This window comes from Nycticebus coucang, chromosome 8 (assembly GCF_027406575.1).
Source record: "Nycticebus coucang isolate mNycCou1 chromosome 8, mNycCou1.pri, whole genome shotgun sequence".
Lineage (NCBI taxonomy): Eukaryota > Metazoa > Chordata > Mammalia > Primates > Lorisidae > Nycticebus > Nycticebus coucang.
In genome coordinates this window covers 90,075,100-90,196,362 of record NC_069787.1, presented here as the reverse complement: position 1 = coordinate 90,196,362, position 121,263 = coordinate 90,075,100, and the positions used below count along the sequence as shown (strand labels likewise).

The following is a 121,263-nucleotide window of genomic DNA, read 5'->3' as shown; positions in this document are numbered from 1 at the left end:
TGCTATTATTTTATAAAAAATAAAATAGAGAGACAGGCACATAACCAAAGATATAAAATAGAATGCAGAGCTCAGGACTCAGAAGGACAGAGAAGTCACATAGTCACATAGTCACCACTGGCAAGGACAGAGAGTATACTTACTGTGCCCCAGAAAATGACTTAGTTCACACGTGGGTAAGAGTTTCACTCACTGCAGAGTTTAGATGGCAAATGACACAGGCTTGCTTTAGATGGCAAATGACACAGGTGACGCTAGTATCCCTAAATGTTTCCTCAATCCCTAAGCTGATCTATGAGGAACACGTCCCCTCTAACCCATGCCCAGTGCTACTGGCAAGTTGGAAGATACCGTGAGAAACAAGACTGCAAAGAGGAAGATGGAGAGAGAGGGAATGGAGTGAGAAAAAGAAACTCTGGCTGTCCTTGAACAACCAGAAAGATCCCGGGGAGTTTTGACAAGGCTTCACTTGGGATGAGCTTTTACTGGTTATATCTCCAAGGGCATCCTTAGTGGCTCAGAGAGACGAGGGTTACAGCAGCCGTGGCTGGGAGTCATCCTGGCCTCCGCTCCTGACACTGTCTTTCTTTTTTTTTCTTTTTTTTTTTTTGTAGAGACAGAGTCTCACTGCACTGCCCTCGGGTAGAGTGCCGTGGCGTCACACGGCTCACAGCAACCTCTAACTCTTGGGCTTACGCGATTCTCTTGCCTCAGCCTCCCGAGTAGCTGGGACTACAGGCGCCCGCCACAACGCCCGGCTATTTTTTGTTGTTGTTGTTGCAGTTTGGCCGGGGCTGGGTTTGAACCCGCCACCCTCGGCATATGGGGCCGGCGCCCTACTCACTGAGCCACAGGCGCCGCCTGATACTGTCTTTCTAGTGTAGTAATGAGTGCACCTTCACCCATGGCCATCACTGGACAGTGGCTGGACCATGGCTGGTTAGTCCACAGGGAGGACCTCAACAGATGAGCCCCATTTATCTCACCCACGAAAGTGGGCCTCTCCGATTCCCCACGAGCTGTTGAAACACAGCCACTGCAAATCTGAGGCCCCAGGACACAAGATAAGAGGTAGCAGTGTGGATGCTTTCCAGATATCTGTTCACTGTCTGTCGGGATCAATCTTTAATGACAGACCCATTAAACTGGACAGAACAGGTGGAGAAAATGAATATAAAGCAGACGTCCTGCACAACAGGGAGAGGAGGTAAGAACTTTGAGGAGAACATGCAGTGGACAGAAAGCCCTGCCCAAGGACAGCACGCTCGGCAGGAGGAAGCAGGGACCCTACAGGCCCCAGTCTCCTGAGGCCCCCACTCCACTGCTTTGGCATCTTCTGCCGCTCTCTGGACACGGGCTCTGCTCAGAGGAGGGGTGGCTGCAGCGGACTCCCTTTCTTGCTCCCTCTTTCCCATCTTGTGGCTGGGATCAGCAAAACCATGTAGCAAGCCAACGCCAGCACAACAAAGGCCCTGATTTGCTACGGAGAATTTCTCTTCTGCCTCTTGCCACAATTAGGGACTGAGCTAGTCAGTGTCTGCAGGTCTGTTTTATTCCTAAGAAATGAGGAATAAAATCAGGACATAGGAAAAATCAGGACACAGACAGCAATGAAAGGGTCATCTTTATAATATTAGTGGCTGTTTTCACTCTATACTGTGATCCTCATAGCTACTGTGAGGTAGATGCAATTGTTTATCCCCAGTTTATAAGTGAGAAACTGAGGTACAGAGAGGGTAAAGAGCACTCAATAGGCTAGATCTGAAGCCAGAAAAGTCTTGGCATGCGTACCCTTGCTCAGGACAGTAACTCTCATTACTAATAAAGCTGCTTAAGGACTCAGCTTAGTTCTGCGGCCAATGGGGTTTGTTAACACATTGCTCTTGAATGAAACTGGCTTAGTCAGTGGGGAATGGTGTCCTGGAGCACATGTCACAGAGGAGCAGAGGACACCTGCCTCGCAAAGAAAGAAAGGAAAGGCCTCTTCGAGCATGCTGTAGCACCTGCAGTGAATAGGGGTCCCAGATGTGACTGGGGGGGGGTCCTCACCCTTGCCTGCATGTTAAAATCACCAAAGGAAGTTTTTAAATACTTTCAATGCCAAACTTCCCCAACACTCCTCCCCTTGAAATCCTATTCTCTGGAGACATGGCCCAAGTATCCAGGTTTTTTAAACTCTCCAGGTGATTCCTGGGGGTGGCAAAGATTAAGAACCACCTCACCCGCAGGAATTTTCTTGTGGGACAGTAAGTCCAAAGGAACAGCTGTTCCTCTTTTATGTTAATTTTTGGATGTGGGAGTGAAGCGAATAACAGCTATATGGCCCTGTCAGTCTCTTACACTTCAGTGTGTGAATTAGTTTTGGACTCAGCTCCCCCCGTGATGGCGGAGACCCAGGCATCCCTATGGAATGGTTGTGTTTACAGCAGAGAAGGGAGAAGGGTGTCTTGACTGCAAGGGATAGCCCTGCAGACAAGGGTGAGCTCTGGTGGCTGATCAAGTGGGCCCAGGGACCCAGAGAGAGCTCAGAGACCATCATGCACTTTCCAGCTTCCTCCAAACCCGGCCCCAACTGAATGTCCTGTTACTGAGTTTCTGCAGCTCAGAATGAGAAGTATCTCAGGATGTGTCTGCTGTAGCCTCAGGTGATAGTTGCCCAGTATCTGTGGCAGACTTTTCATAGCCTCAGGGGATGAGCCATTCCTCATTACCTCTATGACAGACAACTAGTTTTAAGCTAAAAGTCCTCTTCTTCTAATATCCAAACCATGCCCCGAGCTCCACTCTTTAGAAATGCAAACCAGAATTCCAGTCCTGCCTCCTGAGGACAGCACTTTAGACACTGAAACTAATCCCCACTTTCTCTAGAACCTGCTCTTACCTGGGCTGAGGCCCTTGGCTTCCCTAGTCCTGCCTAAAAGGAGCAGCCTTACAAAACTTAACAGAAAAATACCGAACCCTGCAATTTCCTAGTAGCAGCTAAAGATCAATCCTATGAGTCCTCCTACCAGCAGGCGCCCGTGGGAATTCTGTTCACACAACTTCTAAAAATGCCAAAGGCATGTAAATTTTTGTCTTTAGAAGTCTGCTTTTGCGATGTTCCTAAGTAAACAGCCAGAGAAGGAGCCACAGGCTTCAACCGTATCTCAGGGCAGAGTTACATCTCTTTTGATAATCCTGATAATCCCATCGCCAAAGACAGGCAGGGGACCCCACTCTTGGACTTTGACATCCGCCTCAGCTTCACTTTTTATTGTCTACCTGCTGCCAAAAAAGAAAGAAGGCGCAGCAGTTTCAGAGCACCCTGTTAACTTGGCCACAATCACTACTTTGTCCTTTTTCTTTGACCCCCATAAATCCAGGTAGTCTCTTGGTCTCAGTGCTGGCTTCTCCCACCTCTTTCTTTGGGATGCTGCACGGCATTCTAATTTTTGTCCAGAGAAATCTTTCCCACCTGTGCGGTGAGCACAGCCCAAAACACCTGTTCCAGCTTTACATCTCCCTCATTAGACTCCTCCAGGTACCAGTGACGCTGAGTGTCCACAGGCCCTGAGCTCTGTCTGTACCCTACACTTATTCTCTTGATTCCTGACTTCGATGCTAGAAAACAGACACAGTGATGAGCATTTTATAGATAAGGAAGCTGGAGCTCAGAGATGTAAAGCAAGTTGTGCAGTCACATAGCAGGTCATCGGCAGAACTGAGATCCAGATCCAGGCCTGCCCAATGCCAGGTCTCACGCGAATCTCACTAACCTTCCCTTGTGGGTCCTTCCTGGGGACTTCCAAGAACAGCATGCCAGAGCAAAGCATCCCAGGAGTAGTGGCACCTCCCTGGTCTGGAGACCCTCCTCTTCTTTTCTTCTAGGCAAAAGTTGAGATTGATTGGATCATTTCCATAATAGCCTACCCCATCAAACTCCAGGAGGCCCAGTCAGACACTCCCAGAAGAAACTAACCCTACCACTAATTAGTTCCCCATCTCCTTATTCCCCCCTGGGGTTGGGAAGGATGCTGTGAGTTTTCCTCCCAAAAGCTTTCTTGTTTATGCCACTTTTATTTCTCTGCATTTTTCTTAGAACCAGCCTCATATACTCAAATATATTTTATTACATGACAAATTCAAGTAATAGCCCTAGAAAGAAAACCAAAGCAGCCCACAAAGTGATGAAAGTGTTTCAGAATTAGATAGTGGTAATCCATACACAATTTTGTGAAAATACTAAAAACCATGCAGTCGCCCTGGGGTTGAGTGCCATGGCTTACAGCAATCTCAAACTCTTGAGTTCAAGTGATTCTCTTGCCTCAGTCTCTCGAGTAGCTCGGACTAGAGGCACCCGCCACAATGCCCAGCTATTTTTTAGAGACAGGGTTTCGCTCTTGCTCAGGCTGGTCTCCACCTCCTGAGCTCAAGCAATCCGCCCGCCTCAGCCTCCCAGAGTGCTGGGATTACAAGCGAAAGCCACTGTGCCCAGCTGGAGTCATACACTTTAAAAGAGTAAACTTTATGGTATGTGAATACTATCTCAAAGAGCTGTTAATTTTGTTTTTAAAACAGCCCATACAACACATATTTTTAACGGATTGGAGTGAATCTGGAAACTTGTGGAAAGTGTGTGCCAATCCTTTAAATACCATTATTCCACAGACATGTTCAGCTTGTGTAAAGCAACTGCCAACATGGCCATCTTCAACTTTCACCCATTACCTGAAGGTATGTCAGGGTCATTGTCTAAAGCAGACAAGGCTGGGACAGGGAGTTCTGTGGTTTCTTAGTTGAAGAATCCCTGAAACTGCAGAACAAAGCCATCAGCTAGGGAGAGCAGAGGTTTGAGGAGCTGACAGCCGAGTTTCTTAGTGGTGTACTCTTGCCCCTGGCTCTGAAGAATATCCACAGACATCCCATGAATACTGAATCTCCTCAATCTCAAATACCATCGATGGCTTACCCCAGTGTTGCAAAGACCTCTAAGAAAAAAAGAACAAACCATGTTCTTATCTAATCAACTGTAAAACACATCTCAATTTCAGAAACAGTTTCTCTGAATCAATAAAATATGGGGAAAGGCTTCAGGCGAGATAGGTTTGGAAAAGCTTTGAGTTAGTCAAACTTCCTTACCATGGATGGGACTTATTGAACCACCGAGAAGGGGTGATGAAAGGGCTGTTTGCCACATGCCTTTGTCCAGAGACCCCTTTCTGTCCCAGTGTCCCAAGAAAGGGATGTTCTGTCGGGTCAGCTGGGAAGAAGCTGCTTTAAGGCAGAGGCACATACAGGTCACTGAGTCAGAAACCCAGAAATGTAAAAACACCAAGCACGTGCTGGGCAAAGACCTCAGAAGGCTAATTTGGGAGGCACTGAAAGGGCAGGAAGAAGAGACACGGAGAAACACAGAGCTGATCCTCAAGAAGCCCAATCTTGATAGTCGGGCATATTTATTACTCAGGTAGAAAAGAAACAAAAAGCTCACTGACCTGGTAGCAAGAGATTTCAACTTGGCTCAGAACAGCTATAGAAATGTAATAGGAAGGAAGAATGAGGTTGATCAAATTAATATTTCAAGAAAAGGGGATTGGTTTGAGTTTTCAAATATTTATTCCAACTAGACTTTAGTTCTGGTAAATGCTCAATAACTATACCTTGATTGACTTTTGGCCTCATTCTGACAACCAGTATTTTTGAAACATGAAAGCTAAGTTCTGTAGGGATATTACCCAGTTAAATAGAATGAGATTCTTGCCAGCAACATAAGCAGAAACTCTGTATTTATTGATTGTAAGGTGCACATTTTAAAAACTCTTAACATCTCTAAAGCTGGGCAGCATCTCACAGCGGACAGCTCTGACCCGGCTGTCCTGCCTGTGCACGTTCACACTTATCCATAGCTAGTCACATTGGCATCACCTTCAACTGAGTATAGGGAGCTCAATGACCATTTAAAATAGCATCAGAAAAATAAAACAGCATCAAGAAGATTACAATATGATTCCATACGGAAAGGAAAAGTTGGTGTGGGCACAGAGAGGCCTATAAATAGGGCAGCGGAGCATACATTTAGTAGTAGCGTAGCAAATATTTGCCATTAGAGGAATGACGACAATTCTATATTTTCTTGCAAAGCTATAACCAAGTGCTTATGGGGTGCAGGGGAGAATGTTGAAGACATAGGATTAGAATGAGCTGTTTTGTCACTGAGAAGCATGCAAAAGAAAAGACCCCACACTGGGCAGTGCCCAAGAGCAGAGAAACTGCTGGCTCCACTGGGGTAGTAGAAGGAAGAGTCAAAGCCCTGTCCCAAAGAGGATGAGACCCTTGCCCAGGCTGTACAGGCTACCACCAACACAGCCAGCACCCATCCTCAGAGGTCTCCCACTGACTTTCACTTAACTTCTAGCAAATGAGGTTCAACTAAGGAAAAACTAAAGCTGTGAATTAGTCAAAATGGAAAATGCTAACTCAATTAATATTTTTATTACCAGTATTTAGCTTGCTTCAAAATTATACTGACAGAGTAAGAAAGCATTATGTCTTCAGTTAATTGGCACTATTTTTCTTTTCTTGTGCATAAAATAATGGTGTTTCTTACCATGGTGGAATCTTTGATTTGCTGAAATATACTATGTGCAATGAGGGGAAATGAACTGTCTTCCCCTAAAAAAGTACTTTGATAAGGTAAACTCTGAGGGAACCTAAGGGTTTTGTTGGAATTAAAGCAGCACATTGAGCATGGACAGAAGAGATACCAGCCGCCTCCTGACAGAAGTTCATGCCCCCACCCACAAAATGGTCCTGCTGAAGCTATCAAACATGAATCACATCAGGCCTCTAGATACAGATGCCAGTGTATAGGAGATTCAGAGGGCAGGGGAACGTGTAAAATGGCATCAGACCACAGGAAATAGTGTGAAAAGTGTTTTTCCTTGACAAATAAATGTCAAGGGAAAAAAGAAGACAGGATTCCCCTCTATATAGATTCCATTCTATAGATTAAACAGACCTATAGACATATCATGGACTTAGCAATTCACTTTCTAAGAACAGAGTATGGAAAGGGCAAAAATAAAAATTGTATGATGGAGAAACCTGGAAGACACCACCTTAACCAGTGATGCCATGGGGGTGTCACGTACCCGGAGAGGCTGTGATGAAAAGGCCCATGTCACCTCTGTGAAATTCTTCCCAGATACTCAACTCCACGTGAGCATGAGAAAAATACCTGACAAATTCAAATTGAGATAAAATTCTACAAACCCTGACCACCGTCCCTCAAAATTTCCAAGATCAGAAAAGACTGAGATAAAGATAAAAAAGATAATAAAAGACCGAGATCGTGTCACCGATGGGAGGAGCCTAAGGAGGACACAGCAACCAAGTGCAACATAGTATCCTGGGTGGGATGTTAGAACAGAAAAAGGACATTCGTAGAAAAGGTGGTGAAATCGGAATTAAGTCTGGAGTTAATTAACAACAAAGGGCTGATGTTATTTTCTTAATTTTAAGAAATTAATGCTGAAATTAATTATGGTACAAGTGTACCATAGTCACATTGGCTGTTAGCATAAGCTGCTAACAGAACCAGCTGGTTGAAGATACATGCAAATTCTGTGCACCACCTTTGCAGCTTTTCTGCAAATATAAAATTACTCCAAAATTAACTTTATTTTTCAGAAAAGACATGCCAACCGATTGCAATATATGATTCCTTTGGATCCTGATTCAAACAACTAAACAATTTTAAAAGGGACATTGATGAGATAGTTAGAAAATTAACACTGCTGATATTTATGCTATTGAGGAGTCATTCATTTATTTGTAGGTATAAAGATGGCATTGTAGATACGCTTTTTTAAAAAGTACATACGGGGTTTTTCAAAAAAATTAAACTTGGAATTTGATATGATTTAGCCGTTCTACTGTGGGCATATACACGCAGAATTGAAAGCAGGACCTCGCTGAGATGTCTGTGCACCCATGCTCATAGCAGCAGCGTCCACAACAGCCAAAAGGCAGAAACGATTCAAACGTCCACTGACAGATGAATGGGTGAGCGAATCGTGGTTTTACATATATCTGTATACAGATACAGATACACACACAGTGGAATATTATTCAGCTTTAGGAATGAAGGAGATTCTGATGCATGTTACAACATGGGTGAAACTGTAGCTAAGCAAAACAAGCCAGTCCCCAAGGGACAAACCTTGTATGACTCCACTTCTCTGAAGCACTAGAGCAGGCAAATTCACAGAGACAGAGTAGAATGGTGGTTGCCAGGGGCGAGGGGCAGCGGGAATGGGGAGTTGTTATTTAATAGGTGCAGAGTCCAAGCTTTGGAAGAGGAGAAAGTTCTGGAGATGGATGGTAGTGACGGCTCTACAACCATGCGAGGGTACTCAGCGCCACTGAGCTGCGCACTTAGAATGGTTAAAGTGCTAGACTTTATGTTGTATCTACCATAGTTTAAAACAATCTACCACAATAAGAAAAAGAGGGCTAATCTCTCAGCAATACATGCTGAATGAAGTATGGATGAAACCCGAATGACCCAGGAAGTGGCAAAAGTGGATGAGGTCAAGATAGGCCAGGATGGGCCATGAGGAGGTAACTGTTGCCGCTGGATAATGGGCATCTGGGCTCTGTAATCCTATTTTCTCTAATTTTTTTTAAATATATGTTAAGGTTTTACTTTAGGAAAAAACCACAGCAACAAAGCAGACGAGGCCAGTCTCTGTTTCCCCACTGCCCTTGACTCAGGTAGCTCACGTGTCGGTTGGGTTGGCAAAGCAAATATATGCTCAGCTCCGAGCCAAGAGCCCCACGAAAGGTCAGGGAGGGACAGAACCCTTGAGTGCAGGGGACAGAAGACAGAGCAAAGCCATCTTCCCAGAGGAGCTCATTTGGGCCTTCTGTGGATATGGGTGGGATTCTTTCCTGTTAAGTGAGTGTAAGTGGCAGGGTGCTATAGTGGCCGGTGGCTTCAGCGTGGCTGGTCAATCCCGTGGCTGCCAACTCCAGCTACCCCCATGCTGTCTGAGAGGCAGCAGGAAGTCTCGTAGCTCAGCCCCAGTCCTTTCCTACCTCTTCCTCATTCTGAAGCCATACTCCTGTCACCAGCCCCCACACCCGGTGTGGCCAGGCAGAGACTCTTTGGCCATTCTGGGAGAAAAGTTTCCACTGAGTATGAAGGTGGAGGCCAAGTTGCCAACACTGAGCGTCAGAGGCTGTGGCAGCAAGGGCTTGAGGATGCCAGCCAGCCCCATGTGCCAGCAGGGCTGGGATGGGATCTTTTAGGAAGGAGAGCTCAGGACTACCGAATGGGCACCTAGCTCCTGCTCTGAAGGTCACCAGCTATGCGACTGTGTCACAAATCCTTTCCAGGCTGGTGTCCACTGGAAGGTAACAACTAGATAAGCACTGAAGCCTCCAACTCAATGGTTATAGAACTCAATTCCCTCTCTAGGGGAAGAAAATTCCTGAAAACACTACAAACACTATCTTCCTCCCCGAATCCAAGGAAAAACGGAAGAGAAAGAAGTAAGGCTGGCAGGCAGGGGCCGGATGTGGGTATGGATCATATCCGAGGGTGGTGCTGTCTCCAGGGATGGGCAGGGCATGGCTTTCTCTCTCCTCCGTGGGCGAGTGACTTACAGAGAGCCAGTAGCACAAGCTTAGGAAAGGAGCAGCAGCAACTCCGTCTCCAGCTCTGCTTTCTTCCCTTTAGCCCCGGCATTGCACCTTGATCTCTTCTGTGGTGCAATTCAGGGAGATGACAGAGCGTGGGTCCTGGGCTTCGGGTCACTTTGGGGTGACCTCAGAAAGTGCTAAGTTGCCTGCTCCTGAGTTCCTGAGTCACAGAACCGAGTTCACTCAGCCCCGGATCCCTGGCAGCATGACTAGCTGCTCCGGGAGGGTTTTTCTTATTTGTCTTACTCACCTTAAGACTGAAATTATACCACGTGGTTACCCACAGGCAAATTACTCAGCAGGCCTAGTTAGCAGGGTACTCCACGCTAGTCCTGGGCAAAGTCAGTAACTCCCAGGGAACATATAGCTCATCCTGAGACAGAGGCAGACTCCTCTGTTTTACGGCTCCCTATGGGCCCTCTGCCCAGCTGTGATTGGCCAGTTTCCCCCCTTAAACAGTAGCTGACATTTGCAGTGACACTGAGAACTATTTATACACTGAAAGAATCTCAACGTCATTAACTTCCTTAATTACCTAGAAAGCAAAGTTGCAGAGAGCTGCCTGATTCAGACAGATGTTCCTTCCAGCTTTTGTTCAAAATGGATAAGGTTCTGGCTCACCAGACTCCGGCCAATCCCACAAGCCTGAAGTCACTGCTAGACATCCAAAATGGGCCACAGTGGCCTCACTCAGCAAGCCAGGGGCCCTACCCCTTTAAAAAATGAACAATGTGTTTATACTTTCAGAGTGACTAGTTTCAAAATGCTCCTCAGGCTCAGGAGGGCCAGTTAGCAGAGCCAGCCGTACTAGGCCTTAGTTAACGAGTTCATTCATTCCCCAACTATTTCTCGAGCAGTGACTATGTCCCAAGTCCTACTCCCAGCTCCAGGAATATCAAGGTGAGTAAAACAGAGGCAACTTCCTGCTTTGGGAGCTGACACTTACAGGTTTGAACAAGTCTACAAAAGTTTTGCCTCCAGTTTTCTCTTTCCAGAACTCTCCTCTCCTCCTCCATGGCTTTCATCCCCACTGAGCTGGTACCCACCCCTGTCCCCTTTCGTCCATAGCAAAAGCAATCCCAGGTAATTTACTGTGCATTTACTCAGTGCCAAGCACTACGCTACATGTGTTACACGTACGATTTCGTTAATCTTTACAACATCCCATGAACAACACCGTCTTACAGCCCTGGTTCATGGTGGAGGAAACTGAGGATATATAGGTGAAAGGGATTGCACAGGCTAGTAAGTGGCAGAGCCTGTATTTGAATGCAGGACACCTAACTGCAGAACCCACACTCACGGTCCCTGAGCCATTCCATCTCCCCCATTTAGGTCACAGGCCTTTTTTGCAGGGAATCCCTTGAGTCTGTTCTCCCTTATATTTTCCATAGCAACAGAAAAATCTCCTATGTTTGCCTTAGAGTGAAGTTCAGTTACAAGGGACTGAAGACTTTAAATATAAGTTTATTCCTTTCTCATGTAGAAATCCAGGTGGGTGTCCAAGGCTGTGCAGGCTCTTTCTCTGCAGTTGCTCAGCTATATGTGGCTCAGTGGCAACTGGACAGCACGGGTATGCTGTGATGTGGGGGGTGCACTTCTCCACCAAGCACCATTATTATTTGAGGGTCTCATCACTAAAAGTGATGGCTCCATTTGATTTTATTCCACCCATCTGTTCATTCAGGAGGGAAGGGTGGCAATAGAATTCAGGGCCCCCAGTGCAGTTGGTCATGTTTTACTACTTGACTCAGTCTGGATGCTGGGCTAAGGTGCGTACACATCACCCTGGGAGTTCCTTGCCTTGCCTTTGGGCTCTGTCTGTGCTTCCTACATCCAGAGGCAGGTGTATCATGAAGCTAAGAAAGCTCAAACATATTCCCTTGGCCATAGGTCTTTGTGAAATTTTCCAAGTCATGCGCCGCGAAAGTCTCCTCCCTCCACCTCTTCTTCATCACACTCCCCCTTATATAATGTAGCACTGAGTAGCTGTGGGCATTTGGGGATCTGGCTAAGAGGATGTTGAATCAGGAGGACATTTAACCAGAACTTGGTGGGATATATTTATTTAATTCCCAGGCATGTTCATATATAGTTAAGTCACTTTGTGGCCATTTGATTTCTGTTCTTTTGTGTGAGATCCAGTTCTTGCTCTGGAAGCTATAGAATCTTCTCTTTGTTACACGTTTCTGAAATTTTACCATGATGTGCTTTGATGTGAGGTGACCAAGGAGCAAGGCCAGAGGTGGCATAACATTACGAACCTGTCCACAGTGTCCAACACCAGAAGTACGTGCTTAGTGAAGCAGAAGGAAGAGGAGGGACAAAGTTCAAAACGTGCAGATCCAGAGAAACTAGTCTGGGGAAAAGTCTTCCAATTATCAAAACCACAACATTTTAAGCACAGTATTCATTTCTCATCATGTCTTATCAAAAAATGGAGGGTTTAGGCATTTATTGGAGGAAGAGCTTTGGTGCGTGCTGCCGGCCGTAGGTCACCGGCGTAAAGGAGTGTAGGCCGAGCAACCGCTGTGAGGAACCCTGGCCATGACGGGAGAGAAAGAGCACAGGCCTAAGGAGGAGCCAGTAACCCTGTTAATGCCCCGGGGCCTCATGCAGCGGCAGTGGGACCTCAGGAGACAGCGCCAAAGGAGAAGATAAGCAGGATGGGAACAAGGAGGAGAAGGAGGCTCTGAGCAAGGTGGTAATTCAAAGATTACCTCCCACTTTGACCAAGGAGCAGCTTCAGGAACATCTCCAACCTGTGCCTGAATGTGATTACTTTGAGTTTTTTCCTAAGGCTACTAGTCTGTATCTCATATGCCAGAGCATACATCAACTTTAGAAACCAAGAAGACATTATTTTGTTCAGGGATCACTTTGATGGTTATGTATTCCTTGACGGTAAAGATCCAGAATATAGAAAATGTTTGGGAAGTTTTGCCACAGATAATGAGAAGATGACATCTACTCCAGAGACACTGCTAGAGGAAACAGAAGCAAAAGATAGAGAACTAACAGCTAAAACGACAACCCCACTTTTGAGCTTCCTGAAAAACAAGCAGAGAATGAGAGAAGAAAGAAGGAGGTGAGAAATAGAAAGAAAAAGACAAAGAAAAGAAGAGAGGAGAAAATGGGAAGAAGAAGAGAAACGGAAAAGGAAAGATATAGAAAAGCTAAAGAGGATTGAGGGAGTTCCAGAAAGGGAAAAAAATAAAGGATGAAGCAAAGATTAAGCTGCTCAAGAAGCCAGAAAAAGAGTTGGACAAAAGAGAAAAAACCAAGAAATTGGACAAAGAGAATCTGAATGATGGAAGAGCCAGTGGGCAAAGTTATACATTGCCCAAGAGCTCTGATAGCGAACTTAACGATGAAACGCCCAAGAGAATTGAAGAGGAGAGTGGCAGAGACTGCAGGGAGAGAGAAGGGGTTACGAACGAGAGCAGGAGCGCACACTTCGAGAAAGAGAGAGGCTGAAGCGGGAAGAAGAAGCATGCCGTAGGCAGAAGGAGCGTTATGAGAAAGAGAAGATTTTTAAAAGAAAAGAAGAAGAAATGGAAAAAGAGAAAGGAGCATTTTGGGATAAAGGAAAGAATACAGAATCAATAGGCAGCTCAGACAAACAGAAAAGAAAGAGGAAGTGGTTAAGAGAGATCGCGTAAGAAATAAGGATCACCCAGCAATGCAGCTTTACCAACCAGGAGCTCGAAGCTGAAATCCACTCTGTCCCCCATGACAGCACCAAGTCTGGAGATTCAGCAATAGAAAAGAAGCAAGAAAGTGTTATTAGCCAGAAAAGAAGGAGAAGAGTGGTAAGTCTGAATGGCCTTAGGTGTCCTGACTGTCTAGGAAGCCAAAGAGCAAGTGTTAAACCTTCCAGAAGCACCTTCAGAGCAAAGGAATAGAGAGAAAGAAAGGGAGTCGCTGTGCTGGTGGGATACGCTGCAGAGGAGTATGTTTTGCGTTAAAGCAGGAATCTGATTGCAGGGTTAGAATCGGAAGTACAATTACATTGTTTTTGCAACTTCTATAAATTAATTTTAACATGTTAGAAAATAACGGCAAGAACAGACATTATAATTTACAGGAGGGAAATGTCAAGTGAGAGCTTAAATGTGACATGAGAAAAAAAAAAGAGCTGGTTCTAAAATCAAAAGATGTTAATCCTGGATTGAATTTTCTTAATTTGGGTGGAGCAGAGTTGCTTTGAAGTCTTGTTCAGATCTAGTTACATTGCATCGTTGGTTGTAAGTGCTGACTCTGTGTAGTGTAGAAGTTAACAAGCATGTCATTGTAGTATAAGTACAGTGAAGGATAGAACACATTTTGTTGATGCAGAAATTTAAATGGTCATGTGATGTCTATATCCAGTGTCCTAAAGTTTTAGGATTAGTTTTAGTTTTCTGTTTGCTTACATGAGCTTACTGTAAAGAATATTTTTAAACATCTCATTTTTGCCTTTGGCATTTTTTCTATTAGATAAAATACAGTCGTCGTTTGGTTGTTGACAATCCAGTCTTCGTTTTATCTTAGGTCTCATGAACTGAGTGCATATCCTCTCTAGGAAGGAAACCACCAAAATCTGTTCCTATTAGCAACTTTCAGTCTTCATTTGTCTTGTATTAATGTTAATAAATATCAACAGCACTGAAAAAAAATGAAGGGTTTATTCTGTCAGATATACATTTGGAAAGGCACAGTATATAATTAAGAATGCACCATACTATTTTGATCTTCATATTTAATAAGAATCATCCATATAGAATTTGTAAGCATTTCTGTATTTGTAGGGCACAGAACTGTAATGATTCTATGGATAGCAAGTATTTCTGTGTGTGAATCCATGTTTTGTGCATCTCAACAACTGGATGATGTCTTAACATATCAGACGCATCTTGCAAAATAACCTGAAAGATTTAGCCATCTAGCAGGCAGTTAACAGTAAAAATATTATGTTATTTTTCGGGATTTTGTGACATTTGTGATATTTTTTCCACTTTTTTCAAGTTGGTAGCTAGTGATTTCTTTTCTCACTCTAAATACAGTAATCACTTTTCACACCCGATTTCCTTTCTGTACCTTTATTCTCTTTTTCTTAAGGTGATTAGGTTTAGCCCCCCCAAAACCTGTTTCTACTCTTCCCTGTGCTGCATGCGTTTTTTGCTTTAATGGAACGTATCTTCCAGGATTTTTTTTAAAGAAAAGTTCTATAGGAGTTTTGGAGGTTTTTTGAGATCTCAATTGTTAAAAATTATCCTTTTTCTATTTTATCTCTTAAGTGGTACTTTTTCTGGGAATAGAATTCTAAGTTGGAAGTTATTTTCCTTCATAATTTTGAAGGTATTGCTTCATAGTTTTCCAGCGTTGCTCTTGAAAAATTCAAAACCATTTGATTTTTGTTCTTTTGTGTGAGATCCATTTCTTGCTCTGGAAACAATAGAATCTTCTCTTTGTTACATGTTTCTGAAATTTTACCACATAAAATTTTGATTTTGATGTGAACACGTACACCCAAGGGATTGTAACAAACTGGTCAACATACAGAGGTGATCAACATAAGGAACTAGGCCTTCTGTACTGATATGTAAATGTGGTGCAAGTCCAGTCTATGAAAATTAGGTCAACTTGAGGTGGTCAGTGTAGGGAAGTGACTAACTATGGAGGTTTCACTGTATTATCCACTGTATGGAACACTCCATGAGTCTTAAATCTGGAGACTCACGTCATTCAGGCCTGGGGAATTTCTTGAATTACATCATCTGTTTCATCTGCTCCCTCAAGGAAACCCATTATCAGATGTTGATGTCCTGAACTGGACCTCCAATTTCCTTAACTTTTGTCTTCTACTTTTTATCTCTTTTTTCCTTTACTTTTTTTTTTTTTTGTGATTTTTTTTTTGGCCGGGGCTGGGTTTGAACCCGCCACCTCCGGCATATGGGACCGGCACCCTACTCCTTGAGCCACAGGTGCCGCCCTCCTTTACTTTTTGAAAGTTCTTCCAACTCATCTATTTATTTTTTATGTATTTTTTTATTTCTAAGAATTATTTTGTGGTTCCCTGAATATTCATTTATTTTTTATAACATCATGTTCCTGTTGTATAGATAGAATGCTGTCTGCTAGCTCATTTAGAAAGTATTTGCTTCGGATTTTTGTTTGTTTTCTTCTCCTTGTACAATCACTTTCTCTCAGGTTGCCTTTTTCAGCGTGGTTAGTTGTTCGGCTTTGACTATCACATTAAAATGCTTTCCTCAGATGTTTTGAAATTCTGATTGGTCATACCTCAAAGGATAGATTAAAAAGCCAAGTAGTTGGTGGGGTTTACCAACAGGGAGCTGGTTAGCCTGACAATGGGATTAGTGCCTGTATCTTTGTTACACCCGAAGTGAATGCAATAGAGAAACGCCAGCACACTGAGTCCAAATTAAGCAAGGGTCCTTTATTGATCCACCGGGCCAAGAGCAGGCTCATGCCTCAAAGTCTCTCGACCCCTGGAAGCAGGGGTGGAAACCTTTCATAAGGGGCTTTCGGTAGAGGAGCGGGAGTCCTGAATGCAAGCTGAATTTGACAAGAGCCAACACCTGGTAAGGGGAGTCCTTACCAGGGGAAGCTGGGGTTTTGCAGTTATTACTAAATAATAATAAGCTCTCTTTCAGCTGAGCTTCCTGTCTTAAAGGGAGAGTGTTGAAAGCCCTTAGCAAGATGGAGTCAGGGCATAACATTCCCCATTGGCCTTATGTCTGAGTCAAACCCTTGACTCTTTGTCTGAGTCTTGCTTGCCTACCCGTACATAATACGAGGGTCAGATTGTAGACATAACAATTGAAAGCTAAATCTAGTTGAGTTACATTTAAAGATGATAGAAAGCAAAGGTGTTACAGTGCGTCGTTCAATTGTGCGAGTGGCCCCCCTGGTTTAGAGGGCTCCTGGGTGGCACAATTAACTGTATTGGGCCAGCATGTACAGGAAAGAAGTCAAGATTTTAACAGTCTTAGCTTGAGAGGGTTTTGTCCTGGGACTGTCATCCAGTGGGCTCTGCTGTCTTCTTTGGTCTTCACCTGGGTGTGGTGTAGCCGTGCTGACAAACCATCGACTCTCACGGCTGTGGGGGTGGTGAGGATACAGTGAAGGGACTCTTCCACTCCAGGGGGAGGCCTTCTTTCTGGAATGACTTAACATACACTCGATCTTTAGGCTGTAAGGCACATTCAGAGTCCTTTTCAGTCCCTCTGGGGTGCCAGTAAGTATCTCAAATCTGCGAGTGGATGTCCCTCTGGATCTGGGAGAGTAACTGGAAATACTTTAAAAGAGTATGGTTAGTTATGTCTGCTGAGGGTACACGGGGGAGCAGAAGGGGCGGTCTCCAATATGTGATTTCATTAGGACTAAAACCTGCCCTATACAGAGTACACCTTGCTCTGAGAGTTACTAAGGGCAGGAGCTCTGTTAAACTCCCTTTGCCCCTTCTCCCCAGTATCCCCAAAACTGGCCAAGAAGACTTTTCTAGCTTCGCTTTGAATCCAGTTCCACTCCTCAGTGGTGAGGAATGTCAAAAGAAGTTGTTGGCAATCATTCCAAGTGGGTCCATGAGTCCGGAAGATGGATTCAATCGAGAAAATAAGAAGCTGGGGCTCCTTTGACTAGGGTGGGTTCTGGGTTTTCCAACTGTACAAGTCAGAGGTTGAAAAGGGACATAGACAAGAAAGGGGCGGATGCCTCTTCCTGCTCCCTCCCTAAGAGGTGCCTCCTGAAGGGAAGGGGAGGATCCAGGCTTCTCCTTTAGACTCTGAGGTCCTACAAGATGAGACTGGAGGTGAGATGCCAGGGGTGAGAGCTGGGGAGGGGAAGGCTCCAGCAGGGGAAGGCTGAGGGAGTTTTTCCCCTCCAGGAGACTGTGGGAGAGGATAGCCCTTCTACATTGTAAGGAGGTGGCAAATCCTCTTCCCCTAATGGGGCAAGTACCAATGGGGTCTTCTGATCCTTTGGGGATCAGGGACAGGCAAGAAGGACCGCAGAATGAGATCTCACAATTTGACACACAAACAAAAACAGACACATCACCAGGACAAACAAAATAACTCAAAATACACACAATTCCCAAGAAGCAAAGGTTACTATAAACAAACATATATACCAATCTGAAGTGCGCGTGTGAGGCTCCCCACCAGAGTCCTGGTGTTTCTAGGAATGGGTTACATTGCTGACACATGTGTCTCTGAGTCCCAGACAGGCCAGGCTCCCTGAGGCTCCTGTCTTACAGGTCTACAGACTACTCCTTTTCACCTGCGCCTCTTCCCCAAGGCCAAAAGACCAAAGCTGACAGGCCAGGTTCCGCTGACCTCCTGTCCAGTGGCCTTCCCCAGGAGGTCCCTCAAACACACAATACACACAATCTCAAACAAAAGAAACTAAAGTGCGCATCTGAGCTGAGGCACCCCTCTAGTCCAGAATACCCTGCGCTACCATTTCCCAAAGGGTTGCTTTTGATTTAGGATTTCATAGTGTAAATCATGCTGTTTCCCAGTTCTCCCATTATTGGCTTAGGGTTCTGCCAGCTCCAGGCTTCCAAGGCACTCACTAGCTTGTCCATCCACTGTCTGGCTCCCACACTTCTAGCTTGCATGGCTGTCCTCGCTCTGTTCTCCCTGCCTTTATGGCCTATGTATTTTTTAAAATTCCCTGTATTGTAGTACCCTGTTTAAGGTTTCAGAAGAGGTCAAAATTAGATGAGACAGTCTTTATTTTTAAACTCACCTTTCAATCTGCTATTTTTCTCCCATGACAGATTATAGTCACCTTCACTTCTTTCCAGTTCAGAAATAACCATTCAGCCGTGCTTGTAAAGAAAACACATGTCCATACCTTGGCTATGATCTGTTCCCTGTCCACTCTGAAAATCAATGTAGTAACTCATGATGTTTTTAACTGTGTAGCTGAGTTGTCATGCAAAGGATGCTGAGATGCCTTTGTACTTTTTTCACTTTCTCTTTGCTGCCATTTTCTGAGACCATCCCTAATCCTTCACATCTAGGAATTAGTGACTCTCCTTCCATTTTCAGAAAGTTACTGTGTCAACCATCCCAAGGAAGCAGGTTAAGTAAACTTTAGGGTGTGGGTCATGCTCCCGGGATCTGCCTCCCCTGATGGAGTCTGGGCTCCCAGAGGGGAGAGTTTGCCTTGTTCTATCATTGCCGATACAGAGAAGGGACAAAGAGATGATTTCTCATCCCGGTTCACGGTAAGAGTCGGGGAGGCCTGGAGAGGCCCAGTTCTCACAAGGACTAAACAGAAGCAGAGGATGGACTGTGCACTGGCCCTGTGGCATATGCCTTGGCTCCTGTCCCAAGCCGCCCAGGTTGTCCTGGGTGACCCTGGCCCATCGGCACAGGTAGCTCCGGGGAGACGTTTTGGCAGAATCCTGTTCTGCCAGCTAAGACCTCCTAAACATTCATTCCACCACCTCTCCCTGTGGCCCTGTGATCCTGGACTTAGTGTGTGGCCTGCCAGGAGGAAGGCGAACCCACAAGACCTCTGAAGCTGGAGACTGGTGACACGCCTGCAGTTGGGAGGAGGTAACTGAGCCCAGTATGGCTGATTCTACAGCTTAGCATTTGACTTAAAGGCTGCACACCCACCCTGCGCATAGGCCTGCGCACTCACCAAGGAGCACATGCTACACCATTGAAAACTCAACACAGGGCCTCACCACTTCATTCACAGCTCCGTGAGAGGGAACATACTACTCCATTCACAGCTCAACAACTAACTGGCCTGGGGACCTTGGGCAGGTTGCCCAACTGTAAGTAACTTGGCAAGTGTGTTGTCTGTAACTGGTAAGGGTCGCTGTGAGCTTGTAAATACTGCAGGTGGTGAGCTCGGAGTAGGCTACAGGCTCAGGGTCCTGCAAAGATTAGCCATAGCGGGCGGCCCCTGTGGCTCAAGGAGTAGGACGCCGGCCCCATATACTGAAGGTGACGGGTTCAAACACGACCCCGGCCAAAAACTGCAAGAAAAAAAAGATTAGCCATAGCGCCAGTTTTAAAGTCCAGCGAGCCTCAGGCCCAAATTAGGTAAGAAAAGGATTCAACGACCCATAAATACGATTCCAATCAAAAACCAGGCGCCCTTCGTCTTCTGGGCAGCAGCCTAAGTCTTCGGACAAAGAGACTTATTCTTCCCAGCCTTAGGAAGGAGAACTCGGCCCGGGTACGTGTGGACAAGTCCTCCCTAAAGCCACAGAGGGCTGAGGAAGGGAGCCCAGAAACCTGGTCCCGGGAGCCCCACACCCTGGGCTGCAGAGAGGGTGGCTGAGGCAGGAAGAGCGGGAGGAGCGAGAAGAGGGACTGGCCTGGTCCTCCCCTGTCCCGGCTGCGTAGGGCGGAGCCCAGGCCCGCCCGCCCGCGCACAGGTAAGTGACCCGGGGCGGAGCGCAGCGCAGCCGGCGCCAGGCTTGGGCGCCCGGGGCCGCCGCTCGGAGCTACCGGCTGCAGTCGCTTCCCCCACCGAGGCCATGGCCGGCCTGAAGCGCTGGGTCACAGTCGCACTGATGTGGGTCCTGCTGCTGGGAGTGGAGCGCCTGCCGCGCGGGACAGGTGAGCGCGGTTCTCTGCGCGCGGGTGGTCGCCCAGCGGGCGCGGGGCGGGGAGAGGACAGCGCGAGGCAGGTGCAGAGGGTGCACAGTAGCGACCTGGTGTGGCTCAGCCGTCAGGCGCCGTGGCTTGGGGTCTCCAGGACTGTCCGGCCCCCGCGCGCGCGGCGTCAGGTGCGGTGGCCTTACCTTCCTGTATTCGAGCGACCTCGCCCAGGATGCAGGGCGCGGCCCGTGGGAGTGTCCCCGAGCCTCACGGTCTGGGGAGTCGGGGAAGATGAGCCTGACTCTGGCCAAAAAGGAAAAAGTGCGCCAAAGCCGAGATGTGGCAAGTGGGGTTTGCTGGAATTCTTGGGGACACCCAGGCAGAGCGTGGGAAAGAGCTTCCCTGTCCAGGCTCCCCTCTACCACCTCGCCCGATTCGGCGAGAAAGTCCAAGAAAATAGCGATCTGATGTCCCGCTTTCCCACTAGACCACTTATTTTCCCGTCTGCGGTCTCCACTTCCCCTTTCCTGAAGTTCAGGAACTTTAATTAAAAAATGAAAGAGCCGGGTGGGACACAGCCGCCAGGCATCCGGCGGAGGCCGGGCCTTCCCGGGCTTTCGCGCCTCTTTGTGGTGGACTCTGGCGGCAGGAGGGGGTCGTGACGGGCCGAGTGTGAGTTTGGGCTTGTTCCGGGTGCGGGGACGGACCGCCCTGTCCCAGCGACCTGCGCTGGGGGCGGAGGGACCCCGTGGGCCCGAGAAGTATTGGAACCTAACAAACAGCCTGGTTTCTTCACGTAGGAACGTGATTGGAGGCATTTCCCGAGCACAGGTTTTTGGTTTTTTTAAATAGAGCTACACGGGAAGCAATTTAGGTCTTTGATTCCCTTTGCACCTAAAGGGCGTTTGTGTTTGGCAGGGAGGTAAATTAGGGTAAATTAAATTCAGGACTAGAACTAAGCGAGTGAGGTTGAACTTGGGCGTCTCGGTGACTGTTGTCATTACAACTACAAGCCGAGAAAGCTTCCGGGTTCCTTTCTCCAATGTCAGGTGACATATTGCTGCTGCATAGTGGATAGAAAATGTAAGACCTCGTTTAAAACATTGTATACATATTTGCCGCAATTTGTTAGAATTGAAGTTTTGAGATTCTCTTTGAAGAAAAAATTAGTTTAAGAATAAAAAATGATTTAGGGGTGAGAATGTGTGCCCACCCATCTTGGAGCCCTATTGAAAGTCGGAATTGTTTGAGTTGTATTCCACCTTATGTGATAACAGTGGAGAAACTCCTCTAGTAGGGATATGGTGGGTTACTAATGAGAAGACAAATCAAGACATTGCTAATGGTAAGAATGACAGCCTGCCCTGAACTGGCTTCTGTTACTTGTCCTCTTTCCCCCTATGACCTGAGGAGGTAGCCATTTTGGTCTGGAGTAGCTTCCTGGAGCCCCTTCCTTCCTCAAGTTCTTGACTGGCTGAGCCCTGTCTCATAGTTCAGTGTATAAACACTAGCCACTGAGTGTGGCTGCTTTGCCTGGAGTTCTGAGCTCTAACTGGGGAAGGCCTTTGAGAAGTTACTGGAGTCTGTCCTGGAAGGATGGAGAAAGCCAGACCTCTGGCACAGTGGACTTGCTTTATAAATCCCTGAAGTCTCTTACCAAAGACTCAGCCAAGTGAAAATGAACTTGGGTCTCTCTGTAGCGTTGACGAGGAAAAGAAGGTTTGTGCCTCCGTGTGGTGTCTGTATGACTTTGAGTATTCCCACCCCTCACCCATTTCCACGAGTGAGGCACTGATAAAGTTGGAATCACATCCCTCATAAACCTTCAACTTGGTTGCTTTCCAATAATTCACTCAGATACGTGAGTCTAGGTCAGTGACCCCATTCTTGCCACCATTGTTTCTTGCCAGAAATGTGAGCAGACAAATCAAATGATATGCTTGCTCACCCTTAGTGAGTGTGTGTTCATCAACCTTTAGATGCAAATGAACTGCTGGCTGGTGTCTAGAATATGTAACTGGCAGAACAGTTGAGTTCCTATCACCCCTCCTCACACTCCCACAAATCTTCATGGCTTCGAGTTGGAAGAGACTGCTGCTCTGCCAGCCACCACACGGTCTGCTCAATGCCTGCCTTTCAGCCTCAGGGCTTACCCCAGATGCTGCTATTTTGTCTGATGACTATTCCCTGCCCACACACCACACATGAGCTCTTTTGGAGGGTTGTCCCTGGCTATTAATATGATGGAAGGAAATTAAAAGTAATAATCAAGATATTTTAACTAGCATACAATTATTATGGAAAAATTGGCAATAAATATAAATAAAATGAAAGAAATCATCTATGAACAAACCACCTTGTTCATTTTGGTGTGTGTGTGTGTGTGTGTGTAAAATGGCATCATCCATTTGTATGGCTTTAACCGATCCCCTGTTGTTGGACACTTAGGTTGTTTTGAATTTTTCATATTAAAAGTAGAACAGACTAGGCATGGTGGCTCACACCTGGAGTCCCAGAACTTTGGGAGGCTGAAGCAGGGGAGGATCAGTTGAGGCCAAGATTTCAAGACTAGTCTGGATAACATAGTGAGACCCCCATCTCTAGAAAAAATTAAAAAATCAGCTGATCCTAGTGGCAGGTGTCTGCCATCCCAGCTACTTGGGAGGCTGAAGGGGGAGGATTATTTGAACTCAGAAGTTCATGGCTGCATTGAGCTATGATCATACCACTGCACTCTAGCCAGGGCCACAGATTGAGACTTCGTCTTTTAAAAAAAAGGCTCAGTGCCCATGCTCAGTGGTTAGGGCACTGGGGGGTTCAAACTCAGTCCGGGCCTGCTAAACTACAATGACAACAACAACAAAAAATAGCCAGGTGTTGTCGCAGGTGCCTGTAGTCCCAGCTACTTGGGAGGCTGAGACAAGAGAATCACTTAAGCCCAAGAGTTTGAGGTTGCTGTGAGCTGTGACGTCACAGCACTCTACCGAGGGCAACATAGTGAGATTCTGTCTCAAAAAAAAAGAACATATCCCATAATAGTGGGCTGCTTGTATAAATTTTGATAGGTCTATTTAGTGAAAAGGCACTAAAAATTATGTAGTACAGCTTATCCAATGGCATAAAAGGATGCTAGCTTCATGTTGCTGAGATTATAGTATAGTATAAACTGGGATCATCCCATTTGGGTGTATCTGAGGATGTGTTCTTCTGCACATTCTTTTTCTTTTTGAGACAATTTCACTCAGTTGCCCTCGGTAGAGTGCTGTGGCATCACAGCTCAACAGCAACCTCAAACTCAAGGGCTTAAGCGATTCTCTTGCCTCAGCTTCCTTAGTAGCTGGGACTACAGGCGCCTGCCACAAAACGCACCTACTTTTAGAGGCGGGGTCTCACTCTTGCTCAGGCTGGTCTCAAACCTGTGAGCTCAGGCAATCCACCCGCCTCAGCCTCCCAGATTGGTGGGATTAGAGCGTGAGGCAGCACACCTGGCATCTGTACATTCTTGTCTATTTTGTCCGCCTACAACTCTGGGATGAAGAGCAGAGAGAAAAAGCTTTGGATGCATGTTTCACGTTGCCTGGTGCCTCTTTCTCAGACTCTCCTCATTGCTATCTCACCAGAATCTATGGAAGAAGCATTTTCCTCCTTCTAGGTCAACAAATGGAATCTGGACAGTGTTGGTAGATACACAAGAGTCTCAGAAGCATGACACTAACTGGATGGTACTAATAGCACAATGTGGCTTATAACACAAGCCTCATCTGCATTTGTGCCCAGGAGCACTTACTTGAGTTTGGACCGTGTGGGTGGAAAGGAGTTTGCTGGCCATAAGGACACCGCCCTGATTGAGGTCAGGGTGGGTAGGCCATTGGTGGAAGACAAGACCGCTGATATGGAGACCCATGGCTAAGGCTGTCTGCCTCAATGATTAAGAAAAGTTGAGGACCTTTAATTGGCATTCTAAATTATAAACATTATCCCACAATCAAATTATTTCACACCATTTCCCACAGTCTTGTTATAGGCCCATCACCATCTCCTGGGCAGCTGGGAACATTCTAGACAACCAAGCAAAGAGAGCCAAGTTCCCTCTCTCACCTCTCTGCAGCCTTGGGTTTGTACCCAGTCTATCAGGCTGTAAAATCAGTAACTACTATCACTGCTAACACATACTGAGCCTCTGCTGTGTCAACCACTCTCCTGAGTATTTTACACAGAAGCATCTCCCACTAAACATCAGTAATCCATTCCCGAAAACTCAGACATTCTGTGTAAAAACACAACGCCCCGTGTCTCGTCACTTTGCATGGGAAAAATTACTACAACCCATTGCACAGCAATGCAAAACCTCCAACGGTTTTGCAGGGGTCCTCAAACTGTGGCCCACAGGCCACATGAGGTGGTGTGATTGTATTTGTTCCCGTTTTGTTTTTTTACTTCAAAATAAGATACGTGCAGTGTGCATAGGAATTTGTTCATAGTGTTTTTTTTTTTAAACTATAGTCCGGCCCTCCAACTGTCTGAGGGACAGTGAACTGGCCCCCTGTTTAAAAAGTTTGAGGACGCCTGAGTTATAGAAAGCAGGATGAAACGCAGGAAGTTATTAACTACCCTCCCCTCACTTGCGGACTGCCAAACCATGTTGTTCACAAACACTTGTACAGTAACTTACTGCACCTCCCTTGGCTGACACCTCAGATGTCTCCACTTGATCTTGCCATTCTTGAGCCTATTATATTTGGAATTTCAGTCAAGATGTTCTGTACATTATTTTGTTTAGAATGTTGCATTGAGTTTAGAGACATAACTAGACTTGTTTCTGAAATAGACTGGCCAAAAATAACTCTGATAGATGGAACATAAGTTCTACAGTGTTCTATGATGAAAATGAGGCTGTTTTCTCCTGGGGGAATGTAGGTGGAGGAGGTGCTCTTGAGGAGGCTGCATGTCATTTAGTTCTCCATCCCCAAGCAGGTGCTCCTGCTAGCCTCCCTTTAATAGGCACGGAGAGGTGACGTGACTTGCCCAGGTTTACCCAGCTGGCATGCAGTGATGCTGAGACTGTGGAAGCCAGCTTCTGGCACCAGCATACTGTGCCTGTGTGCACAGTGGGACTCCAAAAGACAACATTTGCTGGTCATCCTAGAGACGGTGTCTACACTCCAGAAATTGTTTTCTTTCATTTAAAAAGAATCAACCATACTTACTGAATGCTGTCATATTAGTATTTGTTCTTGAAATGTACCTGTTTTTAATAGCAGGTTTAAAACTGTGTTTAGAAAAAGAATTAGATGCATATGATAACAGAAGTTCACAGCACAAAATGGCATGTGGGAAAAAGTATGTCTGCTTCTGCCTCTGACCCCAGCCCTCCACCCAGAGGCAGCCATGGTTTCTTGTGCATCGCCTCAGAGCTGTTTTTATGTATGTACAAGTTCATAACGGTATGTGCCTCTCTTTTGTCCACAAAATAGAGCATACTATATTAAGTATAGGATGTGTCCCATATGCATCTTGGTTTTTTACTTAGCAATCCGTCTTGGTGTTCTTTCCATACCAGAACATACAGAACTGTCTTTTTTGACATCTTGTTCCTTGTTGTGGGAACACCGTGTTGTATTAAACCAGCCCCTTATTAATAGGTTATGTCCAGTCTTTTGTTACCACAAACAGAACCTCAGTGACTATCTTTGCAGTTAACTTTGTTGAGTATATGGACAAGTTCCCCTGCAGGTGAAGTTCCTTGAGGAGGAATTCCTGGGTTCGTGCAGAAAGTCTCAAGGAACAATGGAGGAAAATGAGTAACACGGAAGTGAAGCAACTTGGTGAAGGTCACAGCTAATAAGTGGTGGTGCCGTCTGTGGGTCTGAGTAGTCGCAGTTTCAGAGTGCAGGCTCTTCACCTCCCACTCTACAGTTTCTTACTTTCCTTATTCATTCCAGTGGAGACCAATCACAAGCTCGAAGTGAGGGAAATGTTTTGAATCTCCTTTCAAATGCAGACATCTGGTTAAGTGACTGAGGATGCCATGAACACAGGCCTGGGCTCTGATGGCTCTTCCCATTTACATTAATGATTGATCAGTTCCTGCCAAGTTTTTACAGTGAGTCTAGTAGATAAGGGAAGTGAAAGTGTAACGCATCTTAAGCTGCTGCAGTGCATAAACTCAGATGTGTACGTTGGCTCACACACAAAATAGATGTTTATTTCTTGCTCATATAAGAGTCAAAATGTGATCTCCTCCAAGCAGTGATCTGGTGACCCAGGCTCTTTCCACTTTTTGTCTCTCCTATCTTCAACATGAGACTTCTGTGTTCCTCTGTAAAATAACTAGAAAAAATAACACAAGAGCATGAGGAATTTTAACATGGGAGGTTTTTCTGGGCCAGGAATGGAAGTTGCTTACATCACCTCTGCTGCCATTTCTTCTGCTAATGCTCAGAGGTACGGCCCTGCCCAGCTGGAAAGGAAGCTGGAGAGTGTAGTCTAGTCAGGTGCCCAGGAAGAAGCTGGCAACGTCCAGTTCTCAAAAGCAGGCAGAGTAATAACAGCACTGGACCTAAGAATCAGGAAATGTGGTTCTAACTTCACTTCTTGTGAACAGTTTTATGACTTGGGAAAAGTTCCTTCTTTAGGCCTCACTTTTCCAATTTTTAATTTAGGGGCATGGGCCACACTAAGGAAAGCTCTAGCCCTAATGTCTTATGAGCTGGTTTAAACTCATGGCAGATCTATGGCGGTGGCTCATGCCTGTAATCCCAGCACTTTGGGAGGATTGCTTGAGGCTGAGTTCTAGACTAGCTTGGACAACATAGCAAGACTCTGTCTCTACAAGAAATAAAATTAGTCAGGTGTTGTGGTGGGCACCTGTAGTCCCAGCTACTCAGGAGGCTGAGGCAAGAGAATCGCTTAAGCCCAGGAGTTGGAGGTTGCTGTGAGCTGGGTGAGGCCACGGCACTCTACGGAGGGCCATTAAGTGAGACTCCGTCTCTACAAAAAAAAAAAAAAAAAGATGCTGAATCTGTGGTTGGATACTAGAAAATCAGAGTTTGCTCTTAGACATTCACTTCACAAACTTTGATGAAGTTAAAAGTTCTTTCTTCAATTATTGTACTTAAAAAATAGTCTGTACTTCTCGATTCTCTCCTCAGTGGAGCCCACACCAAGGGAACCACTGAAAGCCTGGTTTGTCCTACTGTGCAAGGGATGAGCTGTCCTCTTGTTAACAGCCGTCCATTCTGCCGGCTAGAACTTAGCTCGGTAACAGGACTGCAAGGCCAGTAAATGCCTCCTCTCAGGGCGTTGTTAACCTCAAGTAATAAATTGGGGAATGTCTCAGAAAAGAAAATTAAGACTTCCATGAGCCCAGATGGTGTATCTTTCTCTAAGTTTTAAATGAAGTGCCAGCACTCTACCCTCAGTGACAGAAGATCAAAGCATTCTGGGTGAAATGTGCCATTTCTGTAAGAATGTATGAGGTGACAATCTGCTGCCTTTGCCTGTGAGGACAGATACAGTCTCTAGAAATAAGGGTTCCAGCAACTTTTTGAGTTTAAAGGTTACATGGAGTTGAAATTGGGCTTTTGTTTTTATTTTGGGATCTGCCTACTCGCTTGGCCATCTGCCATGCATCAAAATCCTTGCAGCCCTGAGAAGGCTTCTGCAGTTCTTGACAGTGTGTGGTTCAGCTGAGAGCTCAGTGAGGATGATCTGTGTCCAGGCACAGGGCATTTTCATCGAAGCAGATACTTTATCTTCTGTTACTGACCTGGAGGCAGGAACATCAGTGTATTTCAAATAAGGATGTTTGGCCAAAACAACATTAAATACAATTATACTAATTACAACTAATTATAAACACTTAGTGAGCAGGGACCAGGGCATCACAGAGTATGCAACCGTGGTGAGATAAAGCCCTGAGTGTGACAGGCTCGGGACACCTCCTGGGCCTGGACAGATGCTCCACTCCTGTGCAGAGTGGCCACCGGCCACAGCGGAGAGGTGCACACCAAGGGCGAAGCATCACAGAGGGGGAAGTTGTCAAGCTGCCGCATGGCGGAGACCCCTGCTGTGCCAGAGCCCTGGGGTGCTGGGACACTGTGTGTGGTGGTCAGCCTGTGGTGGAGGGCTGTCCTCACGACTGCCCCGCTGACAGGTCTGCTGGATCTGGGCCTTGGCACACCTCCCAGGCTGCACACCCCAGCCTCAGTCGCTGTTTGTGTCTGGGTTCTTGCTCACTGCCGTATTTCCCATTCCCTCAGACTGTGCATCCCAAAGAGCACAGATTCCCAGGTGAAAATGGACAGAGGGAGAAGGCGGAGAAATGGAAGACCTCGCTGGGTCCACAGTTGCCTTCTCACTTTTTGAAAACAACCTCATAAGCTTTGCAGTGGGGCAAAGCCTGGTTCAAATCCTGACTCTACTACTTATTAACTAGGTGATTTGGACAAATTGCCTAAGCTCCCTAAGACTCAGTGTCCTTAGGGAGGGACAACATAGGGACAGCAGGACCCCGGGGCTGGCCATAGGTCTGAATGAAGTGGTGTGTGCACTCATCTGCCCTAAAGTGGATTCCTCAGTTCATGAGAATTGTTATGACTTGTGCTATAGTCTGGATATTTGTCCCTGCCAAATCTCATGTTGAAATTGAATCCCCAGTGTTAGAGGTGGGGCCTAGTGGGAGGTATTTGGGTCATGTGGGTAGAGCCCTCTGAGATGAGTGAGTGTGGGTAGAGCCCTCTGAGATGAGTGAGTTCTCACTCTCTTAGCGCCGCAACAGCTAGCTGTTAAAGAGCCCAGCACACCTCTCTCTCTCTCTGTCTGTCTCTTCCTCTCTTGCCTCGTGATCTGCACACTCCGGCTTCCCTTTGTCTTCCGCAGTGAGTGAAGGCTGCCTGAGCCCCTCACCAGATGCCCAATCTTGAATCTTCCAGCCAGCAGAACTGTGAGCTAATAAACTTCTTTTCTTTATAAATTACCCAGTCTTTACAGCAATACAAAATGAACTAAAACACTTTGGTCGTTTGAATGGGCCCAAGAAGAACATTTAGATTTTCAATAAGCAGACAACTTGAATCAAAATTGTAGGCGGTTACAGTTTGTGTAACCAGGCCCCTTTTGGGAGATGTTGAAGTTGCTTTCAGGCTTTTGCTACCTTCAGGCTTACTTCAGTTATTATCCCAGTACCGTCACCTTGGGGCATGTGTGAGGATATCTGTGGGGAGAATTCCTAGAAGTGGATCTGCTGGGTAAATAGCTGTCCAAAATTGTTCTCGAAGGCAGTAGAGCAAGGTTTTGACATCATTTATGAGTGAGTACCTATGAGCTCATGAATTTCCTGTTAGCCAAGAGCTGACCAGACCAGTTTTCTACAATTTAGATGTCATGCCCAGTTACACTTGAGACGTGGCTGAGAATGCTGCAGTGGGCTTCTGCGGATTACAGCTGTCCTTGTGACTAGGTGTCATAATCTGAGACTGGGCTGAATGTGCCAGTCTGTGAAACCAGAGCTAGAGCTCTGTGAAGTGGAGCCTGGCCACCGGCCTTTAATCCCTGCTGAGAGATAGGGAATTACTCCAGAACTGGCCTGGAAGTTGCTGACAGTCTTATCTGACTCTTCAGCCTTGGGCTAAATCTGTCTGGGGCAAGTTCTGACCTCCTCAAAACAGTGGGGGTAAGCATCTTCTCCTCCTTGTCCTGGTAGCTGGAGACAAGAAACAGCTCAAATGTCCTCATTAGAAGCTGCCTAGATAATTATGCTTCATCCAAACAAGGGAATACGAGGCAGCCATTTAAAAGCATGAGGTTAGCTGTTTTGTAAACTGATGTGGAGTAACCCCCAAGATATATTATGGCTTGAATAACACAGTTTCAGAACAGTAGGTATAGCATGCAACCTTTTGGCAAAATAAAATAATAAAATAAAATGGGGTGGTATATAGATAGATACTTACATATTCATAGACTAGCTCTGGAAGAACACACAAAAACTGGTGATAATGTTTGCCTGGTGTGCCTGAGGAATTGCTTTACTGACCTGGCCCAAGGTCATTTACAAAGGCTTCATTCAAAAGCTTAATCCCCATGTAAGGCTGTGTGCCTGCCCGTTAAAGATTGCTGGACACAACAACAGAAAAGACGCCAATCCCTAATCCCTAAAGCAGGGCAACATATTCCCAATTGGCTGCCCTGGGCCCTGGGATAGTGATACAGCCACATTCTCCAGTCAGGTCCCCTTAACGTTATTAAGAGCTTGGCCTCTGCAGGTAAGAAGCAGGTAGATGTAAAGCCTCCAAAAGGCCAGTTTCACCCCTCCCTCATTTGACACCCCAAATGGCCACTGCTATCACGACCTCGCAGCCTAGGTAGGTGCTGCAGTCTGTCCTCCAGTGCAGCAAGGAAGGAGCAGGGGTGGTTCAGCTAGTGGTCATCCATCATACAGAGGAAAAGCAGAATAGAGGTTGCTGCTAAGTACCCGGAGCAAAGGCAGAGCCGGAGGTGGTGAGTCTGTCAGAGATAGGAAGGGCAGGTGCCATTCCTGCCTGCCCAGGACTTGTTATTAGTGACGAAGAGTTTAGGGGACTGAAAGGCAAGGTCACAGGCCAAAGGAGGGGCCCATGTGTGTGTGTGTGTGGGGGGTCTCGCCTGCATGGATAGCCTCCTTCCTACCTACAGAACATCTGTGCCCACGGGAGCCTCCTCATGGGGGTCAAGGGCAGGGTGGATCATCAGCTTCACGGTGTTGAAGGTCAGATCTTCTCTCCATGTTGCTGGTGCTGAAAGGTACAGGCTGAAATGAAACTCCGATCACCACCCCTCTCTACCTGGGATTCAGGTTAAACACTTGAGCCCAGGCCACCCAGCAGTCTGTGACCAGGAGAGGGGCCATATGGAGTAGCAGAAGATGCCTGGGCTTTGGAGTCAGGTAGTGCTGGGTTTGAAGCTCAGCTGTGTATCCTCCCTGCTGTGAATTTTAGCAATTTACCTAAAAGAAGTGCGTACAAGTGCCCAAGATGTGGCAGATGCCAAACCAATGGGGGCTGCTGAGTTATTGCCATCAGATGCCCTTTCCCACAGCCCTCAGTCTCAGCCAGCCCACACACAGCTCACCTCTTCTGGACTCTGGACCTTAAAGCCAGGCACCCTAGTGGATTACTCCCTGATTCCTCATTTTCATCAAGGGCTCTTGCTTAGCCTGTAGACAACCAGCCATGAGTGCTCCTGGCCACAGCATCGCCTCCCCTTTGACCCACTTGCTTCCCTCCCTATCACCTTCCAGCACCTGGACACTGAAGTTTTACAGTAAATACAATGATTTAGACATCCTCACGATGCCACATTTCCATAAAGCCTGGCCTCATTTACGTGACACCTTCCGTAATGGTAACTCAGCTCAGATGGGGAGCTGGAGCATCCCAAACAACACCTCGTTACTTGTCCAGACGTCTTTTAGTGAACAGCTCAGCAGGTGCTACAAAACAGTCCGTGTTTCCATGAGCTCTGTATTGGTTTCCATTGCTGCATAACAGATGGCCACAAACTTGGTGGCTGAAAACAGCACCCATTTACTAGCTCACAGTTCTTCAGGTCAGAAGTCCAGATACAGATGGCAAAGATAAGTTCTCTGCTCAGGGTCTCAAAAGGCTAAAATCAAGATGTTCACCAGGCTGCTTTCTCTTCAGAGCTGTGGTCTTCTTCTACGTGCAATGGTTGTGGCAGAACTCAGTTCCTGTGGGTGCAGGTCTGAGGTTCCCCTTTCCTTGCTGGCTGTCAACCAAGACTGCCCCCTGCTCTTAGAGAACACTTGCATCCTTGCCATGTGGACCCCTCCATCTTTCAAACCAGCCACAGAGAATCCTTCATATTGAATTCCTTTCACATGTTGGCTTTCTTATCCCAGGAGAAGCCCAGTCTCTTTTAAGAGTTCACTAATTAGGCCAGACTCACGCAGGTCAGTCTCGCTTCATGTCAGCTTAAGCCAGTTGAGCTGGTGATACTCCATCATATTCAGTCCCTCCTGCACTCCAAGGCAAGAGATTATACCAGGGTACAGGTCATGGAGGTCTTCCTAGAATTCTGTCCACCCCAAAGCTCAGTGGTTCAGGGCTCTGTCCCTTCTGTGGGAGTGGTAATGATCGTGGCTCTCACTGGTTGAGGGCCTACCATGTGCCCAGCTGTGCACAAATCTTCTCATCCCAATACTTATAAAAGCCCTGCACAGTTGGCCTTTTTAGCCGTATGTTGCAGATGAGAAACATGGGGTTCAGAAAGGTAAGGCAGAATATCCACCGTGGCCCAGGCAGGTGACTGAAGTGATGGGGCACTTGAGGCCAGGAGTGTACTCATATCAGTTGGAGTGATGGAGTCCAGAATAGGTCTCCATCTTAACAGAACCTCCTCTCCTGCCACCTCCTGTTCTCTCTCAGAAGCAAGTTTTCAAAGCTATAGACTGAGTAAACCAGAGCCCAGCTTTGGTGACAGAGAGCTTCCTTGCCGCCAACCACCCCATCTTTAGCGCTAGTCTTTGAGGAGCAAAGAATGATAAGGTAAAAATAAGCTGATAGACCTTCTGTAAAGCCCTTTTTAAACCAAACTTAGTTTAACCAGCCCATGGCTTATGTTTAGGTAAGTAGGAAATTTTATGTTGCTCCTAACTACAAAAGAATACAGCACTGTCAGAATGTCTTTTGCAGGCCTGTCCCCAGCAGTGTCGCTTGCTCAGTGATGTAACGAGCAGCCCAGAGAGGTCTCTGACCAGCTTTAACTTATCGGGGAAATGCTCCTTCTTATTTCTCATAACCTTTTGCCATCAAAAAGTTTTGTAGGCTGGGCGCAGTGGATCAAGGCTGTAATCCTAGCAATCTGGGAAGCCCTAGCAGGTGGATTGCTTGAGCTCAGGAGTTCTAGGCCAGCCCGAGCAAAAATGAGACCCCCATTCTACTAAAAATAGAAAAAACTATCCAGTCGCGGTGCTATATCCCTGTAGTCCCAGCTACTCAGGAGGCTGAGGCACGAGGGTCACTTGAACCCAGGAGTTGAGGTTGCTGTGAGCTATAACAGCACAGCACTCTACCGAGGACAACAGAGTAAGACTTGGTCTCAAAAATAAATAAGAGTTTTCTAGTTATCGATATCATTTTGTTTAAAGAACAGTTTCCCCTCACCTCCCCCAGCCCCATCCAAGGGATTACTGTGTATATGTATGAATTTGAGTCTATGTAGTTTTGGTCAATTTTGAGTTGTTATTCAAATTAATAATTAATTCTTGTCTACCATTATGCTAAATGAAATAAACCAGACACGAAAGGTCAAATACAATTTGATCCATTTGTATGAGCAGTCAAATCCATAGAGACAAAGTAGAATGGTGGCTGCCGGGGCTGTGGGGACAGTTTCATGAACACCTTCTGGAGATGGATAATGGTCATGGTTACACAATAGTGCGAATGTGCTTAATGCTACTGAACTCTACAGTTAAAAATGGCTAAAACGATAAAGTTTACTCATGCATATTTTATCATAGTCAAGAAGTGTTTGCAGTGCTTATTTGTGGGTGTTCTTCCCCTCCCCCCCTTTTTTTAACTGATTTGGGATTTTTTAAACCACAATAAAAAATTATTTTTTTCCAAAAAAAGGTGAAACATACCTTATAATTGTGGGGTTTGCTTTGTAAAAGTATTATTGCATTGGAACCTACACTTGATCTTAGCCAAAAGGCCAAGAAGTGATTATTGCTTTGGATTCTATGCTAGAATTTGTCCCTGCTAAGGAGGCCTTGACACACTGGAGGCGCCTTCTCTCATCAGGCCCAGGGACAACAAACGTGAGCCACCTTCCCCCCAGCCTGGCCACTGCACCTAGGGTTCAGATCACAAGGTAGGGCCATTTCATCAGAAGCCAGCACATTTTTCTACTCCATCTTCAGAGTTGTGCAAAGAGCAATTCATGGTAGCAAGAACCCTGAAGTTCCGCAAGAACCAAGTACCTTGAGGACAGAGGACTTTATGGATGAGACTTCATGCCCAGCACTGTGTAGGCACAAGAGGGACTTAGAAGTGGGAGGCATGTGTTCATAGAGCCAGAGGGACAGTCAAGCTTCTCAATCATCAGGGAAAGTTTCGAATAATGGTCTAAGTTTTAAAAATTTCTTTATTGAGATATACAATCAAATGCACAAGTCTTAAGTGTATTACTTGATAAATTTCATATATGTACATACATATGTTAGTGTGTGGGGGTGAGTCTTGCCACTATCAAGATTTGGAACATTCCAGCCCTGTGGCAGTTTCTCTCTTGCCCCGTCTCCGTCAATACCTGCTCCCTCTCCAGGTTCACTTTTCTGACTTCTACAAGCATACATTGGTTGACTTTGTCATCTTGAACTTGATATAACTGGAATTATACAACACGTACCCTTTTGTGTGTGGAGTCTTGTTTAACCATCACCCTGCTGACTTTTTATCAGAAGAAGATAAATAAGTATTTAATCTCTGATGGCAAAATTAGGCCGTTGGAATCAAGTCCAGGGGTAGGAAACAAAAGAAACCATGACTTCGGTAACTTGGAAGCATTTAGCAGGTGGGAAAGGGGAACTAAGGGCCTTTGTCTGTGTATGTGCCTGAGCATACATACAAATGGGCTTTTGAATCCACTTCTCATCTCCCCATCCATCCTCACAACCCTCAGTGACTTTCATGGTTGTTGTGCCTCACACTTCAAGGTCTAACAAAACGAATCTTTTTAACATTTCATAAAATGTTAATGTGATTTAAAGTAGCCCTGTGACATTTTAGCATATCGCCATGAATTATTTACAGTGGTCATAAACTGAGTTATAGTTGTTGTTTAATTCTGCAATTCCCATGTTCGTGGTCTGTTATTATGCACCTTTCTTACCTCTGTGGCCCGGTTTGAAATCATTTCTCCATCTATCGCACTTTGATTCAATCTGGAGTTAAAGTCCAAGTTTGAGGCTAGCAAGAAGCCTTAAAACGGCTTGAGTCCCAGAGGGGTTTATACACAGATGTGTCTGTTTGCTGCAGACTGTGGCCCAAACAAGGCCACAGCCTAGTCATGGTGTCTGACATAGAGATCTAACATGGTGTGTGTCTTTGACCACAAAAGGGAAAAATACAACAGGAGGATTTGGATGGTTGCATGCAAACCCATCACCACTTTAGGAAAAAGATTCAAAGCAAAAGCTCTGCAGACAGTTGATGGCTAGCATCACTTTTGGGGTCAGTGTTTCTAAAGTCAGTTACTTTAGAAATAAGTTGTGTCATTGCATATAATTTTCTTTCCTAAAAAGTTTGGAAATTAAGAAAAGAGTAGGGGCCAGGCATGCTGACTCACTCTGGGAGGCCAAGGCGGGAGAATTGCTTGAGCTCAGAAGTTTAATACCAGCCTGAGCAAAACTGAAACCTTATTTCTACTAAAAATAGAGAAAGTTAGTAGGGCATGGTGACAGGCTCCTATGGTCTCAGCTGCTTGGAAGGCTGAGGCAGGAGGATCACTTGGGCCCAGGAGTTTGAGATTGCTACGTGCTAGATTGATGCCACAGCACTGTAGACTGGTGACAGAGCAAGACTGTCCCAAAAAGAGTAGGGAGTGAATATATGTACAGGTAGACCCCGAGTTACAAATGAAATAGGTTCTTAGGTTGAATTTGTATGTAAGTTGGAAAAGGCACATTTACCTGTTCCCTGAAGTAGCCTCTGTTCGTGAGTCTAAGCTGTATGTAAGTCAGATGTCTGTAGCTCTGGGACTGCCTGTACACAACAGCCCCGTTTTCTAAACTGTTCCAACAAGTCAGATTGACTAGGCATGCACATCGGTTCTTTTTAACCTTGCTATTTGAACTTTATTTTACTGTCTCTATAATCATTCTAAGTGCTAGGTAAACTATTTGACAGGGAACTGTGCGTCCCTTGCACTAAGGGGGTAGGAACCTGAGGCAAAATCACCTTGAGTGATGTGGCCCAAGTCAGCCATCATCAGCGTGTTCACACCAGCTTGTCTTTGCACTTCCCACTCCTCCCTGCACACTCCTGGCCCACTCCCTGGGGCCTTCTTCCCTGCCCTGACCGCCCAGGAGGTCCCATGTGGGAGTCTGCTCTTGGTCATTCCCTGGGCCTTCTATGTATAGCTATGCCTCTGTCCAGTCCTTCCTGGGTGTCTGCTGATCGTTGCAGTGTTTAGAGTGTAGGTTTAGAATGGGGAGCTGTGAGGCTGCAATGATGGAATGGCCTCTTGCAGCTCCAGCAGGGAGGTGGCCCTGCCGTTGGGGCTCGGGAATGGGATGGTCGTCTACCTTGCCACCCACCTTCCTCCAGACCTCCGAGGGAAGCCCGAGGCATTATTCCAGCTTGCCCTGTGCCATACATCGCACCGACTTCTTTCTAGGGATGCCTGATAGACAGCATCACTCTTCATCCCTTTTTCTTCAAAGGAAAACCATGACATTGGCCCTGCTGCCGGACAGGCTGCTGTTTCCCAGGCCAGCCCTGGAATACTATGGGACCCATGGTAGGGGGGCGACCTCTTTGACTTCTAAACCAATGGATAAGCAGCTTCCCTGCTTAGATACCTAGAAAGACCTGTGGGCGGGGTGGGGGGGGGTGTCTCTTCTCCAAGAAGAAGCATTTTCCGCCAAGCCAGACCAGAAGCCTGGTTGATAGACTCAAACTTGGGTCCTATTTCTCCCAGTGGTCTAGAGAAGCGAGCCCTGCAGGCCATGGCTTCTGTAGGATGCTTTTCTGCCAAGACTGAGCCCCATTTTTTCATTCCCAGAAAATGCTTTGTTCTAGAATCATAACTGCTTTTCTTTTGCCACCAACTTGACCACATTAACCTCCCATGCCCACAAGCCCCCTGGTGGACCTTATGAAGCTGTGGAGCCCTCAGTAGCTGAACCCTGCCAATTTCCTTTGTCTTAGAACTTGACACCTGGCCACTGCCAAAAAGAAAATACACCAAAGAATAGCCACACCCTAAACACTTAGAATTCCAGTGAAATAAATCTTAAAGTTTGAAGGCTGGACGAGGTGGCTCATGCCTATAATCCTAGCACTCTGGGAGGCCAAGGCCGGTAGACTGCCTGAGCTCAGGAGTTCAAGATCAGCCTGAGCCAGAGCAAGACCCGGTCTCTAAAAATAGCTGGGCATTGTGGCAGGCACCTATAGCCCCAGCTACTTGGAGGCTGAGGCAAGAGAATTGCTTGAGCCCAAGAGTTTGACATTGCTGTGAACTATGATGCCACAGCACTCTACCAAGAGTGACAAAGTGAGACTCTGCCTCAAAAAAAAAAAAAAAAAAAAATCTTAAAGTTTAAATTCAAATTACTTTGAAAAGAAGGATTTGCGGTAATGCAGGGTGCCCACTGGACCATTTAAAAAAAACATCTTTTCCTTTTGATATACTGGGGCTTTCCTGGAGAGGCAGCAGCTTGGAAATGTTTTTTTTCCATCTTGATTAACTCTGGTGGTGAGAAAAAAACCATCATCATCAAAAAGTTCTTGGTAGTGGAATTCTTTGGGCAGGGCTAACTGCTGAATGCTCATTTGTTATGCCCGTGGCCCCAGTGTCAGACTGCTAGAGCATAAAACCTGTCCCTACCTCTTACTAATCATATGTGCCTGAGCAAGTTACTTAACTGTCTGAGCCTCAGTTTTGTTGTCTGTAAAATGGGGGTTAATGTTAGCCCTGACTCTATGGAGTGGTTGTGAGGATTTACAAATATTTATCAAATGTAAACATGAAGTCTGGCTGATATTAACCAGTCACTAAATATTTGTTGTTATTTAAGCAGATCTGGAGTCTGGATTCCAAAAGCTCAAGATTGAATGATTCTATCATTCAAGAGAGACCGATCAGCCCTTGAAATGGCAACTTGCCTTTTAGTTCTTTCTTGTGGAAATTATTTCCAAGCAGGCAGATGACTCGTCTTTCTGTTGTTGGTGACACTTCAGTTTACCAATCTGTAGATGGGCCTGACCTGGCCTGGCCAAGCCAATGACAGATGAATTTAGGACAACTAAACCAGTTGTCCCTCCACTGCTTTGGGTCCTCAGGATTAATAAGACTCCAAGTTTGGTGTTGTGACAGTCTGGCATCCCTTCCCCACAGCAGGCCCTGTTAAAATGAGCTATGGTGGTGGTGACGCCAATCCCTTGGTGTCAGCTGACACTTCCATTCACTTAATAAGAATAGAAGCCATTCCTCTGCTTCTGCTGGGTGGCTTGACCAGCCTTGGCAGCCATGAGGCTGGTGCAGTGTGGTACCTGGGGGGTGGGGTGGAGAGTGTAGGGATACTCAGGTTGAGCCAGAATGTCTCTGCTGCCTCCTGAGCTCAGCAGACTTAGAGAAGTGAGGTCACTTCTCTGAGTCTTAGTGGGATGGTGGAATCACATGAGTCTACACATACAGAAGAGCCTTAATAGCCAGTGAGCAGGTGAGGTGTGCAAAACTTAAGGAGGCACTCAAACTTGCACAGCCCTGAGAATGAAGTTTCTTACAGTTTGCCCCTAGTCACCTTGCCTGCCTAACCCGATCCCCACCTAGCCAGCCATGGCCCAAGACTTTAGACTCAGGGCCAAGCTGATGTTATTGTCATCTGCCTAGCACCCTTCAGCGGTGCACATATGACTACTAGTGGTTGTCATATGCTATCATTAATAACATCAACGATAATGACAGGTAATTTTGATTGGCTGCCTGGTACTGTTCTAGGCACTTTATACATAGTAGGTATTAACTCATTTAGGCCTTACATGAATTCCATTATTATCCCCACTTTCAGACGAGGGAAGTGAGACACAGAGAAGCTAAGGAGAGGCCCAAGGAGACAGAGCTGGTAAGTGGTAGAGCCAGGAATCAACCCTAGGCAGTCTGACTCTCGCTTCCACACTCTTAACCACTATGCAGAGCTGCGAGGGGTGCTGTTCCAACACATGAAACCCAGAGGCCGTGTCCAGCAACCAAGCCCTCACCCCTTCTCCAGCCTCCTCTACTCACCCAAACCAAGCTCCTTAAAGTCTATGATTTTCACACCTTGGTGCCTTCGCACCTTCTATTCCTTCCACTCATCTCACTTTCCCTGCTTGGCAAACTCCTGTCCATTTGTCAAGACCCACGTAAAGCTGTGCCTCCTCTGTAAAGTCTTCCTTGACCTTCACCCGCAGTTGGTTGACAGCCGACAACCAACCTGACTGCCAACAGCAGTTGGTGTCTTCAGAGTACCTTGAACTTTGCTGATGCCTTCAGTGGCTATCTGGCAGGGTCTGGGGAGCTGACAGCCAGGGAAATGTACATCCAATTTATGTGAATTCAACAATGGCTCCCAGTAGGGAGTTAAGGTGGGGAGAAATGATTCAAATGGTGCCAGTGTCTGCTCGGGTGGATGTGAAGTAGGGAGCAAATCATCATCTATTCTGCTGGTGTCACTTCCTGGGGCTCTCATGGTATGAGCATCCACAGTTTAATGAAACGTATTTGGCGTATCTGCCGCTAAAAGCAAATCAGTGCTTCACCTGGTGTTCCACTGAGAAGCAGGCATCTGAGCTCCACGGCTGGAAGAAGCACCAGCGGGTGGACTTGCTGACAGTGGGATGTTGGTCAGCAATGTGGCCTCTTCCCAAGCGAGGACAGGACCATTTTGGCCTTGGCGATTTTCCTTTTGTGAGCTGCTTTGGAACCTGACTCCCACACAAACCGCGAGTGATGAGCCCCATGGATTCACAATTATACTTCTTGGTTTCTGCGTCTGTCTCCCTCAGTGTCTTGGGTGTCCCTTCAGGGCACCACGCATCTTAATGTGTGTCTCCTGGTACCTGGGCTGAGCCCCGGCCTGGCTGGGAGCTGCTGGGTCCATCTTCCTTGGGCAGAGAGAGTGAATGGAAGCTGAGCCCCCGGGAAGCCACACCCAGAACTGAGGCAACTGGTTCCAACTCGTCTAAAAAATGTTTAAATTGCATTTGTCAGTCTTTTTTGGACTGTATTTGAGGAATCTGGAAGAAAATGACTTCCGTGGTGTTTTCCTGGTGGAATCCCCTTCCTTGCATTTGTTTCCCTTGCTATAATGGAGAATTGCAAAGAAATCGGATGGCAAAGAGAAGAAATAACAGAGCCATCTGTGATGTGGTGATTAATGAATGGTGAATAATGAATGGTGATTAAAACAATTGGAAATTCCCACTTGAGAAGGCGCTAGTGAGGCGGAAACTTACAATGTGTCCTAATAAGGAGAGGTCGGAGAGCCTGCGAGCTGGAGGAGAGAGTCATGACTCAGGAGCCCACGCCCGGTGCCTCACAAACTCTCCCAAAGGCTCTAAGCCTGGAGCCCACGCGCTGCTTCGGCAAAGGTCAGCTCCAATTTCTTTCAGCCTTTAAGACCTCAAAATCTGGAGCATTTCTGGGTTTCTCGGAACCTGGATAATAGAGCATCTGAAATATTAGACCAGTAAAATATCAAATTCCTAGGGAGACAAAAGAGATGTTGAAGAAGAAAACACCCATCCATTTTCTTTAAACCACTGGTGTGTTTATCCAGTGCCCAGATGCGCCAGGCCTGCTTGGGAGTGCGGCCGGGGTGGGCTGAGATTTCACTCGCAGTGTTAGTGTTTCCAGTTTCAAGGTTTGATTAATGGTGGTCAGTGAGGGGAGGGGAGGAAAGTGCAAACAACATGTCATTCTCTAACTTAAAGCTTTTGTGATCTAATGAGCTTATAAGTTATTCTACTCAAGCATGGAGGGCATTCTGCTGCTTTAATTATAGTGAAGTAAGTGCCTGTAGAATGGCAGAATTGTGGAGGGAAAGAGTCCACATTTCAAGGTCAAATCACTATCTTCTCACTCCTGCTCTCCCCTCCAGCTGATTTATTTATCACTTAGAATGAGGGCACAGTTAAAAATGACAGTCATGTTGGTGAAGTCTCCTTGGTTGTGAAAACAGCCTGTAATATAAATCGTCTCCTTCTGCAAAGATAGGTAAGATTCAGCTCTGCTGAGCACAGTGTCTTTAGCTTGGTGTTTCCTCTGACCTATGAGCTGAAATCCAGCTGGGGATTACTCAAGCTCAAGTTCTCTGGTCTGGGATACTGAAGAATAGATATAAATGATGCTCCACGATAGAACGTGCTAGATTGGTCTGAAAGTCAGAGCAGAGAATGTGGTAAGATGTTACAAGTATACCATCTTATAAGGCTTCATCTTCCTTGTTTGCAAAATTTGTTTCATAAAAGTCTGAGTTATTTAGACCCCAAATAAAAATATAAACAGAGGTAGCATTAGTAATTCATGAAGGAAGGACTGGTATATTCACTGTTTATAGTTGGGACAGTGGGCTCTCCATAAAGAAAAAAAAAAAAAGTGGGCTTGGCGCCTGTGGCTCAAGCGGCTAAGGTGCCAGCCACATACACCTGAGCTGGCGCATTCAAATCCAGCCCGGGCCCGCCAAATAACACTGACGGCTGCAACCAAAAAATAGCCTGGCGTTGTAGCGGGCGTCTGTAGTCCCAGCTATTTGGGAGGCTGAGGCAGGAGAATCGCTTAAGCCCAGGAGTTGGAGGTTGCTGTGAGCTGTTATGCCACGGCACTCTACCAAGGGTGACAGCTTGAGGCTCTGTCTCAAGAAAAAAAAAAGGGAATCCCTTCCTCTTACCATACACCAAAAAAAAGTGTTTCCAAAACAGATCCCCAGGTCTCATATTAGCCGTACTAGGGCTTGGAAATTTTTATCATTCTTTAAAGTTCTCCGTAGGCCTTTTGAAAGACCCCAGTCAAGGCTATTAAAGGCCCTGTCCTTGAGGGCAGGGACACTGACTGTTTCTATCATTAAATTATACCAAGTGTGATTCCTGAAATAGCCTTTTTTTTTTTTTGGCCAGGGCTGGATTTGGACCCGCCACCTCCAGCATATGGGGCTGGTGCCCTACTCCTTTGAGCCACAGGCGCCACCCCAGACTTTTTTTTACTTTTGAATTTATGTTCTGTTTTTATTAATGTGTGTATATATGTTTGTTTGTTTGTTTGTTTGTTTGTTTGTTTTTTAATTTGGCCGGGGCTGGGTTTGAACCCGCCACCTCCGGCATATGGGACCGGCGCCCTACCCGCTGAGCCACAGGCGCCACCCTGTTTGTTTGTTTTTTGAGACAGTGTCTCACTTTGTCACCTAGGCTGGAGTGCAGTGGTGCAATCATAGCTCACTATAAACAAGAACATGAACATCTGTGCTCAAGTGATCTTCCCACTTCAGTCCCCCAAATAGCTGGGACTACAGATGCAAACTATCATGCTCATCTAATTTTTTTATTTTTTGTGAGATGGAGTTTCCCTGTGTTGCCCAGCGTGGTCTCAAACTTCCGGGCTCAAGCAATCCTCCTGCCTTAGCTTCCCAAAGTGCTGGGATTACGGGTGTGAGCCACCATGCCCAGCCAGAAGAGATTATAAACCCAGAATTTGTTGAATGAATACATGATTGCAAAGATTCTAAAATAACAAAAATTCAAATTTTTCTTTGGATGTCATTAATAATGGAATAGATTGTCACATACCCAGAATTATTTGAAGCAAGAGAGATGGCTGAAAGTAGGAGAGACAAATCAAGTGGATGGAGAGGTTTGGTGAGATCAGCCTTGGTCTTATCTAAATCTAATTTAAATAGCCAGGTGTTGTGGCGGGCACCTGTAGTCCCAGCTACTTGGGAGGCTGAGGCAAGAGAATCCCTTAAGCCCAAGAGTTTGAGGTTGCCGTGAGATGTGACGCCATGGCACTCTACCAAGGGTGACATAGTGAGACTCTGTCTCAAAAAAATAATAAATCTAAAGAAATTTTAAAATATTACACATACACAGACAGAAACTAAGCCCACTCTAAAATATTATTAAGCCATGTTTTAACTGTGGTTTAATTATTATTTTATCTGTTTTTTAAGTGCCTACTTTGTGTGGAAACATAACCTTTTAAACACTTAAGTTTTTTCTTTTTATCTTTAAAGTATAACTTATGTTTTAAAACATCATCAATTTGAAGCTTACAATTTGATGAATTTTGTCATTTGTATACAACATGTAATCACCACAGCAGTCAAGATACAGAACTGGCCAGATGCAGTTGCTTACACATGTAACCCCAGCACTTTGGGAAGCTGAGGTGGGAGGATCACTTGAAGCCAGGAGTTTGAGGCAAGCCCGGCAACATAGCAAGATCTTGCCTCTACAAAAATAATTAAAAATTTATCCAGGCATAGTCCGAAGTCCCAGCTACTTGGGAGAATGAGGACCACTTGAGTCCAGGAGTTGGAGGCTGCAGTGATCATATGCTACTGTACTCCAGCCTGGGTGACAGAGGGAGACCCTATCTCACACACACAGAAAAGATACAGAACAGGTCCCTCATCCTGCAAAGTCTGCTGGGCCCCTTGGTACTCCCTCCTTTCTCCACCCACTGATCTGCTTCGTGTCTTAACTTAATTAAAATAACAATCGTCATCATAGAGTCAGAAATGTTTAAATAACACTTTGACTAAAGGGTTAAAAAGTAGACAGAAGGAGAAATGAGAATGAAAAGGAAATTGGTAACATAGCTAACCACCCAAAACTGACAGCAGCTTCGCTTAACAGGTGAATTAGCCTGTCTTAGAGACCAGGGTGAGAGGCCCTGGAGAGCTTGCCAAGGAGACTGGGTACTCCAAGAATTATTTACAAATAACCTGATAAGACATGTTTCAGATTTCAGACAAACAACACAAGAGTTGTAATATACAGCTCAAATATACTTCTGACAACTGGGTTTCTGACCATGGACCTAGATTCATTTTTATTTATTTATTTTTTTTTTTTTTTGAGACAGAGTCACACTATGTCAAAAATTTAAATTTTTGCTGTTTTAGAATCTTTGCACCAAAATGCAAACATTTGATCTCATACAGCTGGCATCACAGCTCACAGCAACCTCAAACTCTTGGGCTTAAGAAATTCTCTTGCGTCAGCCTCCCAAGTAGCTGGGACTACAGGCGCCCATCACAACTCCTGGCTATTTTTTGGTTGTAGTTGTTGTAGTCTAGCTGGCCCGAGGTGGGTTTGAACCTGCCACCATCCTGCAGGGGACCTCAAACTATGGCCCGCGGGCCACATGCGGCGGTGTGATTGTATTTGTTCCTGTTTTGTTTTTTTACTTCAAAATAAGATATGTGCAGTGTGCATAGGAATTTGTTCATAGTTTTTTTAAAAAAAAAAACTATAGTCCGGCCCTCCAACGGTGTGAGGGACAGTGAACTGGCCCCCTGTTTAAAAAGTTTGAAGACCCCTGCTCCAGTGTATGTGGCCAGTGCCGTAACCACTGTGCTACGGGGCGCTGAGCCCTAGATTCATTTTTAATCTAATGTCTTCGAGAACCACTTAGCCTCAGAAGATTCAAAATGGCCATGCTGCTTAAAGACAAAGCATTTGAGTAAATAAAACATCTGCCTCAGAGAATGTATTCTCTCTCAAGCTGTTATCTAAAAGACTCATAGTCTCTGGGTCCTACCAAGATTGATTATCCCAAACCGAGATATAGGAGTGGTGTTGTGTCTGTGAGAATCCAAATGCCGCAAAGACAAGCACAAAGGACCTGTCTTACGTGGAGCTGTTTCGGGGCTCAGAACTTCTTGCCTCCACGTGCGCACCAGGTTCTGTCCAGGACCTGGGGCTAGCGCTGAAAAAGATAGGCTCACATTCCCATCACAGGAGACGGGGCTGTCAGCCAGAGACTAGGGCAGAGGTGGCTGTAAGCAGGGGACAGGATGACAGGGGTGCATGTAAGGAGCACAAGGCCACTCTGAGGATATGACCTGTGAGCTGAGACTGGAATGACCGACAAGAACCAGCTTCTCTAGAGAAGGAGCACTTTAGGAATTGGAAGCAGCTTGTACAAAGAGCCTGATGTGGAAATGAAGTTGGTGTGTTCACGCAACGAGGCCCTGTAGCCCGAGCACAGTGACCCAGGTGGAGAGGAGGACTAGCAGAGGTCAGAGAGATAAGAATTTTTAAGATAAGAAGCTCCAGAAATGAAAGCCTAAGCCATCTAGAAAGAAAAGTCACAAAACTGGCCATAATGATACCCCTGTACCCTGGGCACTACTGTGAAGTAGTTGGGAATGGGCACAGTTACAAAGTTGCTTCATAGCTGACCACACTGACGGATCGTGGACTCAGGGTTGGCAGGGAATAAGCCCTTTGTTTCACAAGTGAAAGAACAGAGGCTCAAAGAGGGTAAAGTTCATACCTGAAAAAACATCTAAGTGAGGTCAAAGGGCAAGTGACAAACTGGGGAAAATATGTGCAGTTCCTGTCACAGGTTGGGGGATCCATTTCCACACTGTCCAAAGAGTGGCTGGCAGGGGGTCGGGTGGGGATGGAGCAGAGTGTCTGGGGGGGAGAGAAGCCCAAGATGAAGGTGACCAAAATGCAAACATTTGCTTGCGTACAGCTGCTGAGCTGTGAGAACACTGTGCTCATTCTCTGGCCTTGGCAGGAGAAATGCATCCGGGCTGATGGTCATGGTAAAACTAAAGCACCTGGCTGATCAAAAACAGACAAGGACTCAGTTGTCATTCAGCAGGTGTCTTGATAAATCACGATCTATTCAGATGATGACATGGAATACAACTCAGCAATAAAAAGGCAGACTCCATGAAGCAGTGTGGATGCATCTCACAAACATGCTGAGCCAAAGAAGCCGTGCATGAAAGAGCACGTGCGGTAGGATTCCATGTATGTGAAGGTTTAGAGCAGGCAAAGCTAAGTGACCGAGGTGGAGGCTGACTGCAAAGGCGCACCAAGGGAACTTTGGAAGGTGATGAAAATGTTTTTATAAAAAAAAGAAAATGTTTTTATGTTTTGATTGTGGTGTTATATAGGTGTATACATTTGTCAAAACTTTAAAAGGAATGGGTCCTTTTTAATGCATGTAAATTATACCTTGATAAAGTTCATTTTTATAAATAGTTTTTTTTTTTTTGAGACAGAGCCTCAAGCTGTTGCCCTGGGTAGAGTGCGGTAGCATCACAGCTCACAGCAACCTCCAACTCCTGGGCTTAAGTGATTCTCCTGCCTCAGCCTCCCAAGTAGCTGGAACTACAGGTGCCTGCCACAACGCCCGGCTATATTTTGGTTACAGCTGTCATTATTGTTTGGTGGGCCCAGGCTGGATTTGAACCCACCAGCTCAGGTGTATGTGCCTGGCACCTTAGCCACTTGAGCCACAGACACCGAGCCTTAAAAATAGTTTTTTGTCTTTTTTTTTTTTTTGAGACAGTCTCACTTTCTCACCCTGGGTAGAATGCTGTGGTGTCGTAGCTCACAGCAACCTCAAACTCTCAAGGTTGAGCGATCCTCTTGCCTCGGCCTCCCAAGTAGCTGAGACTACAGGTGCCCACCACAACAACTGGCTATTTTTTAGAGACGGGGTCTCGCTCTTACTCAGCCTGGTCTCCAACGACTAAGCTCAAGCAGTCAACCCACCTTAGCCTTCCAGAGTGCTAGGATTGCAGGCCTGAGCCACCATGCCTAGCTTGAAAAATAAATTTTTAAAAAGAGTAGGAAAAGCATAGGTAGGAAACAAAGAAAAGCTCCGGTTCCGTTGCTCTTCCTTCAGTTACCCCCTTCCACGTACAAACATCGTACCAGGTGCTGACCAGCTTTTTGTGCCGGAACACAGGCAGCAGAAGCACCTCCTCTGGCCCCATGAGGCTATGTGAGCCCCTGGGTTTCCTCCACAGCACTCGCCTGCCAACAAACATCCCATCATCCCTGCTCCCAGACCATCAGCTGCCTGAGCCCCATAGTCAGGACCCAAGTTGGGGCAGGGGCAGGGGCTCCTGTAGAGAAAAGCGCTGTCCCTTCTTGTTCTGAGAGCACCAAAAAAACGGATCAAGCAAAGCAAATGGGAGGGAGGTGGGACTTGTCTGTGAACCAGGGCCCCACCCTGACATATGTACACATACTGTTTAATCACCAAGCCCTCTCACTTGCTGGGCTGTGTTTGCTCAGCTGTTTTTGCTGAACTCCAGTCTGAGGTAGTAGCATTGTTTTGCTCTGACTTTACAAATTTGACACAGTATGTTTATCTAATTTCCGCAATTGTCTTCCCAGCCCCCACTGCTGGATATTTGTTCTGGGCATACATGTATAAAACATCCAGGGCAGGAGACAGTGGCTCTTTGCAGATAAATGTGGCTCTCTACAAATGGGTGCTTTCTGTGTGTAGGCTTTCTTCTACAGTCACATCGAGAAAAGGTGTGGTAGTTGCTCTAATACTGCTCAGATGGGATACCCAAAAGCACACCGCTCAAGACATCTGGCATGCAGCGTAGTGTTTTCAATTTTTAGAAAAATTAATCCCTCAAACGAGAGACACACATTAATGCCCAGCCAGCAGCGTCCTGGTTCTTTCCTGTTGTTAAAGTCACCTCCATCAATTTGCACCGTCCCCCTTCTCAGACCAAGGGGGAAGAACAGAGGTGTCACAGAGGGGACCCTCTCTGAACCAGTTGAAGAAATGAGGGGACCACAGCAGTCTACAGACCTCAATCATCCTGCTAACTTCATTTTTCTTCCTTCTTTCAGAAGCTTTTGAGATTGCTGTGCCACAAGGAAGCAGCATTACAGTTCTCATAAAGTTGGGGACCTTGACTCTGCCAGCAAAACCCTGTTACATCATTATTTCTAGAAGACAGCTAACTATATTGTCCATCAAATCTGGAGAAAGACCAGTTTTTACCTTTAGCTGCCAGGATCCACAGAATCACTTTGTCATAGAGATCCAGAAGAATATTGGTAAGTCTGCATCATGAGCTATTTAACAAATGTCTTTTAAATGTCTCTTCACCGCCTTCACACTCTTTTCCTTGCTAAGCCTGTCTCACATGCTAGAGAGGTAAGATCTCTTCTGAGAGAGAAGAGTTCATTTGTTTAATCTTCAAAACAGCCCTATGAGAAATTTGCACAGAGTTGCTTGCCAGAGATGGCACAGCTAGGAAGCAGCAGACCAGGGAGAACCCAGCTAAGCACTCTGGCTCTAGAGCAGCGGTTCTCAACCTGTGGGTCGCACCCTCAGGAACTGTATTAAAGGGCCGCGGCATTAGGAAGATTGAGAACCACTGCTCGAGAGCCTTTGCCCTTAACCACTCTGCCACACCATCTCTTCACAGAGGCCCATGAGCTGCAGATCTTAGGGTTTGCGATGCTCTGTCTCATGAGCTAAAATCATCTGGCTGCTGTGGAGCAAAAGTCCAGGGAGTTGGAAGACAAAAGAATCAGAAAGTTGAAGCAATAAGGGCAGGGCCTTGGATCCACAGGGCACAAAGGAAGAAGCAGCAGTTTTTGAGAGTAATTGAGCTGGCTTTGCCTTCAAGTGTCAGGGCTACTGGTCATGTGGTCTGATCACGTGACTTCATGAGAGTTACTCAACTGCTTTGAGCCTCAGTTTTCTACTCTGTAAAACAGTGGTCATCTTGCCAAAAATAGAGTTGCCATGAGGATGAAATAAAATAATGAATTGAAAATGTATGACACATAAGAATTGAACAAACTATAGATATGTGGTATTATTATTCATAAATTGAGCTTTGGAGAGGAAATTGACATAGGAAATATTAATAATCAGGCAGAAAAAAATACATTTTAAGGTGGGCATGCCAAAAAGGATGAATAGATGCATTGACCTGGAGGGAATTCATAAGTAAAAGGAGAAATCGAAGTATTAAAAGCAGTTTTAAAAACTATATTTGATAACTAAAGCCAAACCTAGTTTTCTGAAAAGATTAGACAAATCTCTTGACTAGTCTCATGAAAAAAAGAAAGAGAAAATTGAAATATACATGTATAGCTTAAAAGTATAAAAGTTGATTTAACAGTTTATACAGAGATTATTCCTAAAATTTTAATAGATTCTAATATGGTAATAAATGTGAACATTTGAAGGAAATGGATTATTTTCAAGGCATATTTAGTGGGCCAGACTGACTCAGGTAGAAAATCTGAGTAAAGAACCATGGAAAAGATTGGAGAAAAAGCCAAAGACAGGAGAGAACAGGGTTTGAGTTAGTTAGAGATGGTTTTATAGATGAGTTCTATACAACTTGAAGGAGCAGATAATTTCTATGATATTCTATTATATTGGCAAACTTTTCATGTACCAGGTCAGATAGTAAATACTTTAGGCCCAGGGGTCATGTGGTCTCTCACAGCTACTGAATCTGTGCATCTAATCTGCTGTTAGAGTGAAATCAGCCATAGACGATATGTAAATGAATGGGCAAATAGGTTAATGCGATGCTTTGCATTATTAGGCTAGCGAGAAAGTACTACATATGATTATCTTAATAGACGATTTTAAATACATCTAATAAAAAACTCATAGTAAACCAGGAATAGAAGGATGTTTTCTTAATCCAGTAGAATGTGTTCATTATAGCAAATACAATATTTAACAGTCAACCATGGAAGCATTACTAATGAAACAGGCAATAACACTAGGGGGTCCCATTACTCAGAATTTCTAATTAAATATTTAGGGATAATCCTTTCTTTTTTGCGCCTCATTAGTCAATTTGAGGATAATCTTAATAAATACATAACGTATATACAAAACAAAATATAACATTTTATTAAAAGACAAAAAAGAACACTTACATAAATGGAAGGATATGTTCCCTGATGGAAAAACTTAGTATTTTTAAGGTGTCAATTCTCCCCCATATTCATTTATCAGTTTAAGTCAATTATAAGTTAATTATAAATTATAAGTCAATTAAGCTTCTCAGTGAAGCTTTTACAGAGCTGAAGAGAATATGCGTAAGAATCAGATGGAATGGTTCAGTGCCCATAGCTCAGTGCGTAGGGCGCCGGCCACATACCCTGAAGCTGGAGGGTTCAAGCCGGGCCTGAGCCTTCTAAGCAATGACAACTGCAACCAAAAAATAGCCGGGCGTTGTGGTGGGCACCTGTAGTCCCAGGTACTTGGGAGGTTGAGGCAAGAGAATCGCCTAAGCTCAAGAGTTGGAGGTTGCTGTGAGCTGTGACGCCAGAGCACTCTACCGAGGGTGACATAATGACACCCTGTCTCAAACAAATAAATAAAAGAGTCCGATGGAATGTTGTGTTCCTATTTAAAAAATGAGATACGTTTCTATATTTGTCATGAAAAGGTGTCCAGTATTATTTTGTTCCATTTAAAACAATGCAGCTTATAGTAGGACAGTAGGTGGTATAGTCTGATCCCATTTTATTTAATATACATGCATATATATATATATACATATGTGCATGCACACACACTCACACTTAATCATAAAGAGCCCAAAGTCTGCAGAGATAAACACCAAAACCTTAACTGTGTACTATTTCTATAGGGAATGGTGGAAGGGAACAGATGGCGTTCGTTTTCTTCTTTCTATTCTTTTTTTCTTTTTTATAAGTGTGTATTATTTTTACAATCAGTTGAACAAAAAAGAAAAATGATTTCATTTTGTAAAAGGAAAAAAGTAATAAATGACTTCTCCCAAGTCAAGTATTAAATGCATTCAGTCTCTTAATCCTAGGATGCCCACCTGGTGTTTTTTTGTTTTTTTTGAGACAAAGTATCTCTATGTCACCCTCAGTAGAGTGCTGTGGGGTCACAGCTCACAGCAACCTCAAACTCTTGGCTAAGTGATTCTCTTGCCTCAGCCTCCCAAGTAGCTGGGACCACAGCGCCCACCACAATGCCCAGCTATTTTTTTTTTTTTTTGGTTGCAGTTGTCATTGTTTTAGCAGGCCCAGGCCAGGCTCAAACCCTCCTGCCTTGGTGTATGTGGCTGGTGCCCTACTCACTGAGCTACAGGTGCCAAGCCGCCCACATGGTTTTATTATCCAGTAGTAAAAACCTGCTCACAACTTTTGTAAACAATATGAAAATATCCTTTTTTTTTTTTTTTTTTTGAGACAGAGTCTCATTCTCTTGCCCTGCTGTGGCATCATCATAGCTTCATAGCTCACAGCAACCTCAAACTCTTGGATTCAAGTGATCTCCTGCCTCAGCCTCCCCAGTAGCTGGGACTACCGGCACCTGCCACAACGCCTAGCTAGTTTTTCTATTTTTAGTAGAGATGGGGTCTCGTTCTTGCTCAGGCTGTCTTGAACTGAGCTCAAGCAGTCCACTCTCCTTGGTCTCCCAGAGTGCCAGGATTATAGATGTGAGCCACTGAGCCTGGCCAAAGTATCATTTTTTTAAAGAATAAATCTAGACACTGGAATCAAGCCCAGTGGTCTGCCTGCCCCTCATTTCCTTTCCTGCACTTTGAAAGCTTGAGATAAAGTTTGACATCTCTGTTCTCATGCCTTCTTGAATAGTTTCATGAAAGTTAATGGAAGTAAAAGTCTGCTGAGAATAATTGAGGTATGAATCACTTCAGAAGTGACACTTCTCCATCTTCTGCCTAGGAATCATTTAAATTATTTAAAATTTTTGCACTAGACAGGGTGCAGGAGAAGATTTGGAGACAGACCGATCTGTTTGACTACACTTACCTGTGTGTTCATCATAAAAACTAAAGCTCTTAGCAGCGAATGAAAAACGGCCTGACTTTTGCAGTGTGAAAGCAAGGTTGTTGTCTTGAGAACAGGGAATCTGAACAGTAATGGACTCTAGCCTCTGTAATGGTAATCTTCGAATCTTTGCTACTGCTCCATTAGGGCATTTGAAAGTATTATCCACTTGAAATAGACTTATGGGGGAATTTCAGAGCAGTCTCAGGCCTCTGAGATCATTCACACTCAACCTCTCATTTTTGCAAAGCAGGTGGGGCTTTTTGACTCCATGTTCTTTGTAGGAAATTAAATCAGAATCCCTTGGGTGGCCCAGGCGTGTGTATTTTTTTTTTTTTAATCAGGCCCAGGCCAGGCTAGAACTCCCGGCCCTGGTTTGCAAGGCCAGTGTTCTAACCACTGAGCTATGGTGCTCAGCGAGACATATGTATTTTTAAAATGGCCTCCAGGCAAGTCTCGTAGGGAAGCAGATCTGAGAACCATTGCCTTAATAGGGCTAGGTGGTTGCACAACAGTACAGAACCCAGTGGGATTCAATTGATGTTGCCCTGGGCGCACTGGAGGTGTGGGTGGAAAGTCACTTGAGGACAAAGGAAAGAGGTGGCTTGATATAAAAAAATCAAGTTTCAGGGGCTGGGTGCAGTGGCTCATGCCTATAACCCTAGCACTCTGGGAGGCCAAAGCAAGTGGATTGCTTGAGCTCAGGAGCTTGAGACCAGCCTGAGCAAGAGTAAGACCCCATCTCTAAAAAAACAGACACCCTGTAGTCCCCGCTACCCAGGAGGCTGATCCCAAAACAAAAACAAAAGCCCAATTTCAACTCCATGTAACCTTTAAACTCAGAAAGTTGCTGGAACTCTTATTTCTAGAGACTGTATCTGTCCTCACAGGCAAAGGCAGCAGATTGTCACCTCATACATTCTTACAGAAATGGCATGTTTCACCCAGAATGCTTTGATCTTCTGTCACTGAGGGTAGAATGCTGGCACTTCATTTAAAACTTAGAGAAAGATACACCATCTGGGCTCATGGAAGTCTTAATTTTCTTTTCTGAGACATTCCCCAATTTATTACTTGAGGTTAACAACGCCCTGAGAGGAGGCATTTACTGGCCTTGCAGTCCTGTTACCGAGCTAAGTTCTAGCTGGCAGAATGGACGGCTGTTAACAAGAGGACAGCTCATCCCTTGCACAGTAGGACAAACCAGGCTTTCAGTGGTTCCCTTGGTGTGGGCTCCACTGAGGAGAGAATCGAGAAGTACAGACTATTTTTTAAGTACAATAATTGAAGAAAGAACTTTTAACTTCATCAAAGTTTGTGAAGTGAATGTCTAAGAGCAAACTCTGATTTTCTAGTATCCAACCACAGATTCAGCATCTTTTTTTTTTTTTTTTTTTTGTAGAGACAGAGTCTCACTTAATGGCCCTCCGTAGAGTGCCGTGGCCTCACCCAGCTCACAGCAACCTCCAACTCCTGGGCTTAAGCGATTCTCTTGCCTCAGCCTCCTGAGTAGCTGGGACCACAGGTGCCCACCACAACGCCCGGCTATTTTTTTGTTGCAGTTTGGCTGGGGCCGGGTTTGAACCCGCCACCCTCGGTATATGGGGCTGGCGCCGCCCTGGCACAGATTCAGCATCATTATAAGAAGAAAACAAACCAAGCAAGTTGGGACATTGTGGAGTGACGTAGCCAACATGGGGAGAGCAGGCAGGGCAATGAAAGTTACTGTCGTTACTGTTACTGCTGCCCATAAACCATCCCTCACACACAAGGCAACTCTGAGCCACCTCCACAGGCCAGAAACTTGTGCCTTAGTTACTTCCTTCCAGTCTTTTTTCCTAAGCTCAAGTGAGATATAGGCAAAATGACAGTAAAATAACATAGCTAGAGGCTCATGGTACACAAACACTGCGCTATACCCTGGCTCCCTTGCTGTGTCAGAAGCAGTTCTCCATTCTTTTGGTTACTCCCCTTGTTTCCAGCAGTGAGATCTTATTCCTGCAAATCCACCTCATACCCATCCACTTCTGCCTGGATACACATTTTTAAAGAGATGCACTTATAGTCCCAGCTACCCAGGAAGCTGAGGCAGGTGGATCACTTCAGCCCAAGAACATGGGTTTGCTGTGAGCTATGATGCCACAGCACTCTTCCCAGGGGCAACAGAGTAAGTCTCAAAAACATAAAAAATAAAAATAATAGGTATAGGAGACAAATACATCTATCAAAGGATGTCATCAGTCGGTTAGCCTTAAAAAAGAAAATTCAACTACAGAGGGAATAAAATACCAGCATTGAAGCCACAGGGCAGGAGAACAGTGCTGCTGGCTTCCAGCCGTCCAGGAAGGTGCTGCACAATCAGTGCGTGCTCACTCTGCTGATGAGCATGTTGATGGGAAAACCAGTTTTAAAAGGTGGATCTTGGCATTGTGAAACCATGACTCTCAGAATAGGGGAAGTAGGATGTCCAAGACTGTCACCAACAGCTTCCATCTGGCTTCCAGGAAGGCCCAGTCAGAGACCCTTCAACTGGACTCCAGGAACTTAATCTGGAAAACACAATAGTTGTTTCTTTCGGGTTGCCCTAGAAGCAGTGTCTGAGGCAGGGATATTTAATGCATTTATCAAGAGAGTGCCCTCCAAAGAAGTGAGGAAAGTAGCATGGAGCAGGGAAAGAGACTGAGCACAGATGTGGTTTTAACTGAGGTTTGGCTCAGCCTGATCGATCCTGCAGGGAGCTCTGGAGTGTGAATGGCAGCCTCAGGTCATGTCACCTGAAGCAAGGAGGCCAGGAATCTTTCCTCCTACATTGAGGAGGTCAGTCTTTTTATCTCATGGCACACTTGAACCTATGGTTAAACTTAGGCAGCACACTTAACTTATGTGGTTCAAAAAAAATTTTTAAAAGAATATACTTATTATGCTTTGAACTTATTTTGAAAATAATTTAATTCATGATCTTTAAAAATTTTTGCAGCATACCTAAGATCCTCTCATGGCACACTGGTTGAAAATCACTGGGCTAGACCAGGCACCACAGCTCATGCCTGTAATTCTAGCACTCTGGGAGGCTAAGGTGGGTGGATCATTTGAGCTCAGGAGTTACAAGACCAGTCTGAGCAAGAGTGAGACCCTGTCTCTAAAAAAATAGCTGGGTGTTGTGGCGGGCGCTTGTAATCCCAGCTATTGGGGAAGCTGAGGCAAGAGGATCACTTGAGCTCAAGAGTTTTAGGTTACTGTGAGCTGTGGCGCCACAACACTCTACTGAGGCTGACAAAGTGAGACTATGTATTAACAAAAAAAGAAAATCACTGGGCTATAGACTGCAATTGTTCCTCGGCCTAGAAATGAGGGCCTGCAAAACCTCTTAGGTTTGCTGGTCTGAGGCATCCTCACCCAGGGCATGGCTGCACCCACCTGGTAAAAGCTACCTGGGCAGAGCCCCCAAGTAGTCAACTACAGGGGGCTGAGGAAGAGCAGTGTGTGGTCAAAATTGCTTTTGTGACTGTGTTTCAGATTGCATGTCAGGCCCATGTCCTTTTGGGGAGGTCCAGCTGCAGCCCCCAACGTCAGTGTTGCCTGCCCTCAACAGAACTTTCATCTGGGATGTCAGAGCTCACAAGCGCATTGGCCTAGAGCTTCAGTTCTCTGTTCCTCGCCTGAGGCAGATTGGGCCGGGCGAGCGCTGCTCAGACGGAGTCACCCACTCCATCAGCGGCCGCATCGATGCCACCATGGTCAGGATCGGAACGTTCTGCAGCAATGGCACCGTGTCCCGCATCAAGATGCAAGAGGGGGTGAAAATGGCCTTACACCTGCCGTGGTTCCATCCTAGAAATATCTCCGGCTTCAGCATTGCAAACCGCTCGTCTATAAAACGTGAGCACACCCCTCTCCTCATGTGATTAGGTTGAAACTTACAAAACTGTCATCATTCTAGATCAAACCTACCCAAATAACAGGAAGTCTGCATAATTCAACCTAAATATTTTGAAGGAGGATTCCACTCTTCCGTAAGTGACATGGTCACTCAGTCCTAGTGTGAACCCCTCCTGTCTAGTAAGTAACAAGGTGCTGACTGTGTCCCTTTTAGCTGGCGGTATTTGTTTTCAAAAAGCAACAAGGGATTGTTTCCACAGACCCACCTTGACGGCTCCATTTCTGAGTCTCTCACGTTTTCTGTATCAGTCATGCACAGAGCTCAGTCCATGGCTCTTAAGAGCTGGCTATTCAGTCCTCAGGAATTTTATGAGCTGGCATTAAAAAGAGCTGCTATAAAAAATAGAAGTATGTAAACTTACAGTTAAATAAATTATAAACAAAGCTAATAAATGCACAAAACTTACCACTTCCTAAATACTTTACTACTGTTTACTCTTACTTGTGTTCTCGGGTTATTTGTGCCTGTGTCTGTGTGGTGGGAAAATAATGTCCTACTGCCCAACTCCATGTTCAGCAGTGTTGGACGTGGAAATAAGCCACAGTGGGAGTGTTGGTGCCCACCATGGAAGGAGACACACACTGCAAATTCAGGCCTCTTTTGCCCACTGGGTCAGTTATTACATTTACTTGAATAGCACTAATGTGTCTTCCTGCCCAATCTCTACCCTGACTGTAAACTTAGCACAGCCAGAATCCCACGGCGCAGGATCTGAAAACCAAGCTCATATTGCCCTAAAAGCCCCTCCACTCGACCACAGCCAGCCAGGCCAGGGTCTCATTGCCTCTGTTCTTTCTGCTTTGGGTCCCACTCCAAACAGGACTGTGCATCATCGAATCTGTGTTTGAAGGCGAAGGCTCAGCCACCCTGATGTCTGCCAACTACCCGGAGGGCTTCCCCGAGGACGAGCTCATGACCTGGCAGTTTGTTGTGCCTCCGCACCTGCGGGCCAGCGTCTCCTTCCTCAACTTCAACGTCTCCAACTGCGAGAGGAAGGAGGAGCGGGTGGAGTACTACATCCCCGGCTCCACCACCAACCCCGAGGTGTTCAAGCTGGAGGACAAGCAGCCTGGGAACATGGCTGGGAACTTCAACCTCTCCCTGCAGGGCTGCGACCAAGATGCCCAAAGTCCAGGGATCCTCCGGCTGCAGTTTCAGGTTTTGGTTCAACATCCACAAAATGAAAGCAGTAAGTGAGGCCCACTTCCCTTTCCCTCCTCCTCTCGCACCTTCTTTGTTTCCTTGGTCCTATGCCTAGGGTAAGGTTCCTGTCCTGCTTCTCATCTGAGGTTTCCGGAGCACTTGGACTCTGGACCCTATAAGAATTTCGGGAAGCGGGTTGCTAGTCAGTAAGACCAGTTCATTGGTGAACACTGGGCATGTAGTTCTACCTCGGCATAATAGAAGTACACATAATCATGCATTCAGGGGGCAAAGGTATTTTTAACAAAGCCATTGAAAAGTCAAGAGCTTATGTCTTGACCCTGCAATGTGAATCAGGATGTCCCCCACACCATCAGCAATGAGGGTGGTAGCTAACACTGTTGTTTGGCTCAGCACCCCCTGGGCACACACTCTGCACACCAGGTCCTGTGCTAAGCAGCTAACACTTTATGCAATCCTGCAGAGGAGGTGGGAATTACCTTCCTCTACTAATGAGAAACCACAAGGTTCAGAGAGGTTATAGAATTAGCGTAACATCACACAGCTTGTCAGGAGCATAGCAAGCTCAGAACCCAGAGCCTGAGCTCCAGATCATATTGAACCCCGGGTATGAGAATGTGGTTGGATATCACTCCATAAACCTTCCTGAGATGCCATGAACCTAGCTAAAGGAGGAGGAGAGTCAGGCCCCGACTGGTGTGAGGTGAAATGCCCACAGTGCAAAATTTAAGGAGGCATCACTCTCAGGGTTTTGTGAGTATAATGGCAGCCCCTGAGAATGGGCACCTCCTTAAATTTTGCTCCCTGAGTTCCTGGTTTGCCTTGTCCTAGTCCTGGCCCTGATGGGACTAATGTGGATTTTGAGATAAAAAAATACAGAATGAATTCACAGTGGCTACTCCTGCCGCTCATCTGTGAATGGGAGCCTGAGAAGGAGTGAGTTGTGACAAGTGGTCTTGGACCAGGACGTTGCTGACACATGTTGAGGATCAGCTCTATCTGGAGAGCTGCTTCTTATTCTGTTTTTACTATTGTTTACTTGTGGGAAGTGGGCAGAGCCAGGCAGAAAAATGAAGTGGGAGTGTGGAACGGCATGCTGTTTATTTCTGTAGGGCTGATAAACATCTGCAAGGTGGCAATGTTGGAACCTTTGGGAGACTGCCCAAGTGCTGCTGCCCTGGGCGTGCCCACATGTTTACATACATGGATGTGTGTGTATGTATGAATTTACGTACACATGTGTGTTTGTGTATGTGTCCACTGAGACAGTTTTATCATTCTACTGTCACAACTGCATAATCGGAATGTCAGAAATAGCCACGAGAGGATATAGAAGTGGAATGGGCTTAGGTTTTAGAAGACAGATTTATCATCTGTCATGGTGACGTGCTGCTGAGAACCTCTGATCAGTTCTGTTTCCCGTAACATGGGCTGGGTTGATTTTTAAAACTAATCAAATTGTTATACCCAGCATCAAAAAGGGCATGGATTGAGTTTGGAGGTGAGTAATAGGTGGTTAATTGCAGCGGGGAAGTGTTTAGCAGTGTCAGGCCTTTAAGGTGTAGTTTACACTTTTTCTAGAAGTGTGAGTGGGCGTGGCTGGCAGAAATACCTTTGGGGATAAAAGTCCCAGTTTGGGTTGGTCGGCCTGAGAGTTGTGATTCCCAGGCAGTTGCACCTTAATCCCTTGAACCCCTCTGTGGACTAAATTTCAAGGACTGGCCAAGAGAGCCAGCCCTGTGTATCCAACACATCTGTCTGGACCATTCTCAATGAATGCTCTTTCACTGGCTAAATGTTTGTGGGCAGCTTGCTCTGAAGGCAGCATAGCCCAGTGGTTAAGGGTGGCTGACCCACACAGATTTGGGTCCTAGTTCCCCTGTGACTTAACCTCTGTGTGACTCAGTTCCTCATCTATAAAAGAGAGGTGACAGGACTGCCCTCGTAGGGATGTGGTGAGGACACCCAAGGTAGCACAGTGCCTGGCAGGTGGGGAGTACTCTGTGATATCATCATGCAGGGTTCATGGTCCAGGGACTAGACTGTGACCCAGAAGAGAAATGCCTCCTGGGATGCAGTGAGTCACTCTGGAAAGAGTTTCAGTGGTGTGCAGTGGAGTTAGTGGCAGGTGAGTGGACCTAGCAGAGGGATACCAAGGGAAGACTTGTGGCAGAGTCTAGACCTCCTCAGCTGCCAGGGGCCCCATCCATGATGATGGCATGTGCCCCTCATTGCCATAGGAAGGGGCTCTGCATGCCGGTTCTACTGTCCTAGCCCTGAAGGTGAGAAGGGAGCTGGGGGAGAGGGGCTTCATTCAGAGTGACTGAGTCCCTTGTTTTAGAGCCTCTGCCTTTCATTCTCCTGTGAGAGCAGGAGGGAAATCTCTGGGAGCTGGTCCCCCACTATGCCCAACACAGACTTTACCCTAACCTGGTCTTCCTTTGTCCCAGCATCAGGGGACAACTGCCCAGACCAAAGCCACTACCCCCAGAGCACACCCGACAATGGTTTGCATCCCTTACCCACTATGTTATGTTTATCTATCTGCACATCCAGATTTCACTATACTCCTCCCAGTAAGGAATCTTGTCTTATTCCTCTTCCTATATCTACCTCGGCTTCTGGCACATTCCTGGCCCTCCATAAATCCTTGTTGCCAATCTCAGCATCTTATCCAAATTGGTTCGAGAGCCAGGTACACCATACCAACTCACAGCCCACATGAAGAAGGGCCAAGGAGGGGAGGATGAAGGAAGGCACCGTGAGAGTGACAAGGGAAGAACACAAGAGCAGATACGGACCCAGCAGAGCCTCAAGCCAAAGAAGGTGGCTGTCCCAGCTACCAGAGAAAGCAGGGCCTTGACAGAGGAGCTGTCAGAGGCATCAACCAACACAGACCTCTCATCTCCACAGCAGGACCTGAGCACCATGGGCCCAAGAATCAATTTCTGGGCTGGGTGCTGTGGTTCATGCCTATAATCGAAGCACTCTGGGAGGCCAAGGCAGGAGGGTCTCTTGAGCTCAAGAGTTTGAGACCTTGTTTTTATGAAAAATAGAAAAATCAGGCAGGCATGGTAGTGGGTACCTGTAGTCCCAGCTACTCGGGACACTGAGGTAGGAGGATTGCTTGAGCCCAGGAGTTCGAGGTTGCTGTGAGCTGTGATGATGCCACAGCACTCCACCCAGAGTGACAAAGTGAGACTTCATCTCAGAAAAAAACAAACAAAACAAAACAATTTCTGATTACAGGTAGTAGTGGAACCTAACTGTGTGCCAAAAAGTCTTCAACACCCACAGGTCTCTGGGTGATCATGATTCAAATAACGTAGATGGATGTAATTTTCCGGTGTTTTACACTGAGTGCTTCTGTTAACCACTCAGGGTAAAGGCTGGTTGCGGAAGCAGCAACATTGCTTCTTTTTCAACTTTTATAACCCCAGAAACCATCTGGAACCTTTAACAAATCGTCAGGTTTGTTTTTGTTTTGTGTTGAGTAACTTGTGTTCTGTGAATTTTTAATTTTTCCTGCCAGAGTTGATGCATAGTGTGGTCTTTGACTTATTCTTGTGGAGCCCATTTTCATTTTAAAGTAAGAAATCTTATACAGAAGCCACAAAAATGATTAGGGGCCTTTATGGAATGTCAGTCAGTAACCTAATCTCTTCAAAGGTCCCCAGTGTGGCTTTTAAAATAATGTCAGTAACTATCAAATAGTGAGGAGTTTTCTTTTGGGAGAGGGAAGAGAGCTCTTCTTTTTTTTTTTTTTTTTTGAGGCAGATCTTGCCTTGTCACCCTAGGATAGAGTACCATGGCATCATCATAGCTCACTGCAACCTCAAACTCCTGGGCTCAAGCATTCCTCCTGCCTCAGCCTCTTGAATAGCTGGGACAACAGATGTGTGCCACCACAGCAGGCTAATATTTTATTTTTTGTAGAAATGGGGTCTCGCTCTTGTTCAGACTGGTCTTAAACTCCTGAGCTCAAGCAATCCTCCCACCTCAGCCTCCCAGAGTGCTGGGATTACAGGCATGAGCCACTATATCCAGCGAGGAGGAGGGCTCTTTTTAAACTTTAGGTGCCAATGTTTTCTGCATGAAGCCATCTGCTGTTTTAGAAAAAGAATATGTGATTCTTTCAAGGCAGGAAACTGTGTCCAAATCACACGTCTGTCCCTTTATTAGTAGACTATCCTAGCAGTCAATTCACACCTCCCTGTGGCCTCCCCTTTTCAGCTGTAAATGGTGATCGCCACCCCTACTCTCCTCCCCATCGTGAGGATGGGGTACAGCAACTTGTCAAAGCTCATGGAAGACACTGAGTAAAAATCTGTCCTGTCTTTCCATAGATTTGCAAATATGAATAGGTGATCTTTCCATTTATAACACCCCATCTGTGAGAGGTGAGGACCACACATTTATACTCTGCTTTGCCTACAGAAGCCACATGTGAAAATATCCCTCAGGCAGCAGGTCAGTTTACTGTGGCTCTCCCTCAAGGTATGTTGAGATCCAACCAAAAGAAGTGTGAAAAGAAAGGATGTAAAATAATGAATGGGATGCAAGGGCAAAATAGAAAGTGGAGAAGTATGTTACATGGAGAGCCAAGGGCCTCCTGACACTCCCTATAATGGATGGTCTTTCTTAATTCCAAAATCATTTTCCTAATAAACTACCCCCCTTGTTTTGGCTTCACCACTGGGTGTATCCTCACAGTCCCCTTGATTATTGTACAATAACTTTCGAAAGAAATACAAACTGTAAAGCTACAATATCATTTCACATCCACTAGAATGGAGAAAATAAGAATGTCTGGCAACATCAAAAGATGGTGACAGTGTAGAGCAATGGAGCTCTTAGACACTGCTAGTGGGGGTGTGAAGTGGTGCAGCCACTTAGGAGAACTGTCTGGCAGTTTCTTATAAACTTACACCTAGTGTCTTAACTCATTTAGTGTTGCCGTAATAGAATACTTGAGACTGGGTAATTTATCAAGAGAAGTTTAAACTGGCCACGATTCTGGTGGCTGTAAAGTCCGAGAAGCATGGCGCCAGCATGTGCCAGCTTCTGGTGAAAGCCTGTTGCAGGATTGCACAGCAGAGAAGCAGAAGGGAAGGGGCATGTGCAAAAAACACCAAACAGGAGAGGCAACCTCACTGTGTAACAGCCCACTGTTGTGGAAACTGTTCCATTTGAACAAAAACTAACACCGTCTTGTAAGAAAGTGATTAATCCATCCTAACAACCTAATCACCTCTACAAGGCACCACCTCCCAACACTGCCCCCTTGAGGTACAAGTCTCAACGTGAGTTTGGGTGGGGATAAACCATGGAACCGTAGCACTTACCTGTGACCCACCTAGGTATTTTTTTTTTCTTTTTTCTTTTTTTTTTTTTTGTAGAGACAGAGTCTCACTGTACCGCCCTCGGTAGAGTGCCGTGGCGTCACACAGCTCACAGCAACCTCCAACTCCTGGGCTTACGCGATTCTCTTGCCTCAGCCTCCACAGCAGCTGGGACTACAGGCGCCCGCCACAACGCCCGGCTATTTTTTTGTTGCGGTTTGGCCGGGGCTGGGTTTGAACCCGCCACCTTCGGCATATGGGGCCGGCGCCCTACTCACTGAGCCATAGGCGCTGCCCCCCACCTAGGTATTTACCCAAGAGAAAGGAAACTATATATCCACTCAAAGACTTATAAAAGGATGTTAAAGGTGAACTTATAAAAAATAAAACAACCTAAATCACCAAGAGAAGAATGAATAAACGTGGTATGTTCACTTCAGGAATACTACTCTGCAACAACCAGGGAAAAACCAACTGATATCCACAATGTGGATGCGTCCTAAAAACATTTTGCTGAGCAAAAATAGCCAGAGACGGAAGACTAGCTACTGTATGGTTCCATTATATATGAAGTTCCAGAAAGCCAAAGTCTGTAGTGATAGAAAATCAGAAAGTGGTTGCGTTTTAGGGGGATGGGATGTCCGGGGCATTAAGTGGAAAAAGGCACAAAGAAACTTCTGGTACAACAGGAATGTTCTATATCTTGCTATATATACAATAGATATATAAAGTTGCCCAAAACTCAACATGCTGAAGATCTGTAGTTGTTTTTTTTTTTTGTTTTGTTTTGTTTTTTTTGTTCTTTATTTTTTGCAGTTTTTGGCCGGGGCCAAGTTTGAACCCACACACCTCCAGTATATGGAGCCAACGCCCTACTCCTTTGAGCCACAGGCACTACCCCAAGATCTGTAGATTTTATCATGTATAAATTATTCATCAAAAACAAGGCAAAATGTATCCAAAGGTTAAGCGTAGATGTTGCGGTGTTAGAGACTGCTTTAGGTCCCACTTACTAGCTAGCTGTGACTTTGGGCAAGTTACTTAACCTGAGCTTCAAATTTGTATTTTATGAAAAACATTATTACCTTAAATGACTTTAAATTGTGAACTTCTCAAAGTTAAGGTCATTTATTGTTCTATATTAACATGGGAGTATAGTGTCAGATGTAAAAGCAGGCCCTCTGTAAATATCTGATGAATTTTTGAACTAAACCAAGCATGACCAAATTTGGCATGCTTCTAAAGCAAGTCAAGGAACAACTTCGCGTGCATCTGGAAACCAGATGGCAGTTGGCGGGTTTCTTCCATGGGTGTATCATCCATAAGCAAGCTGTGTGAAGCCAGTCTCGGGTCTCACACAATTTTTTGTCTCCTCCGTGCAGTCAGCAGGCTAGAGAATTGGAACCCGGGTGGAAGGAGGCAGTAAGTGTCACAGAAAGAGCACAGGTTTTGTAATCAGGAAAATGTGGGCTTCGCTTCTCAGTCTCACTACCTCCTAGCCTTAGTTTCTGTGTCCGTAAAATAGGAGTGATAATACCTTTGCTAGATTGCATTTTTGTTCTAAAATACTCACCACTCCTCCTGAGCAAGGATTAGACTTGCTACCCCACTGGCTGCAGCATTGACCGTGTGAATTTGCTTTGGCCAATGCAGTGTGAGCAGAAGTGAGTGGGCTGCTTCAGGGCATGCGTGCTGTGCGGGGTGGGTGGGTGTGGTGTGAAGGAGATGAAGGTCCACGTCTTCCTTAGTGAGAAGCCAACGATAGTGCCTGGTATGAAAGAGTAAGGAACAGAGAGCAAAAGGAGTATGTTACTGAGTGACACGGAGGTAACTTCAAAAACCTGCTAAGAGTTGAAAATTGTTCTGGGGAGTGGTGGAAAGGAGAGGAGGGAGTTTCGTTTTCATAATAAACCTTCTTTTTTTTTTTTTGTAGAGACAGTCTCACTTTATGGCCCTCGGTAGAGTGCCATGGCCTCACACAGCTCACAGCAACCTCCAACTCCTGGGCTTAGGCAATTCTCCTGCCTCAGCCTCCGGAGTAGCTGGGTCTACAGGCGCCCGCCACAACGCCCGGCTATTTTTTTGTTGCAGTTTGGCCGGGGCCGGGTTTGAACCCGCCACCCTCGGTATATGGGGCCGGCGCCCTGCTCACTGAGCCACAGGCACCGCCCCATAATAAACCTTCTAAAACTGCTGGATTCTTTAAACCAGTGGTTCTCAACTAGGAGCAATTTTGCCTCCTACCCACAGGGGACATTTAACAATGTCCAGGAGACATTTTTGGTTGTCACAATCAAATCCAGTGGGGGAGGCGGTTGCTACTGGCAACTAATGGGCAAAGGCCAGGGTTACTGCTGAACATCCCTCAGTGCACAGGATAGCGGGGAATTATCCTCCTACACATCCGCAGTGCAGAGGCCGGTAACCGCTACTTTGAAGTACAAGAAGTCCCTGAGTTATGAACAAGATAGCTTCTATAGGTTTCTAAGTATGTAAGTTAAGTACATTTACCTATTACCTATAATAGCCTCTGTTCCTAAATGTTTAAGTTGCACATAGGTCAGATGTTTATAACTCAGGGACTTAACAATAATAGCTTCAATCCACAAGTGTGAGTTGTTTGTAAGTCAGGTGTTTGTAACCGAGGCACAGCCTGGGTGTGCATGCATAGCTTTGCACACTCACAGGTGAGGGAAGAGTGAGGGGAGACTGCTGCAGCATGTGGCGGACCTTGATGAAAGGGACCCAGGCCCGCAGAAGCAGAGGGCTCCTGGCACAGCCAGGGTGCTTGGGGCAGGGACCTGGAGGAAACAGAGGTGAGCTTTGTAGGACAGTAGGAAAGAAGTTGGTGTGGGGCTATCAATCAGTTTTTCCAAATGACACAAGAAATAGGTAAATACAGTCAGACCTCCATAGCTGACCACGGCCTTAAGTTGACCTAATTGTCACAGACCAGACATGCACCACATGTATGTGTCTGTGCAGCAGGCCTCGTTCCTTAGGTTGACCAGCTTGTTATAGTCCCTTGGGTGGTCAGCTTAACAGAGGTTCTACTATACTTTCTTATTAAAAATTCAACTATTACAGACAAAGCTCCTCCTTGACCACCTGCACTATCTCCACTTTCAGGCCTCTCTCCTGGGGTAACTACAATCATGGATTTCTTGTGTTTCTCTCTAAATCTCTTTTCTCTTCATCTGCATAAATAAATATGTGTAAAGAACTCTTTTGTCTGGCAGAGATTTTACCACCTGTGTGGGACGGTGCTGTACATACCGTCTATAGTTGGCCGTTCTGCTCGTCACTATGTCTAGGTAGTTTTCGGCTCAGTATGCCTTTCAGATCTCCCTTATCCTTTTTATCTGCTGCACGATATTCCCTTCCCTAATATCCCAGAATTTGTTGATCTGTTCCAGTGTCGGATGGTTTTGAGCTTTTCCACAATCACAATACTGCAGTAAAATGTGGGCACCCTTGGCTACCTGGCATGGCTGGGCTCGCTGGGGGGCAGAGTTTCATTTGATACTAATGCCCATGTTCAGGTGCCAGGCTCCCTCCCACCAGCCTCACAGGGAGCACCTGTCTCCTGCAACAGCCCTAGCCCTCAGCATTACCAGACACTTACTGTTCTCCTGGTCTTAGCAGAGGGAAACAATTTGTTTTTCTCTGATTACAAGTGATGTTAGGAATGTTTCTTATTTTGCAGATTTGGGCTTTGATATCTTTTCTGTGAACTGCTTGGTCCTTCTCTATTGAGAAGTGTTCTCCTGGTGTGCCCTTTAATGTTATTTGCAGTGTCTGTTGCTTTTATAATTTGTATTTATTCCATGTTTATAACTGCGTTCTTTTTGTTTTTACTATGGTGAAGTCCATTGTTTTCCTTTTTACCTTTCTTTCAAAGTTATTGTAATATTGCCTCAATAATAAAAAAATATGTTTCCAACATTCCCCAGCTGTGATAATGATATGATCTTTCTATCAGGAGAGATTTTTTACTAATTTTTGCCATTTCACCTGGTTGCTGCTGATCCTCTCTTCACGCCTGTTTTCTGTTTGTGGTTTCAGATAAACTTTATGTGGTTGACTTGAGTAATGAGCGAGCCATGTCACTCACCATCGAGCCACGGCCCGTCAAACTGAGCCGCAAGTTTGTCCCCGGCTGCTTCGTGTGTCTTGAGTCTCGAACCTGCAGCGTCAACCTCACCTTGACATCTGGCTCCAAACACACGATTTCCTTCCTTTGTGATGATCTGACACGTCTGTGGATGAATGTGGAAAAAAACATAAGTACGCCCCTTAATTAGTGCTTCTGTCCTGGCCGTGGACAGGTCTTCCTCCTTGCCTTGTCTTGTCCCTGGGTGGGACATAAATCCTGTGATCCAAAGTGCCCTCCCCAGGGCCTATGAGCCAGGCAGACAGGTGGCAAACACAGCGAGGATCGATGTTTCCCCTTTAGGGCCAGCCTTCGGTGGAACGCACGGCCCTCAGAAGGGAAGCATATGCCTGACTGCCCAGCCTTCTTGTCTCCCTCTTGGGAAATCTCTCCCCCTTTGCTCAGCGTTCCCCAAATCCTCCCATCCTCACAGCCCCCTCTTCCACATCCACTGCCCTCTTCTTTCAGAGGAGGCTGAGAGGTCAAGAACTTTGGCTTGTTCGGGGGGCGGGGAGGGTTATCCATTTAACCCCTAGCAGTGCTAGACACTTTAAAAATGTTTGGTGATGGCCGGGCCCAGGAGCTCACACCTATAAATCTAGCACTCGGGGAGGCTGAGGCGGGTGGACTGCTTGAGCTTGGGAGTGCGAGACCAGCCTGAGCAAGAGCGAGACCTTGTCTCTAAAATAGCCGGGTGTTGTGGCAAGCACCTCTAGTCCCAGCTACTTGGGAAGCTGAGGCAAGAGGATCACTGGAGCCCAAGAGTTTGAGGTTGCTGTGAGCAATGATGCCATGGCACTCTACCCATGGCGACAGAGTGAGACTCTGTCTCAAAAAAAAAAAAAAAAAAAAAGCTTGGTGAGAGCAGCAAAGCCAATAGTCACCTCCCTGCTGGGCCACTGTGAGCACTGGCATGGTGCTCTTAGAGTCTCAGCAAACGCAGGAGCTGAGGCCCCAACAGGCAAAGTAGCCTGCCTGAGGTCCCCCTGTAGGAAGCAGCAGAGCCAGAGGAGAGCTGGGATCGCCCCAACATCACACACAACGTCCGCTCCAACCATGGCACAGAACTGCCTCCCTGCATGAAGGGGACACTGGACAGCACGTCTGGGTGGAGTGAAACCTGTGCCCTGTCCCCATGCCACTTAGCATCTGAGATGCAGACTCACAGAAGAAAAAACTCGGACAGAACAGGAGAGAACACTTCAACCCTAAGTGCTCCCCACAAGTTTGTGTGCCAACTTTGTAGAGAGAGCAGAAGGGAAAGCCGGGAAAGGCTCGCGAAGGAGCACAAGTGAGAGGAGCATGGGGCAGAGGGAGACAGGGGGCAGCTCGCTGGTGCCCAGCCTCAGGTGAGCAGGGCAGGCACATTTCTGCACATGTGACTACCACTAGCCTCCCTCTTCCAGGCTGCACAGACCACCGGTATTGCCACAGAAAATCCTACCAGCTCCTGGTGCCCAGAGACATCCTCCAGCTGCCCGTGGAGCTGCACGACTTCTCCTGGAAGGTGCTGGTGCCCCAAGACAGGCTCAGCCTGATGCTGGTGCCAGCCCAGAAGCTGCAGCAGCACACCCATGAGAGGCCCTGCAACACCAGCTTCAGCTACCTGGTGGCCAGCGCCAGCCTCAGCCAGGACCTGTACTTCGGCTTCTTCTGCCCTGGAGGCTCTATCGAGCAGATCCAGGTGAAGCAGAACGTCTCGGTGACCCTTCGCACCTTTGCCCCCACCTTCCGACAAGAGGCCTTCAGGCAGGGCCTGACCGTGTCCTTTATACCACATTTCAAAGGTAAAGGAGAGTGGTCTGTTACTCTCTCACCATGTCCCTGATCTCCTAGCCTTTTTTGTTTGGGTTTTGTGATCACCTTACTTAAGTTGTCAATTTGGAGAAAAGGGATAGCTTTAATGTTCTGGTCCTCTCACAAGAAATTCGAAAGATGAGCCAGGCATGGTGGCTCATGGCTGTAATCCTACCACTCTGGCAAGCCAAGGTGGGTGAATGGCTTGTGCTCGGGTGTTCAAGATCACCCTGAGCAAGGTGAGACCCCGTCTCTACTAAAAGAATAGAAAACCTAGCTAAGCATAGTGGTGGGCATCTGTAGTCCCAGCTACTCGGGATGCTGAAGCAAAGATTGCTCAGGCCCAAGAGAGTTTGAGGTTGCTGTGAGCTATGATGTCATAGCACTCTACCCAGGGCAACAGAGTCAGACTGTGTGGGAGGGAGGAGAGAAAAAGAGAAGGAAGAGTTAATTTGAAAGGTGGTGAGTCCTAATCCTGACTTTACCATCAACCTAGTGTGGAAAATTCCAGAGGTTAGAAAAAAGAAAAATGTATTTCTAACAGCAGGAGGAGATGGTTGGTAGGCAGGCAGCAGAACCAATAAGCAGTTTTGAGTCTTTTGGGAAGCAGACAGGGCATAAATGAGAAATGACCAAATATTCCCCAGTCCTGGATTTTTAAGGTAGTAACGTAAAAATCCTCAGGCAGACATTTTTATGTTTCTGCATTTACAATTCAGGAAGCAGCAGTGCAGACAGCACAAGGGAGGAGCATGGAGAAGGCTCTCTGGAGCCCGCAGCCTGGTGGAGACTGTGTGTCTCCATGTTCTGAGGCACCGATGAGGTCTGCGTGGCTCAACAGTGAACTCTACATGGTTGATTTTAAGTCACAGCTACCATTACAAGTTGCTCAAAGAACAATTACATTCAAGTAGATTTCATTTAAAATTGACCAAGGCTTGTCTGATGTCTACTTCATACCTTTGTTCTCAGAGGTATGAGTGGGAGGGAGAAGAACCTTGGGCTATAAGACTAAGGTCAGTCCAGGCTGCCTGCTATCTCCAAATTTACCAGAGCAGAGTCTTGGTAAATGAGACATTTTCTCATCAGGGTGGAGTATTAGGGTTGTCTCTCTCCTGAAGTTGAGGAATGGATTAGTTGACGTGTCAGGAGCTCTCTCAGCTTTGTAATTCTAGCATTTTTTCTGAGAATCTGCAGTTTTTTTAAATCTCCACAACAGAAATTGCTATACAGGTATACCATTCCCAGGGTGGAGCAGGGCAGTGGATGAATGTTAGCTACGGCGAGAGCTTTTCTTTTGGGGGTGAAGGGGAAGACAGAGTCTCACTCTTACCCAGGCTGGAGTGCTGTGGTGTCAGCCTAACTCACGGCAGTCTTAAATTCCTGGGTTCAAGTGATCCTCCTGCCTCAGCCTCCCACGTCGCTGGGACTACAGGCACCTCCCACAATGCTCAGTTAATTTTTCTGTTTTTAGTAGAGGGGGGGTCTCCCTCTTGCTCATGCTCAGGCTGGTCTCAAACCCCTAAGCTCAAGGGATCTTCCCTCATCGGCCTCCCAAGTGCTAGGATTACAGGCGTGAGCCACTATGCCCAGCATAAGAGCATTTCTGAAAGGGGGTTGGTTTGGCAAACTGGCTTGAGTTTTGTTTGCTTGCTTGTTCTGTTTTTTTACAAGGACCTGAGCACCTAATCTACCTGAGACTATCCTGCACTGACAATAAAGTAGCACTAGTCATGTGTGGCTCTTTAAATTTCAATTAATATGAGATGAATTTGAAATGCAGGTTCTCAGTTATACTGGACACATTTCAAGTGCTCAGCAGACTCGTGGCCAGGGGCTACCCTATTGGACAGTGCAGATGTAGAAAGTCTGTTGGACAGCGCTGGCCCAGACAGTGGTGACTGTGGTCCAGTCCATATGACTGAGTAAAACAGTGTCTCTCTGGATCCCTTTCCTATTTTCTACAGAGGAAGGAATTTTCACAGTGACCCCAGACACAAAAAGCAAGGTGTACCTAAAGAGCCCTAACTGGGACCGGGGCCTGCCATCCCTCACCTCAGTGTCCTGGAACGTCAGCGTGCCCAGAGACCAAGTGGCCTGCCTGACCTTCTCTAAGGAGCGGACTGGCGTGGTCTGCCAGACGGGGCGGGCGTTCATGATTATTCAGGAGCAGCACACCCGGGCAGAGGAGATCTTCAGCCTGGAGGAGGAGGTGCTCCCCAAGCCAAGCTTCCACCATCACAGCTTCTGGGTTAACGTCTCTAACTGTAGCCCCGCAAGTGGCAAGCAGCTTGACCTGCTCTTCTGGGTGACACTTACCCCAAGGACTGTGGGTAAGAACTTTGAGGGTAAATAGAAAGTTGTCAACAGAGGGATAGGAGCAAGTCTGGGAGGCAAGTCAGGAGACAGAGATTGAGTCCTGGCTATTTGTGTATCAGTCAGCTATTGCACAGATAATGCTACATAACAAAGCACCCCTAGATCAAAGTGATTTAAAAACAGCCATCTGTTACTGCTTACCTGTTGGCTGGAAAATTCTGGTCTGAGATGGGCTTGTCAGGGCTCCCTCACTCATGTACTTGCAGGTTAGCTAGAGGACTTTGCTGATCTTAGCTGGGTGCCTCTCACATGTCTAGGGAGACAACTGGGCTTACTTGGCTGTCCTCCACATGGTCTCTATTCCTCCAGCCTGGGCCTGTATTCATGGAAGAGGCAGAGAGATCCACAAGAGACTGGAGAAAGCCCGCATAGGTTAGGAACTCACACACTGTCCCTTCCACTGCATCCTTTGGGACAGCCTAGACTTTTTAATCAATCTACCGTCATCCTTTACCATTAATCTCCTTCTTCCCTAAAGGAAGCCTCTCCACTCTTAGGCTCTTCTTCATCTGTAGAGAGTAGATAATAATGATTACTTCATGGTGTTCAATGGTGGGGATTAAAATATGGGGACCTGGAAATTATAACAGAGGTACATGGGGCTAGTATTTTTTATTTAGTCATAATGAAATGTTGTCATTATGAAATGCCCTCAGTGGCAGGCCTCAGAGCCCGGGAAAGGAGTTTGTCTTTCTTAAAGTTGCAGGGTCCATGGAAGATACTCCAGGAAGGACATGCATGTGTGTAGGGCACTCTGCGGCAGGGCCATGTCTGCCCACGTGTAGTATTCAGCAATGGCATCACAGAGTATCAGAGCCAGATGGGGCATGCTGCTGTCTCCTTCCCTTCCCTTTTCTTGCAGTTAGTCATTGAATATTCCCTACAGGCCATACAGTGGCTTAGCAGCAAGATAGTCGGTAGGAGCCCAAAGCCCCAAGTGAAAAGCTGTCCACACTCTCAGTTTACCTCCTGGGTTTTCTTCCTCTCTGACATTCATTTTCTGATGTTTATTTCTGTTCCTGTTTTCTTTGGATCTCATTCTTTGTTTTGTTTTGTTTTGTTTTGTAGAGACAGAGTCTCACTTTATGGCCCTTGGTAGAGTGCTGTGGCCTCACACAGCTCACAGCAACCTCCAACTCCTGGACTTAGGCGATTCTCTTGCCTCAGCCTCCTGAGTGCTGGGACTACAGGCGCCCGCCACAACGCCCGGCTATTTTTTTTTTGTTGCAGTTTGGCCGGGGCTGGGTTTGAACCCGCCACCCTTGGCATATGGGGCCAGCGCCCTACCGACTGAGCCATAGGCGCCGTCACAAGCAAAAAATTCTAAATCCCTGTTTGGTGCAAGTTCCCTCTCCAATTTCTTTTCTTTCTCCTTTGTACAACTGTAGGAAAAGGACAGCACAAGTGGAACAGCCCTCTCCTTCACTTCTGACTTTCGATTCCCTGCTTTCCCCTACACGCTTCCGCTCTTTCCTTCTCCAAGGTAGGCTGTGGTGCTCGGTGGAGTATAAGCCAGGAGCAGCTTTTAGAGTAGATCTGGTGGGTCCCCTCAGTTGGTTTCTGTACATAAAACAAACTTGATTCTCACTTTGGGCTGCGCTGGGTTTTTTCCCCAGGGAGTCTCCACCTGACTGACTTGGGCTTCCTCACAGCATGGTGGTCTCACATCATTAGGCTTCTTACACAGTGGCTGGCTTTCCTGCAGAGACAAAGAGCAAGCTGACATCCTCTTAAAGGCTAGGCCCAGAACTGGCACAGCCACCTACTATTGGCCAGCACAGATTCAAGAGGAAGGGAAATAGAGACGTCATGATGTTAGGAGCTGCAATGGGGGCAGGCATTGATGGTGCCCATCCTTGGAGATTACTTAACTTCATTGCTGGACTAACTCCTGTCTCTTTGTGTCTCTGCTCACAGACCTGACTGTTGTTGTCATCGCAGTGGTGGGAGGTGGAACCTTACTGCTGTTTGTCCTCGGACTTATCATTTGCTGTGTGAAAAAGAAGTAGGTGGAATCTCTTACACTGTCTTTGGCTGATTTGATTCCTCTTCGGATGACACAGCCCAGATATATTGTTAATTATTGACTTTGTATTCTTGCTCTCCATTTCCCCCACAAAGATCAATGTTAAATAATACTTCCAGATACTAGTTTACTTGGGCTGGGGAGAGGGATAGGGTAAAAAACATTTGGGACACTTTCCCCTGCAGCCTGTCATGCAGCTGCCTCTGCACAAGTCCCCTGTGAATTGCTACTGTCTGCAATTGATTGATCGTGGCAGGAGTGATTTTGGCAAGAAAATGTTCCCATAGGCTCTGCCAGAGCCTGCCTCTGAAGCCACACCCTCTGTCTCCTTAAGGAGAATAAATGCATGTTGCCCTGGCTGTTCTGCAGTTTCCTAAACAAAATGCTTTGTGCTTATTTATTAGATTCCAAATAAGCACCAAAGGCCAGCCTTGTGGATGAGATGAAGACCCAGTTAACGGTCTTGTTCTCACCTTCCACTCCTTCAAGATGACAGCTTCTGTTTTATAAAAGGAAAATGCTGGCCTTTTAAGAAAGAATCCATGCTGCCACCAAATCTTATAAATTCTGCTCATATTTCTCATTAATGCCATAGTGGGGGAATCTATTTTCCTTAGATGAGTTTGACCTTCCAAAAGGTTAGCTCTGAGCAAACAACTGAAATTCTTTTTTTTTTTTTGAGGCAGAGTCTCACTCAGTACCCTGGGTAGAGTGCTGTGGTGTCACAGCTCACAGCAACCTCAAACTCCTGGGTTCAAGTGATCCTCTTGTCTCAGCTTCCCAAGTAGCTGGGACCACAGGTACCTGCCACAGTTAGTTTTGTGACAGCTAAAGAAAACTAGTGCCAGCTGGTTTTTCTATTTTTAGTAGAAATGAGTGGTCTCAAACTTCTGAGCTCTAAGAAATCTACCCACCTTTGCCTCCCAGAATGTTAGGATTATAGGCATGAGCCACCGTGCCCTGCCCAAACAACTGAAATTCTTGATCTGCAGTGACACTGTCTAAAAATGTCTCCACTGCTGACAAAGGACTTGCTTGTAGCAGGTCCAGGGATAGGCCTTTTCTCTATGAGATATGGCTATCCATCCATCACCTGGGGGAAACTTCTTTCAATAAAACATCATGTTGCTGTTGGTCTTATGGAACCTTCTTGTCCAGGGTGCACAGAATACCACCCTCCCAGTTGGGAAGACGTTGGGCCCTAGCTTCCTCATCAGGAAGGAAGAGATCTGACACCTGCCTCATTTTTAAACTGCTCCAGTTCTGGCCTGAGAACTGCCAGCCCTGGCCTTGATGAGGGCCTTGCAAGGCCACCGGCCGTCCCCAAGCTGGTGCAGGAGGATGGCCAGGCTCTGCAGTGAGAATGAGAAGAGGCCATGGGACTTAAACGCTAAGCAGGTGTTTCCTGGGGGTCTACTGGGCACTGGGACCCATGCGAGGTGCTGGGGACAACAGTGAGCAAGGCACAGTCTCTCCTACCCCCTTTGGGGGAGCAGGGACAAAAGAGACGGTTCAAATAAATAGGCAGTTTCAGCACAACTTGAGAAGGGGACAAGCACTGCAAGGTTCAGGAAGGGGCCTTAGGAACCCATCCTCCTGGCCAGCGACTCAGTGTTACAAGCTAAGGGACTCGATTTATTTTTATCTCAGAAAAGTACAGAGAGCCTGTCCACAATTAGTGGACTGCCTGCCTGTACATTATGTGGTCCATTATGCTAATTGAGCTAATGTCCTCCATTTGCCTCGCTGGTCAGCTAAAAAGTCAGCATTCCCTGCTGTCTGGCTCATGGAGATGGAAGCCAAGCTTTGTTTGCTGTGGCAGAGAATGCTAATATCCCTCCATGTCCAAGTACTAGAGAACATTACAAACCAAACACTAATGGTCTTGTTGGGAACTCTGGCACTATAGCCTGAACTTGGTCTTTTTAGCACTTTCCTCTGTTCAAGGTTTCTGCTGAGGCACTGGGTCTCTCTGCTAATGCTGAGCTCATCTCTCCCCAACTCAAGCTGAAAACGAAAATACAAGCTTCCCTCCTGAGTCTCATATGTTATCATTTGGAATCTAGATGGTCAGAGCTTTTATACATGCAAAAGAGAGGGGTGAAGCATTAGTTGCAGGAAAGTACTAAGAGTCCTGGAAGGTTGGCCTGGCCATGCCCTGAGCCTGCTGTGGTTTAGAAAGGCTGGGACACCATGCAGCTTCTAGCAGAAGACAGGGCACAGGGATTGTCAGATGTCTTCACCATCAGATTCCACCTATATATCAAAGACAAATTGAGCTCAGATAGTGTTAAAAGTGCCCTCTGTAAACCACTCTCTAGCACCTGTGGTCTCTCAGTTTCTACCTTGAGACCAAAGCTCATCCTTTCTATATATGCAGCGAGAACAGTAGTTTCGGTTTTTGCTAAGCAATTGGAGAGACTTGGTGGGGACTTGTCAGAACCTGAAGAATTCAAGCTTTAGCAGGGCTATAAAAATGGTGTGCATCTAAGATCGCTTCTTTCCTCACTTCTGTATTGCTCCCTTTCTCCAAACAGGAAAAAGAAGACCGACAAGGGCCCCGCTGTGGGTATCTACAATGGCAACGTCAATACCCAGATGCCCAGGCAACCAAAAAAGTTTCAGAGAGGACGAAAGGACAATGATTCCCATGTGTACGCAGTCATCGATGACACCATGGTGTATGGGCATCTGCTACAGGACTCCGGAGGGTCCTTCCTCCAGCCAGAGGTGGACACCTATCGGCCCTTCCAGGGCACCATGGGGGACTGCCCGCCCTCCGCACCCCCCACCTGCTCCAGGGCCCCAACTGTAAAGCTGACCATAGATGAACCACCCGCTTGCCTCACTCCTGAGTCTGAGAGTGAACCGTACACCTTTTCTCACCCAAGAAATGGGGATGTAAGCAATAGGAACACAGACGTGCCCTTACTGGACACCCAGGAGCCAGAGGAGCCAGCAGAGTAACTCGGACCTATTGCAAAGACGTGACTGACACGCATGGAGCAGGGCACTGAGACGCACTTCCGTGTTCCAGTCAGAAGCCCTCGAAGAGGAGTCGTAGGGAAGGAGCAGCGGGTCTTCTAGGACATCACCATCGTCACATTTCTCAGTGGGCTCATTCCAGTGATGAGACATTGAAAATAGAGAATTCTGATCTGGATACACTCACCACAGTTCACATCCTTCTAAACTCAGGTTTAATGAGAGGAGACCTGTGTCATCCAGCACAGAGTGACAGCAAGCCCTGGATTCAGAGTGATAAACAGAGGTTTGCCCTCTTCAGGGGCAACAGTTCCAATTCCTGGGAACCTGCCCGAGGTCCCTGTTCTCCCTGGGTCTCTGGGTGAAAATGACACTGTGCCTTTTTATTATTATTATTTTTTTGTTAGGTGGTCCTGTGTATGTATTTAAGAGGTATGTATTGTGTAAGCGTGTAGCTCTTTTCACCTGACGTAAGTCACAGCTCCTGCTAACTGGTGCAGATGCCTAGATTTAACTTCGACCCACGCTAGATAAACATATGCTTGTCTCCCAAGAGATGGGAATAATTTGCCATCTCTCCAGCCAGCAAAGGGTGTGTGCTCGGACAGCATTGATGCACACTTGCTTTGATGGGAGACTTCCCATTCTCTAGTTCTGCATGTGGTTAGCCCACTGCAGAAATTCATCTCAAGTCCTATTGTCCTTTAGTCCTGGAAATGAGAGAAATTTCTGCTGTGTGTTCTTCTCCCAGGGGCAGCAGTACTTTGACATTTAAACAAAAATTTAGAGGAGATTTATATCCTTTAAACATTTTAAATGTAGATCAGAGAATGGCCTCCAGTATTAGTTTTCTGTTGCCAAATTTATTACCTTATAGTTCTGGAGATCAGAATTTCAAAATGGTTTTCACTGAGCTAAAATCAGGGTGTCAGCAGAGCTGTGTTCCTGTTGAGTTCTCCAGAGGAATCTCTTCCCTTGCCTTTTCCAGCCCTTAGAGGCTGCCCACACTCCTTGGCTCCAGCTATTGGTCAGGTCTTTCTCACATGGCATCACTGTCACACTGACTCTCCTGCTCTCCTCTTGAGGTTGGGAGTTCAAATCCAGCCTGGGCAACATAGCAAGACCCAAGATCTACCAGATTTAATAAACCGACACAACTCACCAGGAAAATTGAGGATAATCTCCCCATCTCAAGATCCTTAACTATCACACTGAAAAAGTCCCTTTTACCATGTGAAACATGTCCACAGGTTGGGGACTTGGACATCTTTAGGATGCCATTGTTTGGCCTACCACATCTTCCTGCCAATGGTCCCTCCAGGAGAAGCTACAAAACAAGCCAGCCCACAGCGGTGTTTTGTTTAGCCTGCAGGGTCTTTTTTAAGAATTAGTTGCTAACATTTAAAATTATAAAAAATTTACATAAAAATCCAAATGAGAGGATCTGGCTATGCTGGCTCACAATGTCAGCCAAACGTAACTGTCCTGAGCTGAGCAGCAGCTTGGCCTTTAGATGGGGTGGCCACTTCCTCAGTCCACTGTCCCCATGGCTCCGTCTCCCAACTCGCTATCACCTCCGCAGGAGGCTCAGTGTTCACTGCTACCTGTTCCTGCAGGGTTGCTTTTTTTGTACTAAAAAGGAAAGGTTAGGGCTCAAGTCTCTTATCCAGTGAGAAGACAGACCCTGAGCCTGGAGTATGTTTGAGAAAGTGTTTCCATATAACCCACTTCCCTTATTTGTATTGATGACCAACTAGCGTTATGGGTCTTTACCTTTGTAACCCCTCCCACACTCACGCCCTAATCTGGGAGGAGACAGACTGTGCTATAGCTTATCTGTCCATACAGTCCAAAGTTCAGTATTTCTGTGGCAAAATCTTCCTTTAAAAATCAATGCAGGCTGGGCACAGTGGCTCATGCCTGTAATCCTAGCACTCTGAGAGGCTTAGACGGATGGATTGCCTGATCCCAGGAATTCAAGACCAACCTGAGCAAGAACAAGACCCTGTCTCTACTAAAAACAGGAAAAAAAATAAATAAATGCATTTCCTTGTTTACAGCAGCTCCACCTTGGAAACGTACCATCTCAACTTGTTCACATGGCCTCAGTGAAAAGGACTTTTACAGTCTCCTAATGTGTACTCCAAAGTCCCTGGAATGATTAGCAGAAGGGAGAGGATTTTTTTTTTTGGCCTTTCTCTTCTGAAAGGTTGACTGCTGCCTTCAGCCTCTTGACCCAAGGCACTGACAAAGCCCCTCCCTCAGAGGCCAGAGGAGGCCCATGCCTCCCTTCCCTCCACTGAGGAACCTTATTTGCAATTGCCATGTTGGGCCCTGGGCCTCCATTCTCTCGCTCCTGGCCCCGTTCAAGTACTTCTCAGGTGCCCATGGGCCACCCACGGCGTGCCTGGTCACCTTTGGGCAGCTACCCATCACGCACACTACTTCCAAGGGCTCCACAGGGCCATTCTCTTTTGACTGAGGGTTCGAGACTCTTAGCCAAGTGGTTGGCTCCCGAGACCACAAGTGAATTCAATGCTTTCTGAACCTGTGCCTCAGTGAAGGGGCCACGAGTTATCCTGGCTCTTTAAAACCCACCCCGCTTGTGTAGGATATTTCAGGGTCACCGGAAACCAATCCAGCGCCCTTGTCAATGCCTACTGTGTGCTGGCACAGTGCCCATTCACACGAGGCCTGCTGATGTAGGCCCCCCACGCCCATCCACGGTGCCCCTGAGGATGGCCGGTGATGCCGGGCTGGTCTCCAGGGCTACAGCCCTGGCACAGAGGGAAAGGTCTTGAGGAGTCAAGAGGGCAAGTGCAAGTCCGCCAGACGTAACCCAGGTGAAAGCTAAGGACTGGTTTGTGTGGGTCTGCAATGTTTATCTCGAAATAATTTATTCATTGTAGATACTTTTAGGTACCACTTTACTCATTTCCTATGCGTTTTTAAATAAATATATAAAAACATTAGTATCAGGTTGTCTAAATGCTTCGGCTACTTGTCTGCTAGTTTGGGAGAGACCCCGGCTTCCCAGGTGTTACTATGACAGTTTCAGCAAGGGCTCAGCCCAGCTGTCGGCCCTCTGTGTTTCTGGCACAGGGAGCTGCACTTGAGGCTGTACCTCTTCCTAAGTCATTTGATGCCACATAGTGTGAAGCAGTCAATTTTGTCCCAAAATACAAATGATATTCTCGGAGCCTCACCACCACTTGTTTTCAAGTTCTCACAAGAAGGAGCAGAAGCAACCACCAGTGGGTGACGCAGAGGCCAGGACTTGTCCTGTTCCTGTTAAGGCAATACGACTCCATCCCCCACCCATGTGACCACTCCTAATACCTGACCCCACAGAGGCCTGGAGCCACCCTAGCCCCTGGCTGCAGTTGAGCTCCAGCCCAGTGCAGATGACCAGCCACCCCAGCTGAGTGCTGCCCACCTCTGGCCATGCACTTGGGGAAGAGACTGGGCATGTTAGTGTGAAGGCACCAAGGGGACCAGATATGGCTGAATAATGAGGCACCCCAAATTTTAGTTAACATTTATTTTGCTCACAAATCTGTAGTTTGAATAGTGCTCAGCAGGGACTGCTTGTCTCTGCTTCATGCACCCCTTCCCCCCACGACAGTACAACTAAAATGCTTTCTCCAGATGTTTCTAGCACGTGCTGGCAAGTGGCTGGGAGCTTTATTCCTCAGCACTTGGACCACTCTTAGGGCTTTTAGGGCTTCTTCAAGACACAGTGTCTGGGACACTGTCCAGAGTCAGGACCTGGGAACAACCAGCCTCTCGAGGCCGGGGCCCGCATGTCGGCACATCACTTCCCTTCCGTGCTGCGGTCTCATCAGTCACGGCCGGCTCAGAGTAAGGAGAAGAAATGAGGATCCCACATCTCAGTGGGGGAGGGAGACAAAGAATTTTCAGCCATCTATAATATGCTTCAGAGGGGCTGGACTGATTAGGGTAAAGTGTCCGTAACCATGAAAAGCAATGACACCTGATCACCATGTCCTTGATCACTGTGGCCACATGCAGGCCACATCCCTCCTCTCTGATGGTCCCTTCTCCTAGATCCTGTGCTCAGGCCTCAACGTTCAGTCTTTGGCCTTCTAGCCTTTTCTATTGCACTCTGTCCCCTGGGTTTCCAACTGTGTCCTCTGTCTTATGATGACAACGCCCAGCTGACACCCATCTGGACCCCAGGCCCACATTTTCAGCAACTCCTAGATTTATCAGCTCATACACCTTAGTGGTGACACAAATCTGATCACTCCAGGGGCAAAATTCATTGTCTCCTGAACTTGCCCTAAATCTTCTCCCCCTTTACTGTGAGTTCATCTCCTGACTCTGCCCCGAACTGGCCATGTGGCCTTGAGTGGGGTTCAAACGGCTGCCCAAGATTAAATTATCTAAGTCACTTCCAGCTCTAGAATGTTCTGATTGCTCCAGGAACCCAGGCTCAGATATTGGACCCAATTTTGGTTCATCCCCATCACACGCTCTTCTCCCATCCAGCCTCCCCCTCCTTTACACCACTCCTTTTTCATCATGTGACTCTCTCACTCTGGAATCCATCCTCAGACTCTAGTGGCTTAGTCTCCTGCAGGAAGGATGGCACCTCCAGTCTACCAGCTGGCCCTCCTTCCCTCCAGGCAGCTGGTGACCCTGGGCTCTATTCCAATAAGGCTCAGAATCCCGGGGCTGCATCACAGGCACTCCTGCTCATACCACTTTTCTCATGCCATTGTTCCTGGGGACACACAGCAAAGGCTGCCTTCCCGGCATTTCAGAGTCTATCACAAAGCCCACTTCCTCCAGGAAGCCCTCCAGCCACAGCAAGTTCTCCCTCTAAATCCTTCTGATGGGTACTTCATCTGCATTTAGGTATATTAGTTTCATTATTTAAAGAATCTGTGTTTACACGTCTTTCATCTAATAAAATGTACTTTTCTCAGAGGTAGGGGGTCATATCTTACACTTAGTGTATCTGCCTCACATTGCCCAAAATAGTGGGTGCCCTAGAAATAACGCCCATTGCTTTTAACTGTCAGAGATACATTGTACTTCAGCAATGACTTCAGTGTTAGTTACACTGGAAGTTTCCAGATGAAGAGAAGGAATTAGATGTCAGGAAAGGACTCTGTGTGAGGAATTTTACAAACCTTACCTCATGTCACCCTCTCATGATCCTAGCAGCAATGTTTATGTCCAGTTTACTAGTAAGGAAAGGAGCAAGATAGAGTCACCTGCCCACATTTACAGACCTGCAGGGCAGTGACTGCACAGCATTTCCACAGGCACTGATGATGCTCAGCGAGAGCATCCTGGTTCTCCCAGGAGCCAGGATCAGGCGAGGAGAGGGGCTTCCAGGAAGGCTGATGAATTCCAGGGCTCCCTAGAGGGTCCTTGTCTCTTCTGTCATTTTTCTTTCCTGCAAGAGGCCAAAAATTGGATAAAGAGAGAGACATCTTTTTTTTTTTTTTTTTTTTTTTTTTTTTTTTTATTGTTGGGGATTCATTGAGGGTACAATAAGCCAGTTACACTGATTGCAATTGTTAGGTAAAGTCCCTCTTGCAATCATGGAGAGAGACATCTTAAGAACCCTGAAACAGGATGTCTAGTCCTGAACCAGGGCACAGGGGATCCTGCTCCCCATGTTCTCCCTCTGGACTCTGTGTTGGCAGCTCCTTCTCCTCCTCCTTTCTACTAGATCAGGGATACTGGGGCATCTGGTGTTAGAGCCATGGAGCAGAGCACCTATAGCCCTCCAGGCCTCTGCCAAACCGTCTCCTCCACCTCACCTTGCCCTTCAGCCCAGACCTCTCAGGGACTCCTGTTCCCCAGGGAAGAGGGGAGTCCTGTTGACACCTGTGTTGTTTAGAATCATGTCAAACAGCGCCATACCAAGGCATCGTCAGCCAGGGTCCTGTGAGCATGCAAACCACACCCAGCCCCAGGCTCACTGTCCTCTGTTTAGGGGCTTCGCAAGGCTACTCCTTGGCTTTAAAAGTATTTATGTGTGGCTTGGGGCCCATAGCACAGTGGTTATGGCACCAGAGGCTGGCAGGTTCAAATCCAGCCCTGGCCAGCTAAACAACAATGACAACTGCAACGAAAAATAGCCGGGCTTTGTGGCAGGTGCCTGTAGTCCCAGCTACTTGGGAGGCTAAGGCAAGAGAATCGCTTAAGCCCAAGAGTTTGAGGTTGCTGTGAGCTGTGACACCATAGCACTCTACTGAGGGCAACATACTGAGACTCTGTCTCAAATAAAATAAAATAAAATAAAAGTGTTTATGTGGGGATAAGAAAGTATGGAACTCAGTCTTCGCTTGGTGAGTTCTCCTCTTGCCTCTGGCCTCTTACAAACTTCTAAAAGACCCCAGGAGTTAACGGGCAGACCAGTTCAGTCTCTTCTCCATGCCTGGAGGAAGGTGATTGCAGGTAGCTGGACTAGTCATCTGACAATCAGACAACAAGCCTAGAGAAAGATTTGCTGTATCAGGAGTTCAAGATCAGCCTGAGCAGGAACGAAACCCCATCTCTACTAAAATAGAAAAAAAAAAAAAAAATCTAGGCTGGGCACCTGTAGCTAAGTGTTTTTTGTTTGTTTGTTTGTTTTTTTAAGAGACAGAGTCTCACTTTATCGCCCTCAGTAGAGTACCGTGGCATCACACAGCTCACAGCAACATCCAACTCCTAGGCTTAGGCGATTCTCTTGCCCCAGCCTCCTGAGTAGCTACACCCGGCTATTTTTCATTGCAGTTTGGCCAGGGCCAGGTTTGAACTTGCCACCCTCAGTATATTGGGCTGGTGCCCTACTCACTGAGCCACAGGCACCACCCCGTAGCTCAGTGTTTAAGGAGTCAACCACATGCGCCAGGGCGGGTGGGTTCGAACCCGGCCTGGGCCTGCTAAAAAAAAAAAATAGCCGGGCATTGTGGCAGGTGCCTGTAGTTCCAACTACTGGGGAGGCTGAGGCAAGAGAATCACTTGAACCCAAGAGTTGGAGGTTACTATGAGATATGACACCACAGGACTCTACCGAGGGTGACAAAGTGAGACTGTGTCAATAAAAATAAATAAATAAAATCTAGTGAGGTGTTGCAACAGGCACCTGTAATCCCAGCTACTTGGGAAGTTGAGGCAAGAGGATCATTTGAGCGCAAGAGTTTGAGGTTGCTATGAGCTTTGATGACTCCATGGCACTCAACCCCAGGGCAACAGAGTAAGACTCTGTCTCAAAGAAAAAATTAGAAAAAGATCCTCTGTAGTAGTGCACTGGACTCAGAAAGAGGTAAGACCTAAAACTGATATAAAGAAAGAGCTCCACTACCCACCTTCTACCCCACGCCAGCAGCAGGGCGGCAGCAGCTCTGACTAGCCAGCTGCCTCCTCAGCACCCAGGCAGCAGCGTCATGGCCACCCACCCCACACAGTCATACGCAGCCTGCACCTCAGAAGGGCCCGCACTTGGTCACTGCTGTTTCCAGTTCAAATGTTTAATAATTTTCATACAAGGGGCCCAGCATTTTTTTTCCCACAAATTATGGAGCTGGACCTGTCTAGAGGTCAGGGGTATTACGATCCCACTTTTCAGAGCAAGAAGAATAACTTGCCTGGGCTCCACAGCTTAGTGACAAAACAGAGTGGAGTCCTAATGAGCTTTAAACGCCATCAACCTCTTTCTTTCTTCAGGGTTCTGGCCTCTACTTATTCACCCAGTCTTTCCTTTCCTGTGCACCTGATTTTTAAAACTCCATCAAAGGGCCCCCTGTGCCACACCATCTATTAACTGGTTAAAACCACATAATTATTAGGCCAATCATCTAAAAAGAGAAAATTTATAAATATACACAGGATAGGCTTAAGTATAGACAGGATAGACAGTAGAACTGTTAACATACAATGCAGTAGCTACATGTTGCTATTTAAACTTTAATATTTATTTAACTATAATTGCATTAAATTTGGTGCTAATTAATGCATCAAAATACAGTGAGGCTCCCCTTTTCAAATTAAGTTTGCATGATTGTATATGGAAGAAATACTAAGGCCCCAAGGTAGGAAAACCAGGAAAAGGGCCATGAACTTCTCATTTTACTTGAATGTGCACTTGAGGGTGCTTTGTGTGAACACACTGCACGCTATGGCACCTTATGAAGCTGAGTTTCCGTAAACTACAATATTTTACTCCTACAAAAAAAATGTACTTCCTCACTTTTCGCTAGCCACACGTCCAAGGGCTCCATAGCGACCTATGGCTAAGGGGCTCCTATATTGGCTCACAGACACAGAACATCTCCATCATCACAGATAGTTCTATTGAACAGTGTTATAGTATATCTATAAATAGGTGCAAATATACAATGCCACTTTCCATGCATAGAATGATTATTAGGTGCCAACTTCTAAAATATGCATATGGACAGTTTTACTGAATCCTCCTAATTTTCAGTCCTTATCTTAGTTGACACAGCATTGGACATCATCTCTCAATCTCCTCCACAAAATGGTTCCTTCTCTCGGTCACCCTGGCCTTAGACTTGCTGGTTTTCCTCTTTCCCCTCTGGTTCCTCCAGCCTTCTTTGCCAGCTGCCCCCTTGTTGCCCAGTCTCTGAATGTCAGACAGCCTCATGATTCCGCTTTCAGGTCCTTTTCTTTTCTCTCTACACTCAGTGACTTCCTCCAGTCTCTTGGTTTTAAATACCATCCATGTCCTGATGGATCCCCAGCTGGACCTGTCCCCTGAATTCTGACTTATGCTCAACATCTCCAGTTGGAGTCTAATGGCTATCTCCAATCCAAAACGTCCACATGTGGCCTCTGGTGTTTCTCCTCAATGCCTACTCCTCCCTTCAGGGGTGAGGCTCCAACTTAATCAATGGCAGCTCCAACCTTCCAGTTGCTCAGGCCAAGCATTTAGATTTCTCCTTAACTCCTCTCTTTCCATCACACAGCCTATCCAGTCCACCAGAAGATCTAATGACCCTGCCTTATATCCAGAACCCCCTTCTTCCTGTCTCCACTTTCATTTGGTTCATGCTGACATCTTCTCTCACTCAGGTGACGCATTCCCCTCCTAATCAGGCTCTGTGCTTCTGCCTTCCCCTTCTTTGGCCTCATCTCAAGACAGTAGCACAGTGGTTCTGTTAATATATAATGCAGATCTCAGAACTTCCCTGCTCGGAACCCTCCCGTGGCCCCATCTCACTCACAGTAGAAGCTAACGTCCTCCTTATAGTCCACAAGGCTCTGCTAGACCATCACCTCTTTAACAATCACTCCTGCGACAGCCTCTTCCACCCACACCAACCCTTTGGGTAATCCTTGAATATTCTGGCCTCACAGCCCTTTATTTTAACTGTTTTCTTACCTGGAATGCTCTTCCAACGGGTTTTTACACAAATGTCACCTTAGCACCTTAGTGAAACCCAGGTGGCTTCCCTGGTTACACTCTCAAAAACATTACACCTCCCCCCAACCTCCAAACTTCATAGAACACCTTTCTTTCTCTATTTTTATTCCTTAGTAGTTATCAGTATCTAACAAACTATATATTTAATTTCTTTATCTAGCTTATTGTTAGTCTTCCAATTATAAGCTTCATGAAGCAGGGATTATAGGTATATTTTAACCACCTCCATCCCCAGAAACTGGAATTATATCTGGCACATGGGTAGGTTCAGGTTCATACAACAAAAACCAATAGTAACTATTAGAGGCTATTTTCTCACATAGATGACATTCAGGGGTAGGACCTAGATCCCTATCTTCCTCCTTCACCATCAATGTGACTTTTGGTACAAAAACTGCCTCATGGTCTCATTGTAGCTGCCAGAACTCCAGCTATCACACACACATTCCACGAAGAAAACAGAGGTGAGGCAAAAGAACATCTACCTCTCAGCTGAAGCCATCCCCATTAAAAAAAAGAAAAAGCTTTCTTATAAGTCCTACTCAACAGCTTTGAATTACACCTCATCTCTATCTTCAAGGACACCTGAAAAACTAGTTGGACACACTGGTGATTCTGACAACATAAAGGTCTATTGCAAGGGAAGAATGAGAGAAGGGATCCTAAGTAGAAAACTTGGCATCTTAGTTTTCATCTTTGTTTCTTAAGTGTTTGCTTGCTTGCTTATATTTAAAAATGATTATAAATCCTTCCAAAATGCACAGCATTTGTTTCCAGCATAATGAAATAATCATATTTTATTAGATGGCTAGATTCTCTTCACTCCAACATGTTTTCCTCTAGCTAATTACTTTTCTCAGTTGCCTGTCTTACCAATTTAAAAGCCTCTTAAAAGGGTTGGTTCTCATCCTATCACTTTCCTAAGCTGTTTGGAGACCACTCCAAAAGCCACTGTGTGTTTTTGATAGTTTTATTCTGTTTTCATGTACTTGTGAAAAGCTACCATTTCCTAATGTCATTTGGCATTTAAAATTTTTTTCAAAAATGAAAATGAGCATGTTTTTGGAAGCCTCAAATAATGGCTATAGTTTAATACAAATATAATCCATCATAGCACCATAAAAAAACCTTAAGTCTATCTGTAACATGATGTTTCGTTTTGTTACACTGTGGATATTAACCCCAATTACAATATGTCACTTAATGTCTAAGATGTCGCAAAGAGCCATGGTCCCCACTGAGACTCTAATGAGCTCACTTGGACAATGAATAAGTTAAGTAGAACAGCTCATCCGTGTGGGAGCTTTCATCATATTACTGAATTCATCTTTATTTTACCCAATTTTGAGCAGGCTCTGAGCCTATTGAGACTCGAAGCTTTCCTAAGCCTTACTCGAGTGCAACATCTGTCCTGGCCTTGGTGGAAAAGAGCAGCTCCTAGATGCTTTTTGCTCTGCACCTACTGGTGTCCCATTCCGTGGCCTTGAATCTCTCAATGTGGTTTCTCAGACCTGTGTCCAAATTACTGGGCTCCATACAGAACCACAGAGTCAGGATCTCTTGCTGGTTGAATCCAAAAATGCAGACTCTGCAGGTACAGAGGGCCAACTGCACTATACCATTTTATACAAGGGAATTGAGCCCCTATGGATTTTTGGCATCCATGGGGGAGGGAGGATCTAGAGCCAGTCCCCTGCAGATATGGAGGGCTGACTGCCTCTTCAAAGTAAGACACCCTTTCTTCCCAGTGCAGGTCCACACAGCATCTTCCCATAACTTGTCACCACCATCCCCAGAGCCCAGGGGAACTTTGTCCCAGAGTATTATCTGTTCATGGGCCCATGTATCTCCTCTAAAAATTATTTACTCTTTCTCTAAAGTTGCTTACATCCCCACCTCCCTCTCCCATGTGAAAGGGGTATTTCAGCTTCAACTGTCTGGCCCTTCTTTAAGTTTCACACTGTGTGGTTCTCAGGCACTCCCACGTTAATAAACTTGTTTGCCTTTTCTCCTGTTAATCTCTCTTTGTCAGTTTGTCTTAGAGACGTATCGTTCAATCTTCCAGGGCTGGAAAGTAATTTCCTTTTACCCTAACCATTTGCCAAGCCTGTCCTCATTTTTAGGAAACATCTGTCTCCAGACTGAAGATGGCATGACCTCAGAAACACTGACAAGTAACTGTGAAATACTAGCTGTGTGATCGGACAAGCAAAATAACTTTTCTGGGCTGACATTTCCTCAACTGTCAAACATAAATGCTGGCACCTACCTGAAGGTGTGGTTGTACAGGCAGGAGAGGTAACTGTCTACATGAAAATGTCTGAATTTAGCAGCCATTCTCAGTGATGTCTGCATTGAGGAGAAAAAACCTTCCCAACAGTCTGCATTTGGGAGCTTGATCTCTTCCTTTTCAGGAAGCTGATTGCCTTTTCCTGTGAGTTGACAGTTCTGTAGCTAATTGTGTTAAATTCAAAGGTGCTTCCCTCATCCTCTCCCAACTCCTTTAGTTGTCAGCACCAGCAAGCTGGCATATGGTCCCACAACATTTGTGTAACCCTAGATGTTCCTAGGAGAAACAGCACCCCCAATGTGACTGTTCACTGTGACTGATTCCTGACTGTTCAACAGCCAGGAAATAGGAAAGTGCAGGTTTCACTTTGTGATGAAAAGAAAGTAGGCTGCCCTTGTCTGAGGTAGAACTGGGCTTTGCCAGGGCAGCCAGATCAGAGCTGATTCCAGTTGGGACTGGACCATTGGAGAAAGATGAGGCATTTAAGGACAGTGGAAATGTGCGGCATTCCCACTGTCTTTTTGTTCTGACAAGCGAAAAGCAGCCCCTATTATTCAGAAGGACTCTCCGAAAAGCAGAGAGCAGCCCTAGGTGTACAGTTAGAAATTAACAAAGCATAGGGCCAGAGAAGATGAACATAGGAATGAACTTATCTAGAGGCAGACAGGTCCCCAGAGCAGAGGGCACCACCAGTGCAGGCTGAGAAAGGGGACTGTGAGAAGGTGGGGGAATGATGCTGGGTCTGAGACTCATTTTAGAATCACCACCTTCCACAACAGGTGTTAATCTTGCACTGGGGTCTTACCTCAAGTGCCAGCCAGGACCAGGGTAGGAGATTCTCATGCTCCCAGGAACACTGGCTTTGAAGCATTTACAGGAGGGTAGAAAGGGAATTGCTGTGACTATGCAAATTAAGAATGAATATCCCATTTTAAAAAGGTAGCTTCTAGGTACATAAGAAATAAAGATTTGAGTAGAGGTGGGGAGGTCAGTTCCGCCACCCCTCTACTGTTGAGCCTAGTCTTAACTATAGAGCGTTTTTGTGTTTTTCAATAAACTAAATACTCTAATGCAGTGCGTACTCTTTATTTCATCCTGGTTGTCCCATCTGCTGGGAAGCAGTGTGTCATCTGAGAGCCTCTGGCCAGGGTACTCCCTGGTGTGGCTTGAAGGACCTCCCTGGAAGGGATGTGGACAGATGGCCTTGCAGGTAGCAAACAGTCTTTTCTCTGGCTCTCTCCCCACCCTCGTCTGTTTCTGCGGCTCTGTGTTAGTGGTGTGTCTTGCGATTCTTTGACACCTGCTGTTTAAAGTTCCAGCACACTTTCACTTTGAAGAAATCAGAGCAACCGTCTAGTCTTTTCTCTCTGCTCTGTCCTCTCCTCCCCCAAAGACACCTTCCTCAATGACAAGGAGCTAGACAAACAGTCCCACTCCTTAAAAGAAACTCATCCTGTCTCCTCCACCGTAGAGTTAAGTGAGAGCCAAGTCAGTACCTCTAAATAGCCTCTAAGCATTTGGAAAGTTGAAAAAAGAAAGTCAAAAAGAAACCTTGTTAAATAGAAACTGTGAACCGTGTTTGCCTTCAAGGAAGGAAAGCGTGTGGCTGGGAAACTGCACTATATACCCTTCTGTAACGTTTGAATTTGGACCTTGAGAATGTATCCCCAATTTTAAAATAAAATTAAATTGGCATACAGTTCTAGGCTAAAAGAAAGAAATGAAAATGAAAACTTCATTTAAAACCTGTTAAGGCTCAGCGCCTGTAGCTCAATGGTTATGGCACCAACCACAAGCACCGAGGCTGGTGGGTTGGAACCCGGCCCAGGCCTGCTAAACAACTATGACAACAATAACAAAAAAATAGCCAGGTGTTATGGCAGGTGCCTGTAGTCCCAGCTACCTGGGAGACTGAGGCAAGAAAATTGCTTAAGCCCAAGAGTTTGAGGTCGCTGTGAGCTGTGACGCCACAGTACTCTACCAAGGGTAACATAGTGAGATTCTGTCTCAAAAAAAATAAATAAAATAAAAAACTCTTAAGGCCAGGCATATTGGCTCATGCCTGTAATTCCAGCACTCTGGGAGACCAAGATGAGTGGATTGCTTGAGCTCAGGAGGTAGAGTTTGAGACCAGCCTGAACAAGAGTGAGACCCTGTCTCTAAAAATAGCCGAGCATTGTAGTGCACATCTGTAGTCCCAGATACTCAGGAGGCTGAGGCAAGGGGATCGCTTGAGCCCAAGAGTTTGAGGTTGCTGTGAGCTATGATGCCGCAGCACTCTACTGAGGGTGACAAAAGTGAGACTCTGTCTCAAAAAAAAAAAAAAAGAAAAAACCTATCAAGACTCAAGATTCTGTGGCTGTTAAATGTCCTCCAAAGTATTTCAATCTTGCCTCTGCTGAGTCCACTGTTTTGCTAAGCCTCCCCACCCAGCCCACAGTGGTGTGACCAGTTTGTCTGGATTCTCCTTCCCCCTGGTTGCAAAGCTGTGGCTACTCCCTGAGTATATGGACCAGACTGGAAGGTGTAGGACAGAAACACTGCTCAGAACTTGCTGGGAGCCTCTTCCATACCATCCCCAGGTCACCTTGGAGTTCCTATCCTTTACCCAACACTCAAACCTTGGTACCCCCAGACAAAGTATCCAGGGAGAGGAGATGCAGGACTCCCTCTCTACGGAAAGAGGTGTCCCAGCACCGGCTGGTGAAATGATTTCAAGTCCCTTTCACAGCTTCTTCATATTGCCCAGGACATCTTTTTCTGTTTTGAGACAGAATCTCATTTTGTCACCCTCCGTAGAATGCCATGACATCGTCATAGCTTGCAGCAACCTCAAACTTGGGCTCTTGTCTCAGCTTCCCAAGTAGCTGGGACTACAGGTGTGTGCCACTATACCCAGCTAGTTTTTTCTATTTTTAGTAGAGACAGGGTCTCGTTCTTGCTTAGATTGGTCTCCAACTCCTGAGCTCAAGTAATCCACTCCCCTCAGCCTCCCAGGGTGCTGGGATTACAGTTATGAGCCACCGCACCCAGCCTGCCCAGGACATTTTTATCTGACCTTTCAAGGACCACGATGGAGGCGCTAAAAACGACCCTGACTTTGCACCTAGGAACTGGGATTGTTGGGGGTCGGCCAGCTCCTTGAAGTTTAGGGAGAAAAGCCCAGCATGTGAGAAGGGCTTTTCAGAGCATTGTCTTATGGTTGCTATGTAATTTGAGGGGAAAAAATATTTTTAGCCAAAATTCAAAATTCAAGTCCATGGCTCCTCTGGAGCAATTAAAAGAACCACTTTGCCACTGGCTTGGATTCAGTCCTCATTTTGGACCCTGGGCTGACTCACAGGGTCGCAGCCTACAAGCAGTGACCAATTCCATTCCTGATTCCTTTCCTTTCACAAGACACTAATTACTTGCCTGTCTGCTGCCTGAACTTGTTCACAGTCTGAGCAGATGCAGGATCACTTGATATTCCTAGTTTAAGTTTTTTTCCCCACCTCTGAGACTATCCCCCATCCTCCTATTAAAAAACTGCCACCCCACTCCCCACCCCATGCCCACCCCCTGCTTGCTGCAGCCACTTGGAGGATGAGGCTAGCCTGAAGGCTTAGTTGTAATAACTTCATGGGTCTGGGATCTCAATGGGACCAATAGTATGATTGCTAATTACACCTTCCCTTTTGATTTCCAAAGCACTTTCACAAATTTTATCTGCTCTCAACGCTAAGCCCTGCATACAACAAGTCAATAAATTCGTATTTTTGTTTTTGTTTTTAGAGACAGAGTCTCACTTTGTCACCCTCGGTAGAGTGCCGTGGCATCTCAGCTCTCAGCAACCTCCAGTTCTTGGGCTTAGATGATTCTCTTGACTCAGCCTCCCGAGTAGCTGGGACTACAGGCGCCTGCCGCAAGGCCTGGATATTTTTTGTTGTTGTTGTTGTAGTTTGGCCGGGGCCGGGTTCGAACCCACCACCCTCAGTGTATGGGGCTGGCGCCCTACCCACTGAGCCACAGGCACCACCCAAGTCAATAAATTCTGAATTGAATTAGCCCTTACACCGCCAGGCAGATGAGTGGAGGAGTCCTGTTTATCTTCCTCCTCTACTTTATTCCTTTCTTTCTCTCTTCTTTCTTCTTTTTTTTTTTTCTTATTCCATTATGAAGAAATCAAAGAAAAAGGTTTTGCCTAAAGTCACACAGCAAGGAAGTGGTGGGCTGATGGGACAAGTCCAGCCTCCAGCTGCCCAGGAGTGATGGGGCCCTTTCCCTAATCCCAGACCACTGGTCGCTCTGAGGTGTGTTTATAAAACTTCTGTTTCTCCATATTTCAGTGCTCCTGATGGCATGGGCCCTCCAAAGCATTAGGGCAGATGCTCTCCCAGGGCTTTGATGAGGGGATTACTCTGATTTAGGATCCAGCCTGTTTCTGAGAGCACATATAGTGAGAATAAGATGGTGTCAGTCAGCCTGGGACTGAAACCACACGGTTCATCTGATCAGGTTAGGTCCCATGTGACCTTCACCTCATGTCTTCCATCCTTGTTTTTTATAAATTTAGCTTTAACCTAAAAGTGTATATCTTGAGTAGTTTAGAGCAATTGGGCGGCACCTATGGCTCAGTGTGTAGGGTGCTGGCCCCATATACTGAGGGTGGCAGGTTCAAACCCAGCCCCGGCCAAATTGCAACAACAACAAAAAAAAAAGATGTGTGAGGCCACGGCACTCTACCGAGGGGCATAAAGTGAGACTCTGTCTCTACAAAAAAAAAAAAAAAAAAAGAAAGAAAGAAAAAGAAAAGGTTAGAGTATTTGATTTAGCAGATTAACTTTTGAATTAGAAATGTTGACTTGGATCATGGATCATGCCAATTATTGTTTATAATGGGCCATAGGTTATGCTGATTATTGTTCAAGATAAGAGTTAATTATTACTGTTTAAGATAAAGGTTAACATGGTTTTTGCTTTGAACTTTTTTTTTTAGAAACAGAGTCTCACTTTGTCACCCTCGGTAGAGTGCCATGGTGTCACAGCTCACAGCAACCTCCAGCTCTTGGGCTTAGGTGATTCTCTTGCCTCAGCCTCCCAAGTAGCTGGGACTACAGTTGCCCACCACAACACCCAGCTTGCTTTTGAACTTTTATATATAAAACTGTCCTTTTGGAAATGGAAGGGCAGAACAGTCTTGGAGAGGCTACTCACTGTTCTCCAGAATCACTGGCCTTCTGATAATAAAGCTGATTGGGCCAGTCCCCTATCTAGGTATATTGGCTGGACCCCCTTCATCCAGTAACACATATTTTGCTTAAATTGTGGGGAAGAAATCCTCACAAACCTAATAGGCGTACAATTATTTTGAGAGAACTACTAGTGAGAGAAATAGGCCAGAAACCAAACAGCATGACCATAGCAACCCCCTGTTAAGTCCTCACAACCCTGACAAAAGTCCAGCCATCTTGGGACGACAACTCATGATAGAAAGCAGGTCAGAGACCAAATGGCATGGTCACAGCAACCCCCTTCCCACACTCTTGGGATGTTTCAAGGCCGGTGTTCCTGGGAAACATCAGAAGTCTCCTACCATAGTCCTGGCTGACATTAGAAACATTAGGCTGACATTAGGTCCTGGTGCAAGATTAACAACACTTGTAGAAGGGAGTAATTCTAAGATCAGCCCCTGACACGGCATCATTCATTCAGCAGAAAAAAGATGACACCTCTAATCCCCATTCCAACTACACTCATAAGAGCCCCTTGGCACTATGTGAGAGTGAGCTGACTCCCAGTCAGACTCCACTCTGTTCTTTTCTAATAAAGCCTTTCCTTATCCTTGGACAGGCCTCCTCTCCTTCTTGTGGACCCTCTCCTGGACTCTACCCCTAGAACTCTCACAGATGTTTCTTTAAGTAAAATCACTAATGGGTCAAAAAGCATAATTTTGCCAAAGTAAAATCAATCAATCTTTTTGCTCTGAGAGTCCCAATTTCAAGAAAGCCAAATATTCCTGAGCAATGGTCCTTTCCATTCCAGAAAGACATCAAAAAGGGTAGTACAAATATAACTCATTCATTGGAATACTGTCATACTTTGGCAGATTATACTGAGACTGCCAATTCTTTTCTTTCCTGGTTACTGAGAAATATGGGGACAGAGAGAACTTGAATGGCAATGGTGCCATTAGTACAATAGCCAACAGGCTGCATAAGAGCCACTGTTACACATATAGTGAAAATAAGATGATGTCTGTCAGGCTAGGCAGACAAGACACAGCTGGTCTACTTGGTTTAAGTCCTGCCTGACCCTCACTCCCTGTCTCCCATTCTTACTGTTTTGTAAATTTAGCTCCCACCCTAAAGATACCCATCTTGAATAGTTTAGGTGGATTGATTCAGGAGATTAACTTTTGAATTGAAATGTTATTTTGGAGGAATTCTGGGAAGATGTCCGACTGGTAGCAACCCTTGGCAAAGGCTCCTGACCAGAGCCAGAAAAACTGGACAGAATCAGAATCTATGAAGCCAAAGGTGGGGAGCTGAGCCAAGAAAGAAGTTCAGCAAGGTACAACTCCAAGGAAGAGCATTCACGAAAACAAATTACAGGTACAAAGCCTATCACTAGAGGACGGGAGACCCCTCCTCCAAGCGGGAGATCTGCTGTGGGCTCTCTGCAAGCGAGCAGGGAACAAAAGACCTTTCATTTTATCTCACTGGAGAGAGCCACTAAACACCAGGTCTCTTTCTGGGACCAGGAAGGTCCCATTTATGAATCTAGACATCACCCCACCAGGCATAAAATTGAACATATATTTTCCACCACAATTCCAAACCCCCACTCCACCCTTCCCCCCTTGCATGGTGGTCTGAAGTTCTGCCACCTGCAGAATGCAGAGTGTTTGATCTTTTCCTGAGAGATCTGGGCATAGTGTGGACTACCAACCATCAGGATGGAATCTGTGACTAGTGGAGAAAAAAGAGGGTGTGGGAAGAAAGGGACACTCAGCAGGAGGAGAAGCAGTCCCCTGGTTATGACTTTGCCCAGCCAGTGGTTGTGTTGACCCTTGGTTTGGGCTGTGTCTGGTGGGAGGGGGTGCAGAACTGGGTCTGACTGGGCCCACAGTGGGAGAATGATTGTCCCATGTGGACTGAGGACAGGGCTGGTCCCCAGCCCCAGCTGGGCCTGCAAGCAGAGGCTTGCCAGGGTTGACTGAGACCTGAGGGCAATGGCGTGTTCCCTTGGCTCCAACAGAACCCTCGAGCAGAGGCTTGCTGGGTCTGGACCGAGACCTGAGGGCAAGGGCATGGTCCCCTGACTCCAACAGAGCTGAGCCTCCATGAGTGGACTGAGACCTGTGGGTGGGGGCGTGGTCCCCTGACTCCAGCTGGGCCTGTGAGCAGAGGCTTGCCAGGTTTGGACTGAGACCTGTGGATGGGCAGGGTGCTCTGACTCCAACAGAGTCAGTGAACAGAGGCTTGCTGGGTATGGACTGAGACCTGAGGGCAAGGGCATGGTCCCCTGACTCCAGCTGGGCCTGCGAGCAGAGGCTTGCCAGGTGTGGACTGAGACCTGTGGGGGGGCGTGGTACCCTAACTCCAATAGAGCTAGTGAACAGAGGCTTGCCAGGTGTAGACTGACACTGGTGGGCAGGGGTGTGGTCCCCAGCTCAAATTGGGCCTGTGAACAGAGAAGCAGACAACAGTGTGGACTAAGTCTGGCAGGTGGGGGCGTGGATCCCTGGCTCCAAGTGTTCTTGGATCCCTCTCTGTTGAGCAGGGTTTGCACTGCCTAAGACAATTTAATTGGAACTTGTGTCTGGGACTATCCACCTGGGGACACTCTAAGGTTGACCTTCCAAGTTCTGGAGCAGAAAAGAACTGAAGGGTGGGGCTGGGTGCCACAGATATCTGTATCTCTTCATAGCCTAATACCGTGGCTTCTTAGAATAGAGGTTGGCTAATATCAAAACAGCTAGCTTGCACTATCTCACCAAGTAGGTCCTTAGAGCCTCCGGCCAAAACTCTGAAAGGGGCCTAGATTACAAATCCTAGAACTTTGGTAAGGGGCTGATTATCTCTACTACCTGATAACCTCAATTCAACCTCATCCTACCAGTTCTAATAACCAAATGGAGGAAAGATAAACTTGTCGCAGAACCAACAGAAGAACTCTGGCAACATTAATAGCCAGAGTAAATCAACCCAAGGAATGACAAAGGAGATACAATTGAAGATGCCATGCATAGACAAATGACTGAAATGTCAGAAATAGAATCAGAATATGGATTGCAAATAAGATGAATAGAATGGAAGAAAAGTTAGAAATTGAAACAAGAATAGTTCTAAAGTTGTCTCAAAGAATTAATGAATTCAAAAACAAAGTCACCAAAGATATGGACATAATGAGAAAAGAGATAGCAGAGCTCAAGGAAATGAAAAAGTTAGTCGAGGAGCTCCAAAATACAGTAGAATCCCTCAGTAATAGAGTTGACCAAGCAGAAGAAAGGATCTCTGAAACTGAAGACAAAGCTTTTGAATGTTCCCAAATGCTCAAAGAGGCAGACAAATGGAGAGCAAAAACTGGATCATTCCCTGAGACAGTTGTGGGATCACTCCAAAAGTTTGAACATTCGTCTTATAGGAATTCCCTAAGGAGAAGAGGATTGTCCTAAAGGTATAGATCCTCTACTCCACGAGATTATGGAGGAGAATTTCCCAAGCATTGCAAGAAGATACAGAACTTCAGATAGTAGACAGTTTCAGAACCCCAGAAAGACTCAATCCAAATAAAGCATCTCCTAGACACACTGTGATTAACTTTGCCAAAGTTAAGACAAAAGAGAACATTCTGCAAGTAGCCAGACATAATAAAAGCATCACCTACAAAGGGAGAAATATCAGAATGACTTTAGATCTCTCAGCCGAAATGTTTGAAGCCAGAAGAGGATGGTCATCAACCTTCAATTTCCTAAAACAAAAAAACTTTCAGCCCAGGATCCTGTATCCAGCTAAAGTGAGTTTCATTTGTGATGGAGAAATCAAATACTTTAATGACATACACATGTTGAAGAAATTTGCCGTAACTAAACCAGCTCTCCAGGATATTCTCAGACCTATCCTCCACAATGACCAGTGTAATGCTCTACCACCAAAGTAAAACTCACTCAGAAATTTTTAAACAAAACCAAACTTCCACAGTGGTGAAAAGATTAAAAATGTCCACTGGACATCCAAAAAACATGACACCCAAAACACAACCAGGATTATCAATTCTCTCAATCAATGTGAATGGTTTAAATTGTCCTCTAAAGAGTCACAGGCTGGATGACTGGATACATAAACTCAGACCAGATATCTGCTTCATACAAGAATCTCATCTTACCTTAAAGGATAAAAATAGACTCAGGGTGAAGGGATGGACATTAATAATATAGGCAAATGGAAACCAGAAAAAAGCAAGGGTTGCAATTTTAGTAGCTGACACAATTGGCTTTAAACCAAAAAAGATAAAGAAAGATAAGGATGGTCACTACACATTTGTCAAGGGAAGCATCAAACATGAAGAGATTTCAATAATAAACATTTATGCACCCTACCAGAATGCTCCTCAATTTATAAAGCAAACCCTAATGGATATGGACAACTGGATATCTTCCTGAACTATAGTAGTTGGAGATTTTAACAGCCCCTTGACTATTTTGGATAGATCCTCCAAGAAGAAACTAAACAAAGAAATATTAGACTTAAACCTAACCCTAGAACAAATGGACTTAACAGACCTCTATGGAACATTTCATCCTAATAAAACTGAATATACATTCTTCTCATCGGCCCACAGATCATCCTCCAAAATTGATCATATCCTAGAACACAAGTCTAACCTCAGCAAATTTAAAAGAATACAAATTATTCCTTGTATCCTCTTGCACCACTATGGAATAAAAGTTAAAATCAACAGCAACAGGAATCTTTATACTCAAACAAAGTTATGGAAACTAAATAATCATAAGCTGAATGATAGCTGTGTCAAAGATGAGATTCAGAAGGAAATCACCAAATTTTCAGAACAAAATGATAATGAAGACACAAATTATCAAAACCAGTGGGATACCGCAAAAGCAGTTCTAAGAGGGAAATTTATAGCATTGGAAGCCTTCATCAAGAAAACAGGAAGACAGGAAGCCAACAACTTAATGGATCATCTCAAGCAACTGGAAAAGGAAGAACATTCCAACCCCAAACCCAGCAGCAGAAAAAAAATAACCAAAATTAGGGCAGAATTAAATGAAATTGAAAACAAAAGAAGCATTCAGAAGATCAATGAAACAAAAAGGTGTTTTTTTTAAGATTAATAAAATTGACAAACTTTTGGCCAACGTGACCAGAAACAGAAAAGTAAAATCTCTAATGTTGTCTATCAGAAACAATAAAGGAGAAATAACAACAGACACCTCAGAAATTTAAAAAATCCTCAATGATTACTATAAAAAACGCTATTCCCAGAAATATGAAAATCTGAAGGAAATGGACCAATACCTGGAAGCACGCCACCTTCCTAGACTCAATCAGAAAGAATTAGAAATCTCGAATAGACCTATATCAATCACTGCAATAGCTTCAACAATATAAAATATCCCAAAAAAGAAAAGTTCAGGATCAGATGGCTTCACATCTGAATTCTAGCAAACCTTTCAAGAGGAATTAGTACCTATATTATACAACCTTTTCCAAAGCATAGAAAAAGAAGGAATAATTGCCAACACATTCTATGAAGCAAATGTCACCCTGATCCCCAAACCAGGAAAGGATCCAACAAAGAAAGAAAATTATAGACCAATATCATTAATGAATGTCGATGCAAAGATATTCAATAAGATCTTAGCAAACAGAATTCAACAACACATCAAAAAAATTATACAGCATGATCAATTTGGTTTTATTCCAGGGTTACAGGGTTGGTTCAATATACGCAAATCTATAAATATAATACAACACATCATAAATGTGTTGTAATACAACACATCAAAAATAAAAAACAAAGACCATGTGATTCTCTCAATTGATGCAGAAAAAGCTTTTGATAATATCCAACATCTTTTCATGATCAGAACACTTAAGAAAATAGGCATAGAAGGGACATTTCTTAAACTGATAGAGGCCATTTACAGCAAACCCACAGCCAATATCATATTGAATGAGGTCAAATTGAAAACATTTCCACTCAGATCAGAAACCAGGCAAGGATGCCCACTGTTTTCACTGCTATTCAACATAGTAATGGAAGTCTTAGCCATTGCAATCAAGCAAGAGCAGGTGATCAAGTGTATCCAAATAGAGTCAAAGGAAATCAAACTCTCACTCTTCACTGATCATATGATCCTATACCTGGAATATAGTCAAGGGTTCTATTCCTTTTACAGTAGTGCCAAAGAAGATGAAATATCTGGGAATTTACCTAACAAAGGAGATCTCTATAAAGAGAATTATGAAACTCTGAGAAAAGAAATAGCTGAAGATGTCAACAAATGGAAAAACATACCATGATCATGGCTGGGAAGAATCAACATTGTTAAAATGTCCATCCTACCCAAAGAATCTACAGATTTAATGCAATGCCTATTAAAGCACCATTGTCATACTTGAAAGAGCTTGAAAAAATAGTTTTTCATTTTATATGGAATCAGAAAAAACCTTGAATAGCAAATATATTACTCAGAAGTAAAAACAAATCAGGAGGAATCACATTACCAGACTTCAGGCTATACTATAAATCTATAATGATCAAAACAGCATGGTACTGGCACAAAAACAGAGAGGTAGATTTATGAAACAGAATAGAGAACCAAGAGATGAACCCAGCTACTTATCGCCATTTGATCTTCAACAAGCCTATCAAAACTATTCAGTGGGGTTTAGACTCCCTATTTAATAAATGGTGCTAGGTGAACTGGCTGGCGACCTGTAGAAGACTGAAACTGGACCCCCACCTTTCACCATTAACAAAAATTGATTCTCACTAGATAAAAGATTTAAACTTAAAAGATGAAACTATAAAAATACTAGAAGAGAGTGTAGGGAAAACAGTTAAGAAATTGGCCTGGGAGAATATTTTATGAGGACGACCCCCCCCAGGCAATTGAAGCAACACCAAAAATACATTACTAGGATCAAACTAAAAAGCTTTTGCACAGCCAAGAGCACAGTAAGTAAAGCAAACAGACAACCTTCAGAATGGGAGAAGATTTTTGCAGGTTATGCTTCCGACAAAGGTCTGATAACTAGAATTCACAGAGAACTCAAACTAATCAATAAGAAAAGAACAAATAACCCCATTTCTATGTGGGCAAGAGACTTGAACATAAAATTCTCTGATGAAGACAGGCTCATGGTCTACAAACAAATAAAAAAATACTCATCATCCTTAATCATCAGAGAAGTGCAAATCAAAACCACTTTGAGATATCATCTAACTCCAATAAGATTAGCCCACATCACAAAATCCCAAACTACAGATGTTGGCATGAATGTGGAGAGAAGGGAACACTTCTACACTGCTGGTGGGAATGCAAGCTAATACGACCTTTTTGGAAAGAAGTTTGGAGAATACTCAAGGAACTAAAAGTAGACCTGCCATTCAATCCTGCAATCCCTCTACTAGGTATATACCCAGATGATCAAAAATATTCTACAACAAAGACATTTGCACCAGAATGTTTATTGCAGCCCAATTCATAATTGCCAAGACACGGAAACAGCCCAAGTGCCCACTGACCCATGAATAGATTAAAAAATTGTGGTATATGTACATCATGGAATACTATGCAGCCATAAAAGGATGGAGACTTCACATCTTTTATGTTTACCTGGATGGAGCTGGAACATATTCTTCTTAGTAAAGTATCTCAAGAATGGGGGAAAAAAGTATTCAATGTACTTAATACTACTATAAAATCAATATATAATCATCTACTCATTCATATGAATGGTAAAACATAACTATATCCAGAAAGTAGAAGGAAAAAGGAGAGAGAGGGGAGGGGAGAGGGAGGGAGGAAGGGTATTTGGAGGGACCTCACCTAATGTGTATGATGCAATGTACATTTCAAAACTATTAAGAAAAGAGTATAATTGTGATGGATGTGTTAGTTCAATGTAAGCATTTCACAATGTATATCAAATCAATACACCGAACTCCATAAATGCAGTGTACAAAGTTATGATTTAATAAAAACAAAAAAATAAATAATAAAGAAATGTTATTTTGGACCAAGAGTTATATTGATTTTTGTTTATTGTGGATCATGGGTTCTGCCAATTATTGTTGAAGATAAGGGTTAACATGGTTTCTCTTTGAACTCAAATGTATGAAATTGTAATTTTGGAAATGGAAGAACAGAACAGTCTTGGAGAGGCTACTGTCACTGTTCTCCAGAATCCCAGCCTTCTGACAAATAAAGTTTGGTAGACCTATCCCTGTCTCTATATATTAGCTGAAAGTGACAGGCAACCAGACCCTCTTTGTCCAATAACATTAATGAACCAAACCAGGGTCTGCTCACCCAATACAGCAAAGCCAGACACTGCAGCCAAGACCTGCAGTGGGAGAAAGAGGCACTTTAATGACATGGTAATGCTATAGCAAGGAAAATGAGCAGCTAACAATTAAGACCTGAACTACCCAATGGCTCACAAGCCAGGGTTGTTAAAGACGGGTTCATTTCAACTAGGCAAAATACATAGAGATTGGCTTGGTGCCCATAGCTCAGTGAGTATGGTGCCAGCCACATACACCGAAGCTGGTGAGTTCAATCTCAGCCCAGGCCTGCTAAACAACAATGACAACTGCAACCAAAAAATAGCCAGGCATTGTGGTGGGTGCCGGTAGTCCCAGCTACTTGGGAGGCTGAGGCAAGAGAATCGCTTAAGCCCAAGAGTTTGAGGTTGCTGTGAGCTACGATGCCATGGCACTCTACCAAGGGCAACATAGTGAGACTCTGTCTCAAAAAAAAAAAAATACATGGAGGTTATACTTTGGATTGGCCCCAAAAGGTGAAATACCTTGAGTGGGGGCAGAGGTGAATTTAGAGATTCTTGGATTAGCAGAAAGGAATATTAGAACAAAGAATGGCAATCAGAGCTCAATTCTTCAGTCTCCTTTATCTGCATTTTCCATCAGTGGGGGTTTATGTTAAGAATGTTAACTAAAAAAAAAATAAAGTTTATACTTAGGAAAAAAAGTAGAGCATTATTTCTCTTTATTTGTGCAGCCATTACAATAGGTTGGGAAGCAGAGCAGCGGACAGAAGCCAGGCACAAGTGCTTCAAGGAAGAGACAAAAGGAATAGGATTTTATACTGAGCAAGGGGATCAAATATACATATTCAACAAGCTATAGGAGGAATCATGAATATTTATGAACGAAATCATTAGCATGGAATTGTGCTTTATCTCTTCCCTCTCTTCATCACTAGAAACTCAGTTTTAAGGTGTTTCTGGGATCCCAAGAGGCCTTAGGACAGTGATTCTCAACCTATGAGTCACAACCCCTTTGGGGGCCAAAAGACCCTTTCACAGGGGCTGCCTAAATACATCCTGCATATAAGACATTTACATTACGATTCATAACAGTAGCAAAATTACAGTTATGAAGTAGCAACAAAAATAATTTTATGGTTGGGGGTCACCACAACTTGAGGAACTGTATTAAAGGGTTGTGGTATTAGGAAGATTGAGAACCACTGCCTTGGGTGGCGCCTGTGGCTCAAGGAGTAGGGCGCCAGTCCCATATGCCGGAGGTGGCGGGTTCAAACCCAGCCCCGGCCAAAAACCACAAAAAAAAAAAAAAAAAAAAGAGAACCACTGCCTTAGGATTTTATTTTTTAGCTCACAAACATATGTCAAGATGCTCTCTATTATTTCCACAGGGTACCAACACACCTGATGGTGTCGGCACATCTCCTGAGGAGAGTCAAGATTTTCCTTTATTTCCATACTTGAGGGAGCCAGCAGCCCTAAGAGGAGTCCCTGATCTATCTCAGCACCTGTCCCTTTGATTTAAGCAGTTTTGGTTATTGTTTTGCAAAATTATGATCAACGATGTTTAGAAAAATTACCCAAAACGGGCGGTGCCTGTGGCTCAGTGAGTAGGGCACTGGCCCTATATGCCAAGGGTGGCAGGTTCAAACCCAGCCCCCGCCAAACTGCAACAAAAAAATAGCCGGGCCTTGTGGCGGGCGCCTATAGTCCCAGTTACTTGGGAGGCTGAGGCAAGAGAATCACGTAAGCCCAGGAGTTAGAGGTTGCTGTGAGCCATGTGAAGTCATGGCACTCTACCCATACAGTGAGACTCTGTCTCTACAAAAAAAGAAAAATTATCCAAAACTTGGAATTCAGGCAAAATGATGACCAAATTAGTCAGTCTCCTCAAGAACTAAAGAGTTCAACTAGGGGCCAGTTAATGCCCTAGGGAAAAGAAACTTTTGGTTGATTTACTGTTGATTGGGACCTAGACTCTAAGAGTAAATGTTCATTTGCAAACAATTGATAAGTTGCTGTGATGGTTAATTTTATGTGTTAACTTGGTTGGGCCATGGGGTGCCCAGATATTTGATTAAACATTATTTCTAGCTGTGTCTGTGATGATGTTTCTGGATGAAATGAAAATTTGAATCCACAGACTGAGTAAAGCAGACTACCCTCCCCAATGTGAGTGAACTTCATCCAGTCACTGAAGGCCTGATTGGAGTAGAAAAAGAAAAAATTCTTTCTCTGCCTTCCTTAGAGCTGAGACATTGGTCTTCTTCCTACAAACTCAATTCAGATTGGACTTATACCATTGGCTATCCTGGGTCACAACTTCTCAGCCTTCATAATCATAAGCCTATTCCTTATAATAAATCAATCTCTCTCTCTCTCTATATATATATAGATATATATACACACACATACACATGCACTATGTACAGTGTGAGTGTGTATCTATACACGTCCCGTTGGCCTGTTTCTCTGTAGAACTCTAATATAATTAGAAATAGTTATCCTCAGAGATGCACATGAATTCTGTCTAATAGAAAAAGTAACCTTAAAAGTTATGGTTTTATTGCCCTGTAGGATATTAATCTATAATTTTATAGGTAACTTTATAACCAGCTCTATGAACAAATTTCAATAGCTGTCCCATATGTGCTCTTTTATAATCTTCTCCCCAGTTAACTAACTGCTTGACCTCTTGAGTTCTTTCCCAGAAGTGGTGAATTTTCTGCAAGACACAGGAACTGAGACACTGAAGGCCCCTGGACAGACTTTCTGACACCAAGATTCACCTGCCCCCAGGCATGTGGCTTCTCTTTTAAAAGCCCTTGATCTCCGCAGTTGGAGAGACAGATTTGAGGCAGCTTTCCCTGTTCTCCTGATGAGGCGTCTGTCATATTAAAGATTCCTTTCTTCCTTGGCAATCCTATTGTCTCAATAATTAGCTCTTTGTGTTATGAGCAACTGAACCTAGACCAAAACCCCCTGCAGCTTTGACAACAACTTTGCCATCTTAGCGTACCATTATTTTTCCCACTGAGTATATATTTATTACAGTTCTTTAGAAGAACAAGTAAAAAAATTTTGTGTGCTGAGTGTTTTTCCTAAAACAGACTACCACTGTCTAGAGGAGAACAAAGGCATCCAAGATACCAGTAGTTCTGTCCTCGCTATTTCCCACGCAGAGCTGCAGGGCTGGCTCCCTCTACTGCAGCAGAAAAAAACCCAAACAGAAGAAGACTCCTCTGATGTCAGCTGCCTCAAGGTCAAGCAGGAACTGTCTCATCCTGTTGGAAATGCTCTATTCCAAGGGAAGGATTAGAGTCACAGGCAGTGGAGGCCTTAAAAAGACTTATGGGAAGGGGTGGGGAGTCTGAGGGAAGCAAGAAGCCCCCATATGGGACATCCTCCAAGGAATTAACGAGTCTTATCTCCTCCAGTAATAGACCAAGTTGCCTAAATGGGGGCCTGAACCAACTAAAGAATTGCTCATGCCTCCAGGCCTAGTGTAAAAGCCCACAACTGCAGGGATTTTGCTGTATCTTTAGGAAAATCAGCAAAAAGGATGCTAAAGGAAGCTGTATCTATACTATAGAGTCAGTCTGATGAGGTTTGACTACAAAAAATATGAAGGAACACTCTGGAGAGAAACATTCTGTATCTTGATGAGAATAAACATTTGTCAAAATGGATCAACTATACTTACAATGGATATATTTTGTTATATGTAAATTATAACTCAATAAAATTTCTTTAAGAAGAAAATAATTAATCAGAACTTCTCATATTTGTAAGATAGTCTGTGACTCATTCTAAGCACTGCCTGGTTTACAGAGGTCTGACTTTGAGCTCCTGCCATGTTCAGAGTTTCCATTTCAGATGCAAAGACTTCTGTATAAACGCAAACAACCTGACAGACTCAGTGGAGGCAAAAGCCTTTCCTTATGTGAGAGACAAGAATTTGCCACCCCTTTGGCATAAGAATTGTTGAGCTGAAGACAATTAAGAAGCCATTGTAGGAAAATGCTTTGCCTTCCTTCCGTTTGCATAAAAGCAGGGCACAAATTCACCAAGACAAAGGGGATCCATGTCCACCCCTTTCTACCAGGGAAAACAAGGGTTAACCACTGTGGACAACTTTAGACCTAGCTGACCTGAAGATGGTGCCAAGAAAATCTATACTAACAGGCTTTATGAATTAGCCTTTAACTCCATTTTTTCACCTTCTCACACGTTGCCACACCTAGAAATTTAAAATCCTTTCCTTTGTCTTGTCATTTCTCTATAAATGTACGATTCTTTATTGAAGATGCTATATAAGCTGGAATTCAAAGCTAACTCTTTGATGACATATTCCCTGGGTATCTCCTGTGCACACAAGAAAGGCACATGTTAATAAACTTCTGTTTATTTTTCTCTTATTGATCTGTCTTTTGTTACAAGAGTCTCTTCCAACTAAGAATTCATGAAGTTTGAGGAAAATATTATTTTTAACCTCCAACACTTTAAGAATAAAAAAGCTAAGACAGATTCCTAATTTTATATTAGCTGACCAATTGCTCTTCATTTCAGCTGGCAAAAGTAAAGAACTATGCAAATCAGAGTTAGAAGAAATGTTAAAGGTTATCTAGCGACCAACTCATTCATTTTACAGATAAAGTAAATGAGGCCCAGTCCAAAGAAGGATAACTGGGAAACATGTTCCTTTTCCTTCCAGAATCAGATGTTTCAGAAGTCTTTCTCACTGTCTTAAAAAGACAATGCAGTTGGGCGGCGCCTGTGGCTCAGTCGGTAAGGCGCCAGCCCCATGTACGGAGGGTGGGGGGTTCAAACCCGGCCCCGGCCAAACTGCAACCAAAAAATAGCCAGGCATTGTGGCGAGTGCCTGTAGTCCCAGCTGCTCGGGAGGCTGAGGCAGGAGAATTGCTTAAGCCCAGGAGTTGGAGGTTGCTGTGAGCCATGTGAGGCCACGACACTCTACCGAGGGCCATAAAGTGAGACTCTGTCTCTACAAAAAAAAAAAAGACAATGCAGTTGACATTTCTACAAATAATAACTGAGGAACACCTGCAACACATGTACTTCTAATAATGAAGATCAAAATGCCTTATACTTAAAACGAAAAAAGTCTAGTGTCAAATCATGTCAATATATCCTTGATGAACTTACATTTTCAATTACATTTTACTTAAGCAACATGGAAAACAAGGACCTTTTGAAACAAACAAAAAAGGCCTTTGTCTTTGGTGCTAAAATGTCAATCTAATTTATTTTCTCCAGGACAAGGACATCAACTTTTAAGATGAAAATTTACACTTGCTACAATAGCTGCCAGCATAGATTTTGCTCACAAATATACTAAGGTGTTTCTAGTTCTCTTCAAATTCTTGCCAAGAGTTGAGTAATAATTGAAAATGGCATCACATCTGATTTTTTTCTGCATGAAGAATTTTAGCACTGGTGACACTAAGCTATGTGGTATTTATTCTGCTGGACACCCAGTTCAATTCATTTAACTCAATTCATTCTTACTGAGTATCCACTATATGTAAGACACTGCTGTGTGCTAATGGAGAAGAAGTTGCCCTGTAAACGACTGGAGTGAGAGTTCAGACACATGGTGGGCAGGGAGGGCCAGGAGGTCACAATTCTGAAAAAGCTGGGGGAAAGTGTGGGGAAAACTCGGACATTGGCCTAAAGAATTTAAGAAGACACCATTGACTATTGTAGCAAAACCAAAAATAAATAAATCAGACCTGATCAAGTTAAAAAGCCCCTGGACAGCTCTTTCTAGCCAGCGCAGAGCGGTGGGCATCTCTTGGGACAACTGGCACACGCACCGCAAGCCCGGGGCAAGAGAAAGCCCTACCACAAGAAGTGGACGTGTGAGTCGGGACGCCCCGCAGCTAACACTAAGATTGGCCCCGCCGAATATATACCCTCTGCGTTTGGGGAGGTAACAAGAAATACCGTGCCCTGAGGCTGGACGTGGGAACTTCTCTTGGAGCTCAGAGTATTGTACTAGGAAAACAAGGATCATTGATGTTGTCTACAATGCATCCAATAATGAGCTGGTTCGTGCCGAGACCTTGGTGAAGAACTGCACTGTGCTTATTGACAGCACACCGTACCAACGGTGGTATGCACTGCCCCTGGGCCGCAAGAAAGGAGCCAAGCTGACTCCAGAAGAAGAAGAGATTTTAAACAAAAAACGTTCAAAAAAAATTCAGAAGAAATATGATGAAAGGAAAAAGAATACCAAAGTAAGCAGTCTTCTGGAGGAGCAGTTCCAGCAGGGCCAGCTTCTTGAGACAGAGTCTCACTTTATCGTCCTCAGTAGAGTGCTGTGGCATCACAGCTCACAGCAACCTCCAACTCTTAATCACTTAAGCGATTCTCTTGCTTCAGCCTCTGGAGTAGCTGGAACTACAGGCGCCCGCCACAACACTCCTCTATTTTTTGTTGCTGTTGCCACTGCTGTTTCAGCTGGCAGGGGCCAGTTCAAACCCGCCACCCTCGGTATATGGGGCCAGCACCCTACCCACCTACCCACTGCTCCACAGCCACCGCCCAGCATTGACCAATTTCTTTTTTTTTTTTTAAAGACAGAGTCTCTCCATAGAGTGCTGTAGCATCACAGCTCACAGCAACCTCCAGCTCTTGGGCTTAGGTGATTCTCTTGCCTCAGCCTTCCAAGTAGCTGGGACTACAAGCGCCTGCCACAACGTCCAACTATTTTTTTTGGTTGCAGTTTGGCCGGGGTGGGTTTGAACCTGCCACCCTCGGTATATGGAGCCGTTGCCCTTCTCACTGAACCACAGACGCTCCCGACCTATTTCTTTAAGTAGAGGCTGAAACTTACAAGGCAGAAGACAAGACTCTTAAAGATCATTTTACAACTCCAATCTAGTGCTCTGTGGGCCTTTCTCAACTGAGTGCTCCATAGCGCTGCAAGTCCACTTTATCCAAGTCCGATAAAGTAACTGTGGAGAAGGACTGTGCTTCCACCTATAAACTGTCCTTTTTTCTGCTGTTTGGTTGGTGGGAACAGAGAAGGCACCTGTAAGCCCAGACATTGAAGATTTAGGGTGGGTAGTGTATGACTCCCATCGCATGCGAGTTTAATCAGGGCAGATTCCCAAAACTTCATTTTATTCTACTGTGTGCCTGCCAATTCAATTTCTAAATAATTATAATTCACAAGTAATAAATGAATACGTATATTCTCATTGTAAAAAAAAAAAAAAAAAGCCCCTGGACAACTAAGGACACAATCAACAAAGCAAATAGACAACCTTCTTCCTTGCAAAGTGCTCTGCAAAGAAAAAAAAGAAGACAACCTTTGGAATGGGGGAAGATATTCTCATGTTACAAATCTGACAAAGGACTAATAACTAGAATCTACAAAGAAGTCAAGCAAATCAACAAGAAAAGAGCAAACAACTCCATTAATCACTGGGCAAGAGGCCTGAACAGAATGTTTTCCCAAGAAGACAGATGAATAGCCAACAAACATAGGAAAAAATGTTTGCCATCCCTAATCATCAGAGAAATGCAAATCAAAACCACTTTGAGTTATCACCTAACCGCAGTGAGAGTAGCCCCCATCACAAGATCCCAAAGTGGCAGATGCTGGCCTGGGTGCAGAGAGAGGGGAACACTTATGCACTATTGGTGGAACTGCAAACCAATACAGCCCTTTTGGAAAGAAGTATGGGGAATCCTCAAAGAGCTAAAAGACCTTCCATTTGATCCTGCAATTCCATTACTAGGTATCTGCCCAGAAGGCAAAAAAAAAAAATTATTTTATCATAGGATATTTGCACTTGAATGTTTATAGCAGCTCAATTCATAATCACAAAGATGTGGAAACCACCCAGTATCCATCAACACATGAATGAATTAATAAACTGTGGTATATGTATGCTATGGAACACAATTCAGCCATAAAAAAAAAAAAGATGGAGACTTTGCATCTTTCGTATTTACCTGGATAGATTTGGAGAACATTCTCCTAAGTAAAGTCTCTCAGGAATATCAAAGCAAGCATCCCATGTACTTAATACTGTGTTGAAACTAGTACATCAACAACTACAGGCCCACGCAAGAGAAAAACACAATTAAATTTAAGAAGGGGGTGGAGGGAAGAGGAAAGAATTTGGTAAATTCTCACCTAACAGGTAGAATGCAGCGGTATATGGCGCACTACCTGGGTGAAGGACTTGACTGCAACTCAGACTTTACTTTACAACTGCCCACAATGCAACCTAATCATATGTACCCTCATATTAATCAAAAAATTTTAAGAAATCTACTTAACATAAGAAACAAAAACCAAACCTTAGGTAGCAGCATCTGTTCATTAAAGGAGCATGGCACCAAGCCAGAGGCCTGCTGTCTCCTTTCCATTAGATGTTTTCTTGAGCTGTTGACACCTCTAAACTAGAAGAGGAAGGAATGCAGGGCTGAGGCTGGAGGGGTGGTAATAAAATGTGAGGAGGATGTTTGGCCAATATGTATTCAGTTTTCCCAACTTGGAGCTTTTGTTTCTAGCTCTGCTCCCAGGGCAACAGACCACACTGTAAGTTACTACATTAGCAAACAAGCTACATAATCTATAAACTAAAACGTATTGCAATGGTTTCCCAGTGATGTTCTTTACTAACTTTCATTTTGGATACTGAAAAAGAAAGGTATGCCCTCCCATCATGGCCCTCAGGGTGCTGAAGGCCACAGCAGCCAAAGCTTACAACAGATTTTGCATCTGTAAGAGATAGACTCACCTCAACAATAACCTTAAGCCCAAACCTCTGCATAGAGAACTGCTGTTCCTGTAGGAGCAGAAGCCTGCTGTTATATCTGAAGGGGACAGGAAATTTAGGTCACCAGGGAATAAAAAGAAGCAAACAGGCTCCGTAGGGGAGGATGGCACTCTCGGGCATTCTTGATCCAGCTCATCATACACAGTTTGGCATCTCTAGGATGTTTTAGTCCCATCTCAGCCATCTGAATTGACATTTTCTGGGTCCCTCTTCCTACATTCTTTGAGGGTTCAAAGTCAAGAAAAGGGTTTTGAAGATAATGGCTGTGCTAAGGATGAGCTTCTGTACAACGCACACTGTCCCCTGGGCTCTAGCCCCCCTGGACGCAGCCTCCTGGAGATGCCAAGTGATGAGGAAAGGAGAAGGGAATCAGTGAAATGCCCCTGGCAAATTCCCACATAATGGCTCATGCCACAAGCTCAGTCCACATTAAAGGACTGCTGGTGCTCAGGGGACATCATTTCCCAGACATCTCCAAGGTATACTCCAGAAGTCCCTATCCAAAGACCCTAAGTGGCCCCAGCCTCTCCCAGACCTGGCTTCTGCTGATAAGGTGAAGCTCTGGGTGCTGTGATGCAGGGCCCTCAGGCCAGACTCACCTGGGGGCTTCCAGCCACCTTGTCTCCCATCTCCCTTCTTTTCATCCTGCCTTCCACTTCCAAGCCATGATTCTCAACTATGTTTAAAATCGAGCAGGGAGAGGACAACCTGGCAAAAGATGCTTGGACTGGAGCTGTGCAGGGAGTGAAAAGATCCTGGAGAAAGAAGGTACTGGCGCTAGAGAGGGCATGGAGTGGGGGGTATGGAAGGAGGTGGGGAGGACAGGGCCACGGAGGCCAGGGCAGTCGTGGAGAGCCCGAGTCCCAAGTTGGCAATGTATTAGCCTCTTTAGCCCAGGCTGGCCCAGCCCTACACATGGCCCGAGGACACGGTGTGTCAGAGGCTGAGAGCTGGGCACTGTGGGGGGGACTGTGAGGCGCTAGGCAGCAGGGAACCCAGGGCCCTCCCTCATCAGGACCCAAAAGCCCATTAAAACCAGATTTGAGGCCACCAACTGATAGCAAGAACCTGCTAAAACCCCAAGTGAGGACAGAGGGGAGTGGAGACTGAGCCCCCTTTATTCACACTGCACTAAGGGCTTACCAAGTAAGTTTCTGGTTGACGTTTTCACCCATAAAAGCAAAAACAGTTTGCTCTATCACACACCCCATATCATGGTTTTGACCTGCTTTTTCTTTTGGCACATGCATTTCCCCACTTAGGACCCTACAGGCCTCCCACAATTAGAGGACACAGCTGCCAACGTTAGCAGGGAGGTAGGAGAGTGCCGCTTACCAGCTGTGCTGCCAGGACCATTACCCCACAGGCAGCCTCGCTGCTGCTCCTGCCCTTGCTCCCCAGAAGTACAGAAAACCGTCCAGGCACCTTTCTGTCTTCTCCGCTTTAATTTCAGTCCTTCTAGATCTAGTTACTTCTAGAAGAATTAGTTTTCCTAACTGGTACACTCTCATTTCCACCCACTAGTTAAAAAGTTAAGGTGTTGGGCTGGTGCTCCCACCTGTAATCCCAGCACTTGGGAGGCCAAGGCAGGTGAATTGCCTGAGCTCATGAGTTCGAGACCAGCCCGAGCAAGAACGGGAGCCTCGTCTCTAAAAAATACCTGGGCATTAAAGAAAGATGGAGACTTTGCCTCTTTCATGTTTACATGGATGGAGCTGGAACATATTCTTCTTAGTAAAGTATCTCAAGAATGGAAGAGAAAGTACCCAATGTACTCAGCCCTACTATGAGACTAATTTAGGGTTTTCACATGAAAGCTATAACCCAGTTACAACCTAAGAATAGGGGGAAGGGGGAAAGGGAGGGGAGGGAGGGGGGAGGTGGGTAGAAGGAAGGGGATTGGTGGGATTACACCAGCGGTGCATCTTACAAGGGTATATGTGAAACTTGGTAAATGGTCTGTGAAGCTAGTGAATGATGCCCCATGATCATATCAATGTACACAGCTATGATTTAATAAAAAAAAAAAAATACCTGGGCATTGTGGCAGGTGCCTGTAGTCCCAGCTACTAGGGAGGCTGAGGCAAGAGAATCGCTTGAGCCCAAGAGTTGGAGGTTGCTGTGGCTGTGACGTCACGTCACTTTACTGAGCGTGACATAGTGAAAGATGTCTCAAAAAAAGAAAGATGTGGGGAGTCTGAAAAAAAATTAAAGTGTTAACTTTAGTCTGTTTAAATCTCTGCAAGGTGACTCTCACTGTTATTTTTCCTCCTGAAAAACCTGTACATTTCTGACATGGTCGCTGCTCGGAGGACCCAAGGTGGAGACTTGGGGGGAGTCTCACACAGGCTGCTGTGAGGCTGAGACGGGTACGTGCCAGGGAGTCTTCTCCTTGTTAGCTCCCTTCTAACCCACAAAGGAAGGTAAGGGGAACACTTGTCCGTCTGTGGCTTGCTCTTGAGCCAACACGCAAAGGTGGAATTCTGGAGCCCATTCCTAGAGGTAGACACCCCCCTCCTGCCCTCCCAGCCCTCATCTGCCCAGTCTCGCTGCCCTGCTAATCCTGGTGCCTCCCCACATCGCTCTTCCCTTGGAAGGGGATCAGACAGAATTCACAGTTGGGATGAGGTTGGTCTTTTCTTGTCTCCTATTTCCAGCTTTGTTTCCCTCTGATGTTCTTAGCTTCTCTCTCTCTCCCTGACATGACCGGATTTTTCCCTCTCAGTTTGTTTCCTCACTTCTCAGAACCTCCAGCCTTTCCTCAGCCTGCCAGCTTCTCCCACCCATGTGGCAAGTGTTTTCTGGGTGCCAGCCACTGTGTGTGATTCCTCCCAGTCTTGATTCATTCAGAACTTATTTTATAGGTTAAATATATTTCCACTTTGCGAATGAGGAGGACTCTGCATGAATCGTTCAAGGTCACAGAGCAACTACAGCGGAGTTGGACCTCTGGTCAGGAGATTCATCCACACATCAGCTGTATGTCCTAAAATCTTTTCTCTTCCTCCTGGTCTTTTGGTCTTTAATTTACTGTCTTTTTCTTTCCTAGGATGAATCCAGCACCTTGGAGACTGATCCAGGAGCTAAAGTCACTAAACAGGCCAAGCCCTGACCACCAACTGTCTATGCCCCATGGCACTAGGGCAAGAAAGAAGACTGTGTGATGGGCACCTCAGTAAAAGGTGTTAGAAGGGGTTTGTAATCGAATCTGGGTGTGTGTTAAGCGATTTGGGAGAATCTCAAGGAAGCAGGGTTTTGCCCTGGATTGCATGCTGTCAGGAAACAGGATCAATACTATGACAGCAGATCTTATTTTTATATGGTACAGCTCAGCTAACGCTGTGATCAATTAAAGAAACAGCAAGCAGTCACCCTTGTTAGGTGAGGCTTGGGTGTTTGGTGATTCTCATGTTTTGCACAGTGACCTTGTTTTTGTCTGTACTCACACAGGATTACAGAATGGTCTTCTTTTTGTCAGCCCCTGTCTAACATTGGTGATCCATGAGATTGGTTGGCTTGACAGAACATTGCAGCCCAGCTCTGAGCACCTGGCCAGTCGGAGCCAGCTGGCAGGGACTGCTCTTCTCTTTCTCATTACAGGGCAGAGCCTTGTTCTAGCCTTCTCTACATCCCAGTCCCGTATCTTCATGTTGGAATAAAACTGTCACATTTCAAGAGGAAGAGGAGGAAAAATGGACAAGAATAGGAGGGGGGTTGGTTTGGGAGTAAGGGGTGAAATAGCTTAGAGCAGTCAAATCCCTGTCACCAAATAGATCCAGGGTTCCAGTCCTCTATCTAGATAGAATGGGATTCAAAGCTGTGTTAAGAAAAGGAAAAAGGAATTAAGATTTGTGTGCTAGTGTCTTCTATATCATCTAAGGAGGTTCCAGGCAGAGGGGTGGGGAAGGCTTTTCCTTATACAGATAATTCTCACTTAGAAATTCAATCCATTCTTAGGAGAACACATCTAAAGGAAAAGAGGGTAATTGTACATTCTGATTTTCTGGTACATCCTTGACTTTAAGTGATAAAATTATTCAATTACTTAGTAGTAGTTTTGTTGTTATGTAGTTTTGCTACATATTATACTGTTTTGTATAATTTTATTTTACAAAACATTACTGTATGTCCTCTGAGAAGCAGACAACAAAATGGGATTTGAAGCATAAAGGATGTTTTGGGGGAAATATCTGTGCAGCCAGTGTTTGAGGGAGCAGAATTAGGCAGGGTGAGCTGTCCACAATATAGATCCCACACCCCTATAAAGGAGAGGGCAAGATGGTTGGGGCAGGGGGTAAAAGCTCAGACTACAGCACAGTTCTGTGAACATCTAGGCAGGTCTCTGGGGAGTCCCCCAGCTAAAACTCCCCATGAGAACAGTCTCACTCAGCTCGGCGCCTGTAGCTCAGTGGTTAAGGCATTGGCCATGTACACCTGAGCAGGCAGATTCAAACCCCGCCTGGGCCTGCTAAACAACAATGACAACTACAACAAAAAAATAACCTCGCATTGTGGCAGGCACCTGTAGTCCCAGCTACTTGGGAGGCTGAAGCAAGATAATTGCTTAAGCCCAAGAATTGGAGGTTGCTGTGAGCTGTGATGTCACAGCTCTCCACAGAGGGCCACGTAGTGGGACTCTGTCTCAACAAAAAAAGAGAGAGGGAGAGAACAGTCACACTCATAGGGCAGAAAGAGGTCAGTAGTAATGCCCCTACCATGCTCAGGCATTGCCCATATGCAGCCAGGGAAAGTCTGGTCTAGGATCCCCAGCAGTGGCAGCCAAGGCTGTCAGTCAACTCTCCTCCTTGCTGCAGGTTCTGTTAAAGCCATCTGAGGGGCACTCTCTGTGGCCATGTGCTTCCTTGGTCACCAGTTCCTTTCTCTCTCTCTCTCTCTTTCTTGTTTATTTTTTGAATCACTGTATCAGTTCAAGTCCTCAAAGAAGCATAGGCCCAAGATGGGATTAAACATATGAGAGATTTATTAAGGGAAATTCCGTAATAAAGAGGAAAAGAGCAGGAAGAAATCCTACCCTGCGGGTGAATAAATAAATTCACCCGAGAGGGTTTTTTTGTTTTTTTGTTTGTGTGTTTGTTTAAGCCTTTATTGTATATCCTGAATTTTGATTTGGAAAACAAGGTTTCCTTATGTCATGTTAAGTGACAGAAACTGGGTTCTCAGACTGAGAGTGATTTTGCCCTCCAGGGGATAACTGTGAGCTATGACGCTAATGCACTCTACAGAGGGCAGTAACTGCAAGTTGGCCTTTACAGCTGGAGTGGGGTACTGCTGACACCTAGTGGATGGAAGTCAGCAATGCTGCAAAATGCCCCGCAAGGCACACACAGCCCCACAACAAAGAACTGTCCTACCTAGAATGGCAGTGGTGGAGAGATTTCCCAACTCTGAGTTGCTGATCCTCCCAGTCCTCTTACAAGGAAGCTGGCAGCAGAGGTGACATACCTGGGTACTGAGGAGTGTTCATGTTCTAGACAGGTTTAGTGAAGAGGCCTCTAGAACTGGGATCATCCCTGCACTGCCCCAGAGCAGCAGGGTGTCTCCTAGTCATAAACCATTCACAGAAATTAGGGATTCTGCAGAACAGCACCCTCTTTCCTGTTCAAACGGCGAGTTTTGGTTTATTTAATGAATGCCCCAATAGATTTCCAAAGATGTAACTAAAACATGCATGCACAAAATCCCTTATGTAAATTACGAAAGCTATCATGTCAGAAAGTAAACTTGATCCCACGAGATAAGCTTTCCATGCAGTCACATCTGAGAGAGATGTACCATTGTATTTGGAATGTAATTTGACAATGACCTAACCTATCTTCTTAAAATCTACTGAGTTGGGGGGATCATCAGTAAAAATTTAAAAAACAAAAACAAAAAAAAAACATTGGATGAGGTCAGTCATGGTGGCTCACACCTGTAATCCTAGCACTGCTGGTCTAGGCAGGAGGATCCCTTGAAATAAAGACTTTGGGCCAGCCGCCGCCGTCGCTGTCTAACGCCAGCGCCACCTCTAGCTCGCCGAGCTCCAGCCCAAGAAGGGGGCTAAGTAAGGTGGTCTTTATACCATGGCTCTTACAAATCAGACTGCCTGCAAATCCACCTGTGGTAAAGAACCCAGGAAGCAACTGGCTACAAAAGCCACTGGCAAGAGTGCGCCCTCTACTGGAGAGGTGAAGAAGCCTCACTACTACAGGCCTGGTACCCTGGCACTCCGTGAAACTAGACGTTATCAGAAGTCCACTGAACTTTTGATTCGCAAACTTCCTTTCCAGCGTCTGGTGGGGGAAATTGTTCATTTATTTCTTTCTCTTTATTTCTTTCTCTCTCTCTCTTCCCTTTTCTACAAAATCATATAAAACAAAAACTGCCTGTAGTCCATTCATGACAGTCTTTTGAACTGAATTAGATTTTGTTTCCTGCTGGGACTACGAGTTATGGAGGGTGTGACTAACTCTCCAAGGGAGCAGAGGGTTCAATTCACAAGATTCAGCCAAGGTCTGCCATAGTTATGCTCTATGTCTTTTGACTCAGATCCAGCAATCAATGATTCTACCATTTAGAAATAGGCAGATAGGAAGCTGCAACACCTTCTAGGTCCAGGCTCTTCAAGAAGGGGGCTGACCTATTGAAAAAGCTGATCCCCAAACTAAGCTGAGACAGCCATTCTTAGGAAGTAGTTTTTTGAGAATAGATCACAACTATGGCCCAAGATGAAGGAGGAACGAGGGGGGTTGGGAGAGGAGGGGGGAGGTCAGATCAAGGGAAGGTGAATGGTGGGATCATACCTATGGTGCATAACGCAAGGGTACATGTTGGATCTATTAGTATAGAGTATAAATGTCTTTACACAATAATTAAGTAAATGAGATGAGGTATATATTAACCAGTGTGATGTAAGCGTTCCTAATTCTATATGAAATCAGCACACTATGCCCCATAAATGCATTAATGTATACATGATCTATGTGTTTATGATTTAATAAAAAAAAACATTCAGGGAAAAAAAGGAAGCAGTTTTTCAAAAAGGAACTAGAGTTTGACCCAGTGCACAATTGAAAACACTCTTTCTCTACTGAAAAACTCATGGCTGCAAGCTTTTGGGGACCAGATGAATAGTCATTATTCTTTCCTCAGGAACTTTTAATTCTCTTGCCTCCTAGTTTCCAGTTCCTTCCAACAGTCAAGCTTTGAATCTGCAATGACTCCATGGCACTAACTTCTGGTTGGCTACCATTTGCCCCTTCCTTAGAGAAGTTTAATTTTATTGGGGATGTCAATGTACCTACCTAAAACACTGTACTTCTCAGCCTTTTTTGCAGGTAGGTACCAGAAAAGTTTTGGTCTATGAGGCAATATAAGGAAGTCTCCTTAAAGGAAACAGACTGGGTATTTTTTGCCCATTCTCCCTTTCCTTTACTTAATGGCTGAAATGTGGATAATAATGGCTAACTCTCCAACAGCCATTATGGATCCTGAGGTGACCTCAAGAATGGAAGCCCCATTCTTGGTAGAGAAGGGAAGTAGAAGGAAACTCAATATCCTCTATGACCACAGAGTTGCTCTGCAAGCATTGGACTACCCACCTCAAGGCATCTGTCTTGCTAAGAACTCTGTTATTGGCCAGGCTCAGGTTCAGATAATCCCAGCACTATGGGAGATCCCGGGCAGGAAGATCACTTGAGCTCAGGAATTCAAGACAAGCCTGAGCAAGAGCGAGACTCCATCTCTAAAAATAGCCAGGCGTTGTGGCAGGCACCTGTAGTCCCACCTACTCGGGAGGCTGATGCAAGAGAATCACTTGAGCCCAAGAGTTTGTTTGAGGTTGCTGTGAGCTATGACACTATGGCACTCTACTGAGGTTGACAAAGTGCGATTCTGTCTCAAAAGAAAGAAAAACACAACCTTGTTATTTTGCATTTTTCATTATATCCAACTAAATCTAATCCTAACTAAAAAACATGCCCACTTCCTACTGAAATTAACCAATTACAGTAAGTTTTCAAGTCCACCCTCTCTACTTCCTTTCAAAATCAATATAAAACAATAACCAATCCAATTGTCACCAAACCTGGTCAGTGTGGATGGTACCATTGCTCAAAGATTAGAGTAGTAGGAATTTACTGAGGCAGATCAAGTAGAAGAGATGTACAAGGGCTAAGGGGCTTCTTCCAAAATCCTAACCTAGCAGCAGTGTTTTTCAATCTTTTTTATCTCACAACACACTTCAACCTACAGTTAAACTTCCGTGGCACACTGAAATTATGTTCATTTTTAAAAAGTAAAAAAAAAGGAATATACTTACTGTGCTTTGAACTTCTTTCAAAAACAATTTAATTAATGATCTTTAAAAATATTCGCAGCACACCTAAGATCCTCTCACAGCACACCAGTAGGCCATGGCCCACCAGCTAAAAATCACCATTAGTAGGCAGCTGGCTTCCCCCGAGGCAGTTGTTCTCAGCCACTACTTCTTGGAATCACCTGGAGTGCTTTAAACACTACTCGTGCCTGATTCTTCCCCCAGACATTATGATTTAATTGGTTTAGCGTGCAGTCCGGGCACTGAGGTTTTTTTTAAAGTACATCAGGTGATCCTAATATGTGGCCTGGGCTGAGAACCCTGATCTAACCATTTGGCCTGATCCGTATTAATTCAGAGCCAACTGTGTTGCCTGATTATCTTCCCAAGAGAATTATCTTTCTTGTGTAATAAGAAACTAGGTCACAGCTGAGCTCACTGTATTTTTTCTTTCCTACCCAGGTAAAGGTCATGGTTTTTTATTATCATTTATGTAGAATAGTTTTACTTCCAAAGCTTATTTTGTGCAGTAACATTGGTTTATGATCTTTATGATCATTTGTCAAGCAGCAGGACAGAGCCTTTAGTTAAGTTTAGTAGGCAACAGCAATGGAAGAAAGCAATAAGCCCACTGTACAACTCAGGAAGCAGCCTCAGAAAGAGCGATTCTGAGGGTGGGTCAGCCTGGCCCCCGGTGTAGGGTCTGCCCCTCACCTCCCAGTGCACATCTCATCACCCTCAGAAAGCTGAACTGCCTGATGGAAGCAGAGTAGATGATACCCTAACAGATACAGACAGGTGTAGATTGCAGGCCCTTCCCTGCTGCCTTCACTTATGGCCGTGGAGAAAATAATTCATAGGTGATTTGAAGAGACTATGGTAACCACAGATAAGCCAGTCATGGCTGGCTTGAGAGGCTAAGAAATTTGTCTTCAGCTTCTATGTCTGTGAGCTTGGCTCTGACCCTCCATTCCCACATTTTTTTCAAACCATGAAGCTGAAGAAACCACAGTTCAAAGATTGTGACTTCCCTGGGGCCACAGGACTAAAAGGTGGCAGAGCTGGAATCCAAGTCCAAAGGTTTCTTCCTGACTCAGTGTCACGGCTGTTGAATAACTGCAACCCGATTTAAGGGTTTTTTTGGTCAAGAAAACCCTAGAGATTAGAGAGAACCCTGGTTTCCCAACTTGCCCTTGACCTAGCTATTTGGCTTGCCTGTCTTCATCTGAAAAACATTGGGATTTTGCCCAATTCTTAATTAAATTATTTTCCCAACAGTGCAAAGCAAGAGAGCTACTCTCAGGGGCAAAATCATCCCCATCTCTTTGACTCTCTGAGCTTCTTAAATTGCCATGTGTCCCTCCAGGTGGTGAATAGCTCCAGAGCCGGCTCCAGGGAGAGTGTTCAAAGCAAGGTAGGCACTCCATAGTTAACTAGTTGGCTATTTGGATAGATTTAAACAAAGATTCTTTCTACTAATAAAGTGAAACTCTCTTAATGTGACCTTGGCTGGCCACTTAACCTCCTGGTGCCTCAGTTTCTTCATCTTTGAAATCTGGCCATGTTCTCACCTTGCATAAAACAATAGTGCATTCTAGTGGAGAGAAGGATTGTTTTGTAGGTTGTGCCATGATTTTCAGCTTGAAATATTCCCAAATCATGTTCATGAATAACTCACCCATGAAAAGCAGGTGAAGTAGAACCTAAAATTAGGCCTTAGAAATAGCCCTAAAAAACATGGGAGGAGAATGTGTTTTTATAGGATTCTTAGCATTGATCACTAAGACACACCAATATACATCACTACCAACCCTTCTTTACAAATCTTTCACAATCGCATTGTGAAAATCTGCAAACTTTCTTCAAGATTCTGAAAGGACTGAATGTGTACAGCAGATGGTATGTGGGCTTTGGAACGCAACAGACCTGTGCTGAAATTCCAATTCCATCACGGAATGTTCTCAAGAAAAGTTATCTTTATACCTCATTTTCCTCAATTATGAAATAGATTTGGTAATACCTCCCTCCTGGATTTATGAATAATAAATGAGATAATTTCTGGGTTGTTGCCCAGATCATAGTAAGAGGCTTTTGGGTCAGCATGAACATAACCATCACCTTTTTATCTATGTAAAGCCAAACTCAAAGGAAGAATTACCACCTGGTGATCTAAGGCATCACAAGAGCAATGTTTTCAAATGAAGCAAAGAGAAGGGTGTGTGTGTGGGTGTAAGGAAGATCACTTTCCATGGGCCATCAATAGCCAAGACTTGCACCACCCTTTATCCTCCATACAACTAGTATTTATGCAGTAAAATCTATGCTTTGGCATGGGTGGGAGAGACATGAGGGAAGTTGTAGAACCAGGAGGAACGCAGAGTCTGGTAGCGATGGAACTAGAAAAGAGAGGACAGATCAGAGAAGAGTTCCTTGGGAGACAGAATCATTGAGTCTTGGTAACTATTTGGATGTTAAGTGTCTGTCTCAATGTCAAATGTCTCAAGACAGATGAAAAGTCACCTTTGATGCCCAACAGGTTTGGAGCTGGGGTGAAGACCTTTATGGAGATGCTGAACTCCAGAGGAGATTTGAGTAGGAAGACACTGACTTCCTTTGTGGATGTCTTGATCTAGGTGCCTAAAGACTTCTAGGTGGCAGTGTCCACCAGACACATGTATACAAATCTGAATTTGTATACATTTGGGATTCGAGAGATGGCAAAGGCAGATGATGAGATGGCTAGTACAGGGGATGAGCCTTGCATGGGCAGAGTAAACAGCCACCAGATAGCTTTCTTATCTGGAGAGGATTCTACAAAAACAATCCTGAGAATAATGGGTAGGATCCTGTGTCTCAAGAGTCTTAAGGACCATCTAGTCTACACCTCATTTTGCAGATGAAGAAAATGGGTGCTGTGTCCTACAGGCCTTCTCTAGGGTCCTACAGCCAGCGCTACCAGGACCGGGTCTCCTGGGCACCCCCCTCTCCACACTGGGTGTCTCCTCTGTACTTCCTCCTTCCTGCTTTCTCTCCCCTTGGTGGGGATGGGCCAGGAAGGCTAGAGGAATGGCCACAATGAGAAAGGAAGAGCAGGGGCAGCAGAGGTGACAGGGCGGGAGGAGGGAGGAAGGCTCAACCAGGCCCATGGTGAGGGCACTAGATAGCAGGAGGAGCTGATAAATCCCCCACTTCCTGCTCAGCCACCCTCACAAAGGCCAAGGGCAGCACGTTGTTCTCAGTGAGAGGTTAGGCCTGTGCTCCTCAAACTCATTTTGCTAGCATTCCCCAACACATTTACT

At 45.3% G+C, this 121,263-nt stretch overlaps 1 protein-coding gene, 1 long non-coding RNA gene and 1 pseudogene across 8 annotated transcripts; 2 read left to right on the top strand and 1 right to left on the bottom strand.

Moving 5' to 3' along the window:
- The first annotated feature begins 12,231 nt into the window (after nt 1-12,231).
- On the top strand, nt 12,232-17,324 carry LOC128591386 (regulator of nonsense transcripts 3B-like; annotated as a pseudogene).
- Nucleotides 17,325-20,114: 2,790 nt separating this feature from the next.
- On the top strand, nt 20,115-78,575 carry CDCP1 (CUB domain containing protein 1). 4 transcript variants are annotated; one of them, XM_053599412.1, is made up of 9 exons: nt 20,115-20,276; nt 47,864-48,070; nt 55,337-55,699; nt 56,581-56,949; nt 66,332-66,553; nt 67,826-68,206; nt 70,184-70,549; nt 72,513-72,600; nt 75,159-78,575. In XM_053599412.1, the coding sequence occupies exons 1-9, from the start codon at nt 20,195-20,197 to the stop codon at nt 75,586-75,588; spliced, it is 2,508 nt and encodes an 835-aa protein (XP_053455387.1). In that variant the 5' UTR covers nt 20,115-20,194; the 3' UTR covers nt 75,589-78,575. The 4 variants fall into 4 exon arrangements, with proteins under 4 accessions (XP_053455387.1, XP_053455386.1, XP_053455388.1 ...); XM_053599411.1 differs by having other exon boundaries at nt 47,861-48,070; XM_053599413.1 differs by lacking the exon at nt 20,115-20,276 and adding an exon at nt 29,168-29,202 and having other exon boundaries at nt 47,861-48,070.
- On the bottom strand, nt 53,458-119,382 carry LOC128591738 (uncharacterized). 4 transcript variants are annotated; one of them, XR_008381640.1, is made up of 6 exons: nt 117,968-119,382; nt 80,868-81,034; nt 66,381-66,525; nt 63,840-64,034; nt 55,966-56,092; nt 53,458-54,369 (listed from the first exon to the last, which is right to left on the bottom strand). It is a non-coding gene; the product is annotated as an uncharacterized LOC128591738 (long non-coding RNA). The 4 variants fall into 4 exon arrangements; XR_008381643.1 differs by lacking the exon at nt 63,840-64,034 and having other exon boundaries at nt 55,966-56,089; nt 117,968-119,376; XR_008381642.1 differs by lacking the exon at nt 63,840-64,034 and having other exon boundaries at nt 117,968-119,375.
- Nucleotides 119,383-121,263: the final 1,881 nt, after the last annotated feature.

What these genes read in the sequence shown, in the direction of transcription:
- CDCP1 (XM_053599411.1), top strand. Translation starts at nt 20,195, where the DNA reads ATGGCCGGCCTGAAGCGCTGGGTCACAGTCGCACTGATGTGGGTCCTG. An exon ending in AGAGATCCAGAAGAATATTG is followed by an intron (nt 48,071 to 55,336) that starts GTAAGTCTGCAT and finishes ACTGTGTTTCAG; the next exon opens with ATTGCATGTCAGGCCCATGT. An exon ending in AAACCGCTCGTCTATAAAAC is followed by an intron (nt 55,700 to 56,580) that starts GTGAGCACACCC and finishes CACTCCAAACAG; the next exon opens with GACTGTGCATCATCGAATCT.